Source organism: Adiantum capillus-veneris, chromosome 18, assembly GCF_014529385.1.
Source record: "Adiantum capillus-veneris isolate H3 chromosome 18, ASM1452938v2, whole genome shotgun sequence".
Taxonomy (NCBI): Eukaryota; Viridiplantae; Streptophyta; class Polypodiopsida; order Polypodiales; family Pteridaceae; genus Adiantum; species Adiantum capillus-veneris.
The window spans coordinates 62,027,077-62,171,255 of NC_140948.1; the positions used below are offsets into that span (position 1 = coordinate 62,027,077).

Here is a 144,179-nt window from a genome sequence, read left to right on the forward strand (position 1 = left end):
GAGATACTATATATAGCTCAACACAGAGCACTGAGTACTGTGCACCATCGTAAAGACGTGTTCGGGGCACTTGCTATCAATCCATCCTCCGTTGTCGTTGCCTATTGAGTGTAGGAGGGTTGGAAGTCCTCCTCGCACACATCACGTTCATGAGCCAATAACTCATCACAAATGTCAAACTTGTGCTCATCCTCTGCCTCAAAATGAGATTGAGACTCCATAAGAGCTGTCGAAATAGAACTAATGGGAGGATCACCATGTAGTGCACACAAATCGTTCAATAGCTCTTGCCTCTATCGTTCGACCTTGCATGCCGGTGCAGCACCACCGAACACATATCAATAGGGCACCTCCTCAAGCGATGGGTGAGTGGCGCTCTCATCTCTTTGAGCGCTTTTTCGAGGATGCCAAAGCCCTTCGTTCTCCATGTGCTCCAATGCAATGCACTTCAAGAGAGGTATTGCCCTTTTGCATTGGACGCAAGGACAAGGGAGCTTTTCCTTGAGCCACCGATCATGCTCTGGGCCTCCAGGGGGGCCACGATCATCCCAGGCAATGTCCTGCACACATGATTAAAAAATTATTTAGTCATATGTGTCATGAAAAATAAATAATTAATTAGAAAAAGCTCTAAATTTCAAAAAAAAAGAAATGACGTTAAATTAACAAAGAATAAAGTTCAATGAGTGCTACAATTATTTTTAAATAAAAGTGGCTTTACAAAATGCAATTAAAAAACATATAAAAGTACTATAAAAGAAATACTCATAAAAAAACTAAAAATCTTCATCAAAAAACTCAAAAGGTTAAGAAATGAAATAATTCATACTAAGGGTAGAGGGGGTGGTTTGTCCCCCCCGCCCCCCACCCACACACAACCTCGGATACACTTGTATCTGTTTGAAGTGACGCAGTGTGAAAATAAGCGCGGTAATACTTGCAGTAATGGTCGCGGTAATAACCACGGTAATATCCACGGTAAAACCTGGCACCTAAAAAAGGAACAAAGGTAGAGTATGTTAAGTTTTTGCAGCATACCTTGCCCTCCTTCATCTCCACCATTGTTGCATCTTCAAGCTGCTTCCCCCCTCTCCACCTCCCACACCCTCATTCCCTCTCTCCCTAGTCCATCTCTCTCCACCTTCTCCCTCCCACAAACACAACAATAACATACACACACACACACACACACACACACAAACATACATGCACGTTCGAATCAAGGAGGATCTTCAATTTCCTTTCAAAGACTTCATCGAAGGGGGTTTACCGTGCTTGTCCGTGGAAGCTCAACCTAACAGGAAACCGTGATATAGCCTAAGGTAATCACAACCCACACCCCCCCCCCCCTCTTTCACTGTTGTAAATGACTCCACAAACACACGCATAGAAACACGAACACACACACATAAATGCATATATAAAAAAACAAAAGGAGAAAATAGAGATAGAGAGATATGCCTCGTTCATTTGATATAGGTTGCGTTGTGATGTAGATGAAATCTCTTCGTGCATGGTAGATTTGTTAGAGTTGTTTGCAAATGAATGTGCAAAATGGATTTGTTAGGAAATGGATTATGAGAGAGACACACACACACACACACAGAGAGAGAGAGAGAGAGAGAGAGAGAGAGAGAGAGAGAGAGAGAGGGAGAGAGAGAAATAGAGAGAGAGAGAGAGAGAGAGGGAAAGACGAAGAGAAAGACAAAGAGAGATAGAGAGGGAGAGAGAGAGAGAGAGAGAGAGAGAGAGAGAGAGAGAGAGAGAGAGAGCCGGGAGAGAGCCGGGAGAGAGAGAAAGATAAAGAGAGGGGGAGAGAGAGAGAGAGAGGGACAGAGAGGAAGCAGAGAGAGGGAGAGAGAGAAATAGAGATATCCATGGGGAGAAAGAGGGAAAGAGGGAGAGAGAGAAATAGAAATATCCATTGGGAGAAAGAGATAGAGAGAGAGAGAGGAAGAAAAAGAAATAGGGTGATAAAGAGCAATGTTTGTAGGCGAAGCAGCATAGTGCGGGTATGCTCCTGTTTTTTTAGAGTGCTATGAAAAATACCTTCTTTACAAGAAGTTGATGGACCCTTCGAAATTATTTTATACTCTCTTCTCCTTAGATTCTCTATGTTTCTCTCTCTCTCTCTCTCTTCCTATCTCTTTCTCCCCACTGAATAGGCATTAGGTTGGACAGCTTTTAACGGTACCGTACCTCAAAATGGAGTCATACATGCAATGTGCAAAGTTATCCCTTGAACAAGGAGCTGCTGTGAAGAGATGATGCACAAGAAGCAGAATAAATAAGCTCTTCTTCATAGTACTCTACAGAAGCAGCAAGAACTCTCGCACTGTGCACAACACAAAACGATGGCTACATTTACAACCATAACTATCTATCTAGACTCAAAATGATGGCTACATTAAGTGATTGTATATATTATATTTGTGTGTACATATATATTTGTTTATGCATGTATGTAAGCACTAAGTATGGGAGCATATCACCCAAAGGATAGATGCTTCCTCTTGGGTATAGTCCTTTTTTAATCGTGGCATTGCGCGCACGGTCATTGATCCACTCATGCATGGATTACTGCAACGTACCTTTGGTTTTACCATGTGCAGTTGAGACTGTGATGATATCTAAAGAGGTGCCACTTGAACCAAGCACTACTAGCCTCTACTTAGGTCTACTAGTATGTATATGTATCTACATGCTTGTGTGCTAATATACTTGTGTACATATTTATAGATGAGTGAGTAGGGGGGAAAGGTAAATCTCATATTTCTCTTTGTAATGTAGATGTCAGACTAGAGACCACCTGGTGGGGAGCAGCCATCTAGCTCTTCTTTTTGTTGGGTCACATCTAGGTGAGCTCCCACATGGAGTGGACACTGCCTCCAGTGGACCTGAGTCTTGAGGAAGTGAGAATAAGCAAAGAAATAAAGATTATTTTTGGCTAGATAACCCTAAACCATGAGTGTCATAGGTTTATTTTTGTTATTTACAGGCATGCCATCCTACATCTTCTCTACTCAAGATCCTCCACTAGTCGTAGATCTAGACCTACAAAGAGCTCTCTCTTTACAAGACTAGTACCTCCATTACACGGAGGGATTGTTTGGCGGCTACACTCCACAACAGCTTGAGACCTATGGTCTTTCTTTGCAATCCACACCATGGGGAAGTCGGGGAGGGACTCCTTACATCCAGAGCGTCGCCCTGATGGCACCTTAGTCCACAGCCCCTTCTTATCATCCTACTCCCCTTCCATCGCAAGGTCCCACTCCCATGGAATCACAGGGTCCTATGGCACTCCATTCCACTCTTGCTTTACCAGAACATCGTCAATGAATTTCCTCTAGTGGAGCGCGTCGACGCTCGTCTCAAGGAAGAGAGCACCGAGAGAGACGAAGTGGCAGCGGACCTTGTGGCTTCGCTTTTTTTGGTAGTGGTGGGGGAACGGAGTCCCCTATTTCAGAGCGTGCCACCCTAATGTAGAGGACAAGGATACTAACGCACCCGTGTCAGACACGCATGGGTACTACTATAGGATAAAATATGGAGGAAAGGTGGACTTTGGTACAGCAGAGAGCAAGGCATTTTGGTGCTATCTTTAAATTCTTATACATTCAACATATAAGAATTAATTTGCAAAGTCTAGAGACCAACTGCCCGATCATGCACGCTACATTGAGGACGCATTGTATGCTAGATTTCCAAATGCCCCCGATCAAGGTAGGAGCTCAATTAGATGGTAATCATCCCCTCGTTTTTGGAGGTAAGTGCAAAGGGATATCTTCCATAAGAACATCTTGGAATCATTTGAGAAAATTAGACAATTTTAACTCTTCTTGATTCCCACCATTTTCATTTGATAAAATATAAGCGTCATTTAGAGACTCTTTGACAAAAATCATGTATGAAGAAACTGAGCTTTTCATTGACTTATCAAAAGCAAGTGAATCTACGAGTGGTATAGAACAACCAGACTCATCAACATCTATATAAATACTATGTTCCCTGTAGGTGAAGTAGATTCTCCTTTCAGGGAGTTTCATGTTGGCATCCATGCGGTTCAACCATGATGCCCCTAGGATAACATCCTCATGTTGGAGAGGGGAGATGAAAAAGTCTTCTTTGTCAACGTAGCTTTGGACATGAAGCCTCAACTTCCCAATCAAGGGAGTAAAAGAGGCTTGTTGTCCCTTGAAAGCTCCATCATCAGTTACATTGTCTCCCATCTTGAAAGCTGGAATGCTCAACTTAGTGGCCAATTCCGTTGACATGAAGTTGTGAGTAGAGCCAGGGTGATACAAGATGAAGGCATCATGATCCGTTACCTTCCCCAACCATAGGAGAGAGGTGATCCTTTGCAATGAGCATCATTTTTTGGAGCTTTGATCATGGAAGCTCTAGGAGTCTCATTACATGTATTTATTTTAGGGCAAGAACGGTAGCCATGTCCTTGCTCCCCACACTTAAAGCATTTGTTGTCTTTGCAAAAAGCTTCTAGCTCTTTATGAGAGAGTTTATTTTTACCTTTGTAAACCTCCTTCTCCTTCGACCGGTTGTTGTTGTTGGAGTTGCCTTGGGAAGATTTTTGGGCATTGTTCTTCCCATTTGCATCATTTCAATCTAACATGGGCTTGGCATTCCTTTTAGCCCCTTGTTGAAAATTGATGTGTGAAGAAACCATAGTGTAGTGGATTACTTCTGTGATAGAACCAGGCCGTTGGGAGTTGACATACTCAGTCATTTATTCAGGTAATCTTTCACAAAATTATTGCTTTTGCTTGATGAAGTCTACCTTTTGAAAGGCAGAGGCCTTGAGATGTAAATCCCAAAACTTGTCCACATATTTGTGGATATACTCATTGGAGAGCAGCTTCAAACTCTACCATTTGGTAAGCACTTTGTCCTTCGCATCGCTTGCAAGTAATTGATTCAAAATGGAAACTCAGAGAGTTTTCCATGTCTTTGGAGATTTTCCATTGCCACAAAGGCTATCCCACTATTGATGAGCAGGTTTCTGGAAGTGCATAGCTACATGGTGTAGCTTGTAGAACGCTGTCAAGCCCTCATCTCCAAAGGCCGCATCGGATTGTTGAATGAAGGCCAATACTTTGTCAGTGGCACCAAAGGTGCCATCATAGGTGACAAAAGAGATACTCTTTGCTCCCTCTTTGAATTTCTTGAGCTTTTGGGACCTTTGCCATGCACGATAAGATTTGTGATGGACTATCCTCTTGTATTATCTAGGAGAATATCCATTGCTTTCATCGGTGTTACCATATACATGTGGTAGTGATGTGTGTGAACACACTTAGGATCACCGGGGCATTTTTTCCCTCACTAGGAGGTTTTCTCCCCCGTGCATTGTATATACACCCATCATTCTAGGGCTATCTATCTTTCCATTGCACACTAAGTAATATACTCTCTGTTGCGTGCATACATGTGGTAGTGATGTATGTGAACACACTTAGGACCATCGGGGCATTTTTTCCCTTACTAGGAGGTTTTTCCCCCATGCATTGTATATACACCCATCATTCTAGGGCTATCTATTTTTCCATCTTGCACTAAGTAATATACTCATTTTTGTGTGCCTTGAGCTTCTTTTGTATTCTCCAAGCCGTGTGTATTTTATTGCAATCCTAATTCCAACCATTGGTATCAGAGTAGGTTGTGTCCTCCTGAGCTTAGTCTCCATCACATCCAGCACACGCCTGCTCACTTTCTCCAATTTCAGTGAGCTTTAGTGAGCATTTTGAGCTCATTTCAACCTCCATTTCCACTACAGGTAGTACTGCACAGGCTATTTTGTCATTTATACAGAAATTTTGTAAGTGTTGTTTTTTGCATAACATGTCCCTTACGGTCTTTTACGGTTTTTGCTATATAGCACGTGTTGTTCCCGCTTTCCTTCTCCTCTTTTTGGAAATTTTTCACATTATATGCATTATTTACCATGACTGACAACAAAAAAATGTGTTCAAGATGTTTGTTACTGAGGACAGATTGGATGGGGACAATTACCCTATGTGGGCTTATATAATGCAACATGTTCTTATGTTGAAGGGCGTTTAGAACATTGTGCAGGGCATTGATGTATGTCCTGGTTTTGAGGATACATGCAATGTTGAGGATGTTGCACGTCTTGCTGCAAGGATTACTGCTATTAGAGTTGTTTCTCCTACGAATGCTGGTTCCACTACTAATGCTGATATAGGTATTGTTGAGTATTCTATGAAAAAAGACTGCGATGCTGATGTTGACGCAAAATGGGCTTTTAGTGCAAAGTGTATCTATAATGATGTTGTCCATGATGCATGCATGTCAGTTGCTGCAGATTCACATGTGTGGTATTTTGACAATGGTGTTACAAAGCACATTGTCTCACATCGTGATTTTTTCACCTCTCTTGAGTCCGTCCCTCGTGGAAATTCAATTAGTTGCGCCAACAATGCCTCTTATCTGATTCAGAGAGTTGGAAAGATTGTGCTTACTACTGCAATTGGCAATTCTTTCACACTTGTTGATGCACTTAATGTACCTGGGATCAAGAAGAATATTTTGTCTATATCTACACTTGCTAGACTTGGTCTTGTAGTCAAATTTGTGGATGATATATGTATAGTACATAATCTCAGTTTTGGTGATGATATTGTTGCAACTGGCATTTTATGTCGTGGGCTCTATAAGCTCACTTTGTATGATAAGTGTGGGAAAATTTTTGCAAATACAGTTGTGGATTTCAGGTGCAAAACTTTGGCATGAACGTTTTGAAAATTTGAAATTTTACCAGTTTGCTGCGGTTGAAAAAATTTGATATGATTGCTTCTTTGCCACCCCTTAAAGCACCTATCAAACATGTTTGTGAAGGCTGTATTTTGGGTAAAATGCAGCATTTAAAGTTTCCAAAGGATGGTTCAATTACGGCCACATGTAGGTTGCATCTTGTGCATAGTGATGTTTGTGGGACCATGCAAACTCCGTCCTTGGACACTATAAGAGGAGTAGTCTGTAACCGCTAGCATTTCCATAAAAAAACAAAGGAAAATGGAGAGAAGAAAAATTGTGTGCACGAAAATAACCGTGGCTCAAAATGCAGTAGTGGTTTGGAAGCAATAATCACAATAATACCTACGGTAATATACTGTGACACGACAAGGGAGAGGCAAATACATTAATGAAAATTACACAGTACACATAATAAATTGATGAAGTAAAGAGTCTGTATGGATAATAATTACAAGAAAAGCATAGATCGTTTCATAACCTCCCGACCACCCCCGAGCTATCTCAATCACACTCTCACTCTCAATCACACTCTCAATCTTGTGCACAATCTCAATCTCAATCACACTCTCACTCTCAATCTCAACCACAATCACACTCTCAATCGCAATTCAATCTCATGATGGCAATAACCATCATAATCGGAATCGCAACACGATCACAATCCGAATACCATAGTACCTTGCACAGATCCTATTTCACACATTGATCTCTGCATCGTCTACAAAATAGCAAAAAGAACATACTCGTGCAACCAATTAACATAATAATCAAAGTAAAAAAATATAATTATGTACCATCATAATCTCAATTGCATTAGTCCACCACGAAGAAACAAATCCACTTCCTGGTTGATAGCAGGGAGAGTTGTATGCTGTTGTCTGTCTGCTTGTCCCTGTGTATACTACACTGCTGTTGTCTTCTGTTTTCTTTCATCATAACTTTTACAAACGAACTCAGAACAGAGCAATCCAGGTACTCAAAACGACGGGAATAGATTTGGTCTACAAGGCATCGCGAACAGAATAACAAAAAACGTCTTTCTTTGATTGAAAATGCAACTTTTAGGTCACCACTTATAAAACCTCTATTTTTCAGTCTCCACTACTTTTTCAACTTATTTTTAGCCTACCCATTCATTTTAAGCTAAAACCCATTCATTTTTCAACTTATTTTTAGCATACCCATTCATTTTAGCCAGGTTTGGGGGGGCTATGATCCGAGCCTATCACAAATTTTTGTTTATCATATTTTGTTGGTTTTCCTTGCTTCTAGAGGTTTACAATAAAAGAAAGAGTGAGAACAACCTCTTGGAAAAATTTAAAAAAAATGATTTGATAGGAATTTTTTCTTGACTAGTTCACCGGAGGTGAAAGTTAGAGGGAGAACCTAGTGGTAAAGGGAAGGGAAAATATGTAAATGTAAAAAGAAAAGATATGATGTGGTTGTGGAGCCATGCACCCATGATTCAAGGGTCATGAGTGGCTCATATCATCATGGCTTTGGAGCCATATGATGATTCAAACAAATGGGACCCAAGTGGAAGACTTGGTAAAGGAAGGAACCAGACACATGATTTTGCTGAATTTTTAAAAAATACTTCCACTCCGATCCAAGAAAAGTTGTCTTCATCAAAGTTGTAGGTGATGAGCTGGAAATTCTGGCCATACTTTTTTTATAATTTTTGCATCTACGGTGTAGGAGATATGGCAAAAATGGCGGACACCAGTTTTTTCAATTGTAGTGGAGACCACCCCCTCTACCTTTACACACACACACCCTTCCTTTTCCACATTGAGACCTTCTCTAAAAATCAGCCATTAGTCTTCTCACCCTCCTCTCCTTCCTCCTCTCTCTCAAGCTCAAAAACCCATCAAAATTCCTCTTCTAATCACCTCTCAAGTCATGCTTAATCTTGTTGTAATTCATAAGTTCTCATTCAACCTCATTGGTTGAATGTCCCTAATCAAGCTTCATTTGTACAAATTACACTTGGATCTTAACCTCACTCCTAATCACTCTCTTTCCTATATAAAGAGGCCTTCCCCTTTGTAATTTCAAGCCTCCCTCAGCCCCATTGAGTCTTTGTATCACTCACCATGAGCCCATAAGCTCATTCATTCACTCTATTCTTGCACATTCTAGAGTGCAAATTGTTTCATGCTAGTAACCTCTCCTCCTCTTACTTATGTTAATTAAGAGAAACCTTTTATATGTGTGTGAGAGTGCTTGATGTGATCTTGGCTACTCCTTGAGTGGTTGTTTGGTAATCTACATGACTATTTGTGTTGGGAGTGTTTGAAGTCATCCATTCCTTGTACACACACTAAGGTTAATGCTTCATTCATAGTGATCTCTCTCTCTCTCTCTCTCTCTCTCTCTCTCTCTCTCTCTCTCTCTCTCTCTCTCTCTCTCTCTCTCTCTCTCTCTCTCTTGCTTTGTGTAGCGATCCTAGCCCACGCTTCCAAGACTAGGTGGTGCCCTTATTTCATTTCCCTTGTGGTGCAATGGAGTTTGATTTGGTGTAGAGGCCGCCATTCCAAATTTCCTTCGTCATAAATTGGTGCCCCCACTGAGGAGTTCTCAAGCAGTGCTCTGTCAATCGTATGAAGGAAGATCCATCAAATTCTCCGAGACTTCCACTATGGTCTCCCCAAGAAGCTCGAGAAAAGAAGCGTCTTTATCGACAAACGGCACGTATGCGGGTAAAGAGAGTTAACTACACACACCCTTCTTTGCTTCAAGGAAAATCTTGTAGTCATCAAGTCCCTAGGTCAAAAAATTGTGTTGAGTGCTTTGTGGCTAGTGTGAAGACACTTCCTTTGAAGCCTCGACTTCAGGTGGTGAAAGCACTCTCAAACTCGGGTATTAACAAGTTTTTGGAGGGGGAGCTACACATCAATGGGGTGCAGTATTGGCAAGAGGCTACATATGGTGATGCACTCCAACTACTACTAGCAAGAAGGCTCAAGGTGGTTGAAAGGGTAGCCATCAAACCCTATGAACTCTACAAAGCTGAAGATGGTCACATCAAATCTAGGCTAATCACTGGTGAGAAAATTCTTCGCATCTCTCAAATGGTGGGATCCAAGAGAGCTCAACTTCAATGAAGTGCTTCATGGAAGTTTGTATTTAATGCACCAATGAATAATCCCATTTTCTACAACTTTCAATCAGTTCAGAATATTAGGGTGAATGTGCGCATTGATAGAAAGATTTTTTTCCAACAAAGATTGGTCTTCTATTTTGGAGCTTAGAGGTTGAGAGAGATATTGTTGTCCCCTGACCCTATAATATTTCCTATTTTGGAGTATAATGTATCTTTTGATGTTCACATCTTCATCTTGCTTTAAGCATACTCCATGAATCATAGGGATTTATATGGACCTTTCCAACCTCTTGCTAGACAAATTGTGCATATAATAGCTAGCACAAATCTTAGGTTCCAAAACATCATAAGGAACTTACTAGGCCCTTGTCGTCTAGCTGAGATTAATGCATCTATCAATCCATTTATTCTACCCTTAATAAGATATGATTTGGGCCTAGACGTTTTCATCTTTGTGCTGTATTGAGAGGAAGGCAACCCACTTTTATGATGGCTTTCCCAAATTTTTTTGGGCGTAGTGGGGAAAATGATGGGGATTTTTTGGATAACTTGGAGATGGCTTTCCTTGTCTCTGGGAGGGATGACGAAGCATTGAAATTGAGAGCTTTTCCTTTGGTGCTCAAAGAAGAAGCTAGGGTATGGTTCCAAGTTCTAGATCCAACCCAAAGAATTGATTGGGAGGGATTGAAGGCGGCTTTCCTACGAAGATTTCAACGAGCCAATTCGGCAGAAGAACTATGGCAACGGCTTCTGGCCCTTCATCAAGTTGACCCTCATGGTTATGCAACCTATGAGGAAGGTTTTCTGAAACTTTGGGGGCAATGGTCAGACTCACTAAACCCTGGTGAGCGAGCTCCCAATTGCCTCCAAAAGGATCGATTTATCTCAGGTTTGTACCCCTTGCTAAGGGAGAAGGTAAAGAGAAAATTTCCAAATGCTTTTGAAGATGCCTTAAGAATTGCTAGGGAAAAGAATAGAAAGATTCTCTATCAAGCCCAAGCTGGCCAGCTAGCTTTGGGAGGCAATATCACAACTATGGAAGCTTCTCACATACCTCCAAATGTGCCTAATGCACCAGACCTCAATAGAGGTCAACAAGAAGATATGCTCCAACAAATAAACAATCTCACAAACCAGCTAGAGGGGTTGAGAGTAAATCTTGTGCAGGGTGCAAGAAGGCCTATTGAAGGAAATGGTGGGAATCGGCCACCAATGCGACGTCAAGCAAGGGAAATGTTGTGTTACAATTGTGGGGAAAATGGCCACGGCATGTATAATTGCCCTCATCCCAGAAGATATGACTACCCTGTCAGAGGTCCTCGACAACAACTAAGTCCTCCCCGTGCTAGAGCTCAAGCACAAGAGCAACCGCAACCTCAAATTTTGCAGCCACCTCGTGCTCAAGCTCAAGCCCCTGCTACTCAACCAAATGTGAGCATCATAAGGATGGAGGAGGTCCTCAAGGGCAGAAGCAACCAGGAAGAAATAGCTAAATGGAAGATGAAGATAGATGAAGTGGCTACAATGCCTATCAAACGTGTGCGTGTCCAAGATGAAGTAGGTAAAGAAACAAGCAAGGATGCAAGCAATGAAGCAAGTACATCTCGGGCAACTAAAGATGAAGCCAAGAAGAGAAAGACCCGTACTAGGACTCAAATTGACATCTCTAATTTCCCTATGGGATCTCGGACACAACCTTATGACTTGACAGCTGATGTGAGTTCTCAAGGACCAAAGATTACTTGGCCACAACTACTTCATATCTCCCCAAAGCTTCGACGACAATGGTCAAAAATGGTGAGCACGAGGGCAAAGCGAAGTAAGCTAGTAAGTGTAATCAAAGCATATGGTCTCAAGGATATAGTGCCTTTGGTGGAGGCTCAAATCAAGGGACAACGGATTCCAAAAACTTACATTGACAGTGGAGCAGAGGTTTGTGTCATGACAGAAAAGCTAATGCATCAATTGGGTTTAGAGGTAATGGAATCATCAAACTTTAGGGCAAAAATGGCCAATAATGTCTCTGTCACTTGTGTGGGTGTAGTGAAAGCTTTGAGAGTTTCTGTTTTTGGAATCACTACAGAGGTTGATGCTTATGTGATGCCAGTAAAGGGAGAAGGATACCCCCTTATTTTAGGACGACCTTGGCTCATGGGTATAGGAGCTAGGCAAGATTGGGCAACAGGAGACTTGGAGTTGAGGCCTCGCATGGGTGGCCATAGTCGGAAGGTGGTTTATAACCTAAAGAATGGGCGATAAGAGAACCTTGAACTAGAGACGTTGTGAGCGGGATAAAAATACACACATCGCCTCTATAACGACCTGATACACACTCTTGGGAAGATACACACACACACTATGGGGCACCACTCGGCTTACACAACACACCTGGCCGAGACAGGGAACACACCTTTGGAGTGAGAGGAGAGAGACTATCCACTTGCCCACTCCACACAGAGACACACACACACACACACACACAAAAACTCAGCTCAAAAGAGGAGAATTTCTGATGTTTAGATACAATTGAGCTTGGGCCAACACCAATGGGGCAAATAGCTCACACAATATGGGTAAAATAAGCCAGATACAATCACATACTAGAGCAGAAACTTCGCTCATGGGAGAAACTTACACAGAAAAACAGCAGGAAAAGAGTGAGGAATTTGGAAAAATGGACAGCGCCATCGCGTCCGGAACGGCCCAAAACCCCAATCTACAATGTCAAAGTGCTCAAATCCGACCTCGGATGAGCAGTTTACGGCCAAAACAGGCTCCAAAATGAGCAAAAACACAGCTGCGGCTGTTCCTCCTCTCTTCTCCACGTTTTTTTCTGGTCTTCTCTCTGTTTTTTCAGTTCCCACACTTAGCTTTATTACTTGGGCACCCTTGGCCTTTTAGATGACCTCAAACGGACCCCGAACAGGCCAAAAACTGACCTCGCAGTGCATAGTTGTCACCTTTTTGCATCATTTGCACACCTGGCACTTAGCTTTTTTTCCAATAATGCATCTCGCCACCACGTGAAGTGGCCCCAAAAAGTGGTCCTAATGATGACCTTTCTGCGTAACTCTCACAAGAAAACACCCACGTTGTATCTGTCCTCATCTGCGTGCAAATATTGACCTCGTTCGCCCTCCTGACGCCACTAGATGCCATCTGACGCACCTGCTGACCTCATGTCGTCGGCCCGTGGATAGCTTCCTCGAGAAGTTTTACGCGTTACCAACTCCTCCTTATTGTAGAAAAACACAATGGTACTAGTAACGATGAAAATCGATGCACTATGTACATGGTGTCCTACCTGTACACATGTGGGCCCCACGTAACCACCTGGCTAAGGAAAATGGGCAATCCTTTATTTGATGCACCATGCATGGGTATGTACATATGCGCAATCCCTTGCTCCAAAAAACTCCTGACATAATTTGCCCACCCCCTAGCCTGCTAGAGCATTCATGCTCAGCAGCAGCAACACTAGTAGATGCTCATTCCACCTGGATCCCACACAAAAACAGTTGGCATTCCTTGCATCAAAAGCTTAATCAAACTTTGACGTGGTTCCAAAGGAAAACCTGTAGAGATGCCATTTATCAACCTCCCATCAAGAAAATCATCAATTACTTTGGCATAGACTTGCATGTGCAAATATATCTCGTTCTCCATAGCTGAGAGGTCTCCACTAATCATTTGCGTCATTAATTCCTGCTTCTTTGACAACTCAACCTTGGTTTGCATCAACCCTTCAATCACTTCATAAGGCCCTTCACTTTCATCTTCAACTTCATTCGCAAATGTGACTAAACCACACTCCTGGATTTCTTTATCCATCAAAATAAATGCAACATCAGCATCCTCATCAAGTCTGGTAGTGCTATCACTGTCCTCATCTGTCACCGTGGAAGAGTCTTCATCACTAGACTCATCCTCATCTTCATAAAGCTCCTCTAATCGTTTCCTTGTGTCCATATTATAAAGCTTCTTGGTACCTGTGTTTCCATAGAGGCTAATCGTACCATGTCGCCAATCTTGAACAGCTCCCACTGCACGTAACCATGGTCTGCCCAGTATAATAGGATATGCTCCCAACCCTGCTGGCATCACATGAAAATCAACCACTGCCTTTGCATCATATGCCTCCACTTCTAATCTCTTTACAACACCTAAGCATTTTACTTTTTGATGGTTTGCCAATCTGATCCGAAAACCTGACACCCCAGCCACTGTGAGACCCATCTTCTCAACGCATGAGTGTGTTATGACGCATATTTGGGCTCCGCCATCCACATAACCTTGTCCCAAATTTTTCCTTTTATGCCACACATCTACTATTGGACAAATGTCTGGTAGCTCGTCCATTGCCAACACCTTCACTGAACCTCTCTCTGGCTCTTTCTCCATTGGGTTAACCATCCTCTTCCACTGTCGCTTTAGCTTAGGCACCATCTCTATAAGCTGCCCAAAAGTAACATATGCCTTCCTGCTCGTCAAATCCTCCTTCAAGTCATAGCTTAATTGCCCATCCCCTAGTGGAAAATCTGAAACATGAAACTTTCGACGAGCTCTCCTTTTCCTCTTGGCCTTGACATCCTCGCCTTCATGGCTCTTTCCTTTCTTCTTACTAGGACCTGGGGCACTTCTTACTTCCTTTTCCTATGTGGTCCTCTTCCCAATAGGCATCACTAATGTATCCTCTAGCTTTGATGCCTTCTCCAAGGTGACTACACTTAGCACTTTTGTCTTCCCTTTTTCCTCCTGGGTCAGTCCACTGGTTCCTTCGTCTCCCTTAATTTCGATGCCATAATCATTTGACCTAGTTAGCACCTGTCTTGGCAATGGATACATGTCTCCCCCCATCCTTGGTGGCTTATCACATTGCGGGCTGATGTGACCCAACTCTCCACAATTATAACATGTGGGCGTCTGCCTCCAAAACCTACCATTGCTTTGTCCAACACCATTCCTAGGCCTTTCTTCACCTCCTTGCTGATTTGCAAACCTCCCTCGACCTCGATTATTTCCCACTTGACCTAGCATGTTTAGGCTGAGATTCTTCATCAGATCAACCACTTGCCTCATGTCTTGCCTTAGGCCATCATCTTGCACTGCTGTAGTGACCACTGCTGGCATAACCTGAGTAGTAACAGGAACCACTGGTTCATGATGAACCCCTAACATACGACCTTGTAAAGAGTCCATAGGCTGAAATTCAGACCTCATGGGCAAAGACTCCACCCCTAACTGGCTCATTTTCCTCAGCTTCCACTCTTTGTTCCTTGCTACCTCTAGTGCATCTTCATATGTCCTAGGCTTCTTTAGCTCCACTCTCCAACGCATATTCTCCCAAAGACCAGCCAAGAACCTGTCCTTCTTCATCATGTCAGGCGGGGGTACCTGTGGTGCTAAAGCCTTGCACATTCGCTCCCATGCCAATGAAAACTTACGTATGTACGCATCTACTAGCTCACCTTCCTTTTGTACCAAACCTTGTACTTCTTGCCACACTTTGTCAGGGTCTTCTATCTTCACAAACTCCACTTCCAATCCATGCCTTAGATTGTCCCAACTCAATTTTATAGGTGGATCAGCCATACGCAACTCCTCTTCAAATGCTTTGGACCAAGCTCGTGCATCACTCTTCAAACAAATTTGGAGAAGGCGTAACATTTGCGTAGGGTCATGAATCTGGTTGCTAATGCAGGCAACCTCCATCTTTTCCAAAAATTCTTCCACATCTTCATCACTTCTTCCATGAAACTCGGGATAAGAGAAAGCCATGGCTACCCAAATTATGATGCTTTGAGAACCCCTTCGAACACAAGTGCAAGAACCCAAAACTTTTTACTACCCAATCCCCAGAAACCTCAATGGAGCTCAGCTTTAGATGAGAACAAACACATGCACATCAAATGAGTTTTCATAGTTGATCATCGGAATGACAACAGGCAAAGGACATTCCAGGATCTCTCTCAATCTTCTTGGCCCAAACATAAAGACTATGCGCTGCTGAAAAAAGATCTTCCTGGACACATGAACATTAATCTGAATTCTTTGAGTTAAATGAAAAGGAGTGAACTGAGGGCCATTTTGATCATCCATTAAAGCCAACCATGAAGCTCCCAAGAAGGCACACCTGACCTCTGATTTTGCCAAAATTTCAGCAACATAACAGCATAAATGGCTCAAAATACCAAAAAACCAGCCATCATAACTTGGAAAAATTTTGACAGAGCTTCCCCAGAAGTAGAGCAATGAGAACCCAAAATATAGACTGTATCTGTATGCATAAACTGTCAACAATAGAACCCGAGCATCAAGTAGGACTCACTAGTACATAGCCTATGGCGAGGTCACAAAAAGGGTGCTCCAGCTACCTATATCGCCGAACGGATCTCCACATTTGAGAATCCCCCAGCTCAATAAAAACCTCACGCTATCGACCCTCACACGAAGGCTAATGCAAATCGCGTGTAGTCAAGTCTCAGAAATGACTATCTTCTAGACCAAGTCTCAGAAATGGCTGGGACTGCCAAATACAACCAAGTATGGCTCCACAAATGCGTACAATGGCAGTTTCCACAAGTAACGTACAATCCAGTAGACAATGCGCTCAAACAGGCGCCAAGTGATGCATTCCCACAACAACTGCAAGTGACATCACTGCTAGTATATCACTGTACTCCAGCTACCTGTACCTGTGTGAATCACCTCTACCTGTTTCTGTACCTGTAACCTGTAACCTGTAATCTGTAATCCCGAAGCTCGAAGCTCGAAGCTCGAAGAAGATCCTCCGTGGGGGCGCCAAAAGAATGTGAGCGGGATGAAAATACACACACCGCCTCTATAACGACCCGACACACACTCTTGGGAAGATACACACACACACTATGGGGCACCACTCGGCTTACACAACACACCTGGCCGAGACAGGAAACACACCTCTGGAGTGAGAGGAGAGAGACTATCCACTTGCCCACTCCACACAGAGACACACACACACACACACACACAAAAACTCAGCTCTAAAGAGAAGAATTTCTGATGTTTAGATACAATTGAGCTTGGGCCAACACCAATGGGGCAAATAGCTCACACAATATGGGTAAAATAAGCCAGATACAATCACAAACTAGAGCAGAAACTTCGCTCATGGGAGAAACTTACACAGAAAAACAGCAGGAAAAGAGTGAGGAATTTGGCAAAATGGACAGCGCCATCGCGTCCGGAACGGCCCAAAACCCCAATCTACAATGTCAAAGTGCTCAAATCCGACCTCGGATGAGCAGTTTACGGCCAAAACAGGCTCCAAAATGAGCAAAAACACAGCTGCGGCTGTTCCTCCTCTCTTCTCCACGTTTTTTTCTGGTCTTCTCTCTGTTTTTTCAGTTCCCACACTTAGCTTTATTACTTGGGCACCCTTGGCCTTTTAGATGACCTCAAACGGACCCCGAACAGGCCAAAAACTGACCTCGCAGTGCATAGTTGTCACCTTTTTGCATCATTTGCACACCTGGCACTTAGCTTTTTCTCCAATAATGCATCTCGCCACCATGTGAAGTGGCCCCAAAAAGTGGTCCTAATGATGACCTTTCTGCGTAACTCTCACAAGAAAACACCCACGTTGTATCTGTCCTCATCTGCGTGCAAATATTGACCTCGTTCGCCCTCCTGACGCCACTAGATGCCATCTGACGCACCTGCTGACCTCATGTCGTCGGCCCGCGGATAGCTTCCTCGAGAATTTTTACGCGCTACCAACTCCTCCTTATTGTAGAAAAACACAATGGTACTAGTAACGATGAAAATCGATGCACTATGTACATGGTGTCCTACCTGTACACATGTGGGCCCCACGTAACCACCTGGCTAAGGAAAATGGGCAATCCTTTATTTGATGCACCATGCATGGGTATGTACATATGCGCAATCCCTTGCTCCAAAAAACTCCTGACAACGTCAGCTGATGAGTGGAGCTCAAGTGGATGCTCCTCATCCATGGACGAGGAAGAGAGTTCAAGTGAAGAGAGTGTTAGCACTCTCGAAGTCATGGGCGTCACCATAAAGGAAACTACCTCATCAGAAGATAGCCCAAGGATCCAAATGGAGAATGTGTGGGATGCCAGCCTAGAGGAGATGTTATCCAAGGATATAAAGGAAGAAGAAAAGGAGGGTTATGTAAATGTTCTCAAGAAGCATGCATCATTGTTTATTTCTGATTACACTCACATTACATGTGTCACTGCAGTGAAGCATCATATCCATCTAAAAGAAGGGAGCAAGCCAGTAGTACAAAAACTAAGAAGATTAGGAGTTGTGCAACAAAATGCACTGTTGTCTGAGGTAAAGAGACTCTTAGAAGCAGGATTCATATACCCAGTAGAAGATTCAGAATGGGTCTCCCCAGTAGTGGTGAGGCCAAAGAAGAATGGTAAATGGCGAGTGTGCGTGGATTACAAGCCACTAAATGCTGCAACAAAGAGGGACCACTTCCCTCTCCCATTTCAAGATGATATTCTAAATGAAGTAGCATGCCATGAGAGATACACAGTGTGTGATGGCTACTCTGGCTACTTTCAAATACGCATTGCAGAGGAGGACCAGAAAAAGACTACTTTCATCACACCATGGGGATGTTTTTCATTTCGAGTCATGCCTTTTGGTCTCACCAACGCTCCAGCCACCTTTCAAAGATTCATGAACATGGTCTTCCAACCTTACTTTGGTAAGTCCATCAGGGTTTTCATAGATGACTTTTGTATTTACAGCTCCAAAAGTATGCATCTCGGCAAGATTGATGAAGGATTTACTCGTTTAGCTAAGCTGGGTGGACAACTAAACAAGGACAAATGTCACATTGGGGAAAGCAAGGTTACACTATTAGGGCATGTAGTGTCCATTGATGGAATCGAGGTAGATCCTGAAAAGATAGAAACATTGCTAAATCTACCTTCCCCAACTTCCATCAAACAATTAATCTCTTTCTTGCAAAAGCTAAGATATTTGAGTAGATTCATACACTTACTCTCCCAAGTGATATTTCCTCTACAACAGCTGACTCGTCAAGAGACGCTTGTTTGGAGTGAAGAAAGTGATGGGCATTTTAGAGAGATTAAAAAAATGTTAGGGTCACTCCCTGTAATCCTCCAACCTTGTTGGGAAGAAACATTCTTTGTAAACCCTAGTGTGGGAGAAGAGGCCATTGGTGCTACCCTCCTACAAAAAGATCCAAAAACATCCTTTATGAGGCTTGTGTATTTTGCTAGCCGCCTCATGGAAAACACAGAGAAGGCCTACACCCTGATGGAACAGCTAGTGTTAGCTCTCATGTTTGCGGTAACCAAATTTCGGCCATACTTGCTGCCGAAGAGGTTTGTAATTATCACTGTGGAGGATATGTTTCCCTATGCACTACAACATATGGAAATCTCTGACAAAATAGCAAAGTGGGTGGTGTGACTTCAAGAGTTTGATTACACAATACAGGTTGAAAGAACAACTCGAGCATGCTTAGCCGACATTTTAACAAACAAGTGCTATGAAAAAGTTTTCCATTTGAAGAGAAAGGAACTTCCACCACCTCCAGCTCCAGAGGCTTTGGTCAATGCTTATAGCCTCTACTTTGATGGAGCATACAAGAGAACCAAGGATAAGGCAGCTGCAGGCATCGTGGTCTTATCTCCATTGGGAGAGAGGATCCATGGTGAAGGGATCACTATAGAAGATGTCCACTCCAACAATGAAGCAGAATATCATACTCTAATTCATGGACTTTGTTGGTGCCTCGATAATTCAATTAAGAGATTAAACGCTTTTGGTGACTCCATGCTTTTGGTAAGGCAAATGCAAGGTACATGGGCTTGCAAAAATTCCCGTCTCTCTACTAAAATGAGAGAAGCAAAAGCTCTTATGAGGAGATTTAGGGAGGCACAAGTACATCATGTGCCAAGAGACCAGAACAAGGATGCAGACCTCCTAGCATCATCAAAGTTAAATGAGTCAATAGTGGGAGCAGTGGCCATCAAACTTCCACTTCAGCAAGGCAAGGAGGACTTGGAAGATATTATGCACATTCTGGAGCAAGGAGAGGCTCCTAAACACTTGAATGCAGGGGAAAGGCGATGGTTAGGTAGGAAGGCTACCAGGTATCGCATAGTAAATGATGACTTGTATTGTCTTGGTAAGGATGGTGTGCTTAGGAGAGTGCCTTTGAAGAGTGAAATTGAAGAAATTTTAAAAGCTTGTCACGATGATATGTGCGGAGGACACTTTGCACACGACGTCACTAGTAGAAAGGTTCTACAAGCTGGGTTTACTTGGCCAAGTCTTCATCGTGATGTCAAATACCGGTGTCAAACATGTGATGAATGTCAGAAATCAGGACCATGACGGCTCATAGCTGAACCTCAGAACCCAATAAAGGTATATGGGCCCTTTGAGAAGTGGGGAATTGATGCCACAGGGCCTCTACCACGCACTCACTCAGGTAAAGAGTACATCATCATGGGAGTAGACTACATGACTAGATGGGCTGAGGCTATGGGCTGAGGCTATGCCGACCAATAGAATTACTGCTAAGGATGTGAGTCAGTTCATCTTTGACCACATCTGTTGCCGGTTTGGCACCCCTCTTGAAATACTATCTGATAGAGGACCAGGGTTTAGAGCAGACTTGGTAGGAGAACTCATGAAGAAGCTATTGAAGAATTTGAGGCAAGATCACAAATGAACTTTGATATACATTCGCAAGGGGGAGACCAAGGATCAATTAGTTTGGGGCATAGCCAACCAGACTCACTAAAAAATCTACCTTCTTACCTAGGAGCCCGGGTAGGTCACCTAATAAAAATGTAACCTATCACGCGAGTTCAACAGAAGAGTATTTAAAGTTCTTGAAATTTACAAAAATATATATACAGAAGGGCATTATTTTTTCAAATTTGAAAAAAACTTACAGATTTTCAAAGAAAATGGTACATTATATTCTTAACAAAATTCACAGATAAGGGGTTTACAAACATGTTTTGAACGCACATGATATGGTAGTTTTACACATAGTGAGCCTAGGAGAGTATGAAGCCAAGTCTGAGGTGAGAGCAATCCCATCCCAAAGACTTTCTTTTAACAGAGTGATGAATTCACAAGGGTTGATTGAGTTGATGTCCACCCCTGTGGTATGTACAATCACATTAGCCGAACTCCTGAGGTTACGACCAAACATGTGGACCACCGTAGGCAAATGCTTAGAAAAATTTGGAGTGAAAGACCCCACCTCAAAGCTTCAAGAAGGGATCAGATAATTGGACATGCCTCAACTAAACACTAGGCCAGTACCCTTAAACAAGGTTGGAGAATATTGCAAGGGGACCTCATCAATTACATCATGTACAATTGCATCAATAATAGGCTGATCTATAACATTTTTGGAAACCCCCATAGGCTGTACATTTGCGTCATTGGAATTTACATTCGAACTTCCACCACTGAAAAGAGGCAACAAAGTGTCATAAATGTCATGTGAGCTTATTTTATTGTCTCTAGTACATGACAGCAAGGACTGGACAAAATCTTTCACAAACACTACATCTCGTGAAACTAGAGTATGCTTTGTTTGCAGATGATACAACATGTAACCTTTGCTTTTAGCACTATAAGCAACAAAAATACATTTGACAGAGCCTTATCATCCAATGTTTTGCGTTGCGTTTGTGGAGCCGAAGCATATGCCAAACATCCAAAAACATGAATGTGCTCAATAGAAGGCTTTCTACCATGCCATGCTTCATATAGAGTAATAGAGTGCAAAACTTTTGTAGGACACCTGTTAAGTACATAAGTGGCACACATGATGGCCTCAAGACAAAAAGAATGCGGCAAAGCTTGACTTTTGACCATACATCGTGCCATTTTCGTAAGTGACCTGTTTTTCGTCTCAGCAACACCATTTTGTTGAGATGTAAAAGGAACTGTACATTGGTGTTTTATCCCACAACTAGCTAGAAATGCATTAAATTCATGAGACATATACTCCCCCTATCGATCGAAACGAAGGGTTCCCATAGTACATTTTGAGACATTTTCAACCATACCTAGAAATTGTTTGAAGCACATAAAAATTTAATCGCTTTAAGAAAAAATACCCATGCATGCCTGGGTAATCATCAATGAAATTCACAAAGTAAAGGTAATTGCCCAAGGATAGAGTTTACATGGGTCCACAAATATCACTATGCACAAGCTGCAACTTGCATGTTTCCCTTACTGAACCATCCTTCGGAAACTTCGAATGTTGCATCTTACCCTAAATACATCCTTCACAAACATTTTTGACAGGTGCTTCAAAAGGCGGCAAAGAAGCAACCATATCAGATTTCTACAAATGCAGCAAACTAGCAAAATTGAGATGATCAAAACATGCATGCCTCAGTTTTGCATCTGAAATAGCCCTTGAATTTGCAATTGCATTTGCAAAATTTTATTCACACTTGTCATACAAAGTGAGCTTATACAGCCCATGCCACAAAAGGCAAGATGCAACAATTTCATCACCAAAATTGAGATCATGAACTGTACATCTGTCATCCACAAATTTGACTACAAGTCCAAGTCTAGCAAGTGCGGATAGAGACAAAAGATTCTTCTTGATCCCAAGTACATGAAGTGCATCAAAAAGTGTGAAAGAACGGCCATTTGTAGCAGTAAGCATAATCTTTGCAACTCCTTGAACCGAATAAGAGGCATTGTTAGCACAAGTGACTAAATTCCCATGAGGGGCAGACTTGAGAGAGGAGGACAATTCACGATGTGAGGTAATTTGCTTTGTAGCGTCACTGTCAAAATACCACACATGTGAAAATGCAGCAATTGACATGCATGCATCCTGGATAACAGGATTGTAAGTGTACTCGATCTACACTAAAAGCCCATCTGCATCAACATCAGCATCACAGTCTCCCTTCACAGAAGACTCAACAATGGTTGCATTTGTAGTGGAACCAGCATTTGCAATGGAGCCACCCTCTTTCTTCTTAGCCTCTTTCGCCTTCAGCTTAGGACATTGCTTAATCAAGTGATCATTAGCTTTACAATAATGGCAACGCATCTTCTTTTTTGCCCTTATCACCATAATTTCCATAAAAATTGCTGGCAGCATAAGCATTAGGAACATGTAATTTTCCACTCGCAGAAGAACCATAAGAAGTGGATGCATTGTTGTTACCACCCTTTCTTTGAGAAGCCATAAAAGCCTGTTCAAATGCACGTTGTCTAGTCCTATTTTCTCTAGAAAGTGACTCTTGCAACAACAATGTGCACAATGCATCAAACTTGACACCTTCAGGGACTAGCAAAAGTCTTGTAAGAATCTGGTAAGGCATCAAAAAGAGTCTACACAAGGGAATTGTCTGAAATAACTTCACCTGCAGAAATAAGTTGCTCATTGATATCCTTGACACCAACAAGGAAAGTGTCCATATCATCTTCCTCATGCATAATATTCAACTCCAGCTCCTTCCGCAGCAATGCAGTTTTTGCCTCATTGCGGCTTGCATAAAGATCAGCCAGAATATCCCATGCCTGTTTTGCAAATTTCGTTGTGAACGAATGTGAGGAGTAATGGTGCGCTTCACAGACAACTCAATCATTGACTAAGCTTGTGCATCCTTTACATCCCAACGGTTTTATATGAGAAAATCATTTGGGTTGGTTAGAATTAGATATTATGATATTACCCCTGTGCAGTGAGAGAGGTAATGTCATAATATCTAATATCTAACCAACCCAATTAATGATTTTTCTGATCATTTAATGTGGGAGAATAAAAGGAAACAAGGGTTAGAATATAGACATGTGCTTATGGATCTATCTCAGCATGGGCACTACAAGAGGTGCTTCACATTAGCAACACTCTTAGTGCAACACTCAAAAGTGAAAATCCACGGTGTTGCTATGAGCGTCGCTATGGGCATCGCTATTTTCTTTGTTGCATAGCGACACCTAAAGCGTGCCCATAGCGACGCCGACGGGGGTAAAAAATAAATCGAGAGCACAAAAAACTCAGATCTCATATCTAAGTTTCGGCACTCAAGCAAAAGAGGTAAACCCGCGCTCTCCCTCTCTCTCTCTCTCTCTCTCTCTCTCTCCCCCCCCCCCCCCCCCCTCTCACACACACACACACAAGGAGAGGAAGGAGATCCATGTATGCTCCTTCCCTCTCCTCTCTCTCATGTTCCCTTCCCCTCTTTATCTTTCTCTCCCTCTCTCTTACACACACACACACACACATTGTGTCTTTGAAAAAGAGACAAATAGAGACAGAGACAGAGAGAGAGAGAGAGAGTACACACATGCATAAGCAAAAAGTACACACACACACATGCATAAACAAAGAATGCATATACACACACATTGAGAGAGGAGAAGAGAGAGATAGAGAGAGAGAGAGAGAGAGAGAGAGAGAGAGTAAAGAGAGATAATGAGAGAGAGAGTTATATAAAGCAAAGAGAGAGAGAGAGAGAGAGAGAGAAAAGAGAAAGACAAAGAGGGAGAGAGAGAGAGAGAGAGAGAAAAATAACCAAAGAGAGAGAGAGAGAGAGAGAGAGAGAGAGGGGGGGGGGGGGGGGGAGAAGAAGAAAAGAGAGAGGTAAGAGGAGAAAACAAAGAGAGAGAGAGAGAGAGAGAGAGAGAGAGATTAAAAAAAGTAGAGAAAATATGAAATAAAATGTTATATTAAGATTTAGGGTTAGGTTAGATTAAGATCTAAGATTAAGTTAGATTACATTTAACATATATTTAAAATTTGTGTTAAATTTAAAATTAGGTTACACTTAAGATTAGGTTAAGATTTAAATTAGATTTAAGATTGTGTTACATTACATTTAGGTTTATGTTGAGTTTATGATTAGGTTAGATTTAGATTTATGTTAGATTTAAAATTAGGACAAGATTTAAGATTAGCTAGGTTAGATTTAAGCTAGATTACATGTAGGTTTAGGATTTAAAATTGGATTAGATTTAGGATTATATTGAGTTTAAGATTAAATTGGATTTAGATTTAAGATTAGATTAGATCTAGATTAATGTTAGCTTTAAGATTAGATTAGATTAGATCTAGATTAGATTTTAGGGTATGTCAATGAAGGCTTTTCCCAAAGAGCAAACACTAGGTACACAACAATATGTATATTCCTATCAGAATCTGACAGCTATTCACTCACCCACTAACCATGTTCAATTAGCTCAGAATCACCATATGTTCAATTAGGTTAGATATAAGATTAGATTTTGGATTTATTTTTTATATTAAAGTCTACCTTCGGGATTACGAAAAAAATTAGAGTTAGCGAACGGTGATCCCTCTCCTCCTCTCTACGGATGCGACCTAAGTTGGAAAGCTTTCAACGGCATGATACTCAGATTGGAGGCCAACATGTAATGTGCTAAGTAATCCCTCGAACAAGGATATGTGTGAAGAGATGTTAAGATGCTGTGAATTTCTATAGCTAGAGAAGAGGCAAAGGGGTTTTGTCCACTACATGCAGTATCATGTAGGCGTGGGTGTGTAGATTTCTCGTACACAAAAATATAGGCATTGGCCAATAAAGACGAGATTATAAACTGGTGGTTCTGATCTCCGTGCACCTCTAGACCGAGGTGTGTGGGGATTGAACATGACTAGAGAATGTGAGGTAGTCTACAGTGTGAAGAGAGAGAGAGAGAGAGAGAGAGAGAGAGAGAGAGAAAGTAAAGAGAGAGAATGAGAGAGAGAGAGAGATACATAAAGCAGAGAGAGAGAGAGAGAGAGAGAGAGAGAGAGAGAGAGAAACAAAGAGAAAGAGAAAGAGGGAGAGAGAGAAAAAAAAAACCAAAGAGAGAGAGAGAGAGGGGGAGAAGACGAAAAGAGAGAGGTAAGGGGAGAAAACAAAGAGAGAGAGAGAGAGAGAGAGAGAGAGAGAGAGAGAGATAGATTAAAAAAAGTTGAGAAAATATGAAATAAAATGGTAAATTAAGATTTGGGGTTAGGTTAGATTTAAAATTACATTTAAAATTAGGTTAGATTGAGATATAAGATTAAGTTAGACTACATTAACTTATATTTAAAATTTATACTAAATTAAAAATTAGGTTACACTTAAGATTAGGTTAAGATTTAAGATTATGTTAGATGACATTTAGGTTTATGCTGAGTTGATAATTAGGTTAAATTTAGATTTATGTTAGATTTAAAATTAGGGCAAGATTTAAGATTAGCTAGGTAAGATTTAAGTTAGATTACATGTAGGTTTAGGACTTAAAGTTGGATTAGATTTAGGTTTATATTGAGTTTAAGATTAAATTGGATTTAGATTTAAGATTAGATTAGATCTAGATTAATGTTAGCTTAGGTTAGATTAGATCTAGGTTAGATTTTAGGACATGTCAATGAATGCTTTGCCTAAAGAGCAAACAATAGGTACACAACAATACATATATTCCCATCAGAATCTGACACCTATTCACTCACCCACTAACCATGTTCAATTAGCTCATAATCACCATATGTTCAATTAGGTTAGATTTAAGATTAGATTTTGGATTTATTTTTATATTAAAGTCTACCTTCGGGATTACAAAAAAAATTAGAGTTAGCGAACGGTGATCCCTCTCCTTCTCTCTACGGATGCGGCCTAAGTTGGAAAGATTTCAACTACATGATACTCGGACTGGAGGGCAACATATAATGTGCTCAGTAATCCCTCGAACAAGGATATGTTTGAAGAGATGTTAAGATGTTGTGAATTGCTATAGCTAGAGAAGAGGCAAAGGGGTTTTGTCCACTACATGCACTATCATGTAGACGTGGGTGTGTAGATTTCTCATACCCACGGACAAAAAATTCCACAAAGGTTTTGTGACATTTTCCTCTACTTCCTCGCATCAAGCATTTCTTCGAGGGGGAGGACGACTGCCAATGCATTTTTGGGCAGTTTTAAAGAGCCTACCAACATTCATGAGCTTAAGATGGTTGCACAACCAATTGAAAAGCGCACAATAGTGCGATGCAGAAGTGACTGAGGAGGAGTGGGAGTACTCTCAAGGTTGTGCGACACCTGACGTCCGTACCCCCATCGAGACGCGGCTAGAGACCCCTACCGAGACACCCAGGTTCACACGTCACAAGCGAGAGATCTTGCCATACTCGTCGATATCAACCTCAGCATCATCTTGGATGATGAAGGCAAGAAGGTGATCTCACGCATGCGTGGTCTTTGATTAGACACTACATACTAAACACCTGGAGTGAAGTGCCAAATGAATTAAAAGACGGAGTCATCAGCATGCTGCATGACAAGTTTCTCATGTCAAGGCGAGATGAACACTTCAATGAAGACCTGATGAAGGTTCAAATGCGCGAATACTACAAGCACGAGCATTTTGAAGTACAAAAAGAAATAATAAAGCATAGGTGGAACAGACCAGATTGGCTGGCCAAAGAAGACTGGAAGAATGCAAAGCGAGTAGCACGTGAGAATCCTAACAAGTGGAAGCAACAAACGGAGGCAGCCAAAGCGCAAGTAGAGGCAGGGAGCTCGCTCCACTTGGGGAGCGGCGGGTGGGCATCATTTGAGGCCCATTTTGTAAGTGTTGCTGCATTGCTCTTTAGGTTTGGTAGTTACTTCTTTTAAACTCTAACATAATGGATTATTTGTATGTTTTGAACACTGGTTGATGACACGGCGTGACCTTACACCGTACGATTGCGAGTACGCATGCAGAAAGGGCTTAAACATCCTAATGAATGTTCTGAGTTCTCGCGGTGGCATGGTTATTATTTCACTTTACTCTTTTACATTGTTTGTATTTTAATGATAAGCTAAGAAAATAGATTGTGTTGTAATTATATTTTTATACTTACATAATGTCTTATGGTTTTTTTTTGCAGAATCTGACAGATACGCTGCTTGGACGGGATGAGATGTCTGATTAGACGACGTCAGTCTAGCCGTACCCAGATAGCATTAGCTTCCTTTTGTCACAGCATGTATAATGAGATGACATGTATACGTCTTTTTTGTATCTATTGAAAAACATGTATTTTCTCAATAATGACAATTGTGTTGTAGCTATGACATTTGCAAAGCTTAACAATCAAGTGATTTTTCCTATGATGTGTATAATTGTCATTGATTTACTTTTGTCAATTTACTTTCGTCCAATTACTTTTGTCAATTTTTTATCTTTATTCTGCAAGCAATACTATGCATGATGGAGTGAATGGTTATATTGTATTGTGGGTGACTACTTTGGGTCTATACCTTGCACTTTCTTTCAAAGGTGAATCTGGGCTTATCTTAGATTCATTTAGGTTTACTCTATTCTAGAAACATTCAATATGATTGATGGGTGTCATGAATGCCCTGCCACCCAAAACAATTTACTCTCGGGCATTGCTATAAGCGTCTCTATATAAGGTTCTACTACGTCGCTATAAGCATCGCTACAAAAGGGCTATAATTGTCACTATATGTGTCGCTATATAGCAACCGTTATATCGACTTTCCTGTAGCTCCGCAATTAGCGACGGTCTTAGAGACGCCGTGGAATATAAAAACCCAATGTATTTCTATTGGTAAAAGTGTCACAAGTGCACATAACCTTTTGTAGTGGGGGCCAAGGTTAAAGGGGTCCAAATGAGAGATGGTCTACCAAAGATAAAGGTTAGCTAATGGATCTAAAAGACCTTAGGGTTAGATTCATTAAACTCCAAAGGTTAGTGTTAAAAGTTCTTTGACCTTAGGAAAGCTAGGGTTGTGCTTGACTTGAGGTGCTTGTCATTCTTGCTGACTAAGGTGATTCAGGTGCTTGTCGTGCTTGCTGATTAAGGTGCTTGATGTGCTTAATGACTAAGGTGCTAAGGTGATCCATGAATAAGGTGCTTAAGGGATTCAAGGTGTTTCCAAAAGTCAACATGATCACTAATCAAGGGGGGTGAGCCCTCATTGTAGAAGCTAGAGAGAGAACACACACACCCTCACATAAGTCAAGCCTTGTCTAATGAAGCAACAGGGACACATGTCAAATTCCTCTCCATGTTTCCCTCATAAGGTTCCTAAAGCCTATTGGTTGGCCTCTCAAGGTATTCAATGATAAACTAACTAGTTTAATTAATTGTGTATGCATTTATCAAGTCCTCTCTCTGAAAGGGGAAAGGGGGACACTTGTCTCGAGGCTAGCATGGTTTCTTGATATGCACTCTGCATGTGATTGGCTAGGCTTGAAGGGGTCCAATGAGCTTCCACCATTAGCTAGAAGAGGGGTGGAGCCAAGCAAGGAGGGGGATAGCTTAGGCGGTATACTCTCCCACATATAGACGCGCACTCTCTCACCGTGTGAAGTGTAGAGTACAAGAGCTCCATCTCCTTCTCCAAGCTTGTCGAGAAGTTGAGAGCCTACACAAACACTCTTGGCTATGGAATGCAAATCCAACCAAGATCCATGGTTCAATGTTTATGCTTTCCATCTTCTTCATCTTCATTACTATGCTATTATGTATGCTAAGAAAGAAGAGTGATGATAAGTGAGAAACTATTTCTTTCTCCTATGAATGTTTCTTCTTCCTCTTCCCTACCCTCATTCCCCGCTAGCTCTCTCCACCTTCAAAGGTATTTAAGGCCTTGGGACTGAGGTGGAAGATAGTTAATGCTTTTACCAAGGATTATGTTATGCTTGTGATGCATGAAGTTTTCCATCTTCATTGCATAACCTATGTCACAAGGAACACAAGGATTGTATTGTACTAGGTCTCTCTTTATGGGAGAATCTATAATATAGAAGCCTATTGGAGAGGGGACTGGCTCCACATATATATGGTCCTCAACTGTTTTCATGTTCTCTAATTCTCTATCTTGCAAAAGTATTGTTTATGCCAAGTTAATTAAGTCTAATGGTTATATTGCTACCGCTAATTAAGTTCACCCTCTATGTTCTCAAAGTAGTCTCATGAAAATGCTCACTTTAGTTCTCACTATTCTCAAAGTTCATAGGCCATTTCCATTACAAAAGGGGAGAGAGAAAGAGAGGAAAATGTCTAAGGGTGTAGGAACAATCTAAAGAGATGTTAAAGTTATACAAAAAGTCCAACAATTGATATACCAATACTATCAAATGAGTTTTGAGAGAGAGAGAGAGAGAGAGAGAGAGAGAGAGAGAGAGAGAGAGAGAGTCTACATTGAAACCTTAAAGATTAGATTGACCTATGGGACTAAATTCAACAGGTAGCATGCTTGAAAACTATGCATATAATGCAACTGACAAATATAATCCATGGAGGTTTTGAGAGAGAAAGAAATGTAGGCAATGGTCTAGGCTAATATGTCAGAAAGGAAATTTGATGTGATCAAAAGATGAGCACTGAAGTAGGGTATTGTACTCATACTCTCAAGTTTAAAAGGGACATAAAAATGTGCATACAAAAAGAGGCTCTCCTACACTGCCTCAATGTCCGCTCTCACGTTTAAGAGAGTAGGAGCTAATCCAAGGAGCTCAGCTAAATGGTTGGTATGGTAGAGATTGTGCGTAAGAGAATAGGCTCAAGCATGTAAATGGTTGAATACAATCTGCGCTCTCAAAGAGGAACATGCTTTTGTAATTCGGGAAGAGGGAGATAGAAATCAATGATATGCATGATTGTAGGTCACAGCCTCAATTTTGCACCACATTCTACATTTTAGCATAATGACCAAAACTCTTGCAAAAACAAACAACTATGAAGTTATTTTTCTTTCATTCCTATCACAATTTAAGATGCAAATGACGTGAAAGTGTACGTGAACAAATTGTATGCACCTTATCGTACTATAAGCTGCTTATGCATTTTTGTGATTAGGTAATGATGTAAACCATAACCATGCTCGTGCACAAAAGAAAGCCAACTCATCTCTTTAAAACTTGAAGCTTTAATATTGGTATATTGAAAACGAAGATAAGATAGCCCTACAAAAATAGAGGCGATGTTTCTTTGGCCGCAGCAATGCGATGGTCACATACTAATACGTATAGAGTTAGGACGAACTTTTGATAGAGGTTGGAGCAACAGATGTCCAATCCAAAAAATATGAAGACATGTAAAAAGTGTGTGCATGGATTTTTCTTTGAGTTTTGGGACACCTAATACCTAATATAGCTTATTGTACAAGGATGGTTCATTTTTTCAATCCAGCATGAATAAGAGCCATTCTAGTGTAGCTAGCATTTTTTTTTCAAGATTGCTAATTTTATAACCAAGTTATGCAAACTTTGTAGTTAATAACAATATCTAATCACAACCTTTAATTTTATATATGGAGCATGCATTTTATACGACAGGTTACAGGTCATAATGGAGAACCGAGTTTTTTTATTTAATTGGTGTTTTTAGTGTTTCATCATGATCATGATCCTTCTTAGCGAGAACTTTTATGTGCTTTTGACATACTCCATGGCTCCTCATGAATGTAAAGGCCCAAAGGAACCTAAAACAACATGTACATGTTGATAATACTGAGCGTGACAATATAAACTTCGATGATAGGTTAACAAAATGAGAAAAACATGACTGTTTTATACCTAATTCTATGTCCCAAAATAATACGATGAGTCTAAAATAATTTTTTATCACCAACTCATAAAAGTTTATGAGATATTTTTATATTCTATTTTTGAAAGAATTCTTAAAACAAAAGATAATTTTTTTCTTAAAAATTGTGTTTTTTTAATTATTCCTTGAACGCATGTTATATAGGACTATTTTGAAAAAATGTATATATAGCTACACACACTCACACAAGTTATGTTGCATGTATCTATGTCTATGAACACCTACCCCCTTAGCGTTCTAGAGGGGAGGTGTGATTTCATAAATAGCAAAACGCGCCAACATGTGAAACAACTGCAACTCCAACCCTGATAAGCGCTTGAAGTCATCACACTTTCAATCTCAAACGTGGAATGGGGTGCCTAATAATATACACCATATTGGGGGGACAAATGTGACAAGGGAGAAGATGGGTTGCTCGTCAACATGCTGTAGGTACTATGACCGTTAATCATGGAGCATCTTTTTCATCTTCATCTGCTCGACTTGCGAAGGCGTGAGCATGGGGTAGTCCAGGTATCCCTTCACCTGATCGTGCATGTAGTACGTGGACTCGTCACTCTCATTCGGCTCTCTCGTAATATGGGACTCTCAAGGATGTGGCACCTTGAGAGTCGTCCAAGTGGCGATTGTTTGACCTGCTGGACCAGTGCAGTCGGTCGCATTTCGACCCTTAGCTTTTTTGCAAGCCTCTTGGTTTGCACAAATGGCGACATGCTCAATCAAAAAAAGTGATTAAACTCAGCAAATCATTCACCCACAGGGTTTGAACACAGGTGCCCGCGATGAAAGGCAAATGCACAACCACTAGCATAACTTCGTTGCTCAGTCCCCAACCCATGTTCAAACAGATAATGTTAAAACCTTGCGGGGGGGCGGGGGGGAGGTGTTTAAACCCTTTATTAAAACAACCGGTTGCCGGTGGATGGGACTCCCTACCACGTCGGCACAGAGTTCGATATCTAGGACGAGCCTTCATCATGTACGGCACAAACTACATTACGCCATCGTTTGACCTAGCATAGGTTTCCTCATTCCACTGAAGCAGTCTAAATTTTATGGCTTATGATCAATTTACCAGAAGCAGTCTAAATTTTATGGCTTATGATCTCTCTCTAAAGAAGACTTTACATTAATATGAAGGCATTGCTCCAAATAACAACATTTTCTTAGCCTTTATAGTTAAGGTCAAGCTTACAATACAAGCGGGATTTATGCCAAAAGTCGAGGTATTTATCGGGATTTACAACTAAATTGTCCAAATTGTAATTTAGGAAACCATGAATTGTAATTGTATTTGCACCGGGTGATGGGTGCAAATACAACCCTGCACTAGATGTTATGACCAATGAAGGTGAATCATAGTTTAGAAGTGGACTGTAGGGGCCAGAAATAGGGTGTTTTAGTATGGGTCTATGGATGTTCAATATAACTCACCACGGGTTTATGCCCATTGTATTGGGACATCGCAATCACTACTTGTCATATCGAGATTTTGTCCTAAATTTACCATTGTCACTTTGTATATAAACCCTTTAATGAGGAATCACAAGCAATAGTGTGCTCTTAGTTCACCCCATAAGCTTTCGGTGACAAATTCCTACAATATTTCCCACATTGTGACTTACCACAAAATCATGAGCTTCTATGAGGGAGGCACAACATACTTCGCTAGGACGTACAATTGGGGGCAAGAGATTGCTTGCTTGGTGGGGCGGATTGGTGGACCCTTACCTCCAACTGCACCTTGCTAGGTATGCGGCGCCTTCTGAGTGGAAACTCATGATGTTAATACATGCAAACTTGGGCAGGCCCGTGGTCCCCTGCTCCCAATCGCACATAGTTAGCTGGTATGTGGTGCCTCCCGAGAAAAAACTTCTTGATGTTAAACAATACTTGCAAACAATGAGAAAGATCCCATTTTTCTTATACATGAGAAAGTCTCTCTCTCTCTCTCTCTCTCTCTCTCTCTCTCTCTCTCTCTCACACACACACACACACACACACACACACGCAGTCTAGTGTACAAGCTTGCACAAGAAGATTTAGAAATTTTCTCATGTAGGAAAACGGAGTCTTCTTGAGTGTTTTTCGTATAATGAATAACATCATCAGCTTCTGCTCGGGAGCCACCGCATACCTAGCTAGGTACGATTGGGGGCACGGGACCACCGGCCCCTCCACCAGGCCGGCAGTCCCCTACCCCCAATCGTACCTAGCTAGGTATGGAGTGCAGGATTGGGGGCAGGGGACCACCGGTCCCTCCACCAGGCCGGCGGTCCCCTACCCCCAATCGTACCTAGCTAGGTATGTAGTGCCTCCCTCACAGAAGCTCATGATGTTGAGGTAAGTCACAATGTGGGAATTATTGTGAGAATTTGTCCAAAACTTCTTGTGTTGGTGTCCATATTTGTAGTGTATAAGGCAACGCCATTACTTGTGAGAAAGGTTCATATCTGCGATGTAGGCGATGGGGGTGTTACCTGTGAGAAAGATTGATATCCGTGACGTCGAGTGGAGCTAGAAGACTGTTGAATGTATTATCATCCATAACCAGCTGCGCCATGCTGCATTTCTATCTCGCACTCAACGACAGAAACTCTAAGTACTACTTTCTCGATCACTAAGAACGTCTTGTCTGATGATCTTTGTGAAGCAGCTGCTGCCAAACCGAGCTTTTAGAAGAGTCTCTTAGTTTTTTCCAAACTGAAAATCTTTTATATATGTATTGTTAGACTACGATTTTCACATTCCTCATCTCTCTCTCTCTCTCTCTCTCTCTCTCTCTCTCTCTCTCTCTCTCTCTCTCTCTCTCTCTCTCTCTCTCTCTCTCTCTCTCTCTCTCTCTCTCTCTCTCTCTCTCTCTCTCGCATTTGCTTATGACACGTGCATATGGATGTGCCCAGCACAAGAAAATAAGAGCACACTTATTTTGAAGGATAACACTGCTTTTTATTTTGAAGGCCTTAACCCCTTCAGGGCTAGAAAATTAAATTTTCCCTAACTGGTGAAAATAAGGGCAAACTTGAAATTCTCCGTCAAAATTTGAATCTTTTTTCGATAATTACACTAAAACCTGTGGAGAAATATTGCCCAGCAAGCTCAAAATATAGCCCGGATTTTACAATTTCAGCCATTAAAAATACACTTGACCCAGATAACATTTGATTTGGAAGGGCATACAACTAACTTTTTCAAATTTCCTACAATTCTTTCTTAGTTTAGCAGCTTCCTAGAAGGGTAAAACCCCCTTAGAAGGATGGTGTAACCTTCTAGTTTTAGGGTTGTCCGAGTCTCTAAGTCAAGATTTTATCAAAAATATTATAATAATAGTACTAGGCTATCTGACACTTGTCATTCCCAAATTTTGAGGTCATTTCCATTCTTCAAACTCCACATTGCACGTGATTTGAGTTTGTTTGTCGCCAAAAAGCTGCACCTTGTTTGGCCTTTTATCTAGGCTCTGATCATTGAAGCTTTGTGGGGCTTGGAAACTACCTTATTACTTGTGCATTTCATACCTTTAATCCCCAATACCTTCATACCTTAAAAATATGTCTAGTACAGAAACAACTTAGACGTTGATTCATAGATGTACAACATAATAAGAATGAAGTATCATGAGTCTGTACAAAGGTATCAGAACTATCCCAATTGAATCATCAATTGTCTTCAAAGTCAGACTGGAGCAAACTAAACCTTTTTAAGCCAAGATAGAATTCTCACCTGCATCCATATAATCAAGACAATAGATACGTTAGACTTGGCTACGTATGGCAGGCTTCAAAGAATCTATCAGTTGTTATCCATGCCAAACTTAAAGATTATTAGACTAGCTACTGTCCTACATCTAAAAAATCTCAAGGATTTTCTTATTAAAAAACATATTACTGTCAGAGTAGCACGACTGCGTTTTTTGATCATTTATTGTAACAAAGGTCAACTATCCTATATTATTTTATGTATTGCTCTAGCTAAAAAATGTATGAAAAAATCTTGCATATAATGCAAAGTTTTGTAACTTCATCTTTTTAAATATACTCCAAGGTCGAGCCATTTACATAGAACAAGCCAACTACTAATAGTAAAAATGGCTAGAAATTTCTTTGTATCCAAATGCTTTTAATACAAAAGCAAGCTCTCAAATTACTGTAACCAGGGTATGTTAGCCCTATACCCGGAAAAAAAATGATCCATCATCTGTCATGAATTTATCCAAAAAAAAATTAAACCATTAGTGCAAAAGATATCTATTGGCCTAGTAACCAAAAAACCAGAAGATTTTATCGGATCCAAACCACTAAGAAAAAGATTCTGTTCGGTAAGCAAAAAAGTCAACTAGGAGTATCTTGAGACCAAGAAAACGCGAGTACTTTGCAGTAGGTAAGCATACTTATCATCTTTATAAAGGATTGAATTTTAAAATGTTAGCATAATTATTAGCCAAGAGAAGTATTTTCCAGGGTCAGAGAAGTATTAGCCAGAGCCAAAAAGCCAGAGCTAGCCATAAGGCAGGCTAACTCAAAACCAATCCTTTCTCCATTTAAAGAGGTGAGGGCGCATTCTGTCCCTCTCTTAGCTTTGCGTGTGTTTTACTTGTGTCAAGAGTGAGGACTGTATGTTTTCTTCATCTCTGTTGTACCAAGCATGGAGCTTACAACTCAGCCAAGTCAAGTTGGTCACTAATCTTAGCATCAATAATTTTATTACATTCATTTTTTTGATTAAATGGTAAAGTGATGTCTCCTAAAAATGCTTGTACTTTAACAAATGGTGTACTTAAATACTCGGAACGACTATACTTAGCATGGCATGATAAAAGTGATTGGACCTCTGTTGTTCTGGTGGGCTCTGTTCCCCATTCTACAACATGGTAAGGACCACTACAGTGGTCGGCTTTGATTGGCATTACATGGTAAAGATGGTCTTTTTGGGAGCATTACTATGGTACTATTACTGGTTTTTTTTCCGTTGATCATTACTTAACTCAGGTACATAGAAAGGGGTTTTTCCCATACTCGATATTCATTGTTTCTAACTATTTGATAATGGTACTTAAGTGAAAATATTTTGGGGGGGAGGGGGGGGGGGATAATCAGCCATACAGCCTGATGAAATCACCGTGTGGTGGGCCGTGGCAAACTATGGCACATCTGAGGAGTAGATTTCCTTGATGTTTAAAATAAGTATAATCCATCATATGGGTTGGCTAAATCTATATAGTAGGGCCGCTGCTGCTTACTGTGTTGTAACACTATATAAGAAAAATGTGTTGTAGACCATGTTTCCTATCCTAGACATAGCTAGTTGAAGACATCTGCATAATGAAGGATAGATATAAAAACTCCAATTAGCAAGTCAAGGCCACCAGGCTTCCCTAATGTTACAATACCATACCCACCTCAGGTAGTATGTACTATAAAAAATCAAATTTCCATGAGTTTTCATGATAAGCAGCTACTATCGAGATTGCATAGATTAGATTTAATAAATTTTCAAGTAAAGTGAGCAAGAATGGAGACCAGCAAAACCATTCTCTTTCAATATACTAAAGTAAAAAAACCAGTCATAATCATCCAACAGAGCAAGAGATTATCAAAAACCTAAGATTTTGAGGGAAATATAGAACCTGTTGAGCAGAAGTAGTCTAACAATAATCTCCAACGTGCCAGGGAAAGCCCAATATAATTCCAATTTCATCTTGTTCTCTCAATACCCCTTTCTTTAACGAGTACAACAAAGTTTCCCATATCAAGTTACGGGACAAGATATATAAAGAAACCCACTGCCCAAAACTTAAAACATTTCTATTTTTCTTGTATGCTCATAGGAAAAAGACAGACCCAGGTCTAAGTGAAGGGAAGATCCCCTCACCTTAATATAGGGGTAGTTGATGTGTATGAAGAATGCTTGAAACACCATGTTCATGAAGCGTTGGAAAGTTGCAAGAGCATTTGTCAAGCCAAATGGCATGACTTTTAAAGCATAACAACCCCACGGAGTGATGAAGGTTGTTTTTAACTGATCCTCCAATGTGATACCTATTTGAAAGTAACCCGAGTAGCCATTGCGCATAGTGTACTTCTCATGACCAGCTACCTCATTTAGTATCTCATCCTGAAATGGGAGGGAAAAATGATCTCTTTTTGTTTCCTCATTTAGTGGACGGTCCACACACACTCTCCACTTTCTGTTATTCTTTAGAGTGACAACAACGGGAGAGACCAACTCTGAATTCTCCACTGGATAAATGAAACCTGCTGCTAGAAGCTTTCTTACCTCCTTGAGTAGAGCCTGCTCCTTTATAACTCCTAGCCTTCGTAGCTTTGGAGATTTAGGTGTGGCCTCAAGCTTTAACTCAATCTTGTGTTGAACAGCATCTACTCCATGCACGTCGATGTAGTCTTTAGCAAAAAGTCTAGGAAACTTTCTTAGCACACATTTGAATTCCTCTCTTTCGTCCTTTGTAAAAACTGTAGACAACATACCTTCTAACATTCCTTCATCTTGCACATTCTGGTTCTCTTGAGTACCTACCTCTTCCAAGCCTTGACAAGAGGTCTCTTGGTTGCTTGGCTTAAAACTTACCCCCATGATTTTTATGGAAGAATCCTCTTCAGTAATGTTGTCCCTACTTTCTTCTTTTGAAGCCAGTCCAGTCTTCTTTTGTCTCACTTTGAGATGATTCGTCATGGACACCCTCTTGGCGTTGCTCCTTCATGTCAAAGGCAACCTTCTTATGATTTTCATTCTTGCAAATTAGCTTTCCACTCTCCCAATCCTGCAAAGCTTGCATTTTCATTAGCCATGGTATTCCTAGGATAAATGGGTAACCATTTCCTTTGGTAGACATGACATAGAAATCCATTGTCTTCTTAATGCCAAAGACATGACATAGAAATCCACTACCTTCTTAATGCCAAAGACCTCCACAAAAACCTTTTTACAAATTCCCACACACCTAGCCTTGCTAGTGTTTGCCATCTTCACTTTGATTTCAAGTGTCTCATGGATGTGTATGCCTAGTCTTTGCATGAGTCCCTCTGTCATGATAAAAATTTGTGCACCCCCATCCATTAGACCTCTCCTAACCAACCTCCCTTTGATATAACAATCTAGCACAGGTGTAATATCCTCATTCATTTTAGCTTGTGAAAGTTTTACAACAGGCACACTCTCTTTTACCTTTCTCCTAGTGATATCTACCTTCGCTAAATCCCTTCTAGCTTGTGGACATAATGCAAGAAATTGAGGCCATGAGATATCATGGCCCTTACCTCTCATGTCTTCCAATAGGTTGTATGGAGCCATACCATGTCCAAGAAGGAAGTCTTGGAGGTTGATACGGCGTCAAGTCCTCTTGGCTTCCTTGGTCTCCTTTGCCTTCTTGCCTTGTCCATGGTCACTTTGTGATGTGACTCCTTCTTTCTCCTTACCTTTCCCACGGCCACGCTTGATGCCATTTGATTCCATGTCAATCTCGTTTGAATTTGTCACCTCTATCACATACACATTTGGATTTGGCAAAGGTGTAACTCCTTCCACTCCTTCTGGAGGTGGTTTTTGCGCCATTTGACCTTTGTAGAAGCCGTGGTTTCCGCCTAGTTCCTTCACCTCCATTCATCACTGGGTAATTCAAGTTAGGTCTCCCTGGCTCTCTAGGGGGTCAAGGACAATTATACATCCCATGTCCAGACTCTGTGCAATTCCAACATTGCAAGACTCTCCTAGGTTGTGGATCTCGCTCTTCAGAGTATTTTGCTTGTCCCTTTGGACCTATAGCTTGTGCAAGGTGAATTGACAGGATGCTTAAAGATTCATTTAACTTCTCAATCACTTCTACCATTACCTCAGGAAGCTCCCTAGATGTCGATGCTTGTGACTTGCCTTTGGGTCTAAGACCTTCTATTGGAACCTCTCCCCTTAGGCACTTGAGTTTCCTATATTTCTTGGAAGCTCTAATTTTTAGCTACATCATAGATGGCAGGTGCATCCGCCTCCACCTTTACCTTAAGTTAGGAAAGAGTCCAGCTATGAACCTCTCCTTCTTTAGAAATTCTGCACCATCACCAGTGTTAGCAACATTTCATATCCATAGAGCCCAAAGACATAGAAACTCTTGCTTGTATAAGTAGTAGTCATCTAAGTCTTTTTGTTTATGAGAAACAATGTCTTGCCATAGTTTTTGAGTGTTTTGGGGATCAAAGAAGTATCTCTTGAAACGATTTAAAACTTATGTGTAATTCCCCTTAACTTCCTCAAGCAAAGAGTCAAACAAAGTGCTAGCATCTTTGCTAAGGACCACCTCAAACATTTGTACACGTTCTTGATTAGTTACTATCCTCTTGATAGGGCAAGACATCTTGAAATTTGCTAAAAATAATTCTGCATCCTCTCCAGGCTCTCCAACAAAGAAGAGGATATCTAGACATTTGGCGTTGGCTTTCCATTGAATTGATTTCAAAGTGACGCACGTTTTGTTTTTCTGAAAAATGTTTTCTAAATTGCAATCTGTTCTACAACAAAATAAAAATATGCACATCAAATGATCTATGATAATTACCAAGAGGCAGGATGACAGGGTTTGGTGATGCAGAGAAAATTTCTCCTACTCTTTGGGCACCAAACATGAACACCATACGTTGTTGAAAATGGATCTTTCTACTAATTGCAACGTTTATTCTAATGTGTGGAGTGAAATGGAAAACCTCTATTCTTGGGCCATTTTCCATGGTCTATGCATGACCTAATACTTAAAACAAGACAAAAATATAGACGTCCAAACTAAGGTCCGAGAGGCAAAATAAAAGGATTTACTAAATCGTTTATCTTGGACAACCTAAGAGGGAACGAAATTCTACGAATTACTTGTTGAAATTGCAACTTAGTACTAGCAATTATCTGCACATTTTGCCTTGCAATGGGAATGAAAGGATCATACAAATTCTCATGATTCATGCAAACTACTTGACTATTCTAAATGTTGATCCTACACAAAAACATACACAAGTTGATTCCTCCGTGGGGACACCAATTTTGAGTCGGTCCGGGACGGGCAACAAGAAGAGTGGCCTCTAAGCACCCTTCCAGGCTCCCGTGCTGCTCAATTCGGTTGGGGTTGGAAAAAAAAAAAAAACAGACACACAAACAAACCCGCAACCTAACCCTGCACAAATTTGGGGCACTACCTAGTTTTAAATGTAAAGTAGGACGCTTAGAGAGAGAGAGAGAGAGAGAGAGAGAGAGAGAGAGAGAGAGAGAGAGAGCTCGGGCTATTTTGGAACGTATCAACAATGATCAAGAAAACACAAATAGATAAGTAAGAAAGAGAGAGACTTATTTGTATTGCTTAAAAAATCTCTATTCTATGCTTTCATTTTACCACTCCTGGTAGGGTAATCCCTATGTAGTGCGTCGAGGCTAAACCCCTACTCTATTGCCTACCCTATTGCATGCTCTGTAGAATCCAACTCTACACACTAGAATTTGGGTGGATTTGATAGATGTGGCTATGGATTCAATATGCTACAACAATAGTGACTCCTTGCCTATAGAAAGGTAAGGGGTTCTTAACTCCCTCACTCAGCCCTAAAACTTTGTCTATCTGTTGATTTTGATTGAGTGAGTGAGGGTTGTTTACTTGGTGTCGTTGCTCGATTGGGGTCCCGTATACATATTCTTTTTTGATCAAAATTCTCCTGCTCAGGCTTCCTTTTGTTGAAACTACTGATGTTGTGGTTAACATTTGAGGGAGGATCATGGAGCTTTCTTGCTGTCCCACATTGAGAATCCGGTTGATAGGTTCGTGATGTGCTATTGTTACTGGTTTTTAAACATGTTTGTCATGACTAATCTTGTTTTTGTGATTGATCTGCATACCTACATATTACTTGAATGATGGTCATGGCTTTCTTTCCGCTCCATATGATTTTTTGCTTTGATTGGTTGATGACGGTTTAAAGCCATGAATTGTTTTCTCTTTCTGGTTTAGAAATGGTTAAACCATTCCTTTTGTTGCTCCATACCTTGGCTGGTTGATATGGATGTTAAGTTAGTGGCAAGGTCGAAACTCTTGTAGGATACTGAAAGATGATTTCTATCCAAATGTTGAAGGTTTCAATGATGTTTAAATTTCAAACATGAGTGGTTTTTTACCTGATAAATTTAAGGAGGTATGCTAGTTCTAACATTCTTCCTTGAGATTGATTGAGCAATGTATGCTCCCTCCCATAGTTAAACAATACTTGCAAACAATGAGAAAGATCCCATTTTTCTTATACATGATAAAGTCTCTCTCTCTCTCACTCTCTCTCTCTCTCTCTCTCTCTCTCTCTCTCTCTCTCTCTCTCTCTCTCTCTCTCTCTCTGTGACACACACACACACACACAGTCTAGTGTACAAGCTTGCACAAGAAGATTTAGGAATTTTCTCATGTAGGAAAACGGAGTTTTTTCAAGTTTTTTTCATATAATAAACAACATCATGAGCTTCTGCTCGGGAGGCACCGCATACCTAGCTAGGTACTGAGGCGGTCCGGGGCGGGCAACAAGAGAGGCGACCTCTAAACACCCCTCAAGGCTCCCGTGCTGCTCAATTGGGGCTGGGGCAACCACAAGCACAACACAACAACAAACCCACGGCCAAACCCAAACAAGATAGGGGCACCACCTAGTTATGGTATGCGAACTAGGACGCAAGAGAGATTTTGGCACAACCAAGAAGATGCACCACACAACACACACAAGCAACCTCACACCAAGACACACATGAAATGGACCAGAGAGAGCTAGAGCAAAGGGAAGAGAGAGAGGGAAGGATCTTGCGTAATACCTTATTTGTGACTTGCAAATGGAGATGGTTCGTTATGATGCTATCGTAGAACTTGTACAAAACTCACTCAATGCTTAGTGATTGCTAATCATTGCCAAAACACACACACATTGTCTTAGGGTGTGGGAGACCTCTCACCACAATACCCTCTTACAATGGACACAAAACTGGCAATGAAAAACACACTAAAACACTTTCTAAAATCAAGATCAACCGATAAAACTCAAAATACACAAGTCACCTTGAATTCACCAAACCGTATTGCAAAAATGGAAGGACGAAGATTTAAACGTCGAATCACGCCTTTGATGCACCAAACCTCAATTTATTGATGATGAAGGAGCATGTACAATAGTGGTTTTGAGATTTGTGGAACTCACGCTCTCTCACTTGCAATGTGTAGCTTGAAGGCTTCTCTCACACCAAGAGTGAAGCTCACAAGTGGTTGCTACACCTAAGTCTCTCCTCACGCATAGAGTGTTGGGGTGCTATGTGAGATGTTGGAGGTTGTTTTACAAGAAGGAGAGGGGCCTATTTATAGGTTGGAGACCCCTCATTAAGATTATTCGAAATCCTAATTTACAAGCTAACAAATCAGGATTATGATTTTTTTGAATATCAAAGCATTGCGGGCCTTCTTTGTCTGCTTGAGTCATGGGTGTGGGCTCAAAAGAGAGCATTATTGATGGTAGATAAGGTGAAAGTAAGTTTTAAGGAAGGGAGAGAGAGAGAGAGAGAGAGAGAGAGAGAGAGAGAGAGAGAGTTACTATACATGTCTTGAGGTGAGGTGTCTTTTATGGTTAGGTCAATGCTATTTTGTGTTAGTATGTTAGTCGTTAGTAATCACTAGAAAGTTAATGTTACATTTACAATGGGTAGAGTGAGTTGATTTGATGAAGGAAGAGGGGTGAATTAAAAGAGAATCATTGAGATGGTGAAGCTTTGAAGAAGCTTGAACTCACCCTTTGTGTAGATTGTGGAAAAAATGACCGCTGGTCTTCTTCTTCTTCTTCGCTTCTTTACGCCGCCGCCACGGTTGACCACCACGATGAAAAGAGGATTTGTTGATGAAAAATCCTCAATTTGCAAAAGTTATCATGGTTAAGATGCTGAATTTTAGATATTTTAGGAGAGGTAAATGAAATTGTAACATAGAAGCAATAGAGAGAGACATGAAGAGGGTGTATGTATGTAGAGGTTCATAAAAGAACTATAGGGATGAGAGAGAAGGGTAATGGTGAAGAGGGTAGGAGAAGCCATGGAAATTGCAGGTTTGAGTGAGGGAAGGAGAGGGAGGGATGTGTAAGAGTGAGTAGGTGTGTGGAAGGGTGAGAGAAGACTAAGGGCTACTTGTGAGAAAAGTGGGCAGACTGGGGTCCACTCAAAAAATCATAGCTCGCCGCTGGTACCTCCAAAAATCATGAAAAAATTTGAGGTGATTATTCAGAGCGTGTGCTACATTTTCTCTTTTGACCACCGCTCCAAATTCAGAGTGGAGATAGGTGTCAAAATTCTCACCAAAAAGCCTGTTTTTTATGCCTGCAAAAGTCTTTTAGTGGCCCCCTCCTTTGTTGAATTTGTACAATGCATCCAAGAGTGAGCCCCTCCTTTGTCATATTATAATACAAAGCATTCAAGTTGCCCTTGACCCATGCATAGAGGAGGATTATTGGTGAAATAAGAAATATATACATGGTGGGACTAGTGTATGGACTATTCATGGACTTTAGCTCAATGAGCACATGGTGTTAGAATAATGAGTAAAAATAATAATAAAAATATGGAGGAGTTATGGATATGGAAAGATATTGGAATCATATAATATGGTCCCTCCTTGAATTATTTTGGGTGAAAGAGGAAAAGGTATGCAAGTAAATAATATAATAAAAGTAACCAATGAGTAGAAATCAATTTTTTGTTTTCACGAGGGTGAGGGTGAAAATGTGGGAGTGATTTGTATAAAAGAAAAATATGAGGTTAGAGTATGTACATATTGGCAAAAAATATAATTATGGTGTAAGAGGATGAAAGAAGGTGTACATAGGTTTAATAAAACACACACCTAAGTAGAAATATTTAAATAAAATATCAAAATAATTATAAAAAATCCCTATATTTAGGCCATATATACAATGAAATATTTACACACAAAGAGGCCATAATATACTTTTATTTTTTATTATTTTTTATTTTTTTGGCTCAACTAGCCCAGTGACTAGCTAGCTGAGGGTTTTTTTAAGAAGATATGGGAAAAGCCCCCTAACTCACACACGCCTATGTACAATGAAATGGTAGGGATAGCCATAGCGTTTGGGTGAATTTGGTAGGGTGGAGTAACTTAGTATAGCAATTATGGAGAGCCGAAAAACGGCTATCATTAGCCCTCCCCCAGGATGATGGTATATTCATGTACCATCATAGAGCATCTTTTCCAAAGAGAGTGCTTTAGAGTCCTTGACGAGATCTTCATTGTTTGGCCCCTCAGAATTTTGGCTGGAGTTACACTCATGCTTCATGTAACAATACTTACATGAGACAGCGGCCTTTGGACAGATCTTTGGTAGATCCTTTGGTAGAAGGCGACTCAAATAGGGCTTCAAGCGATACCCGTTTACCTTCCTGGAGTGCTCTTTACCATTCAAGTCCATAAGCTGATAGTAACTAGAATTGAAAGCCTTCTGGACAATGTATGGCCCTTGCCATCTAGTTTCAAACTTGGCATCAAAACGATTGTCAAGTCGATTGTCATACCTTAGCACAAGCTCTCCTTCCTTGATGCCTTTGTCCTTCAGTTTCTTGTCGTGCGTTTCTTTCGCTTGTGTGGCTTTCCTCTTGTAGCACTCGTATGCTGCTTCTCTTTTCCACTCAAGCTCCACTAACGTAAGAAGTCGATCCATCCATACCTCTTGATCATCTTGTGCTCCTTTGCCATGAAGTCGCATTGTTGGAATGTTGAGCTCGATAGGCTGCAAAGCCTCTTGACCATAGACCAAGTGAAATGGTGTGAACTCCGTGGCTTCCCTATATGTGGTTCGATATGCCCACAAGGCACCATCCAAGAAGTCATCCCATAATTTTGTCTTGTTTTGCACCATCTTTCTAATGATTCCTGCAATGACACCATTAGCCTTCTCCACCAAACCATTTGATTGTGGGTAGTATGGTGTGCTATGACGATGTAGAATGTGAAGCTCTTCACAAACTTCTGTGAGCAAACCCTTCCTGAACCCTGGACCATTATCAGAAACAATCTCCAAAGGTGTGCCAAATCTGCAACAAATGTGAGTGTACACAAACTTGCTAACTGTCCTCTCATTCACTCTTGCCACACTTTGAGCTTCCACCCACCTAGTCATATAGTCTACAGCCACTAGAATGTAGAGTTTACCATTTTTTGTCCTAGGCAGAGGACCCATAGCATCAATGCCCCACTTTTCAAAGGGTCCATTTGCAAGCACTATTTGCCTCGGGCCATGCACCAACCTTCTATTTCCATTTATCTGACAATTGTGACAGCTTTTACACCAATGTTGAACATCCACATGCAAGCTTGGCCAAACATACCCCGCAAGCAAAATCTTCTTCACAGTTGATTCTTGGGAAAAATGACCACCACATGCCTCTTCATGCAAACCTTTTAGAATGGCTGGAATTTCCTCGATAGTTGGTACTCTTCTGCACACTTGATCCTTCCCTTTTTGATAGAGGGATCCTTCTAGGAAGAGATAAAAACTTGCCTTCTTCATGAGTCTCCTCTTCTGAGCCTTCGTGAAGTCTTGTGGAAACTCACCCTCCAAAATGTAGCCGATAATGGGAGCCAATGACTCCAATCCCTGGTATCTCGGTTGCTTGACAACTGCTGCCACCATGATGACCTGCACTTCTCTCTCAACACATGTAACTGCTTGTTGTGCAAGTAAATCGGCATCTTCATTTTGTTTCCTCGGAATATGATATAGTTGCACTTCTTCAAACTGATTAAACATCCTACGAATGGCATGAACTTTTGTCCTTAAGCTTTCATTCTTGCATGCCCAAATGCCTAAAATTTGTTTAACAATGAGAAGTGCATCTCCTTTTACCATGAGACGTTTTATCCCTTGGCCAATGCACATCTTCAAACCATGAAGTAGTGTGTCGTATTCTGCTTCATTGTTGCTAGTTGAACCTGGTAGATTGACCTTCTCTTTCATGACCACCTCTCCACTTGGATTGAGCAACACTAGACCTCCCCCTGCTTTCCCTGTGGCTCGTCGAAAAGCTCCATCAAAGAACAAGGTAAAAGCATTGGGAATACTTTTTGGTGGTGGCAATGGTAGGGTCTTTACTTGAGGCACCTTAATTTCCTTCTCATGTACCCTATAAGTGAGAATCCCTGCCAATTGTGCACGCACACTATCTTCTACCTTGAAAGAGTATTGAAACTCTTGCAACTCCATAATCCACTTTGAGATCCTAGTACTAAGATTCATTTGAGATGACACCCAAGGGAACAAATTTTCTGCAGTGAGAATTACAAAAGGTTTTGGTAGCAGGTAGGATCTAAACTTTCTCACCGCAAACATGAGAGAAAGCATCATGAGTTCTGCTTCTGTGTAGTCTCTCTCCAAAGCATTCATGACCCTACTAGCAAAGTAGATGGGTCGCATCCTTGTACTGTGGGGATCTTGGTGTAGCAACACAGCACCAATTGTTTCTTTCCCAGCACTAGAGCTAACAAAGAATGTGTACTCCCAACAAGGAGGCATGAGTGTTGGTAGCTCTGACAAAATGACTTTAATGTTACAAAAATACTCTTCAAGCTCATCAAACCATGCAAATTCTACTTGTTGTGTCAACTTTTGCAAAGGATGAAGCAACTCCGAGGCTAAGTGAATGAAGTGTGACATATACTTCACCTTCTGAATGAAAGATATAACCTCCTTAAGACTCTTCGGTGATGGGAGCTCAATAAGAGCCTTTGCCTTTGAAGGATCCACCTCAATGCCTTTATAGGAAACCTTGTGACCGAGCAAGATCACTTCATCCTCACCTATGTGGCACTTGTCAGGGTTGAGTTGACCTCCCATGTCGTAGAGCTTCTTTAAACCTTCTTCTACCCTTTGTAGATGCAATGATTCTGAGCTATAAATGCAAAAATCATCAATGAATACCCTAATTGACTTTCCAAAGAATGCTTGAAACACCATGTTCATGAAACGTTGGAATGTTGCAGGAGCATTTGTCAGACCAAATGGCATGACTCTAAAAGCATAACAACCCCAAGGAGTGATAAAGGTTGTTTTCAATTGATCTTCCAATGCGATACCTATTTGAAAGTAGCCTGAGTAGCCATCACACACAGTGTACTTCTCATGACCAGCTACCTCATTTAGTATCTCATCCTGAAATGGGAGGGGAAAGTGATCTCTTTTTGTTGCCTCATTGAGTGGACGGTAATCCACACACACCCTCCACTTTCCGTTTTTCTTAGGAGTGACAACAACAGGAGAGACCCACTCTGAATTCTCCACTGGATAAATGAAACCTGCTGCTAGAAGCTTTCTTACCTCCTTGAGTAGAGCCTGCTCCTTTATAACTCCTAGCCTTCGTAGCTTCTGAGCTTTAGGTGTGGCCTCAGGCTTTAACTCAATCTTGTGTTGAACAACATCTACCCCACGCACGTCGGTGTAGTCTTTAGCGAAAAGCCTAGGAAACTTCCTTAGCACACATTTGAACTCCTCTCTTTCATCCTTTGTAAGTGTTGTTGATAGCATACCTTCCAGCATCCCTTCATCTTGAACACCTTCGTTCTCTTGAGGACCTACCTCCTCCAAGACTTGACAAGAGGTCTCTTGGTTGCTTGGCTTAAACCTTACCCCCATGACTTCGATGGAAGACTCCTCTTCAGTAATGCTGCTGCTACTTTCTTCTTCTCAAGTGCTATCGGTCCAACCTTCTTCCGTCTCACTTTGAGATGATTCTTCATGGAGCTCCTCTTGGCGTTGCTCCTTCATGTCAAAGACAACCTTCTTATGATTGTCATTCCTGCAAATTAATTTCCCACTCTCCCAATCCTGCAAAGCTCGCATTTTCATTAGCCATGGTCTTCCTAGGATAAATGGATAACCACTTCCCTTGGTCGACATAACATAAAAATACACCGCTTTCTTAATGCCAAAGGCCTCTACAAAGACATTTTTACAAATGCCTACACACCTAGCCTTGCTATTGTTTGCCATCTTGACTTTGATTTCAGGTGTCTCATGGATGTGCATGCCTAGTCTTTGCATGAGTCCCTCTATCATGATGCAAATTTGTGCACCCCCATCCACTAGACCTTTCCTAACCAATCTTCCTTTGATGTAACAGTCTAGCACTGGTGTAATGTCCTCATTCATTTCAACTTGTGCAATTTTTACAACAGGCACACTCTCTTTTACCTTTCTCCTAGTGCTAACTGCCTTTGTTAAATCCCTCCTAACTTGTGGGCATAATGCAAGAAACTGAGGCCATGAGATATCAGGACCCTTACCTCTCATGTCTTCCAACAAGTTGTACGGAGCCATACCCTGTCCAAGAGGGAAGTCTTGGAGGTTGATACGACGTCGAGTCCTCTTGGTTTCCTTGGTTTCCTTTGCCTTCTTGCCTTGTCCATGGTCACTCTGTGATGTGACTCCTTCTTTCTCTTTACCTTTTCGTCGGCCACGCTTAATGCCATTGGCTTCCATGTCAACCTCATTTGAATTTGTCACCTCTACCACATGCACATTTGGATCTGGCAAAGGTGGAACTCCTTCTACCCCTTGTGGAGGTGGTCTTGGTCCATTTGGCCTTTGTAGAAGCCTTGGTTGTTGACCAGCTCCTTCTCTTGCATTCATCACTGGGTAATTCAAGTTAGGTCTCCCTGGCTCTCCACGGGGCCAAGGACAATTATACATCCCATGTCCAGACTCTCCGCAATTCCAACATTGCAAGACTCTCCTAGGTCGTGGGTCTCGCTCTTCAGACTTCTTTGCTTGTCCCTTTGGACCTACGGCTTGTGCAAGGTGAATTGACAGGCTGCTTAAGGATTCATTTAACTTCTCAATCACTTCCGCCGTTACCTCAGGAAGCTCCTTACATGTTGATGCTTGTGACTTACCTTTGGGTCTAAGACCTTCTATTGGAACCTCCCCCCTTAAGCACTTGAGTTTCCTATATTTCTCAGCAGCCCTAGTTTCAGCTGCATCAAAGGTAGCAGGTGCACCCGCCTCAACTTTTACCTTAAGGTCAGAAAAGAGTCCGGCTATGAACCTCTCCTTCTTTAGAAATTCTGCACCATCACCAGGGTTAGCAACATTTCGTATCCATAGAGCCCAAAGACGTAGGAACTCTTGCTTGTACAAGTAGTAGTCATCTAAGTCTTTTTGCTTATGAGAAACAATGTCTTGCCATAATTTCTGAGTGTTTTGGGGATCAAAGAAGTATTTCTTGAAACGATTCAAAACTTCCGTGTAATTCCCTTTAAATTCCTCAGGCAAAGAGTCAAACCAAGTGCTAGCATCTTTCCTAAGGACCACCTCAAACATTTCTACACGTTCTTGATCAGTTACTATCCTCTTGATACGGCAAGACATCTTGAAATTCGCTAGAAATAATTCTGCATCCTCTCCAGGCTCTCCAAAGAAAAGAGGATTTCCAGACATTTGGCGTTGGCTCTCCATTGAATTGATTTCAAAGTAACACGTTTTTTTTTTTCTTTAAAAGATTTACACAATAATATTTTCTAAATTGCAATCTATTCTACAACAAAATAAAAATATTCACATCAAATGACCTATGATAATCAATAAGAGGTAGAATGACAGGGTTTGGTGATGCGAGAATTTCTCCTACTCTTTGGGCACCAAACATGAACACCATACGTTGTTGAAAATGGATTTTCCTACTAATTGCAATGTTTATTCTAATGTGTGGAGTGAAATGAAAGGGGAAAATCTCTATTCTTGGGCCATTATCCATTGTCTATGCATGACCTTATGCTTAAAACAAAACAAAAATATAGACGTCCAAACTAAGGTCGTACCTAATGAGAGGCAACATAAAAGGATTTACTGATGTGTTTATCTCTGCCAACCTAAGAGGACCTAAAATTCTACGAATTACACGTTGAAATTGCAACTTAGTACTAACAATTATGTGTACCTTTTGCCTTGCAATGGGAATGAAAGGATCATACAAATTCTCGTGATTCATGCAAGCTACTTGATTATGCTAAAGGTTGAGCCTACACAAAACATACACAAGACGTCCTCAGTGGGGGCACCAAAATTGAGGCGGTCCGGGGCGGGCAACAAGAGAGGCGACCTCTAAACACCCCTCAAGGCTCCCGTGCTGCTCAATTGGGGCTGGGGCAACCACAAGCACAACACAACAACAAACCCACGGCCAAACCCAAACAAGATAGGGGCACCACCTAGTTATGGTATGCGAACTAGGACGCAAGAGAGATTTTGGCACAACCAAGAAGATGCACCACACAACACACACAAGCAACCTCACACCAAGACACACATGAAATGGACCAGAGAGAGCTAGAGCAAAGGGAAGAGAGAGAGGGAAGGATCTTGCGTAATACCTTATTTGTGACTTGCAAATGGAGATGGTTCGTTATGATGCTATCGTAGAACTTGTACAAAACTCACTCAATGCTTAGTGATTGCTAATCATTGCCAAAACACACACACATTGTCTTAGGGTGTGGGAGATCTCTCACCACAATACCCTCTTACAATGGACACAAAACTGGCAATGAAAAACACACTAAAACACTTTCTAAAATCAAGATCAACCGATAAAACTCAAAATACACAAGTCACCTTGAATTCACCAAACCGTATTGCAAAAATGGAAGGACGAAGATTTAAACGTCGAATCACGTCTTTGATGCACCAAACCTCAATTTATTGATGATGAAGGAGCATGTACAATAGTGGTTTTGAGATTTGTGGAACTCACGCTCTCTCACTTGCAATGTGTAGCTTGAAGGCTTCTCTCACACCAAGAGTGAAGCTCACAAGTGGTTGCTACACCTAAGTCTCTCCTCACGCATAGAGTGTTGGGGTGCTATGTGAGATGTTGGAGGTTGTTTTACAAGAAGGAGAGGGGCCTATTTATAGGTTAGAGACCCCTCATTAAGATTATTGGAAATCCTAATTTATAAGCTAACAAATCAGGATTATGATTTTTTTGAATATCAAAGCATTGCGGGCCTTCTTTGTCTGCTTGAGTCATGGGTGTGGGCTCAAAAGAGAGCATTATTGATGGTAGATAAGGTGAAAGTAAGTTTTAAGGAAGGGGAGAGAGAGAGAGAGAGAGAGAGAGAGAGAGAGAGTTACTATACATGTCTTGAGGTGAGGTGTCTTTTATGGTTAGGTCAATGCTATTTTGTGTTAGTATGTTAGTCGTTAGTAATCACTAGAAAGTTAATGTTACATTTACAATGGGTAGAGTGAGTTGATTTGATGAAGGAAGAGGGGTGAATTAAAAGAGAATCATTGAGATGGTGAAGCTTTGAAGAAGCTTGAACTCACCCTTTGTGTAGATTGTGGAAAAAATGACCGCTGGTCTTCTTCTTCTTCTTCGCTTCTTTACGCCGCCGCCACGGTTGACCACCACGATGAAAAGAGGATTTGTTGATGAAAAATCCTCAATTTGCAAAAGTTATCATGGTTAAGATGCTGAATTTTAGATATTTTAGGAGAGGTAAATGAAATTGTAACATAGAAGCAATAGAGAGAGACATGAAGAGGGTGTATGTATGTAGAGGTTCATAAAAGAACTATAGGGATGAGAGCGAAGGGTAATGGTGAAGAGGGTGGGAGAAGCCATGGAAATTGCAGGTTTGAGTGAGGGAAGGAGAGGGAGGGATGTGTAAGAGTGAGTAGGTGTGTGGAAGGGTGAGAGAAGACTAAGGGCTACTTGTGAGAAAAGTGGGCAGACTGGGGTCCACTCAAAAAATCATAGCTCGCCGCTGGTAGCTCCAAAAATCATGAAAAAATTTGAGGTGATTATTCAGAGCGTGGGCTACATTTTCTCTTTGACCACCGCTCCAAATTCAGAGTGGAGATAGGTGTCAAAATTCTCACCAAAAAGCCTGTTTTTTATGCCTGCAAAAGTCTTTTAGTGGCCCCCTCCTTTGTTGAATTTGTACAATGCATCCAAGAGTGAGCCCCTCCTTTGTCATATTATAATACAAAACATTCAAGTTGCCCTTGACCCATGCATAGAGGAGGATTATTGGTGAAATAAGAAATATATACATGGTGGGACTAGTGTATGGACTATTCATGGACTTTAGCTCAATGAGCACATGGTGTTAGAATAATGAGTAAAAATAATAATAAAAAAATGGAGGAGTTATGGATATGGAAAGATATTGGAATCATATAATATGGTCCCTCCTTGAATTATTTTGGGTGAAAGAGGAAAAGGTATGCAAGTAAATAATATAATAAAAGTAACCAATGAGTAGAAATCAATTTTTTGTTTTCACGAGGGTGAGGGTGAAAATGTGGGAGTGATTTGTATAAAAGAAAAATATGAGGTTAGAGTATGTACATATTGGCAAAAAATATAATTATGGTGTAAGAGGATGAAAGAAGGTGTACATAGGTTTAATAAAACACACACCTAAGTAGAAATATTTAAATAAAATATCAAAATAATTATAAAAAATCCCTATATTTAGGCCATATATACAATGAAATATTTACACACAAAGAGGCCATAATATACTTTTATTTTTTATTATTTTTTATTATTTTGGCTCAACTAGCCCAGTGACTAGCTAGCTGAGGGTTTTTTTAAGAAGATATGGGAAAAGCCCCCTAACTCACACACGCCTATGTACAATGAAATGGTAGGGATAGCCATAGCGTTTGGGTGAATTTGGTAGGGTGGAGTAACTTAGTATAGCAATTATGGAGAGCCGAAAAACGGCTATCAGTACGATTGGGGGCAGGGGACCACCGGCCCCTCCACCAGGTCGGCGGTCCCCTACCCCCAATCCTACCTAGCTAGGTATGTAGTGCCTCCCTCATAGGATCTCATGATGTTGAGGTAAGTCGCAATGTGGGAATTATTGTGAGAATTTGTCCAAAACTTCTTCTGTTGGTGTCCATATTTGCAGCGTATAAGGCAGTGCCATTACCTGTGAGAAAGATTCATATCTGCGATGTAGACGATGGGGGTGTTACCTGTGAGAACAATTGATATCCGTGACGTTGATTGGAGCTAGAAGGCTGTTGAATGTATCATTATCCATAACGAGCTGCGCCATGCTGCATTTCTATCTCGCACTCAACTACAGAAAATCGAAGTACTGCTTTATCGATCACTAAGAACGTCTTGTCTAATGATCTTTGTGAAGCAGCTTGCTGCCAAACCGAGCTTTTAAAAGAGTCCCTTTCTTTTTTTCAAACTAAAAATCTTTTATATATGTATTGTTAAACTACGATTTTCACATTCCTCAGGTCTCTCTCTCTCTCTCTCTCTCTCTCTCTCTCTCTCTCTCTCTCTCTCTCTCTCTCTCTCTCTCTTGCATTTGCTTATGACACGTGCATATGGATGTGCCCAGCCCAAGAAAATAAGAGCACACTTATTTTGAAGGATAACACTGTTTTTTATTTTGAAGGCCTTAACCCCTTCAGGGCTAGAAAATTACATTTTCCCTAAACGGTGAAAATAAGGGCAAACTTGAAATTCTCCGTCAAAATTTGAAACTTTTTTCGCTAATTACACTAAAACTTGTGGAGAAATATTCCCCAATTTTCTTAAATGCAAGCTCAAAATATAGCCGGCATTTTACAATTTGAGGCATTAAAAATACAGGACCTAGATAACATTTGATTTGGAGAGCATACAACTAACTTTTTTAAATTTCCTACAATTCTTTCTAAGTTTAGCATCTTCCTAGAAGGGTAAAACCCCCTTAGAAGGATGGTGCAACCTTCTAGTTTTATGTCACAGGAACATAATAATAGAGATAGACAGCAAAGGATAGAGAAAGAGATCTTTGCATTGATGAATTTTTGCAAAATTTTTGCAGAGCAATTGAATATGGGCGCACTCTGTTGTACGGAGCTCGAACCTCCCGACCACCCCCGAGCTTCAGTCCGCTTGCATGCAGCGTCTCACTCGCACTTACACTCGCAGAAGAGGAGATCTGTGAATGATCCCCAAACACGCCACCCGTTGTTCTTTTATCCTTCTTTTCCTCGAAAAGCATTCGACCTCTCAAAATAGCCGCTTTTTAGGCGTTCGATCGACTCCATTTTCACACCAAGTATACCTGCGAGAATAAGATACGAACGTGATCATGAAGCGATCCGTAAAGGTTAGATTTTTAAAACTTTTTTCAGTTGTCTTCAACTGAACATTACTCCCAAACGGAGCCAAAACAGCCCAAGTCCGTCTCACACAATCTTGTTGCTCTTGTTGCGCTCTTCGACGGCTATGTGATGCAAACTTTCCATAGCCTGCTCTGATTTGCTAAATATCAACCTGCAAAACAACATTTTCTACAAAAACAGCAAATTTCACTTTTTCCTTAATCTTTGGCCCTCAACGAGCATCAAAACATCAAAATCTCTAAAACCTCAGGGAACCAAAGTTGTTCCTTATAACACAGGCTTCAATCGCTTCATACATCACTTTTCCAAAATCACACGCTAACACCTTCAAAAATGACCCAGAAAATGCCTTCTAGCTCAAAAAGTTTTATTGGACGAAAACAATCCACACATCCTTCTACACAGTGGACCAACTTTAAAACGACGAAAACTTCCTAGAAAAACAAATTAATTGCTAAAACACTTCAAAAATCAAGTCTTGTTACATTTTAGGACTGTCTGAGTCTGTAAGTCAAGATTTTATCAAAAACATTTTGTCATTCCCAAATTTTGAGGTCATTTCCATTCTTCAAACTCCACATTGCACGTGATTTGAGTTTCGTTTTTGCCAAAAAGTTGCACCTTGTTTGGCCTTTTCTTTAGGCTCTGATCATTGAAGCGTTATGGGGCTTGGAAACTGTCATAATAATCAATATCTAATTCTCCTAAATGATTTTCTCATATTAAACTGATCATTTAATGTGGGGAAGTGCTAGGGGAGAAAAAGCTAGAATATTGGTTACGCTAGCAGACCGGCCACGGTATGGATCCAAAGGAGGGAAAATAGGGATTCAAAGGGGGGGCCATCTGCAAAAGAGCCATGTGCAACAATGGGCTAAAAAGACCCTAAGGTTCAGCCCATTAAGACTTCCAAAATGCTAAGGTTCCAAAATTCAAAGGTTGTGTCCAAAGGTCAAACCTGGGGGAATTGGATGCTTTCTGTATGTGAAATAAAGTCTTTGCATATCCCTACATGGGAGGGGGCGAGCCCTTCTTCTAGGGGATGAGAGAGAAAGTCACACACACACGCACACACACACAGGCTTCCTTTACACAAAGGGAATTAGGGACACATGCCAGCTCCCTAGCCCAGATGCCCACAAGGTGTGCCCAATTCCTATTGGATGGCCTTGGAGGTGGACCAATGAGAATTAGGCTAGAGTAAATCTAGTTTAATTAATTTAAAAACACTTAATAAAAGAACCAATGAGAAATAAGTCTCCTAGAAGACTATTGGGCAGTCTCCCAAGGGGTCCAATGAGCATTCAGGAGCCCAATGGCTTGCCTGATTCCTATTGGCCAGGAGGCAAAGGGGTCCAATGAGAGTTAAGTTTAATTATTAAATGACCTAAAGCTCTCACAAAAGGGAAAAGGGGGACACATGTCAGAAGGCTATCACTTATGTTGCTTAATGGTCATTGGCTTGACTTGGGGAGGGCCAATAAGGCTGGAGCAAGAGCAAATAGCAAGAGGGCTCGCCCAAGAGAGAGAGGGGGCTGATTTTTGCAAGGCATTATCACACACACACTCACACACAATCTCATGTGTGAAGAAAGAGGAGATTATCTCTTCCCAAGCTTTAATGGAGAGCTCATCACCTACTCCAAGCTTGTGAGATAGAAGCCTACATCAACACACTCTTGGCTTGTGGATGCAAATCCAACCAAGAGCCAAGCTTCAATGCATGCACATCTCCTCTACCAAGCTAAAGCTATGCTAATATGAGTGATTATGTGAGAAGATGTACATCTTTCTCGTAAGATACTCCTTCTTCCTCTCAATCTACTCTCATACCCTGCTAGCTCTCACCATCTTCGAAGGTGTGTGAGGTCTTGGGTCTGAGAATGGGGATAATTAAAGTTGTGTTTACTAAGTGTTTTGCTTAGTGCATGAAGCTTTCATCTTCATTGCACTAGCTAGTCTTGAAGGAACACAAAGAATTGTATTGTACAATGTCTCTCTTGATGGGAGAAACCATATTACAAAGCCTTTTGGAGGGGGGACCGGCACCATGAAAATCCGGTCCTCAACTGTTGTCAATAGCTTAATTTCTCTCTCTTTTGAAAGTATTGTTGATCCTATCTAACTAGGTGTTATGATTTTTGTTGCTCTCTCCACCCAAGCACTCTTGTAATTCTCATTAGGAAACTATCTTAATGAAATTCCCACTATGTTCATGCTAATTTCCGCTACACATAAGTTTTTAGTCCATTAAATGTTACAGAAACTACCTTATTACTTGTGCCTTTCATACCTTGAATCTCCAATACCTTCATACCTTAAAAAGATGTCTAGGCAAAGATAAGTACAGAAACAACTTAGAGTTTGATTCTACCCTCTTATCATTGAAGCTTTGAGGGGCTTGAAAACTACCTTACATGTGCCTTTTATACCTTGAGTCTCCAATCTTCATACACGCACATTTTTCTTCTTTTAACATGCCAATTAGTTACACACTCAAATTCTTCTAATTTCACAAAGAGATTAGTCACTGGCTACGAAGAACACTCGAGATCTTTCAAGTCTTTGCAACTCCATCATGCTCAAAGTGCAACACCGAGAAATCAAGATTATTCTCACTTCCTGAAAACGACTTGTTTGACCCTTCCAAATGGTTATGGGAGATTACTTCAAAAGGCACAATGCTCAAACACCTCGGTGTACCACTAGGGTTAAACATCTTTAATAGGCCAAAATTCAATCAGGTCCTAAACAAAATTAACAGTAAGACGAGACGCTGGGATTCCCTACATTTCCTTTGTCTCACCTCTAATTTAAAAAATGGCCAAATGCAAGTGTAGAGAATTTCTAGAACTGATTAATTGGTTCCAATGGAAAAAAAAAACCAAAGACACAACCCCTTTCACTGGGGGAAATGGGATTACATGGCAAGATCCAAGAACCAAGGTGACATTGGGATCCTAGACCCAATGCTACATGCAAAAGCCATGTGTGCAAAGCCAGCAGTATCCTTAACAAATCAAAGGCTGTATTGGATAGTCATGGCATGGGATATGATTGACAAAGTAGAGCTTATGCCGCAAGGAGGTTAAAGTACATGACAAATTACTCGCTCCAAGATAGAATTTATAGAACTACGGGGCTGCACATGTGAGCTTATAACGAAGTGCAACAAAGTGGCATCGTCTCTAGAATGTGGAGAGACCTTGAGATACTTTAGGTGCTCCATCTTACACTAGTCCCCTTAGCTCTTCAAGCTAGGAGGAGGTTCCTTGAATACTTTTCGGAGAGAAGTTTGCAGAAAGATGAATAATAAAGGAATCTCCAAGTCGGTGCATGTTTGGGACAATGACAACTTTTGCTGGAAGAACATGGACCGATTGGTGGTCCAACACAATTTGAATATAAATGAAACAATATTGATTAGTAGAGTCTCAAAGGCCTTATACAATCGTACAATACTTTCCATGGGGATGGAGTTCGATTGGAAAGCTTGACTTTTGGACCAAGTACATAAGTTCTACGCTTTGGGAACATATAGTAATATGATTTTATTAAGTGGATTAGTTTACTTTGCTCATCAAATTGTGGAGGGTGAATTGGTCAGACGAGAGGTAGCTGAAGTGTTTGAACAATTTTTGGGAGATAAAAAATGGCCAATTTCAATGAAGATATTCTCTTGGAAAGTGCTAAGAGGGTCTATCGCAACATCAAATAAGGTTCTTGGTAAAGGGATTCGCACTCATGGTTGCTTTGAGTGCAAACTAGGGGGGCGCACTATGTAATCAAGTTAAGGTACCACATGAGTTTAGAAGGAGGGGTTTTATGCAAATATTTTAAATATATTAGTAGAAATACGTTAAAAAATGTATTTTTATGCTTCATTTTGACATAAATTGTAAAATAAGGGGTCATTTTATTAATTCAAACATGTTAAAAATTGAGTATTTTAAATATCCCTCAAACGCCTATATAAATTATATGGGGAGATTCTCAATATTGTACCCCTCGAGGGCGCAAAGAAGCTTCAGAGGATCCTTTGTATTTGTTTAAAGATTTTTCTTACTCACAGGGTCTTGCCACCAAAATCTACAAATGGGCGTAAAGAATGTGGAATATACTCTTCTTGTAGACTAGCTATATATAATGGAGCATAAAATTTTCAAGGAAGGAGAGTGACACATGGAGACCCTCTCCTTCATTGTTTTTTTTTTGTGCAAAACTCACATCTCTTGCAATAAAAAAATCAAGGAAAGAGAGGGCCTCCATGTGTCACTCATTGGGTCACTTAGTTTCAATGAAGACCTCACAAAACATCTAATCTAAAATGCACAATTAAAGATAAACTGAAAGGAATAAAAAAGCCTTCTGACAATGAAAAATCTCAGAAGACTTACTTTCTTTTTTCCTTGGGAAAGAGTTTCTACTCTACACACTGTAAATGTATAAGTTTAAATAAGCCTCACAAAAAAAAAAGGGGGGGGGAGGGGGGAGGGGGGGTGGTGGGGATGAATTTTTCTTTTCAACAGAAAGTCAACTTTTGAGAATATATATGGATTTTTTTTTTCAAGGGCCCTTTTTCAAGACCAATATTTATACTGTAAAGTAACTCTAAAGAAACACTTCTATACTTTTTAATAGAGTTCTTGAAAAATTGAGACCTCCATGTACCTTCGAACAGACGTGTTGCCCCCTCGCCTCCCCTCCCCTCCCCCACTCCACCCCACCTCACCAAGTCATTGGTTATCGCATTCATCGTGAGGGTGTGTACGCACATACTCACAATAGAGACACGAAGCAAAACTTGAAGATTGAATATGTTTCTTCTAATATAGGGGGGCTCACTTTGTTGATGGCAAAGTTAGGCCATCTACTTTTAGTGTCAACTCCAAATGCAGCTCAAGTTTGTCCACCGGGGGGAGGAGAGAGAGAGAGAGAGAGAGAGAGTTGGGAAAGAGAGGAGGTTCATAGAAAGCCCACTATAAGGTTTGACAAGAGTGTCTTTGTTCATATGAATCGCTTTCTAAGATCATAGTTAGGGCACTGTCTATTATATAGGGGGATTCTCAATAGTTTACCCCTCAAATGCCTATTAGATAGGGGGATTCTCAATATTGTACCCCTCGAGGGTGCAAAAAGCTTCAGAGGATCCTTTGTATCTGTTTAAATATTTCCCTTACTCATCATGAGGTTTTGCCACCAAAATCTACAACTCGACATAGAGAGCATGGAAGGTACTCTTCTTATATAATGGCTATATTTAATGAGCTTAAAATTTTTGAGGAAGGAGAGTGAAACATGGAGACCCTCTCTTTTCTTGATTTTTTTAATACAAAACTCACATATTTTGTAAAAAAACAAATATATACTAATAGATAAAAGGGGAGGGGATTTCGCCCCCCCCCCTGACCACGTGTCGTAAGGAGCTTCAACCGGCCTGCTTCGGAGATGTGCGCACTGCAACCTGCCACTGAGAGAGAGAGAGAGAGAGAGAGAGAGAGAGAGAGAGAGACGACGAAGCCGCCGACCACACTAGTTCAAATAAGGAGACAGATCTCCATGTGTCACTCATTGGCTCACTTCAAAAAAGACCTTACAAAACATCTAATCTAAAATGCAAAAGTAAAGATAAGAGTAAGGAATAAAAAATCCTTTTGCCAATCAAAAGTAAAAGGAGAGTTCCGTCATCTAATCTAAAAATGCAAAAATAAAGATAAGAGCAAGGAATAAAAAAGCTTTTTGACAATGAAAAGTCAAAAGACTTACTTTTAATTTTTTCTGCCAAAAGAGTTTGTACTCTATATAGAGTAAATGTACAAGTTTAAATAAGCCCGACAACAAAAAAGGTAAACAAAGGTAAAGTGGGGGGAAGGATTTTGATTTTCAATGCAAAGCCAACTTTTGAGAATATATGTGGATTCTTTTTTTCAAGGGGCTTTTTTAAAGATCAATATCTATATTATTTTAATAAATTTTATTTTAAATTTTTATAAAGTAACTCTAAAGAAACATTTCTATACTTTTTATTAGAGTTCTTGAAAAATTGACACCTCCATGTGCCATCGAGCAGACATGTTGTCCCCTCCCATCTCCTCCCCCATCTCACCAAGTCATTGGTTATTCGAATGATCATGAGTGGGTGTATGCACACATGCACAATAGAGACACTACTCAAAACTTCAAAGTTGAGAATGTTTCTACTAATAGAGGGGGACTCACTTGCTTATGGAAAAGTTAGGGCCATCCATATGTCATTGTCAGCTCTCAAGTTTGTCATCGAAGGGAGAGAGAGAGAGAGAGTTGGCGAAGAGAGGAGGTTCATGGAAAGCCCACTATAAGGTCTGACAAAAGTGACTTTGTTCGTGTGAATCACCTTCTAAGATCATGATTAGTCTATTGCCAATGTGTGTGTGTGTGTGTGTGTGTGTGTGTGTGTGTGTGTGTGTGTGAGAGAGAGAGAGAGAGAGAGAGAGAGAGAGATCATAGAGGCAATGTTCAATGAGAAGAAGAGAGTAGACAAAGATTGTGTGTATATGAGAGAGAGAGAGAGAGAGAGCTGATCAACAAGAGGACATCAGAGAGAGGTTGTGTGTGTGTGTGTGTGTGTGTGTGTGTGTGTGTGAGAGAGAGAGAGAGAGAGAGAGAGAGATCACATAGAGGTTAATTTTCAATAATTGTGCACGTGAAAGTGGGCTTCAATTTTTAGTAAAAAATGATTAAGTGGTTTTTCCTTGCAATGAGATAGCGAGTCGACTACATACAAATGTAAGCGCAGAGAGAGAGAGAGAGAGAGAGAGAGAGAGAGAGAGAGAGGGAGAGAGAGAGGACGAAGAAGAAGTACAAGATTAGTTCTACCTCAAATAAATATTGGACTTTGAACCCTTCCTTAAAAGGGAATTTGGATAACCAATCCACTACATATGGGCAACAAAGAGGAATTTTAATTGTTCTCTCTCTCTCTCTCTCTCTCTCTTCCCCTGCTGCAAGAAATAGATGCTTACTTGTATTGCTTAAAAAATCTCTAACGCCCAAATGGTGACAATTTTGATGGCACTACAGCAACAAACTGCAATTGAGAGAATTGAGTACAACCAGCCACATGGGAAAATTGGGAAAAACAAGATCTCCTAAAGAAAGTAAAATTTTCCCTTGCTAGCTAAATGGAGAGAGGATGACAAGAGCCTTTAAAAGATAGGCCATTCCGCCCTTTGCAAATAATCAACCCGCATGGTAAATTTTGGCTATTGAAGCTAGCAGATGTACTGATTTAGATTGTTTACCTTGACCTAATGGATGTTTTCCTGGGTTCATATATATTCATCACCCACATGTAGTGGGAACCTACTGGTTTAAAGTAGGCGATGGCGTTACCTATGAGAAATATTGATATCCGCAACGTCGAGTGGATCTAAAAGTCTTTTGAATGTATCATCATCCATAACCAGCTGATCAGTACTAATACCAGCTGCATGTTGCATTTGTATCTCGCACTCAACGACAGAAACTCGAAGTACTGCATTCTTGATCACTAGAATGTCTTGTCTGATGATCTGTGTGTAGTTGCAATGCAAGCAGCTGCTGCCAAACCGAGCTTTTAGAAGAGTCCTTTTCTTTTTTCCAAATTGAAAATCTTTTATATATGTATTGTTAGACTACGATTTTCCCATTCCTCAACTCTCTCTCTCCCCCCCCCCCCCCCCCCCCCCCCCCCCCCCTCTCTCTCTCTCTGTCTCTGTCTCTTTGTCTCTGTTGCATGTGCCCAACCCAAGAAAATAAGAGCACACTTTAAAATTTTCCAAAACTTAGGGTCAAAATTTCCATCGGCTGCCCACATCTGCATTTACATCTTGTAAAATTTCACCGATTTTCTTCAAGGCAAGCTCGAAATCTAGCTGGGATTTTGCAATTTTAGCCAGTTCAAAATACATCGCACCTTGGTTTCTTTGCGAACATTGGTGTTGAAATACACATGCATGCAAGTGTTAATGGCAAACCCTTTTCCAACTTTACGACAAGAAAAAGCACGCACCAGCTCGTGTGGCCAATTTCAAGTTGCTCCACTATTCAATTCATTGCTCCAAAAACCCATCTTCGCCTTGTTTTTTTAAGTCAAGTTACTATTACAATAGGGATTTATACCAAATATCAAGGTATTTACCAAGCAAACTGGGATGTGTTCATGAGCATTGGTCCCGTTCCATGCTAAAGGAGAGGGGAAGATGGCATGTTTGACTTCCTAACAATCCTCATATTTGAAGGATAGCTCTGCTTTATTTTGAAGGCCTTAACCCCTTCAGGGCTAGAAAAATACATTTTCCCTAACGGGTGAAAATAAGGGAAAACTTGAAATTCTCTCGGTTTTAAGGTCAAAATTTGAATCTTTTTTCGATGATTACACTTGAACTTGTGGAAATTCCCCGGTTTTCTTGCATGCAAGCTCAAAATGTAGCTAGGATTTCACATTTTTAGACAATTAAAATACAGTCGACCCAGCTAACACTCCTCCCCTTTGGATTTGGAAGGGCATACAACTAACTTTTCGAACTTTCCTTTAGCATCTTCCTAGGGCTTCCCTAGAAGGGTAAAACCCCCTTAGCAGGGTGGTGCAACCTTCTAGTTTAGGAATGTCCGAGTCTCTAAGTCAAGGTTTTATAAAAACGATTATGACAGTAGTACTAGGCTATAGGACTGTTTTCAAAGGTCATTTCCATTCTTCAAACTCCACATTGCACGTGATTTGAGTTTCTTTGTCGCCAAAAAGTTGCACCTTGTTTGGCCTTTCCTCTGATCATTGAAACTTTGAGGGGCTTGGAAACTACCTTATTACTTGTGCCTTTCGTACCTTGAGTCTCCAATACCTTCATACACGCACATTTTTCTTCTTTTAACATGGCAGTTGGTTACACACTCAAATTCTTCTAATTTGACAAAGAGATCAGTCATTGTTACGAACAACACTCGAGACCTTCCAAGTTTATGCAACTCCATCATGCTCTTAAGTGAAACAGCGAGATAACAAGATTATTCTCACTCACTAGAAACGACTTGTTTGACCCCACCAAATGGTCATGGGAGATTATTTAAAAAGGCACAATGCTCAGACACCTTGGTGTACCACTAGGGTTAGACAACTCTGACAGGCCAAGATTCAATCCAGTCCTAAACAAAAACAACAATAACATGAGAAGGTGGAATTCCCTACATTTCCTTTGTCTCACGTACAATTTAAAAATGGCCAAATGCAAGTGTAGAGAATTTCTAGAACCGATCAAATGGTTCCAATGGAGAAACAAAACCAAAGACACAACCCCTTTCCGTGGGGGAAATGGGATTACATGGCAAGATCCAAGAACCAAGGTGACATTGGGATCCTAGACCCAACGCTACATGCAAAAGCCATGTGTGCAAAGCCAGCAGTATCCTTAACAAATCAAAGGCTGTATTGGATAGTCATGGCATGGGATATGATTGACAAAGTAGAGCTTATGTCGCGAGGAGGTTAAAGTACACGACAAATTACTCGCTCTAAGATAGAATTTATAGAACTAAGAGGCTGCACATGTGAGCTAATAAGAAAGTGCAACAAAGTGGCATCATATCTAGAATGGGGAGAGACCTTTAGATACTTTAGGTGCTCCATCCTACACTAGTCCCCTTACCTTTAGATACTTTAGGTGCTCCATCCTACACTAGTCCCCTTACCTTAGCTGTCCAAGCTAGGAGGAGATTCCTTGAATACTTTTGGGAGAGAAGTTTCCAGAAAGATGAATAAGAAATTAGGGATCTCCAAGTTGGTGCATGTCTGGGACAATGACAACTTTTGTTGGAAGAACATGGACCAATTGGTGGTCCAATATGATTTGAATATAAATGAAAGAATATTGATTAGTAGAGTCTCAAAGTCCTTATACAATCGTACAATGCTTTCCATGGGGGTGGAGTTCGATTGGAAAGCTTGACGTTTGGCCCAAGGACATAAGTTTTGCACTTCGGGAACATATAGTAATATGATTTCATAAAGTGGATTAGTCTGCTATGCTCATCAAATTGTGGAGGGTGAATTGGTCCAACGAGAAGTACTGAAGTGTTTAAACAATATTTGGGAGATTAAAAATGGCCAATTTCAATGAAGATATCCACTTGGTAGAGGGATTCGCACTGATGCTTGCTCTAGGTGCAAACTGGTGGGGGGGGGGGGGGGGAGAGTGCACTATGTAATCAAGTTAAGGTACCACATGAGTTTAGAAGGAGGGTTTCTATGCAAATATTTTAAATATATCAATAGGAATACGTTTAAAAAGGTGTTTTTATGCTTCATTTTGACATAAATTATAAAATAAAGGGTCATTTTATTAACTCAAACATGTTTAAAAAATGGGTTTTTAAAATACCCCTCAAATGCCTATATAGATTATATAGGGGGATTCTCAATATTGTACCTCTCGAGGGTCCAAAGAAGCTTCAGGGGATCCTTTGTATCTGTTTAAAGATTTTCCTTACTCATGAGGTCTTGCCACCAAAATCCACAAATGGACGCAGAGAAGGTGAAAGATACTCTTCTTCTACAGTAGCTATATGTAATGGAGAAGAAAGGAGAGTGACACACGGAGACCCTTTCCTTCCTTGTTTTTTTTTTTTCAAAACACACATGTTTTGTAAAAAAAAGAAAAAGGAGAGGGCCTCCGTGTGTCTCTCATTGGCTCACTTAACTTCAATGGATCACTTAACTTCAATGAAGACCTCACAAAACATCTAACTAAAATGAAAAATTAAAGATAAGACTGAAGGAATAAAAAAAGTCTTTTGACAATGAAAAGTCCAAAAAACTTACTTTCTTTTTTCCTCAAGAAAGAGTTTCTACCCTGCATAGAGTAAATGTACAAGTTTAAATAAGCCTCATAGAAGAAGAAAAAAAAGGTACCTTGGGGGGACGGATTTTACTTTTCAATGGAAAGTCAATTTTTGAGAATATATGTGGATTTCTGTATTGAAAGGGGCCTTTTTCAAGACCAATATTTATACTATGTTTACAAATTATATTTTAGACTTTTGTAAAGTAGCTCTAAAGAAACACTTCTATACTTTTTATTAGAGTTCTTGAAAAATTGAGACCTCCATGTGCCATGGAGCAGATGTGTTGCCCCCTCCCCTCTCCTTCCTCACCTCACCAAGTCATTGGTTATTGCATTGATCATGAGGGTGTGTACGCACACATGCACAATAGAGACACTAGGCAAAACTTGAAGGTTGAGTATGTTTCTTCTAATATAGGGGGGCTCACTTGCTTATGGCAAAGCTAGGCCATCCACCACGTACTATCAATGTCAGCTTTAAATGCAGCTCAAGTTTGTTAGAGAGAGACAGAGACAGAGAGAGAGAGAGAGAGAGAGAGAGAGTTGGCAAAGAGAGGAGGTTCATGGAAAGCCCACTATAAGGTCTCACAAGAGATCCTTTGTTCGTGTGAATCATGTTAGTAGCGCCACTCCGGATCGCATCCATCCCTGTTTCCTTGTATACCCTCCGCTCAACATCACCCTACCCTTGAAGGCTTTCCAGAATAGCTGAATGCTTTCATCTTCAACATGGCCTGCATATCCATATGGACCATCATCATCACATGATTAATGGTTAGCACCAGCTAGTGTTTGTATTTCTTGCTGATGTGTAGTAAATGAATGCAAGCACATTAATTGCAAGTCTGAATGTGTGTATCAGAGATAGAGAGAGAGTCATGCAGATGGGTGATAATTAATAATATATTACACCTGCCTGCATTCATATTGGCTAATGTTTTGAGGCCCTTGTTGGTCATGCGAGGCTCCGTGATGTGGAGATAGGCAAGGTTCATATCGTTGAGGTGGGAGATGAGATGCATACCAAGCCGGATTCGATCAGAGCCATATGCATCAAGGTGATCTATGAAAGGAGAGATGCGCATTGCCACCTTCTGTCCACCTATTTCTGATCCCACGGCCAACATGACCTCCAATGCAAAACGGCACCGATTTTCCACTGACCCTCCATACTCATCCTCCCGGTCATTTATGCCATCCTTTAGAAACTGGTCTATGAGGTAGCCATGCACACAGTGAATCTCAACACAGGGAATGAGGAAACCTAGCAAGCCACCTTTGGATGCCCTTTGACTGTAGTAGACTGTATGAGCATCTTGTGGACAGTAATTGAGGGCACGGCACCGGGTGATGGGTGCAAATACAACCCTGCACTAGATGTTATGACCAATGAAGGTGAATCATAGTTTAGAAGAGGGCTGCAGGGGCCAGAAATAGGGTGTTTTAGTATGGGTCTATGGATGTTCAATATAAGTCACCACGGGTTTATGCCCATTGTATTGGGACATCGCAATTACTACTTGTGAAATGGAGATTTTTTCCTAAATTTACCATTATCACTTTTTATATAACCCCTTTAATAAGCAATCACAAGCAATAGTGTGCTCTTAGTTCACCCCATAAGCATTCACAAGAGCTTTCGGTGACAAATTCCTACAATAATTCCCACATTGTGACTTACCACAAAATCATGAGCTTCTATGAGGGAGGCACAACATACTTCTCTAGAACGTACAATTGGGGGCAAGGGATTGCTTGCTTGGTGGGGGGGATTGGTGGACCCCTACCTCCAACTGCACCTTGCTAGGTATGTGGTGCCTTTCGAGTGGAAGCTCATGATGTTAAACAATACATCCAAACATGGGCAAGTCGGTGGTCCCCTGCACAGTTAGTTGGTATGCGGTGCCTCCCGAGAGAAAACACTTGATGTTAAACAATACATGCAAACAATGAGAAAGATCCCATTTTTCTTATACATGAGAAAATCTCTCTCTCTCTCTCTCTCTCTCTCTCTCTCTCTCTCTCTCTCTATCTCTCTCTCTCTCTCTCTCTCCACAGGGCCGGCGGTCCCCTACCCCCAATCGTGCCTAGCTACTGCTAGGTATGCAGTGCCTCCCTCACAGAAGCTCACGATGTTGAGGTAAGTCACAATGTAGGAATTATTGTGAGAATTTGTCCAAAACTTCTTGTGAATTGGTGTCAATATTTGAAGTGTATAAGGCAACGCCATTACCTGTGAGAAAGGTAATTATCTGTGATGTAGGTGATGGGGGAGTTACCTGTGAGAAAGATTGATATTCGCGACGTCGAGTGGAGCTAGAAGGCTGTTGAATGTATCATCATCCATAACCAGCTGATCACTACTACTACCCAGCGACAGAAACTCAAAGTACTCCTTTCTCGATCACTAGCTGAATGTCTTGTCTGATGATCTTTGTGAAGCAGCTGCTGCCAAACCGAGCTTTTAGAAGAGTCCCTTTCTTTTTCCCGAACTAAAAAACTTTTTTGTATGTATTGTTAGACTGCTATTTTCACATTCCTCAGCTCTCTCTCTCTCTCTCTCTCTCTCTCTCTTGCATTTGCTTATGACACGTGCATATGTATGTGCCCAGCCCAAGAAAAGATAACAGTGCTTTTTATTTTGAAGGCCTTAACCCCTTCAAGGCTAGAAAAATACATTTTCCCTAACCGGTGAAAATAAGGGCAAACTTGAAATTCTCCTTCAAAAATTGAATATTTTTTCGATAATTACACTAAAACTTGTGGAGAAATATTCCCTGGTTTTCTTAAATGCAAGCTCAAAATGTAGCTGGGATTTTACAATTTCAGCCATTTAAAATACACTTGACCCAAAGAACAGTGCTCCCCTTTTGATTTGGAAGGGCATACAACTAACTTTTTAAAATTTACTACAATTCTTTCTACGTTTAGCATCTTCCTAGAAGGGTAAAACCCCCTTAGAAGGGTGGTGCAACCTTCTAGTTTTAGGACTGTCCGAGTCTCTAAGTCAAGATTTTATCAAAAAGATTATAATAATAGTACTAGGCTATAGGTCACTTGTCATTCCCAAATTTTGAGGTCATTTCCACATTGCACATGATTTGAGTTTCTTTGTCGCCAAAAAACTGCACCTTGTTTGGCCTTTCATCTGATCATTGAAGCTTTGTGGGGCTTGGAAACTACCTTATTACTTGTGCCTTTCATACCTTGAGTCTCCAATACCTTCATACACGCACATTTTTCTTATTTTAGCATGGCAGTTAGTTACACACTCAAATTCTTCTAATTTGACAAAGAGATTAGTCATTGCTACCAAGAACACTCGAGATCTTCCAAGTCTTTGCAACTCCATCATGCTCAAAGTGCAACAGTGAGAAATCAAGATTATTCTCACTCACTAAAAGCTACTTGTTTGACCCCACCAAATGGTTATCGAAGATTATTTCAAAAGGCACAATGCTCAGACACCTCGGTGTACCACTAGGGTTAAACATCTCTGACAGGCCAAGGTTCAATCAGGTCCTAAACAAAATTAACAATATGATGAGATGGTGGGATTCCCTATATTTCCTTTGTCTCACCTACAATTTTAAAAATGGCCAAATGCAAGTGTAGAGGATTTCTAAAACCGATCAAGTGGTTCCAATGGAAAAACAAAACGAAAGATGCAACCCCTTCAGTGGGGGAAATGGGATTACGTGAAAAGATTCAAGAACCACCTCCCAGCACCCATTGGGATCCTAGACCCAATGGTACATGCAAAAGCCACATGTGTCCAGAGTCAGCAGTATCCTTAACAAATCAAAGGTTGTATTGGATAGTCATGGCATGGGATATGATTGACAAAGTAGAGCTTATGCCGCAAGGAAGTTAAAGTACATGACAAATTAGTCTCTCCAAGATAGAATTTATAGGACTAGGAGGCTCCACATGTGAGCTAATAAGAAAGTGCAACAAAGTGGCATCGTATCTAGAATGGGGAGAGGCCTTTAGATACTTTAGGTGATCCATCCTACACTAGTCCCCTTAGCTCTCCAATCTAGGAGGAGGTTCCTTGAATACTTTTTGAAGAGAAGTTTCCAGAAAGATGAATAAGAAAGGAATCTGCAAGTTCGTGCATGTCTCGAACAATGACAACTTTTGTTGAGACAACATAGACCGATTGGTGGTCCAACATAATTTGATTATAAATGAAAGTTTATTGATTACTAGAGTCTCAAAGGCCTTATACAATCGTACAATGCTTTCCATGGGGATGGAGTTCGATTGGAAAGCTTGATGTTTGGCCCAACGACATAAGGTTTGTGCTTCGGGAACATTTAGTAATATGATTTTATAAAGTGTCTTAGTTTACATTGCTCATCAAATTATGGAGGGTGAATTGGTCCGACGAGAAGTAGTTGAAGTGTTTAAACAATTTTTGGGAGATATAAAATGGCCAATTTCAATGAATATATTTACTTGGAAAGTGCTAAGAGGGTCTATCCCAACATGAAATAAGGTTCTTGGTAGAGGGATTTGCATTGATGCTTGCTCTGGGTACAAACAGGGAGGGTGCACTATGTAATCAAGTTAAGGTACCACATGAGTTTAGAAGGAGGGGTTTTATGCAAATATTTTAAATATATCAATAGAAATACATTAAAAAGGTGTTTGATGCGTCAATTTTATATAAATTATAAAATAAGGGGTCATTTTATTACTTCAAACATTTAAAAAAATAGACATTTTAAATACCCCCCAAACGACTATATCAATTATATAGGGAGATTCTCAATATTGTACCCCTCGAGGGTGCAAAGAAGCTTCAAGGGATCCTTTGTATCTCTTTAAAGATTTTCCTTACTCACGAGTCTTGCCACCAAAATCTACAAATGGGTGCAAAGAACGTCGAAGATACTCTTATTCCATACTAGCTATATATCATGGAGCATAAAATTCTCAAGGAAGGAGAGTGACACATGGAGACCCTCTCCTTCCTTGATTTTTTTTTTTTGTAAAACTCACATGTCTTCCAAAAAAGAAAATCAAGGAAGGAGAAGGCCTCCACATGTCACTCATTGGCTCACTTAACTTCAATGAAGACCTCACAAAACATCTTATCTAAAATGAAAAATTAAAGATAAATTGAGGGAATAAAAAAGCCTTTCTGACAATGAAAAGTCAAAAGACTTACTTTCTTTTTTTCTTCGGAAAGAGTTTCTACTCTACATAGGGTAAATGTACAAGTTTAAATAAGCCTCACAGAGAAAAAAAGGTAAATTGAGGGGATTGATTTTCTTTTCAATGGAAATTCAACCTTTAAATATTTATGTGGATTTTTCTTTTTAAGGGGCCTTTTTCAAGACAAATATTTATATTATTTTAGACTTTTGTAAAGTAACTCTAAAGAAACACTTCTATACTTTTTATTAGAGTCCTTCAAAATTTAAGACCTCCATGTGCCTTCGAACAGACGTATTGCCCCCTCCCGGCCCCTTCCCTCCTCCACCCCACGAAGTCATTGGTTATTGCATTGATCATGAGGGTGTCTACGCACACATGCACAATAGAGACACTAAGAAAAACTTCAAGGTTGAGTATGTTTCTTCTAATATAGGGGGTCTCATTTTTTTGATGGCAATGATACGCCATCCACTGTTAGTGTCAGCTCCAAATGCAGCTCAAGTTTGTCACTGGAGAGAGAGAGAGAGAGAGAGAGAGAGAGAGAGAGAGAGAGAGAGATTAACACCATATACCCTTACCACGATCAAATGAAAAAGTATTATTTCTTGCATCCATCGTGTACACATAATGGCATCCTTCAAAGTCACAAGAACAATCATCAATCACTAGTGAGCTCCAAACATCAATGTTCATGTCATACAACCCAAATTGCAACCCGCGAGGGCATCTTGCTAATTTTTAGGCATCTCACTATCCACGAGACATCTTACTAACCAGAAGGAATCTTGCTAACCATGAGGTTTAGAAAGAGAGTACTTAACCTCAGCTTAATCTCCGCTAACCGGGGGATCATCTCGCTAACCAGGTGGCATCTCGCTAACCGCGCAAGGAACTAAAAGATATTCTTTCAACAATTTTTCTCTTTAAATGATTCTTCAAACATGATCAACCAATTCTTTATATCAAGAAGTAACAACTTATCAAACCAAAACAATTTATCAAGCAATAACAATTTATCAAATAATGATAATTTATCAAACAAATCTTTCACTATTCTACACAATCATATGCTTGTTTCTTGTGATACAATCACGTTTCTTGAACGGTTTAAAAGAACTCATATGATTTGCTTTTCAGGTCAACATGAATAAAAATAAAGAATTATAAGTTTTTCTTACTGGATTAGTGGCATATTGGACTACCTCCCATGGCTGAAGTTGGATGGCTTCAACTTCTTCTGCAACCAATACCTTCACTTGAGTTATCATTGGAGTAGATGATACCTCCTTTTGTACCTTCCTTGGAGGTAGAGTGGTAGGAGCTTCCTTGGAGATTTGAGTCACTCACTTCAGGGCCATCATATCGCGATAGAGAGAGAGAGAGAGAACTCAAGAATCCGAGGGACATCACGAAGGTGGTAGAAAAGGAGCGGGAGCTGGAGATGGGTTGAGAGTAAGAGCATGAGGGAGAGAGGTTGAGGGTGAGAAGATACCTTCGGTGTCAAGGCAAGAAAACTTCTGCTTCTACGAATTTCTGTGTGTGCATGTTGAAAGTGAGGAAAAAGGGGCCTTTATATAGGCTCACAATGGCCAAAAGTAAGAGCTAAGAATAGCAAAAAGCAAGAAGACATGCTCACATTTGTGGTTTTCAATATATATATATATCTATATATATTTAGTTTGTTTTTCTTTTTTGGGCACGCATCTCGATGAGCGATTTTGAAACTCTCAGGAGAAGCTTGTCTTCCAAGAAAGAAGCTCTAATCTTCACTTACTTCTCTAAAAACAGCATTAGGAGAAATATGAACCTTGCATGGGCCTTGTAAGGAATCCTAATTTTTAGGGATTAAGGATAATATTGTGTGGGGTTTAGGGGGCAAGTGCATTGGAGAAGGTAGTTTTGAGTAGGCTTTTCTAGCCTTTTTTTTAGACAAATGTAGGATGTGGACCTAAAGGGTTTCTTTCTCTCTCTAGCTTTTTTTTAAGTGAAGGAAGCATAGGGGTGTATCCACATCAGCAATTCCGTGGGTCAAAAAGAGTCAAAATTTGACTTTTAAAAAAAAAATCATTTTTATTTGTTTTTTACTTAAAACTCCCTCCCAACATATATACATATCCAAAAATCATTTTTTGACCCATTTTTTAACCCAGAAGCTTAGAAAGTCCATTTTTTCAAAAATCTTTTCCCCCAAAAAGTAATAAACATTTTGTTCTCGCCTCCTCCTCCCTCCTCCCTCCTCTCTCCCTCTCCCTCTCCTCTCCCTCTCTGCCCCTACCTTCCTCCTCCTCCCCAATCTCCCTCCCCCCCCTCCCTCCTTCTCTCCTCCCATCCTACTTGGCCTCTCTACCCTTCCCCCTCTATCTTTTCATCATTTTCTTCCTCACGCAACAGCTTCCATATTGGTGCTCACAGACATCACAAAGGGTTTTCTTCCATCACCACGTACTCCGCACACCAAAAGCATACATATTCGCTTACCCACGGCATTTGCACCGAAGACCACTAGTGAGGGTGATCAAAGGTCATCACAGGAACGTCGCAACGCTTGTGAGACCAATGTTGACATTTGGGTGGATGGCCATTTGTACCCTTACGATCCTATAAGCCGCTTCCATCCATCGTTTAATAGCCTTTCCACATTTATTCAATTTCTTGGGAGGGGAGAAGCAGGCTTGTTAGGCTATTGCAAGCGGCTATGTATGGGTGCAGGTGCTTCTTTGCATATGTGGATGCACGAATGTCAAGCTCTTCACCTCAAGACGACGGCATTACAAGAGAGTGTTGCCTCTTCGGAGAGGGTAGTTAAAAGTCTTGAACAACAAATGCAAGAAAAGGAGTCCCACATCCAGAAGCTTACCAACACCATCACATACTTGAAAGAAACACCCCTTGGTGAAAGGGAACGCAAACGCCCGTATTCATCCATTGAAACTCTTGCACATTCCGGAGGAGCACGCAAACGATGAGTTACAGCCACAAGGTGATTTGGTCTTTACTTGCATGATGCATTCTTACTTCACACTATTTTCTAACATTTATGTTTATTTGTTGTCAGAAACTTCATCTAGGAGGCATGCGGTGGAACAAGCCAAGATAATCGAGTCAACCTTCTCACTAGTTGTCTCAATACCGAGGACGTGATTTCTATCTTACAATCACCTGGAGGTAAGCACATTAAGGATGCAGTCGCCAAGGACCTTATGTGTAAATTAAGAAATGTGGTTAGTGATGATGATGTTCAACAAGCTTGTGATGAAGCTGGAATCAGCACCAAAGCCTATCAGGCTATTTTTCAACTCCTAAAGGATGCCCTCAAAGAACATGGCATTGTGGAAAACCTATTTCCCGTTCCTCACAAGGTCAAGCTCGCAAAGAAGGCCACAAACGAAGATGTGTTCTCCCACATTGGGACATACCTACACATTGAGGACACAATGCCAACTTCCCTTTATGCTTCGTGCGCAACAAAGACAAGGGGAAAAGGTAAGAAACAATCCATAAGACCTTCGGAGAAGGGCTTTCCTTACACAATGTGGAACAATATTTTCGTGGATCTTAGAAGGCTTCAAGAAGCCATGCTTAGATTTTACGAGTTACCTGAAGAAGGTGACACACTTTACTTTTTTCTTTGGTATTATTCTTATCATAGATGCTGAAGTTTAAGGTCTTAGCACTATTTATTTTGTAGTGCTTGGCACAAAAGTCGCTTTTGTGTTGAAACTCGATGAGTGTCAAATAGTGAAAGGCCGAAGGTTAGAGAGGCTAAGTGTCACTCTAATGAACAAGGCCCTTCTGCAAACCAAGCGAAAGAGTGGAGGTACTCTTGAATTCCATTGGCTGTCACGGTGGAAATGTGTCTATAGTTGCTGCAAAGAACACAGGGGAGGCCCATGAAATTGCTCAACGAGTGTCAATGAGTGGACAAAAAGCTAGACACTTTTTGAAGAGAGTTTCCCAAGGAAAGCCAAGTCGATATGATGCTCAAAACAGCTCCAACCAGTAGGTAGGTAACCTTTGGGAGCTTTGGAAGGAGTTATGCAAAGCTACTACTAACAATGATGGCGAGCTTGAAAACAAGCGCAAGCAAGTTTGGGCCCATTTTGATAAAATGGTCAAGCTTATGGGCCTTAACAACACAATAGAAGAACATAGTCAATCATTTCAAGAAGCTTTGGCGGATTTTACCAAGGTCTTCACCCTTTCTTGGGGTGAAAATAACATCACACATTACATGGTAAGTCATTCATGGTGTATTCATTACAAGGGATTGTTTTTATTTAATAATGTGGATCGTTTACTCATGTGAACAACATATCTTGTTTGCGCATGGTGCATTTTTTATGCACAAGTATGGATCGCTTGAAATTTTTAGCACTCAAGGCATGGAGAAGTCCCATTATCGAGCAAGGGGAGTGTACTTCAAAAATACTCGACATGGTGGTGGAATGATGCAATCCAATTATTTGGAGGAGATGTTCAACTGGTTTTTTTGCACAACATTTGCTCGTAAGCTCACAATGGAGCGTGCGCGACAATCCAAGATTGCTATTGAAGTGCGCAAATGGAGTCATCAAGAGCATAGCAACAAGTGGCAAATGTCGCAAGGTCTCACCAAGCATGCTGCATGGCGGCGATGCAGAGTGCGACAAGGATCAAAGTGGATACTGCGCGAGTCACTAAACGTGAACGCGGGGTCCAACTCTTAGCGACATGTTTATTTAAAAAATAATACTTCTTTTAAAAAAATTAGTGTGAACAGGGCCCTTTTTAAATGGGCCCTTATAAATATTGCATACTCTCATAAATCACTCATTTCTTAAGAACATGTGAGCTCTTACCAACGAAATGGCGCGCACCAAACAAACCACGAAAGAGCATCCGCCTGCCAACAAAAACACCCTCCAAGGATGTGAGAATCCATCATGGCTTAAAGGCACAAGAAAACGGCCACGAACACCTGGCCGTTCTAGGAACTCTTCTGGTAGTGGGCATGGTGGTAGGGCACGAGAGTCATCAAGGACTGTTGAATCTCCACCTCCTCGAGATATAACACCTAGAACGAGAATGAAGCAACGTGCCCAACGCTGGAGAGAAGGAGAGGGCCAACAAACATCAGAGTCCAATAGGGAGCAGCCGTCGCGCCCCCAATCACAAGCAAGACCATCCAGGACTCGGGTGGTCCATATAGACACCGAATCAGAGAGTGAGCCACCATGGTTGCGAGAAAAAATACCGCGCACACACCGTGTGGCCGTTGGGGGGAAGACATTGCCTCAAGGCCAGGGAGCTCTCCCCACACGACAAGATTGGCAACCAAGGGAAGAAGAAGAATCAGAAGAGGCTGCAGAACCAACCCCTAAGCATGTAAATAGGCGCAAGTCTAAGTTTTTCAAAAAGCCTAAACGCCGCCCGCCAGCAAATGTGCAAGTGCCCCCAAGACAACCGCAACGGCGCCGAAAAATAGCAAGGGCATTTGCACAATCCGCCACTACCAGAAGACGACGGAGCTCTTAATTCAACGCGCCCCCTTTGCTCGCACTGTGAAGGAGGTGCTTCAAAGCTATGAAAATCAGTATAGAATGCAAGCAATAGCTCTAGAGGCTATTCAAGAAGCTGCAGAGGCCCACATCATTTCGGTGTTGGAAGATACCAACCTATGCGCCATTCATGCAAAGCGAGTGACAATACAGCCAAAAGATATGCAGCTTGCACGTCGATTGCGATGAGACTTCAAGCATTAGCCGAAGTTACCCCTCTTTTTGTATTGCACACCCTTATCTTTGTAATGATTTGACTTTCCAATGACAATATGATCAACAATTGTGTCTACTCTGTCTATTATCTTTGTAATTTGAAGTTCTGTATGTAATTGCAGTCAATTTCAGTAAATTTGTGCATTTTAAGTACCCTTGGGGGTAGATAAGCCTATAAGGGGCCAAAAAAAGCCTGGCCACAAGGGCGCGCAAATGACCCATCCAAAACTGATGGATGGGCCATTTGCGCACCCTTGTGGCCAGGCCTTTTTCTGCCCCTTTTAGGCTTATCTACCCTCAACGGTACTTAAAATGCACAAATTTACTAAAACCTATTGGTTTTGCATCAATATTTTATATGGATCCTTGTGGACACCTTTTTTTGGTCATTTCAAGCTTTGAATTCCTTATAGGATATCAAAACAAATAACATATTGTGATACCAAGTGTCTATGCAACATTAATTTGGATTTTTCAAATGTCCAATGTAATTGGACTTTTTGGTGGAGGGGTGTACTAAGTAGAGCTAAAGCAGGTGATAGATTGCTCGAAAATTCATTTCATAATTCATTTCAGCTTTTCTAGTGTCCTTGAGTCTGAACATATGCTGGAATTACCATAAAAAGGGTGCATTTAAATGAATGATGCAAAACCAATCCATTGCAGTATATTTGTGCTTTTTAAGTACCCTAGGGGGTAGATTGACTTATAAGGGGCTAAAAAATGCCTGGCCACAAGGGCGCGCAAATGGCCCATCCAAAACTGATGGATGGGGCCATTTGCGCGCCCTTGTGGCCAGGCCTTTTTCTGCCCCTTTTAGGCTTATCTACCCCCAAGGGTACTTAAAATGCACAAATTTACTAAAACCTATTGGTTTTGCATCAATATTTTATACGGATCCTTGTGGACACCTTTTTTTGGTCATTTCAAGCTTTGAATTCCTTATAGGATATCAAAACAAATAACATATTGTGATACCAAGTGTCTATGCAACATTAATTTGGATTTTTCAAATGTCCAATGCAATTGGACTTTTTGGTGGAGGGGTGTACTAGGTAGAGCTAAAGCAGGTGATAGTGTGCTGGAAAATTCATTTCATAATTGATTTCAGCTTTTCTAGTGTCCTTGAGTCTGAACATAGGCTGGAATTGCCATAAAAAGGGTGCATTTAAATGAATGATGCAAAACCAATCCATTGCAGTATATTTGTGCTTTTTAAGTACCCTAGGGGGTAGATTGTCTTATAAGGGGCAAAAAAATGCCTGGCCACAAGGGTGCGCAAATGGCCTATCCAAAACTGATGGATGGGCCATTTGCGCGCCCTTGTGGCCAGGCATTTTTTTGCCCCTTATAGGCTAATCTACCCCCTAGGGTACTTAAAAAGCACAAATATATTGAAATTGACTGCAATTACATACAAAACTTGAAATAACAAAGTAACCAATCAAAAAACAATTCATATCACCAATTGAAACAATTTTCAAGATTGACAAATCAGATTCAAAAGAATTTGCAATATAGAGAGACAAATTCAAATATTTTTTATTCCTTCCAGCACGGTGATTTTACATCATGTATCTGAGGAGTTCATAATTTTTTTGACCATTTCCTGGCGCCTATTTTGCGCGTAAGGCAACTCCCCAGTCAAGAGGGACTTTGGGTCAGTTGAGCCAATGGAAGCATGTATCCCTATCTGGGTAAGCACTTTACCACGAAAGCCAGTGCCAAACGCTGTGCATACAAGGGATCTACGCACTAGGAACACTTGATGCGCAGTTTGAGCAATGGTGCTCAAACACAAAAACTTGCTCAAAGCTTTTAACGAACAAGTCATAAAATGGGCTTGGGGAGTAAATTCATTATGGATAAATGGCCACATCGCCAGGGGGGAGTTGTCCTAGGTAATGCGCAAGGGAGGCTTGAGGTCCAAAGCCCGTCCGCTTGCCACCCGTCCTTGCAGCAAAATCATCAACCTCCACAACATCCTGTCATAAACCGATGAAGGTTGAGAAAAAAGACAATGAAGGATAAAATAGTAACATAAAAATTAGGATATAGTTTACCTCCTGCTCCTTGTCATCCTCCTCCCTGTTGCCCTTTGCATCCAAGTCAATGCTCCCATGCACCACAGATACAAGCTTTGGATCTTCAGATGGGAGGTCGCATAATGGCATAGGCATCCTAGTAGCCTCAACCTTGGCTTGCGTGGCTTGGAAATCTTCATCAGCCACGTGCAACTGCTCTGCTGCCAGGACCTCCGCACATACAACTGCAATAGTGTCAGCAACAGAGTCCCCATCTGGCAAGAGCTTGCTTTCTAGGGCATCTGGCGTATTGTCTAAGGGACATTTGCTACTGTTGCATAGCACGCTCAAGCATTCATCCATGCGCAGGAAAAATGATTTTTCCAAATCATGCAGGAACACATACTCCTCCCCATCCACTAACACTGAGGAGAAGCGGTTGATTTCTACCTCTGGGATTGCCACATCTGTCAGTGGTAGTGGCACTGGAGTGTCACTAGGGCCAGTCGCAACTATGGATTTCTCAACCACTTCCTCAAGACCCCTAGGGTACTCGAGCCGGTGTGCTTTTCCTTTCGCTGCAGGGTTCATGTGGATAACCTGCTGCTCCTTGGTGTCCTTGATAAAGGATCCAACTTGAAGGTGTGGTAAGCGAAGCTCCTCCAAATCAGGTTCCTTGCTCACCAAGAAGATAAATTTTGCGAGCCGAGAACGGTACTCCACCCCCAACTTGCGCTTCTTGAGCGCTGACACCCCAGGGGCTTGCTCGTCCAAGTAATGGCCTGCATCGGTTGCAATTTCTTGGAATCGTTGCAACCGCTTGAAGAATGGGCGATCACCTTTGTGTATATAGCGCAAAAGATCGCAAGGCACCCAGATCCCTTCATGTGGGGGGATAGATATAGAATATTTTATGATGTGCTCCTCCATGAACGCAAAAATATCCTCAAATGCATCCATGTGAAGGGCAACTGTGGCGTCAAGGTCAAGGAGACGAGTAAAAAAGGTGTGGAGGTCCAACTTCCCTTTGTATTTGGTGTCCTCGAGGAAGAGGATGAAGCGTGACAAAGGGGTGGATGTGGGTGCAGATACAGAGGCTGTGGCAGCATCCATGTCTAGCCTGGGGTGTGGATAGAGAGTGGAGGATCTCGAGAGTTGCAAAAGTGAAAATAGTGAATGAGTTAGGTGGCCCCCCTTTTATAATGGACCCTTTTTTTAAGACATAAAAAAAAGACACTTTCACCAAAAAATGATTTCTTATCCCAATGCAAAAAATTATATTCAAAGGCATGATTTGCCGAAGCAAATCATGTTGATTACAGCGGGGATCAATATGAAAATTTCAAGAGTTACAAAGTTATAAGATCGATAGCATAGTTCCATCTATCCCCCAGTCCTCCTCGACCTTCAATTTGTCTTCCATTCTCTTCCCAATCTGCGGACATTCATTACAATAAGCATCTAATGATCGACAAACCATGATGTATTGAAAATGTGGTGAAAGGATTCTCACCTTGTGACCTTGTAAACGAAATTGTGCTTGTTGAAGGGCCTCAAAATCCATAATAACCAAATGTTCTCGAACATTACTGAGAGTCCAATGCTTGTTCACTTAGACTGTCTCCAAAGCATCGTTGGGCATCGTCACTGCAATGTCAAAGCTTGCAATAGCGCCGTCTACACTCTGTAAGGGAGTCCACACTCCAATCTTGCACATCCAACGATCATAGTGAAATCGTATGTACAAGGAGGTGCGAGATTTCAAATAGCGCAGTCCAATACCTGATGCTCCAACCTTACAACGGTACCAGTCCCCGTTGTGCATGCCCTCCACAAAACCCCAGTCCTCTTCTAAAAGTCTTCCTAATTCCTCGTAATGCGCATCTTTACATACAAGCATTGTGGTAGTCTCCACAAATCCAAACTCTTTAAAATGTGCACAAAACAATGAATAGGCAAACACCAACTCAAGCCCACAGACCTAGAAGCTTTAGAGTATTTCAAAGAGTTTTGGACATCCATTATCATCTTTTTCTTGAAAGATGCTACCGACCACAAATCTGGGACCAGCCACTCCATACTTAATAAGGAAGTTACTTTGATGGGTTCAAGCGTTCCAAATGCTTGTGTAGAAGTAGGGACAATATAGGAGTGAAAATAGAAGAAAATCCTTCTTTGAATCAGTTTGGTTGGGCAAAGATGTGGGAACATTATTGCTCCAATATCCGCATGTATAGCATTGAATGTGCCGAAGAGACTATGTAGTGGCTGCTCCTCCACCAACATGGATGGAAATATGACTATAAATGCATGAAAAATGCTAAGTATGAATCCATAATAACATTACACTATGATTTCACACCTAGCTTTGTATTCTCAAAACATGTACTTACAATGTGTTGGAAATCGAGGTGGTTGTTGCAAGTGCATGGTTGACATTGAGAAAACATGTTGCACAATGGCTACGGTCCCCTTGTCTTTGCGGTTCTTGAAGCCAAGGAGCTTTCCTTTCCAATGAAGATCCAAGTTTGCACGATTCCGCACATGATGAGGGCCAACAACAGATGGTTGCATGTATACCCAAGCACCTTTGGTGAATTCTTGTGGCACCCACTCATCATCTACACCTCTAGTGTTGTGGCATGCAAGTGCTGTGACCTCATCCTTTGGCTGCCTTTGTGAAGTAGAGTTGGCCATGGTTGAGCAAAGCAAACTAGGAGGAGGAGAAGAACCTTGCTTGTTGCTACAATGTAGGTGGGATAAACTGATATGAGAAAGTGGTTAACCCTTGTGGCAATGGGAGGAGAAGGTGGAGAACCCTTGCTTGGTGTGGCAATGGAAGGTGGTAGGGGAGGAGAGAGGAGCTTCCTTGCTGCAGCAATGGAGATGGTGTAGAGAGAGAGTGTGTTGGAGTAGAGGATGAGTGTGATGGTTGCAACCAAGGAGGGGTTGGAAAAGGGGTTCTAGAGAGAGAAAATCACTTTTTGCCTAATAACTACTTTTGGGGGAGCTCTGGATAGCAAAAAAAGATTTTTTAAATTTTTTTTAAAAAAATTGAATTTTTGGATTTTTGGATGTACGTTTTGACTTTTTGAGATCAAAAAATTCTTTTTTGATCATAAAATAGTTTTAGGGGACTTTTCAGAAGATGAAATTTGAGTTTTGAAATTTTTGAAAAATTTCAAATTTTTGGGATTTTTTCAAAACCGGATTAAAAAGGAGGGAAGTTGGAGGTTCCATATGCGCCCCCCCCCCCCCCCCCCCCCCCCACCCCACCCCACCTTCTCACTAGGTAAGAGCCCATTTAAGAAGTGTAAGACTACTTTGCCCCCCTACATTTTTGAGGGTATAGAGTGTGTCCACCACCCTTTTCTCATTGGCTTGGCCTCTAATTAACCTTAATCCCAAAGGGCCCCTAGAGGGTTCATATTTTTCCTAATGCTTTCTTTCCTTTTAAAAATCTTTATTTTCTAAAACCACTTCTTCCTTCTTAAAAACACTCTTTCTTTCCTAAAACCTTTCCTTTTGTTCTTAAGGGTCAACTCTTATCTTTAGATATAGTTTTGACACTTATGTTTTCATAGTTCCAGATTACGATTTTTGATTGGCTTGTTTTGATAAAACTCTCTATGACCTAGCAAAATGCAAATCTTAAATACTTTTGTAAAATATTGAAAATAGTTGTTTTTGGAAAGTATTGGGTACATTACAATCTCCCCAACTTAGGGATTTGAGATGTCCTTATCTCAGAAAAAAGTGAGGGTAGTCTTACTATGATTACCACCTCTTCCACGATTATGTCCAAAAGTGTAGCTTCAGTTGCTACTACTCCTCTATTAGTTAAACGTAGGCAATTGTTAAGACAATGTCGCAACTCTACACATTCAAAGCATTGTACATCCAATTGTGGAGGATTTTGCACATTCGCGGCATAAGCTCTTAGTGGTTCTCTATCATTGAAGTTGTGATTCTATTCAAATCTTCTTCTAATCCCTTCCTCCTTCATTAAAGGTTTATCTCATAGTAAAACATCTTGTATAGTGGTGGGTTTCAGCGTTTCTAATTATGAGTTGGTTCTCTTAAACCTTCGTGGAAATGGGCTACAGGTTGCTCTACGGTCATTCGTGGTGCATAATGTCTAAGCTTTACAAACTTTGAGTAATCCTCTTCCAGGGATAAGCTGAATTGTTTCAAGCTAAAGAATTTATTCATCTTTATCGCTTCAAGGACAGGGTGATAGTAAAGATCATGAACCCAAAGACTATGAGGAATTTGATGAAACTTACATGAAAAATGTGGTTTTTTGAAAAGAGAAGAAGATTCATCTAAGGGCAACAAGTGATCCTCTCCGCTTGAATTTTGGATTGGGTGGTATGAAAATGTTAGTGAAAGAAATAAAATACAATGTTGCTCTTGTAGAAGCAACTACATAAGGGTTGCAGGTATACATTAAGGCACATGATGAAGGTGTAAGATCTAAAGGTGATTTGTGACCTTATGCTTTCAAGACAACGGAAACATGCATGGTGACTCATGGAAAACTATGTCAAATTGGGAATTACATTGGAGAAACTACAAGGTGGACTGATCAAGTAGATTCTCTTTCAGTATATGCACTTATTGCCATGTCTCAAGCTAAAAAAGCCATAGTAGAAGAGAAGTGTAAAAGAAATGAAGATATTATAGGAACATCAAAAAGAGCTACCAAACCTAGCAGTAAGCAAGATGACTAGCTTGCTCTCAAACTTAGTCCCAAAGTGGTTATGGAAGAGGCATCAAAAGTTAAAAAGCAAGGTAAGCCCAAGGGAGCTTCTTATAAACTGAAATCTAACATTGAATTGGTGCAATATACTCAACATTTTTCAATAAAGAGTATTTCAAATATTTTGTAAAAGTATTTAAGGTTCACATTTTGTTAATTCATAGAGAGTTTTATCGAAACAATTAGATTGGAAATCGGACTCCATTGCCATTGCCCTATTTGGCATAATCTCACAATCAATAGCTCCTCAAGTGAATCACATGTCGACCAAGGCAATGACAAGCACAACATGTCTCTCCCATGGCCCTAAGGCAGAGGTTACATTAGTAAAGGCACCCCATTAAACATCTATACGAACTAAGTCATTGCCGTGATTTACGTGCTTCTTAAGCATACCTTTATTTGTAAATTTCCCATGAACTCCCTTGCCATTCTATTACTCTTAACCAAAGCTCCATTGCCATTGCCCTATTTGGCATAATCTCACAACCAATAGCTCCTCAAGTGAATCACATGTCAACCAAGGCAATGGCAAGCACAACATGTCTCTCCCATGGCCCCAAGGCCAAGAGGTTACTTTAGTAAAGGCACCCATTAGACATGTATACCAACTAAGGCATTGCCGAGATTTACGTGCTCCTTAAGCAGACCTTTATTTGTAAATTTCCCATGAGCTCCCTTGCCATTCTCCATGTCATTGATGTTGCCACAAGTTTTTAATGTGGATATGTATGTAATAACATCTAGAGAGATTCCCTCCACTACCTTCGTGCAAAGCACTCAAGAGCCTTATGAACTTGCTCATGGTGAGCATAGCCTAAAATAAGAGCATTCCAAGAGGCAGTATCTGGATTTGAAAGCTCTTCAAAGACTTCTTTTTCTTTGGAAAGCAGGCCACATTTGGCATACATATTGGCCAAAGCATTGTTGATCATCACATTAGGCATATTTCTGGACCACTGTAGCGATGAGCACAACTATAATACCATGGCCCACTATCAATGTATTGCAAGAGATGAAATTTCAACCAAGATTCTTCTCAAGCACTTATTTCCCTCTAAAGTACACCATATTTGGCATGAATACTCAACATATGACATACATCTCAACAACGATAGCCCATGCAAAACTCTATCTAGCATACCGATTCAAAAACAAACACCTAGAAATTGATCTTCTCTCTTAGTTTCCCCTTGTGAATGCGGAGCATCACAACAATGTTGATGCATTGGCACATGCAATTGGATGCATCCTGGCATAGCCTGAAGAGAACAACATGGATATTTCCATCTATTACTCTCAACCAAAGCTCCATTGCCATTGACCTATTTAATCTCACAATCAATAGCTCCTCAAGTGAATCACGTGTCAACCAAGGCAATGGCAAGCACAACATGTCTCTCCCATGGCCCCAAGGCCAAGAGGTTACTTTAGTAAAGTCACCCGATTAAACATGTATACCAACTAAGGCATTGCCGAGATTTATGTGCTTCTTAAGAAGACCTTTATTTGTAAATTTCCCATGAACTCCCTTGCCATTCTATTACTCGCAACCAAAGCTCCATTGCCATTGCCCTATTTGGCATAATCTCACAATCAATAGCTCCTCAAGTGAATCACATGTCGACCAAGGCAATGGCAAGTACAAAATGTCTCTTCCATGGCCCCAAGGCCAAGAGGTTACTTTAGTAAAGGCACCCCATTAAACATGTATATCAACTAAGGCATTGCCGAGATTAACGTGCTTCTTAAGGAGACCTTTATTTGTAAATTTCCCATGAACTCGCTTGCCATTCTCTATGGCATTGATGTTTCCACAAGCTTCTAATGTGAATATGTATGTAATAACATCTAGAGAGATTCCCTCCACCTACCTTCGTGCAAAGCACTCAAGATCCCATGACCTTGCTCATGGTGAGCATAGCCTAAAATAAGAGCACTCCAAGAGGTAGTATATGGATTTGAAATATCTTCAAAGACTTCTTTTTCGTTGGAAAACATGCCTCATTTGGCATACATATTGGCCAAAGCATTGTTGATCATTACATTAGGCATATTTTTGGACCACTATAGTGATGAGCACAACTCTAATACCATGGCCCACTATCAATGTACTGCAAGAGATGAAATTTGGAACAAGATTTTCCTCAAGGACTTATTTCCCTCTAAAGTACACCATATTTGGCATGAACACTCAACATATGACATACATCTAAACCACAGTAGTCTGTGCACAACTCTATCTAGCATACTGATTCAACAACGAACACCTAGAAAGTGGTATACTCTCTTAGTTTCCCCTTGTGGATGCGGAGCATCACAACAATGTTGATGCATTGGCATATGCAACTGGATGCATCGTGGCACAGCCTGAAGAGAACAACATGGATATTTTCATCTATTACTCCAGCAGACAACTAAATAGTACGATATTGAAAAGCTAGTAGTATCCTTAACAAATCAAAGGCTGTATTAGATAGTCATGGCATGGGATATGATTGACAAAGTAGATCTTATGCCTCAAGGAAGTTAAAGTACATTACAAATTACTCGCTCCAGGATAGAATTTATAGGACTAGGAGGCCGCACATGTGAGCTAATAAGAAAGTGCAACAAAGTGGCATTGTATCTAGAATGGGGAGAGACCTTTAGATACTTTAGGTGCTCCATCCTACACCATTCCCCTTAGCTCTCCAAGCTAGGAGGAGGTTCCTTGAAAACTTTTTCAAGAGAAGTTTCCAGAAAGATGAATAAGAAAGGGATCTCCAAGTTCGTGCATGTCTCGAACAATGACAACTTTTGCTGAAAGAACATAGACCGATTGGTGGTCCAGCATAATTTGATTATAAATGAAAGAATATTGATTAGTAGAGTCTCAAAGGCCTTATACAATCGTACAATGCTTTCCATGGGGATGGAGTTCGATTGGAAAGCTTGATGTTTGGCCCAAGGACATAAGGTTTGTGCTTTGGGAACATCTAGTAATATGATTTTATATGGTGGATTAGTTTACTTTGCTCATCAAATTATGGAGGGTGAATTGGTTCGACGAGAAGTAGCTGAAGTGTTTAAACAATTTTTGGGAGATATAAAATGGCCAATTTCAATGAATATATTTACTTGGAAAGTGCTAAGAGGGTCTATCCCAACATGAAATAAGGTTCTTGGTAGAGGGATTCGCACTGATGCTTGCTCTGGGTACAAATTGGGGGGGTGCACTATGTAATCAAGTTAAGGTACCACATGAGTTTAGAAGGAGGTTTTTTATGCAAAATATTTTAAATATATCAATAGAAATACGTTAAAAAGGTGTTTTGATGCTTCATTTTGACATAAATTATAAAATAAGGGGTCATTTTATTAATTCAAACATGTTAAAATTGGATATTTTAAATACCCCTCAAACGCCTATATAAATTATATATGGGGATTCTCAATATTGTACCCCTCAAGGGTGCAAAGAGGCTTCAGGGGATCCTTTGTATCTATTTAAAGATTTTCCTTACTCACGGGGTCTTGCCACCATAATCTACAAATGGGTGCAAAGAACGTGGAAGATACTCTTATTCTCTACTAGCTATATAGCATGGAGCAGAAAATTTTCAAGGAAGGAGAGTGACACATGGAGACCCTCTCCTTCCTTGATTTTTCTTTTTTTTGCAAAACTCACATGTCTTCCAAAAAAAAAAATCAAGGAAGGAGAGGGCCTCCATGTGTCACTCATTCGCTCACTTAACTTCAACGAAGACCTCACAAAACATCTAGTCTAAAATGAAAAATTAAAGATAAACTGAGGGAATAAAAAAGCCTTCTGACAATGAAAAGTCAAAAGACATACTTTCTTTTTTTCTTCGGAACGAGTTTCATTGATCATGAGGGTGTCTACGCCACATGCACAGTAGAGAGACTAAGCAAAACTTGAAGGTTGAGTATGTTTCTTCTAATATAGGGGGGCTCACTTTGTTGATGGAAAAGCTACACCATTCGCTCTTAGTGTCAGCTCCAAGTGCAGCTCAAGTTTGTCACTGGAGAGAGAGAGAGAGAGAGGCGGGGGGGGGGGGGGGGGGGGGGTTAACACCATATACCCTTACCACGATCAAATGAACAAGTATTATTCTTGCATCCATCGTGCACACATAATGTCATCCTTCAAAGTCACAAGGACAATCATCAATCACTAGTGAGCACCAAACATCAACATTCATGTCATACAACCCAAAAGACCATGGATCAACATTCTCACCATCGTGAGCTGTATCACTCACATGAAGCCAAGACAAAATATCCAATGTATTCATGTCTTCATGGATGTTCCAGCTTTACAAGTTAAAATCCTCTTCAACATCCACATGTGCACGTGAGGTTTTCCTAAGTTTTTTCACCCTTGACAATGCATGGAACACACTAACTTGCATCTCCTCATGCATCTCAACTTGCGGATCATCAAAGCCCCAATCAAAATTATCATCACAATTCACATCACAGAAACCAACCTCTTGCTCACAATGAACATAACGAGCAGAAAACTCAGTGCCACCAACAACATCATCAACATCATCAACATCACCAACATCAATCTCATCGTCCAAAATGGGTCCGCGTGCACACAAGTCATCATGATACCATGTCAACTCATAAGAAGGAGAAAAAATGTCACCCATAGTCTCAATATGCATATTACCAATTTTCACATGAGTTTGCCGCTAACCGCAAACTTTCTTTGTCTAACCAACAGAGCCTTTGCATAGGAGTTACTTATTCGCTAATCGCGAATTCTGCAACTTTTCCAATTACAACCCGCAAGGGCATCTTGCTAATTGTCAGGCATCTCACTATCCACGAGACATCTTGCTAACCACAAGGCATCTTGCTAACCATGATGTTTAAAAAGGGAGTCAATAACCTCAGCTTCATCTACGCTAACCAGGGGATCATCTCGCTAACCAAGAGGCATCTCACTAACCGCAATGAATCAAAAGATATTCTTTCAACAATTTTTCTCTTTAAATGATTCTTCAAACATGATCAAACAACTCTTTATATCAAGCAGTAACAACTTATCAAACAAAAACAATTTATCAAACAATGATAATTTATCAAGCAAATCTTTCACTATTCTACACAATCATATGCTTGTTTCTTGTGATACAATTACGTTTCTTGAGCGGTTTAAAAGAATTCATATGCTTTGCTTTCCAGGTCAACATGAATAACATTAGAGAATTATATGTTTGTCTTACTCGATTAGTGGCATATTGGACTACCTCCCATGGCTGAAGTTGGATGGCTTCAACTTCTTCTGCAACCAATACCTCCACCTCGGACCTTCATATAGGCTCACAATGGCCAAAAGTAAGAGCTAAGAATAGAAAAAAGCCGGAAGACATGCTCGTGTTTGTGGTTTTTAATATATATATATATATTTTATTATTATTATTATTATTATTATTTTTATTTATTTTTTAATGGACACGCTGTCGGAATGTGTGCAGTCTAGTTGGGAAGGTGCAGAACCTCTGGCTATGAGAGTTCGTGATGAGAGTCACAAACCCTTTGCGAGAAAGCGTTTGTGGAGAATTACCAACCCTCTTTCTAAGGGTGGCAGAGAATCTAAGAGCGTTCGTGACAGCAAAGTCACAAACCCTCTTTCCTATCGTGCTTGGAAATTGCTTGTTTTCGTAGTCGAGAGTATGATGAGAGGATCATCAAATCACATTCAACTTCACTTTAAAAGACCATTGAAAAACACTAATGTTTCAGCCATGAAACCTCAATGCTCATACAAGCACAATTCTCAATCAAAACCCAAACCTTTCATGGTATCATGTAGCCTCGCCCCCAATTACATAGTCGTAACATCAAACAGTCGAAAGGAATGCTCGAGCTTCCACCTTCTTGGTGACCATTTTTTGATTTTGTAGAGATTTAAGAGCTTCTATATTGAATCCCAAACACCATTTTGATAAGGGGAAACCCTAATTCAGTACTCCCTCACAAGCTTAGATACAAGATTGCGAAGAGGTAGGACTGCAGCACACATAGATTGGGCAACCATGGAAGCTATTACACAGTAGAGCAAAATTGTTGTTTTTTTTTTTTTGTAAAAAGCTCCCTTCTCTCTCTTCCCCACTTCATTTTCAGTTGATGTGTCAATTTTTGGGCCATTTTGCCACTTTGGACCAAAACTAGGTCATTTTCAGCTCATTTTTGACCCAAAAAATTTCATTTTTTATGCGAAAAATCCCAAACCGAGTTTTAAAAATCCCTAAATTTGTGGGATCACTGGCATAAGCATAAAAATCATAGATAAGAATCATTTTCCATCAATATACCATTTTGGGTCACTTTCCATGCAATTCTGTAACGGCGCCTGCTAACTGCTATTTTTGATAATTTTTGCTCGCATCAATCTTTATAGGCAAGATGAGTGTGCCACCATTAAAAAATTGGAATATGTACATTGTAAAACCAAATTAAGCATCTTATCAAGTGGAAAATCATGCAAATGTGCCACATCCAAGGCCACGACTCCGCGGATAGGTATGTGCATGATAATGACCACAGTAGACGCTTCAACATAAATCACAATCTATACATGATTGGTTTTATTTGCATACATTGAGAAGTGTCAAGAGTGAGGTGAATGTTTTTTTTCACACTATGTACGTGCCACGGCACGACATCCACCCCCTCAGAACATGCACATCCTCCGGTATGTGCCATAATAACATTTGTAGAGCATTAAAACTCATGGTGAGACGCCATATTCTCACTTTCATCCTCAGTTTTCATATAGTTAAATGGATCAGAATCCCCTCTTCTTTTGAATAATTTAATTCTTTTTCCTGCAATGGGAATTTTCAGTTCTGTCCCATCCAGTTTACGCAAGGTGTAAGTTGCATTTCCATGCACATGTTTGACAACATAAGGACCAAACCATCTCTTTGCAAGCTTCCTTATTGTAGAGTGCTGGTTTTCAAGGCTACTATTGTACACCAACACCCAATCACCTTCTTCAATGTCTTTTGGTCTGAGCCTATATATCTATATATATGCATCTTGTCAAATATGTCTTTGTTTTTCAACCTTGCATTCTTTAGTCGAGCTTTTGCAAGCTCAATGTCTTCAAGCCTTCTTTCTAGTTTCCGTATGCGCAATGCAAGAAGGTCTTCTCTACTCATTCCATCTTCCCATGGAAATACATTCCATGTAAGAACTGCAACTTCAATTGGCATCACAGTTTTTTGACCATACATCAATTCAACAGGCATATAGCCAGTGACTGAACTATGTGTTGTACGGTCAACCCACAATGCAAATGGTAGTAACCTTGGCCACTCTCCAAGCTTACCTTCACAAGCCTTAGCTAAATCTTTGATTATTGGAGGATGTCCTCTTTCACTTTTGCCATTTCCCTCTGGGTTATAAGCACAAGTTAAAGCTAGTTTGATGCCCATTCTAGAGAAGAATTCCCTTGCTTCATCAGCATCCAATTCTCCTCTATCTACAGCTATCTTTCCCACACACCCATAGCGACAGATCATATCTTCAAGAAGAAATTTACATATAGTTTGTGTACTCTTTGTCCTCAATGCACGCCCTTCAACTTGATTAGACAAACCTTCTCTTGCAAGCACCAAATACCTCATTTGTCAAAGTCCCAAAGGCATTGTAACCAAGTCCACAACCCATTTGTAATGCATGGATAATGGATAAGTAGGATGTAGTCCATCACGATGCCGTACATTTGAATACATTTGGCATGTCACGCAAGACTCCACAAACTCAGCCACATCCTTATACATCCCTTTCCACCAATACCTTTCTTTTACCTTGGCAAATGTTTCCCATACACCTCGATGTCCTACCCATAAACTTTCATGGAACTCCTTGATGATTTGTTGCTGAGTAACCTTATCGCATACTACGTGCAATGGTGTTCCATCTCTTCGTTTAGGATGCTTCCATAGGTATCCATCCCTCAAGAAGTATCCATATGCTGTTCTTCATATCCTCTTAAATTCTTGCTCAATCCAATCATCCTGCTTCTGTAGAGTACTTAAGTAGCGACCTATCAAGAGCCATTCATCCTCATATAGTTCCTCTGTAAAGGACTCAAGTGAAGAAACAAAACATGCATGACTACTCTTTGCATGATCAATAGTGTAAAACTTTTTATCTACATCATCTCCCTCAATAATCATGTCGTGTTCATCTTCATACCTTGCCCTAGATAGCATATCTGCCATTGGATTGTCTTTCCCTGCAATATGCTTGAACTCAGAATTCAAGGACATTATGTAGACTATCCATCGCAGCATTGCAATATTAAGAGTCGAACAGTTTGTGATCATTCCAAGAAGAGGCAAACAATCAGTTTCCACAACCACTGATGCCCCTATCAAGTACTCCTTGTCACACCTCAATGCTGTAACCACCCCCCATAGTTCCCATTTTACTTGTGCATAATCACATTGGCGAGAACTCGGAATCTTGGCTCCAAATCTCACCACAAACCTTTTTCCTTCATCATCATCTTGCCCTACTACCCATCCTATCCTAGTAGGACGCGTGTCCACTGTCACAATGACAGGTCTCTCACATGCATAGTCTACCTTTCTCAAGGTTGGCGATGAAAGAAGTAGTTTCTTTAGCTTTCTCATGGCTTTTGTGTGCTCTTCTTCCCATCGAAACTTCTGATTCTTTCTCAACAACCTATAAAGGGGATCTGCTACATGTGCATAATGTGGTATCCAAATAAGATAGAAGAGGCAAGCACCAAGAAATATTTGACCTTCAGTTATAGTTGTACATGTTTCTTTCATGTTTTTTATTGCATCCATCTTTTTTGGACAAGGCCTTCTACCATAAGGACCACACATATGCCCCACAATCAACACTTCATTAACACCAAATACATATTTTTGCCCTGACAGGGTAAGATTAACTTCTTCAAGATTTGACAAAATCTTCTCACAATATTCAATATGGTCTGCAACAAACTTACGGCACCCCCTTGAATCGATAGCTTCATCTTTATCTTTGTCTTCACATCCTTTGATGGGCACATCATCAAGAAATGGCATTGTGATTTGAGGTATAAAGTCACGTAGAACCATGTTCATCCCATTCATCATGTGTGAAACTCAATTTGTTGCTCCTTGAGGTAAGGTACACATCCTTACCAATCCCAAAGGTGTTTTCATAGTTGTCAGATCTCTACTCTCAACATCTAGCTGAAATTGATCGTACCCTGAATAGACATCTCCCATTGAGTAAATTGACCTTCCTGCAAACGCCTCTGTAAATTTATCCACTATAGGTCCTGTGCCCACATTCCTGATGGTAACCTTGTTTACAGGTTGCATATCTTGTATGAACCGCAAAGCTCCATTCTTCTTAGGCACAGTGAACCACCTGTTTGAATATGGCGCACAAGAAGGCTCCAAGATACCCATGCTAATCTTTTCATTGAGTAGTTCTATTAACTTTGGAAAATGTGCCTTTGGAACCGAAATTGGGCGTAGATTTCAAGGCACGTGAGGGATAGTGAAGATCACCATAGGTGCAACAACATTAGGATCAACACACCCTATCTCATGTGGCTGGAAAGCGAAAGCCTTACCATGTCTTGAAAGCATTTCTTTAAAACTCTTCGTCTCTTCTTCTGTTAAAAAATCTTCACAGCCAGCTTTTATCTCTTTTAGGGATTCCATTGTGAACTTGTGTCCAGTTCTTGTTGGATCCCTGAGACTCGGCTGCAAAGAAGCTTGCTCTAGCTTTTTCCTGCAATCTGATGGTAAATGTAAGGCCACTGGTCTCACTTTCTTTGCCACCATTTTGTACTTGGTCTCCACATGCACTTCCAGTCCTTCATTAGCATTGAAATCTTTCTGATCTTCAAAAGCCTCAATCACATCATACATTTCCATAGAGCATACTTCCACAATGTGGGTTCCATCTTGCATACTAGAATCCATTATAGCTTCAAGCTCAAGCATAGTATCTACATGAGAAACTTGTTCAAAGAAACCTGAAATGTATTCACTATCCTCTATGAAACCATTTTCTTTCATGTATTTCTGTACACTATATACATATTGTCATGCACTTATTTTCATATCATCAAGCTTCATAAAACATTCTGACCCATGCTCTGTTAATCCCTGGAAACCTATAGAAAAAGCTTCTTCTCGCTTTGGGTCAGGCGAGAATCTTTTTCTTCTTGTACCATTGCAATCCCGCTTCACAATGGTACATGGCCAAAACCCCTTGTCCCCCTGTACTCTTTGAACTCTTTGTTCGCTTTTGGTAGAGGATACTCACGAAGACTATTGCGGTTCCTCTTGTGATTCACACACAGTCAAAAATTGCACAGTTCGCTTCCCATGTCTGCTCTTTACCCTAGCATAAGCAGAACCATCATCCAAGACCTTTGTTTCCATGCGAGCGATTGTGATGTATGGCTGCCCAACGATAAGAGGATAGGTAGACATCTCCTGCACAAAGAAATTTTGCTCATCCTTCACATTACCAATCGTCACTTTCACATTTGGACAAGCCCCATACAGCTCTCTTGATGAGTTATTTGCAGCTCTAATCATCCACCTATGGTCTGTGTCTATCGGCCACTTACCCTTCATGTAACGACTCTTGGACATAAGATTGATCTCAGAGCCATGATCTATCAATGCAACATATGGCTCCTCAAGATCACCCACCTTGACTAAGGTTTCTGTTGTAGCTCTTTCCCAATGACTTTTGGAGTAGTGGCTTTTATAGGAGGCTACATCATCATCATCATCATCATCTGCAAATCGAGCATGTGCATCTCTTTGAGAAGACTGGTAGCATCCTACCACATTTTCATCACAATCACTCTCTTGGACATGTATTCCATGTGCCTTAAGTGGCTCCCCTTCACCCTCAGACTATGGAGGAATAGACTCAGTGAGAGTTTGCCTCTTTCTTTTTATGATATCTATAATTTCTTCATGAAACTCACGTTTAGCAATGCCAAGAACCTCACCCAAGGTAAACTCAACTTTGCTATTCAAAATCCTTTCCTCCAATACTTGCTTTAAGTTTGTGGCAGCTTCAATGTCAGATTGTAGTTTGTATGCAGGGCCTTTTGCTTTAGCTTTTCCTTGCTCTTTCTTCTTCCCTGTAGATGCCTCCTCCATAGGAATCTCAGGAGGAGGAGGCACATGTGGTGGAGCCTCATAAGAAGATCTTGGATCCTTTCTTCCACCAGCTCTTGTAACCCTCTTTGAAGTAGAAGGACCTGCATCTCCATTCTCACGTCTGCGCTTCTCTTCCACAATTGCTTCATTGTTATAGCATTTTGCAAGATATGCATGCACTGATAAAGAGTCCACAGGGTCATCCCAACCTGTTGTATGGCATATACAATCAACAGCTTCATGTAACACCTGTTTAGTTACCTTTTCTTTTTCAGCTGATGCTACTGCATATGGCCACAAGCTATTAGCCTCCTCAAAATCATATGGAGTATACTTTAATTATTTCTTTGGAATTAGCTCTATCTTTGCCCCATAGGTACCAACCTCCACTGCAAAAATAGCATGACTAGTTGCCATATCCTCCACTAACTTCTGCATACCTCCTTTTCCAAAGTTAGTTCCTAATGGCATGTCGACTCTCTCTCTCTCTCTCTCTCTCTCTCTCTCTCTCTCTCTTTATCTCTACAAAAGTTGAGTGATTATGAAGTTTCTGTTTGTATGTTGCTATTGATTTCTCGCTTGGAGTGTCCAAGTCTGCCTATAGGATGCTATGTGGATGAAGAATCATAATTGAAAGATTACCCAAACATCCTGCATAAGTATCATGAACCCCTATAGTTGAGGACACTTGTTTAGAAGCCGGAGGGATGTAATACTTTTAGCTACAACTATAAACGAATAAAAATGATTTTTGTGCACATAGAACTAATTTATGAATTTATTGGTACCAATTAATAATGTAACATGCGGGCAAATTTTCCGATAGAATGTGCTATCTAGAAATTTATCGGTGTGCAGATAGTATGATAAGTAGAAGAGTAGCCGGATATAGTGCAGAACACGTTAGAACAAGCGCATGAGTAAGGTGGTGTCCCGAGTTCAGAAAAGTCACGATTTAACATTTTTACTGTGGCCACCTGAGAAAGTGGCCGGCCGGCCAGGCACATTGTAATTACGTCCTCACAAGAGCAGGCAGACTAAGTCGGGAGGAGCATGGAAACAACAGAGAAAAACTAGTTGCCAATAGGCGAGAGCCCCTATTTTGGCACTCATTTCTAAGCCTAAGGTTTGAAAACCTTCTAAAGTGAGTGGCCGGGCTACTTTAACAGGCCAAATATTATAACATAAAGAATTAAGGGAAAATTATCAAAATACCCCTGTAATTCATGGAAATGCCCAAAATACCCACCCCTGAAATTTCAAAAATTCCCAATATATCCCTCATAAAAAACCAGAAATTCCCAAAATGCCCTTCAACTTCTCCAAAATTCCCAAAATACCTCTCATTAGCCTGCCAAACGTCGCTAATAACTTCTTTTTTGCAACCTTTCATAGGAAGATTGGTTCTCCCTCAATAGAAGATGATAGGCCTAGGATTTTAAATGGTATTGTGGGCATATAAGATGAAATCGTTTATCATTTTTTGACACAAATGCCTCTATTTGTGAGCTCATTGGTGAATAATTTTGTCTAAAACACTTTAAGATAGAACTCCATTGTCAAAAAGATTACGCTAAGCAATATTCACGCAAATCCATCCAAAAATCATACAAGGGATTGGGAATTTTTTAAATTTGAATGGTATTTCGAGAATTTTCAAATTACAGGGGGTATTTTGGTAATTTTCCCAAAATCAACATGTAGCTTGGGTTTTTGGAAAACAATAGCGCTGGAAGTTGTACGAGCCTTCTCTCTCCCTCTCAAGTGCCATTTGGCATAGGAAAATCACATGCTAGGCTATAAGCAAGGTAGCGCTACCTGTTTGTACCTCTTGCTCAATAGTATACACACACTTAGACAAAGCTGATCTCTCTCAACTTTAGTTCAACTATGAAGTGCGCTCAGAGGTGAAAAGCAGCCCATAGAAGCTTGTGTGCATCCCCTTGAGAATAGCCGCACTCAAACAAGTGCTATAGCGGCTATCCCCACAGATTTTCAGCACTCTGACGAGTTTGCGCGAACACAAATTTCAGCAAAGGTGTTACAAGCTTGGACACTCCAAGTGAGAAATCAATATCAACACATGATTAGAAACTGCAAAATCAATGAACTTTAAGAGAGAGATAGATAGATAGATAGAGAGAGAGAGAGAGAGAGAGAGAGAGAGAGAGAGAGAGAGAGAGATGTCGTCACGGCACGGCGGAGTTCTGTGCCCCGAAGCACTGGCCCCAAAGACTGATGCCCCTTTCGATATTTCATTATTATTACAAGTCACAAAGTACAACTCCCGAGGGTCCTGTGGTCTCAGATTTTGCATCCAGATGCTTTGCAAAGTGAGGCCCCACGGGTCCTTTTAAACTTACAAGGGATACCCAAAAGCAGAGCACCAAAACAATCAGTTCAAAAGCACTTCTTCCCAACAGCATCTGCTCTCAAAAGCTAGCACTAGGATCTCTCAATAGCAGCCAATCTAATTTGCAAAAATCCGTACAGTCTGCCACGCGGCACTAACAACGCAAAACGCGAAAAACCCATCTTGTCCTACCACGTCATCATCTGTATGGACTGCCACGTAAGTATGTCAGCGCATTTTATGAAAAACCTCCTCAAAGTTCAAGCTTTAGGATTTCTAGGGTTAGGCTCCTTGGCTGCTACTCAGAAGTTCTATTAGGTTCAGTTCTTGACTTTCTGTAACAAACTTGGACACCCCAAGTCAAGACTCTGCCGTGACACAACAGAGATTCACTTCAAATTAATTGCCAGAACAAAAGACAGACGACATGGCCCTGAGCCCGCGGGTGCTCATTCTCTGTCTGTGCATCCAGATGCTCTGAGAAGTGAGCCCCTAAGGGCACTTATAAAGATTGCATAGGGTTGCTAAAAGCACGCCCCCCAAAAGCTTCTAAAATTAAAAGCAAGAGTTCCCAAAAGCTGTCAGCACTAAAAACGGGATTCCGTACAGCTGTCCGCAAAAGGATGTTCCGTGTTCGGCATCAGTACAGCACATTGTCCAAGGCGCAAGCATATGAATTAGGCCTGGCGATAAAACTGTGATCATTTTACAACTTGTGCATGGCTTAATGGCAGGTTCGCTGTCCTCTCTCATAGCAGGAGGGACTGTTGTTCTACCTAGTTCCGGACGATTCTCTGCCACAAAATTTTGGGATGATATGAAGATGCATGGAGCAACATGGTACAGAGCAGTACCCACTGTACACCAGATTTTACTGAAAAGCACAAAGCTAAACCAGAGCCAAGCTACCCAGACCTCAGATTCGCAGTGCATCGCTTGCCCCAGGTTCTCCAACAGTTAGAAGAAGCATTCCGGGCTTAAGCAATGACAGAAGCCAGCCATCAAATGACTTCTAACCCTGTACCTCAACATGGCCCTCACGAACCTGGCTGTGTTGGTAAGCCCACAGGCATTAAGCTTGCTATCGTCGACGATGAGGGAAGAGAGTTGCCACCCGGACAAGTGGGAGAGGTTTGTATAAGGGACTAAATGTAACCAAGGGGTATAAAAATAATGTGGATGCTAACAAAGCGGCATTTGCATTTGGAAATTGGGTGGTTTCACACTGGAGATAGGGGCTTTTTAGATGAGGATGGCTACTTGAGCTTGACAGGTCGAATCAAGGAGTTAATTAATCGAGGGGGTAGGCTTCTATGATTACTTTCTTTGTTTCTGGTTTAGTTCAGTTTCCTAAACATCTTGATTGCAAGTTTAAATAGATTATATTACAACATTTAATGTGATCTCTAATCAATGATTCACAAGTCCCGGAACCTCTTTCTGCGGCGCTCATGCAGGACAAGAGATTTCGCCTTTGGAAGTTGATGCTGTCCTTCTTGCTCATCCAGCTGTCTTTGTTGCAGAGCTCATGAGAATATTATTTATATTTTCTCTGCAGCTAAATGCTGCCAATGTATTCTCAGAAGGGGCGTTTGTAACTGAGGAGGAGATCAAGGAGTTTTTTTTTTTTTTTTTTTGAGAAAAGTTGAGTTGTATTAAAAGATGCTGAAATAAAACATTACAATGAACCCATAGGAAGGGGGTGAGTTAGCCCCAAGCAAGAGATCATAAAGCTAAGGCTTCTTTCATCTTTCATCTTGTATCTTGAAAGACTTTGGCCAAGCATACATTCCATTGCTGCCACCTCAAATTGAGCTGAAGAGAAGCGATGGTTTCATCCTCATACAACAGATAACAAGCTTTATTACATAGTTGAGTGGCCGAAGACTTAAGGTCATTAAAGAGAATAGATAGGGGATGGGAGATAGGCTGTTGGAAAACAGCAGCAAGGAGTTTTGCAAGAACAACCTTACAACTTTTAAAATTCCTAAAAGGATAATTTTTGCTAAGGACGTGCCAGAACTCCAACAGGGAAGATTCAAAGAAGAATTGTAGCTGAGCATTTTTTATCCAACAAGCCGTCGTAATGGTGTTTGCCACTAGTTCCTCCAATTCCCATTCGCTGCACTTCTTCTTAGCTGCTAATTAAGATTTCAACAGATAGATATAGATAGATTGTAAAAAGATTGCCACGGAGAATTATGTAAATGTAAATACATATCGAATAAAACCGAGAATGGTTTCTGCCATTAAGGTATGTCAAAATCTCAAGTTTGAGCTTTCAACCAGAAAATATGTTCACCTAAGTCTCTGGTTGCATATAGATTTGCGCATTCGACATTTATATGCATAAATATACATGTATATGCAGCTTCTAACACTTGACCCTCTGCGAAAAATAAAGGCTGCAATTGACACTTGAGGTTCCGGTGGAGGAAAAGTCGGCTTGAATTTAAGGCTTTACCTTGCTTGCCATTGTGATTGTTAGGTAGGAGGCCATGTCTGTCATTCCTAGCCTACGTAAATGTGTCAAAAGCCAAACTTTCTCCAAATGCTCTCATCTGCTTTGTTGCCTGCAATTTTCTTTACTTTTAAGGTCTCAATCAGTGTTCAGGAAAAATGTATCTCAGCTTAATATTGTGCGGTTTTCAATGTCGAAAATGCCGGTTGAGGGCAAGGGGAAAGGGATAAATTCTGTCCCAAAATAGAGAAAAATAGTGTAAAAACCCGAAGAATAACCTAGTTTTCTAAAATTTCCTCTTGGTAAATTGAATTTTGTATGTTTGGAAAAATGGTTTTTCCAGAACATTGGGACTCTCGGTAGTGTGTCTCTGGATGTTAGTGGCCAGTGGTTTGGAAGATGTGCCATGCTACCAAAAGGGTCTTGAAGTGTGACGGTGAAATTAAACTATTTATTGGTCCTTTAGGTGAGGGTGACCTGTGTGGATTGAATTTCCCATAAGTTTATACATGTTTAGTGCCCCAACATCCCATCTGACTTGGCACCAACTTTTGATCTTTGCACTGTGCAGGCTCCCTCTGGCGTGAAGGGTAGCACTCATGTCCACAAATCCAAGTCCATCATCTGAGAATTCAGAACAAGCAGTTATGTGTTGGTATGGAATTTCAACTAATATCTCCGAACCTGGAGGGCCTAGCATTCTCTCTGGCTCTCTCTCCAATTCCTGCAATTGCCGTGGAGAGGTCTCGAGCTCAAATTCTTCGTCGCGAGCTCTCCCCCCCTTTGGACAGCTTCTATTTGCTATTAAAGTTTTGCACAAATGTTGGAGCACAAACCAACAAGTAAGATGGCAGATGAGAAAGCTTGCAAAGCAGTCTGGGATGAGCTTGGCATTTGTGAACCACATCTTGGACGGGCAACTGCCCGAGAGAAGGCAAGCCCTCAGATAGGCATTTGCCTTCCAAACCAAATAGAGGCTTTCCATGTGTAGGTGAGATACTTCTAAGTTTTGACTCTTATGTTTGTAGAGCAATATTCTGGTCTTAAGGAATTTGTGAATCACCTTCACAATCCAAATCTTCAAGAACCATGGAGAAAGACTACATAGCACCTCTGTAAATATAATGGCGTGAAAGCCTGGTCTACCAATGGTGGCATCGAATCACCTATATCAAACTCGAATGGCCAAGGCTTGAGTGAGTTCTTGCTCATCTCTCATGCCTTCTCAAGTTCTGAGATTGTGTGTGTGTGTGTGTGTGTGTGTGAGAGAGAGAGAGAGAGAGAGAGAGAGAGAGAGAGAGAGAGAAGCAGAGTATTTTAACGTCGTAAGAAACTATCTCAAGAGACCTTACAGACTTATCCAACGAGGAGAGTTGAACTCGAGACATGTTATTCAAGAGGGAAATGGCATAACCAATCTACCACGCATGGGTGACATAAAGGTTATACCATTTTCGTCTTTTTATTAGCGCGCACACACCCACATTAAGGACAAAGGGTAAGTATTGTCGGGTTTTGGGACTCGATGGAGTGAGAGGTGGGGTGGTATTTGTTGAACTGTGGGTTTAACTCTTGTAGCCCACTATCCTTTACACAACAGATCAAAGAACGCTCTTGATTTTCCTTTGTGTCAGTCTGAACGTAGAAACACCTTTTTAGTCTCATACCTTGTGGCATGAGCTTTCGATTGCATTCTCGAACGATTCATTCGCTCCTTTGCAAGACAAACACGCTTGATTGCCATTTTGGTGTCTGGAAGTTTGGGGTTTTACCCTAACATTTAATGAGTGAAACTCCCGTTGCCCACGGAAACAAGAGTTAATCATAAATGAATAAGAAACTTCAAGAACTTTATACCAATTTTATTTTTTCCCTCAGAGCATGAACATGTGTTTGGCCCTCACCTGGGCTATGTCCATGTTGAACAACATGCAAAGTAGGTCTTTCTCAACATTCTTTGCCTAGCAATCTCATCATGAACTGTATCCTCAGATAGATGACTTGCAAGATAACCATTTGGGCATCTTGTGGGATTCCTCTATCAAGCAATAAAAATCGACTCCTTTTTGCTGCAAAGGAAAAGGAGGGAGAGAGAAATAGAGAGAGGGCTTCGACCAATGGTTAAAATAAGCTTTCTTTTCTATCTTGGAAATCCTTCATCAAATTTTGAATAGAGTATATTTCAAGGCCTTTGCGAAAAGCTTTAAACAAATATACAGACACTCTGTGAAGTGTGCCAAAAATGGCTCTGATGGAATGTGTCGATGATGACCAAGATCTCCAGATGAACACCCTAGATCCCCGAGTGTTGTTGACCTCGTACAGGTGTAAGGTTTTGCTACCAGTGTTGCGCAATGTGCGCTATGGCGAAGGATTTAGCTTTTGATAGTTTCTTCCCTTGCAACCCTTCTCCCAATTGCTACCCTCTTCAACCCTATTTGTGCTTGACCGCCCCCCCCGCCCTCTTCCCTTCTCAAGCTGCTACCTTGCTCCTCAACCAAGATGGCAGTAGAGGGTTATATTTACCCTTCCTAGTGCTACTTTATATGGGCATTCGAGTGGCAAGTAAGAATTATAATTTTCTTAATGAAACGTACCCTTAAGGCTAACATTGACTAGCAATATATGATAATACAGGGTTTTTTTTATAAAATGCTCATGGGCGAGTGTAGCAGAGGAAGTCAATTTCGATTTGGGGACTCCCTCAAGGGCGAAACGGGGTGTCCAGAGCTAAATAAGGAAGCTTGAGCTAGTGTGAGAGCTTGAGGAGCATGCGATTGTGTTGTGACAAATCTCAAGGAGATCTTCAAGCAGCCATGTGTAAATAAGGTTTGAGAGCACTTGTAAGATCGAGAGCTAGAGACCACACTGAATTGAGACAAGAGGTGGCAGTGATGGAAAGGGTGGCGGAGGTCGTCAAAGGCCCTAATACTAGTATTAAGTGAAGGCTCTCAACGCTATGGCGACGACTGTTGCCCAGAGCTCACACACACAAACACCAATGCGGCTCCCCTCTCATGGCCCTCTTGGTGCTTATCAATACTTAGAGGTGGTTCCGACGGTATTCCACGACCCCTACCCACGTGTAGTGTGCACATGTCCCTAAACTATAGGATACTTCACTCTCTCAAGTCGAAAAAGTGAACATGGGGAGTTTAGGTCCACATACGCTTTCTTTCTATCATCTAGCAAGTATGGAGCTCATAGAGCCTACAAGTATTGGAGAAGGTTTCCATGGGACGATCGTTAAGATGAAGACATGGATGGGACGACAGATGATGAGCTCGTGATTCATGAGGCCACAATTATCCATGTCATGCACAATGCGATCATTGGTGTCATGGGACTTCCAAGAAACTTAGCAAGATTGCTTGCACTAATCTCTAATTTCTGGGATGGCAGAAATCTTGACATGTGTCTTGAAAGGTTGCAGAAGGAGGGCAATAATATTTCATATAGCAAGCACCTAAGGGATGTGAAAGGCACCATAGCTCTTGTAAGAGGAGAGAACATCTTGCCAATCATCAATGGTTTGCTGCAAACTTTTGTTTTCTTGCATGCAAACAGCATCACACTTAATGACATGTAATGGACATGTTCCGTGAATAAATCCATTGTAAGCTTTTTCCCATGTGAAATATCACTAAATTTATTTAGTACTATATGGATATTCACAAGTAATAGTATTAAAAAAAAGGTAAACCAAATTATTCAAGCATAAATGAAACACTTTATTTATTTAAGAAGATATCCCCAAACCTTAATTTACATATGCAAACTCACCCCTAATTTTAAATGCACACCTAATGGTAAATACAAAACAAAAAGTAGGGGTTCCCATAAGAAAGCTTCATAGTGCGTTTTGATCACCCATGCTAAATAAATTTATTATGGCTATATACATATACACACTTGGTTTATTTAGGGCTACACTCAATTTTTTTGTCTTTTTTTCCTCCATGATAGCTGGACCGAAACACAACTTATCATTTAGCCCCCCCTTTAGTTGATGGTTCATTCATGTACCATCAAGTGGCTCGCACTAGAATGAGAGTTTTAGGTAATCTTGCAATGCTTTCTTTCCTTGTTGATGTCTCTTAACCTTCATGGGTTATGTGCCTACTTGGCACATTATTTCAATGTGTGAGAAGTGCAACAATAGTAGCATACCTCTTTGGTTTACTTCTTGGCTTGTCCTTCTTCAAATCTCTTGGAAGAATGTGACTTAGATAAGGCTCACTACAAGAGGTTATGTGCTCTTGTGACGCTCTTAGCGACGGAAATACACTGGGTTTTTATAACCCCCGGCGTCGCTATAAGCGTCGCTAAAAGCGTCGCTACGAGAGCGTCGCTATATGCGTCGCTATCTGCGTCGCTATAAGCGTCGCTATAGGCGTCGCTATATAGCGACGCTTATAGCGACGCCTATAGCGACGCTTATAGCGACGCTCTCACAGAAGAGTATAGCGACGCATATAGCGACGCTACAGAGCCATAAATAGCGACGCTTATAGCGACGCCTGAGAGAATATTTTTTTGGTGGCAGGGCATTGAATGCCCTGCCACCCATCAACCATATTGTACACCCAAAATAGTCACCCACAAGACGCATTGTTTGCAAAATTGACAATTGTACACATCATAGACAAACTGAATTGATTGGCAAATGTAATAATGACAATTGTACAACATCATAGGCATAAAGAATTGATTGGCAAAAGGAATTGCGGTGACAAATGTAATAATATACATGGTTCAAAAAGACGTATAAAATCCGTCTCATGATACATAAGCTATGAGAAACCCTAAACTAATGCTATCTAGCTACGGCTAAACTGACGTCGTCTAATCAGACGTCTCATCGCGTCCAAGCGGCGTATCTGTCGGATTCTGCAAAAAAAGACAATAAGACAGTTTTCAGTAAGTATAAACATATAACGACATTTATAAAACAATACAAAAAATAAAAAAGAGTAAACCGTAATACTAACCATGCCGCTGCGAGAACTGAGAATGTCCATCAGGGCGTTTAAGCCCTTCCTGCCTGCGTACTCGCGCTCGTACGGTGTGGGATCACGTCCTGTCATCGACCACTGTCAAAACATACAAAGATTTCATTATGTTAGAACTAAAAAACTCATAAACCCTAAACTATCGAACATGCATAAAGAGCAATGTGAAAAGACTTACAAAATCGGCCTCAAATGATGCCCATCCACCGCTCCCCAAGTGGTGCGAGCTCCCTGCCTCTACTCGCGCTCTGGCTGCATCTTTTTGTTGCTTCCACTTGTCGGGATTCTCGCGCGCTGCTTTCTTCGCATTCTTCCAATCTTCTTTGGCCAGCCAATCTGGCCTATTCCACCCATTCTTGATTGCTTTTTGCACTTCGGAACGCTTGTGTTTGCAGTATTCGCGCATTCGAATCTTCATCAGGTCTTCATTGAAGCGCTGATCCCGTGTTGGAACGGGAAACTCATCATGAAGTATGCTGATGACTCTGTTTTTTAAATCACTTGGTACTTCACTCCATTTGTTTAGTATATAGTGTCTAAACAGCTGAGAGCAAAGACCACGCATGCGCGAGATCACCTTCTTGCCGTCATCATCCATGATGATGCCGCCGCTGATGTCGACGGAGTAAGGCAAGCCCTCTGGCCGGTGACGCGTGAACCTGGGTGTCCCGGCAGGGGTCTCTAGCGGCGTGTCGATGGGGGTACGGACGTCAGGTGTCTCCACCGGCGTCTGGGCCCCGAAGCGAGGAGTGTCGAGTGGGGTGGCTCCTGGCGGAGTAGGTAGAGGTGTGTAGCTTCTAGGAACAGTCAGCCGTGCAAAACCTGGCGTAGACGGCGATGCTGTGGCTGGTGTGGGGGCGGGCAAAGAAGGGGAGGGTAAAGAGCCTCGTCGAACACGAGGCGGTGTGGAGGCATCGGTGGCGGAATCCCCACAACAACCGCCACCGCCACCACTAGAGCGCCGGTGTCTAGAAGAGTGTGACGCTCGTCTCGTCGACGCCGAAGCTTCGGAGCGCGCCGAATGCTCCGAAAGAGAGGGAGATGCGGATGGTGTAGGAACGCGCGATGATGCGCCAGAGCGATGACGCTCCACGTACCACTGTCTCTGCTGCGGTGACAAAGAAGAAAGAAACTCCTCATCATCCATACCTGCATTAAACACACGAATATTTAAACTTAATATTGAATGAATAGAGTAGACAATGACGCAAATACTATTAAATACAATGACGTAATGACGCATATAAATACAATGACGCAATGAATCGAGTGGTAGAAGAGGCAAGTCGAAAACTCAGAATTTTCAATCAAAAGAGCTAGAGCTTTTACAGCACGGAGCAAAATTGTTCAAATACAATATTTGTGGCTTTAAGAGATCTCTCTCTCATCCTCGCATAACTCAGCATAACTTCCTATATCTATATAGAGCTCTCCGTTTAAACACATATCCTCTGTTTCATTTTGTAGCTCCTCTGCATGCACCCCATATAGAGCAGTAGCATCTTGATGCTCGTCTGGCACCACCGCAGCGGCTTCTGATTGAGCATCTTCTCTGATCTCCTCCATTGATGTCGTTGTGATTGGCACATGGTAGCCTTCATACGTCCTTGCACTACGAGGGGCTACCTCTATGACGTACCACCAGTTTGATGTAGACTTTGTAATGAAATACTACCTGCCAGAGCCACATAACTTACATGAGAGCTTTCAAGCACATAACTTGTAAAAGGGGGATGTTAACTATTTATATACTTACTTGTTCACAATGCTCGGGTAGTACGAAAGTGTCTCTTAGGTCAGTCCATTTCTTAGTAGAATCCACCTCAAGAAAACCAGACTCTCCTCTACGCACAGTAGCGTTTCGACCCTCCATGATTATCTTGAACCATTGCACGTCGAACAAGTCGACAAAAAATCCTCTGTAATCGATCCTCAAAATCTCTTGCAGCGTGCCGAAGTAAGTGAGTTCCGCCACCACGGGATCTGCATCAGAGGAACGTCGTCGACTAGACTGTTCAAATTTTGCCATGATTCCACAATCTTGAGTAAAACGCTTTTTGTCGATTCGTTCCACCCTAAAATGTCGACCTTTACACCATGCTGCTGTGTATGACTTATACTACAACGAACAAAGATTATGAGTGGCCGTTCAAACGTTTATAAATAAAGTCACTTGCTAGTCGTACATTGCAAACTTACCTTGGTCGCGCAACCCCGAGAGTACTCCCACTCTTCTTCAGTCACTTCGTCACCGCATTGTTGTGCGCTTTTCAATTGGTTGTGCAACCATCTTAAGCTCATGAAGGTTGGTAGGCTCTCCAGAACCGCTGGATAGTGCATCGGTGGTCGTCTTCCCCGTCTCCACTCGATTCGTGCCCTTTGTCGCTCTTGCTTTGCATCCTCATATTGTGAAATCCACTTTTGCATCACTGGATTGTGAAGCATGCAAAATCGGTTGATTTTAGCCTCTAGATCTTCCGTCATCTTCTTCTCAACACCGAGATTGCACATGACAATCCCAGATATGCGCTCATCATCTATGGTTCGCCATAGCGTATCCCGGGATTTATCAAATCCGTCTAACCACTCTCCAATGTACACTAGGGACTCTGATACCAACCAACCTTCTGCCATGCTACCCTCCGGACGTGCCTTTTGACGCACATATCCCTTAAGCGTTTTCATGAAACGCTCTAAGAAGAACATCCATCTGGAATGAACTGTGCCAGCTATTTCCACCTCATCAACTATGTGAATAAGAAGATGCACCTGAATGGTTAGCATTGTAGTAGGAAAATGTTTCTCAAACATGCACACAAGCTCCGCAGCATTTAGTTTGGCGAATGGTATGGAGTCTATGTCGATCTCCTTTTGTGAGATCCATCGCACCAGCTTTGCAAGTTTGTAGATTGTGTTACGGATGTCGAGAGACAAACATCCCTCAATGGCAACCGGTAAAATAAACTGTAAAGTATGTGCAGCAATGATATTAAAGTCCACATTTTATGCAATGATATTAAAGTCCACTATGAACGTACCTGACACATTTTATGCCAATCGTGTGACTTCAAACCGGTAAGCTTTCCTTCTTTAGTAAAACACGTTCGGGAGCGAGTTACGCCACGGGCAGTGGGGGTCCGAATGGATCTTTTACTTTGCGTACTTTTTGTTGAAATCCATGGTGCTTTATGATGTTTATCGGAAGTTTTGCGATATGATCCATCAGACATTTTGCTAATATGTCAATATTTCTATAAGGTAACTTTCTGGCGGTATATTTTCTTGCCGGTCAAATGGTCCATAGTAGATTACCCACATTCTTGAATATGTGCATTGGATCGAGCAAGTGATTGATCACGAGTCGAGGCCAGTATGGTAACTCGTACCATAGAGATAGTCTCTTCATCCCTGGAGGCAATCCGTCATCGCACATCTCCTTCTGCTCTAACCATGCTTGTGCAGACATCCTTGGTGGCTCTCTTCCCAAAAAGCCGTCGCGTAACACATGATTCTCCGGAAGATACGCTTGATGACCTTCGTAGATTTGCTTCTTCAGTGAGGGTGCCCTACGTGCATTCAGTCTAGGTCCACATGTGACACATGCTCTGTATCCGCTTGTTTGAAGCCCTGCATGTATACACATGATAATAGATCAACTATGGGGAAAAACAAGATTTACAGTGTCTGAGAGAGGAGTGTCAATAGATCACCTGAGCATTCTGTTAGCCCGGGATAGTCATGCATGGTCCACATTAGAATACCTCTGATCAAAGCATTCCGTCGTCCTGTGTGTCGGCTCATATCCACCACCTCTATGCCAATCCACAATTGTTGTAGCTCTTCCAATAGTGGACGAAGATACACATCCATATTCCCCACTTTATATCGCCCTGGCACAATCAAGCTTAGCCATAGGTGCCCCTTCTTCGTAGTCAACCACGGGGGAATGTTGTAGTTGACGATGACAACGGGCCATACACTGTAAGATGTTGATCTTTGACCAAATGGATTTACGCCATCCATAGCCAGGCCTAAGCGCAAATTTCGAGCTTCCCTGGCAAAATCCGACCATGTTCCATCTATATGTTTCCAGGCTGCGCAATCTGCAGGAATTCGTAGCACACCATCCGAAGATTTATTCTCCTCATGCCATGATGCTAGGGCGGCCATGGACTTACATTCGAAGAAATGCTTGATGCGAGGAAGCAAAGGAAAATGTCGCAAAACCTTTTGTGGAATTTTTGTCCCGTGGAGATCTACTCGATATCTTTCGGAATCACATTTCGGACACTTCTCCATGTCTGTGTATTCCCCTCTGAAAAGAATGCAGTCATTAGGACAAGCGTGGATAGAATTGTAATCCATCCCCAAGTTTCGCAAAATCTTTCTTGCTTCATCTCGGGAATCTGGCATCACATTGTCAGCTGGTAGAATGTGCTCTTTCAGCAATCTACACAACATAAAAATATGATACAGTCGTGTAAAATCTATCAGATCATTATACACCATGAGCTCTATTAAAGTAAACTAATTGTAATAGATCACCTGAAAAGCGCTGTGACGCTAGTGTCACTCCATCCAAACTTTGCCTGCATGTTGAGAAGAACCAGGAGTGCTTTCAATCTAGACATACGTGCTCCATTATACAATGATGTATCGGCTTCACTTTTCATATCATCATAGATAAGCCTTTCTGAATCCATGATCGTCTCGATCATTTCATCAATCTCGGGCTCAAACATTGCCTCGTTGGGAATGTGCTCTGCATGATCATCCCCCGAGCTGTCAGAGGCTACATCTTGTGGCCTCACATATGCTGCTTGACCAAAGCGCCTGCGAATACGTCTATTGGGTTGCAAGATTGCTGCTTGTTGGCCAGCGTCAGAGTCCGACGAGTTATAATTGGCAACAACTCGATCTATAATAGATGGATCGAACTCGCCAAATTCACGAACGTGCTGCAAAGAAACACGTCTTGTCCGTCGCACAGCATGCTTGCATTGATTACAAGGACATAAGACCCTCGTTGAGAGATAGGTGTTTCGGTTGGACGGTCCCACATCCTCGTCGCTACTCATAATGAGGATAAAAAACTTATAACCTAGACAACAAATTTAATATTCTATTGGCATTCTTCATCTTATCTCTCTCTCTCTCTCTCTCTCTCTCTCTCTCTCTCTCTCTCTCTCTCTCTCTCTCTCTACCTCACATTCTCTAGTCATGTCCAATCCCCGCACACCTCGGTCTAGAGGTGCACGGAGATCAGAACCACCGGGTTATAATCTCGTCTTTATTGGTCAATACCTATATTTGTGGGTACAAGAAATCTAGACACCCACGTCTACATGATACTGCATGTAGTGGACAAAATCCCTTTGCCTCTTCTCTAGCTGTAGCACTTCACTTCATCTTAACATCTTTTCACAGTAGATCTTTTCACTGTTCGTCTAACTCTAAACCCTAAACCGTAAGTAATTCTTGCGTGGACTCGATCTAACGTAAATAAGCGTAAATCTAAATAAACGTAAATCTAACTAAAAATAAAGCTAAATCTAATTTAACGTAAGTCTAATGACTAGAGGTTGTCTAGATGGTCATTGTGTCGGGGATGTAGTGACTCTTGCCGCCCTGAAGATCCACCTTCTTCCCTATCTTCTGAAGACATTTCACCAGTACTTTTGGATCGACGGAGCCCACTATGAGTGAAGACAGCAATACCCTATATTCCATTGAGGGCTTTCTTCACCCGCTTCATGCAGGCATCGCAGTCTATGGAGACCCGCATCTAATCTAATATAACATAAATCTAAATCTAGCTTAAATAAATGTAAATCTAGTTAAAAATAAACCTAAATCTAATTTAATGTAAGTCTACATATAACCTAATCTTTAACGTCTTTTAAAATAGTTTCCTACGACGTTATAACTCTCTTCTTCCTGTGTGTGTGCGCGTGTGTGGATGTGTGTGCCAATAAAAAGAGATAAATGGTATAACCTTTCTATCACCCATGCCAAGTGTGATAGATTGATTATGCCATTTCTCTCTTGAATAATAGGTCTTCAGTTCAACTCCTCGTCGGCTAGATCTTTAGGTCTTTTAATTTTAATTAGTTTCCTACGACGCTCCTTAGTTTCTCTTTCTTTCTCTCTCAATGTCGTTTTTTTGGATCGTATGCTGTTTTCTTTCTCTTGTGCGTTTTTTGTTTATGCATGTTCTCTCTCTCTTTTCCTCTCTCAATGCGTTTTTATGCATGCTCTCTCTCTCTTTTTCTCTCAATGTGTGTGCATTCTTTGTTTATGTATGTGTGTGCGTTTTTGCATTCTCTCTTCTCTCTATGCTAGTTATCTCTTTCTTCTCTCTCTACTCTTTGTGGTTTTTTGGCTTATTTATTCATCTTCTTCTCTTTTATTCAATGTGGTTTTATATGCTCTCTCTCTCTTTAATGTGGTTTTTATGCATTCTCTTCTCTTTGTGTGCATTGTGTATGTGTGTGCGTTTTTGCACTCTCTCTCTTTCTGCTCTCTCTCTCTCTCTCTCTCTCTCTCTCTCTCTCAAAAACACTATATGTGTGTGTGTATGTGTGTGTGTGTGAGAGAGAGCGCGATGGAGAGAGAAAGAGGGGAAGGGAACATGAGAATGAGGAGAGGGAAGGAGCATACCTGGCTCTCCTTCCTCTCCTCGTGTGTGTGTGTGTGTGTGTGTGTGTGTGTGTGTAAAAGAAAAAGAGAGAGAGAGAGAGAGAGAGAGAGAGAGTGAGGGAGAGCGTTACCTGTTCTTTGCTTGAGGGCGCCGAAAAACTCAGATCTGAGATCTGAGTTTTTGGGCGCGCTCGGTTATTTTTTTACCCCAGCTGGCGTCGCTATGAGCGTCGCTATGAGCGTCGCTATGAGCGTCGCAAATTTCTTTGTAAATTTGCGACGCTCATAGCGACGCGTATAGCGACGCTCATAGCGACGCCGGGAATTTTTTTTTTTGAGCGTCGCTGTGTGAGCGTCGCTAATGTGAAGAGCCTCTTGTAGTGGCTTGTATCAATAGCCATTGACCTTTCTAGGGTGATCCTTTCCATCCAAGTTCCTCAATTGGTAGTAGCCGCTTGTCTAAGCTTTTTTCACACTGTAAGTCCCTTCCCATCTATTTTCAAACTTGGTATTAAACATGTTGTCCAACATATTGTTGTAGCGAAGGACCAAGCTCTTTTCTTTGATATCTTTGTCTTTGAGACCATTGTCAAGCTTCTCCTTGAGTTGCACAGCCTTTTTCTTGTAGAACTTGGAAGTTGACTCTCTTTTTCACTTTAGTTTCATCATGCTGAGAAGCCTATCGATCCATGCTTTATCACTCTTTTGGTCCTGTTTACTTGTAAGCTTTATAGCAGGAATGTGAAGCTCAATTGATTGCAAAGCTTCCTACAAATACACGAAGAGGAATGGAGTGAAGTGTAGCATCTTTGTAAGTTGTCCTATATGCCCATAATGCCCCATCTAAGAAACTATCCCATAACTTTTATTATTAATTATCATCTTTTTGCTGATAATTTGTGCAATGACATCGTTACCCAAGGCAAAAAGTTTTCTGTAGTAAGGATGACAAATGGTTGAGGAAAAATATAAGATCTAAATTTTCTTACTACAAAAATGAGTGCAAGCATTATTAGCTTGGCATCATTATAAAATTTCTCATTGACATTTGTTACCCTACTAATGAAGTACATTGGCCTCATTCTACTACTATGTGGATCTTGCTGTAAGAGAATGGCTCCTATTGTTTCCATGCCAACACTTGTATTTACAAAGAGAAGGAAATCCCAACACGGTGGCATCAATGTTAGAAGCTCATACAATACCATCTTTATACCGTTGAAATACTTCTCTAAATCATCAAACCATGAACAATCAACAACTAGGAAGCTAAATGTATGAACCTTGCCATGTATTTCACCTGTGTGTATAAATGATGTGGCCTTCTTGATGCTTCTAGGTGATGATATTTCCATGAGAGCTTTAGTCTTGGATAGATTCACCTCAGTTCCTTTTTGTGATATTTTGTGGCCAAGAAAAATGACCTTGTCTTCCCCAATGTGACACTTGGTTGGGTTGAGCTATCCTCCAAGGCCATCTAGGTGTTGCAATCCTTCTACCTTTTTCACACGTAAAGACTTTGAGCTATAGATACAAAAGTCATCAATATTATTGATTTTCCAAAAAAATCTTGGAATACAAAATTCATGGACAATTGGAAGTTTCTTGGTGCATTAGTTAATCCAAAAGGCATGACTCAAAATGCAAAACATCGCCATGGTGTAATGAATATTGTCTTCCTTCAATCTTCCTCTGCAATGCGTATTTCAAAATAGCCTCAGTAGCCATCACAAACAATTAAATTTTCATGTCTTGCTACTTCACTTAGAATCTCATGTTGGAAAGGAAGAGGAAAGTGGTCCCTCTTAGTTGCTTCATTAAGTGGTCGATAATCTATACACACCCTCCACTTGCCATTCTTCTTTGGAGTCACCACTACTTGGGACATCCGCTCTGAATTCTCCACTGAGTAGATGAAACCTAGAGGTAGTATCTTTCTGACCTCCTTCAAAAGTAAAACCTCCCTTACACCACCCAACCTTCCTAGATTTTGTGTTCAAGGATGATTTTTTGGTGTTAACTCAATTTGATGCTGGATAACATGAACTTCTCTCACATCAATGTAATCTTTGACAAACAAGTTAAAGAAATTTTTGTTACATTTCTTTATACTCTCCCCTTTTCTCTTGTGTGAGGGTTTTGGATATCATACCCTCTATTATCTTCTCATTATGTCCTTGGGGTTGCTCTGGTGACTGCACTTCTTCTATCATCGAATTAAAAGGTTTGAAAGATACACATTACTTCTACAAAGGAATCTTATTCAGTGGTTGGTGAGATCATTGTATTCTTCTCTCAAGATTGCAGTTGTGAGTTCTTCTTCTGTTTCAATTGATGTTGACTCCCCTTGTAGGTCTTCTTGATGTTGTTCCTTCATGTTATAGAAAATCTTTCTATAGTTGTCATTTTTGCATATGAGCTTCCCTGTAAACCAATCCTACAAGGCTCACATTTTCATTAGCCATGGCCGACCAAGGATAATGGGATATCCATTCCCCTTGGTGGTTATCACAAAGAAATCAACATGCTTTTTAATCCCAAGGATCTCCACTACCACATACCTACTAATCTCCAAACAATGTGCCTTGCTATTGTTTGCCATTTTTACCTTAATCTTCGTTGTCTCGTGGGTCCTCAACCCTAATTTTTTCATGAGATTCTCTCTCATGATATTGATTTGAGCAAATCCATCTACAAGCCCTCTTTTGACAAGTCTACCCTTTATGTAGCAATAAAGAGTGATGTCCTCTTGAGCTTCTACTCGTGAAATTTTTACAAGGGTTTCACCCTCATGCTTACCGCTTTTGCAAGGTCTTCCTCACTTGTGGAAATAGAGCTAAGAATTGAGGCCAAAAAATGCGGGGACCCTTATCTTGCATATCTTCAATTAAACTATATGGATCCATTCCATGACCAAGTGGAAAGTTTTGGAGATTGATCCTCCTTTTTCTCCTCACTTTGGCCTTTTCTTACTTACCCCTCTCCTTTCTAGCATTTGGTTGATCCTCCTCCACCTTTACTTTAACATGGTTTCATTTAATCCCATTTGCTTCTATGACTTTCTCACTCCTTTGAGATGAACTAACTACATCTGCTACTATATGAAATGATATATTAACGTCTTCAAAAGGCCAAAATGACCTATGAGACCAATCTGTTACAAACGAGTGAATCTGATACCATGTTTGACAAGAAAGAAAGAGATACTAAATTGAATCTAGAAGTGTTACTAGCTAGAACTGTGTGGGGTATGTGTGATCACTGATACAATGGGTGTCGAATACAAGAGATAGATACAATGAGTGATGAATCCATCCTCATTTGGACTTTGGATGTCGAGATAGTATGGATCGAATCCTCTGTTGTAGTCTCCGTCAATGTTGTGAAGCTCCTCTCTTGAGAGAGAGAGAGAGAGAGAGAGAGAGAGAGAGAGAGAGAGAGAGAGAGAGAGAGAGAGAGAGAGAGAGAGAGAGAGAGAGAGAGAGAGAGAGAGAGAGAGAGAGAGATGAAATGAAATGATGTATTAACGTCTTCAAAAGGCGTTAATGACCTATGAGACAAATCCGTTACAAATTAGTGAAACTAATACCATGTTTGAGCACAAAAAAAGAGATACTAAATTGAATCTAGAAGTGTTACTAGCTCTAACTGTGTGGGGTATGTGTGATCACTGATACAATGGGTGCCCAATACAAGAGAGAGATACAATGGGTGATCAATCCATCCTCATATGTACGCTAGATGTCGAGATAGTATGGCTCAAATCCTATATTGTAGTATCTGTCAATGTTGTGAAGCTCCTCTCCTCAGTCGTGGGCGTCTTGATCTCCTTAGCTCCAATACAATGAGAGTACCATGGGCGTGAGTGTGAACTGAGCTTTGCAGTGGTGGATGCTCCTCTATCTGTCTGGTGTCTGGTGTGAAGAAATTAGTAATCCGTCTCTTGGATTGTCTCTCTCTAGATCTCCTCAGTAAACTATCTCTATGTCTGTGTAGCTCAAGTAGATACAGTCTAAGACATCTCTGGTCCTGATAGCTCATGAATCTGGAGAAGGATCCGAAGCCTTCTTTGAATATAAATTGGAAGCGAGCACTATAGCAGTAATACACTGTGCATTGACATATATAATGCATCTCTGTCTCTGGCTTTGTATGGCATGGGCAGCATATCTTGTTAGCTACTGGTATCCTAGTCTCAATCTCAAGCTGGTGTGAAGATGTCCGCGAGAGAGAGAACATAAATGAAATGTTATATTAAAAGTCTTCAAAAAGGCCAAAATGACCTATAGCTATGACACCCGACTGATACAATCTTGGTGGATCTAATCCAATGTCTGGGTACATAAATAAAAATAAAATAAAAGTAAATGAAGTAAAATAAAATACTAAAATCATGATCACCATCTTCATCATCATTGCCCAAGGATGCTCGGCATCCAAAGTTGTCCGAGAAAGTATTACGTGGGACAGTGAATAACTTCATCAATGTCCACCTCTGTAAATAGTATCATTGTGTGTCTCTCCCATGTTGTGCTAGAATACTTTTGATCCTATGATGGAGCCTCCATCGGTGTCATGGTTGCCCTAGTAGACGTGGGCGTCTAGCTCTCCCGAGCTCAATGGATCTGTCAACTAATATACATATGGTATAGGTGGCCTCTTAAGTCTACTGTGAAGCATGCTCATTTGGTTGTCGAGTCTCTGCTCTAAAATGATATTCCTCTGGGAATTTCTCCCTCTGCCTGATCTCCTCAAGAGACTCTCCCTGTGTCTACACAACTCTAGCAAAAACAACCCAATGCATCTCTAATCTAGATATCTCATGAATCTAGCCAATGGTCCAAATCCCTCTCTAAACAGATAATGAAAGAGGCCTCGTATCTCATAGTATATTAGACAATGGAAAATGTGATGTAACGCTGTCTCTGGCTTTATATGACATAATGGGCAAATCTTGGCCTCTACTGGTACTCTCCTAAATTTTCTAGTCTCAATGTCTAGCTGATGCGATGACCAATAGCACATCGTATTCCATAGGATATATGAGCACCCATATAGGCCGGTCTGATCACATATCCATCCTCTATTATTTGAAGAAGATGCTTTCTATAGAAAGCCATCTTTGTGCACAACTCTTCTACCATTTCTATCCATGTGCTTATGGTATTCAATTGAATCAAATCCTGACGTATAAGTCTAGTGATCTTTGTCCGTTTGAGAGAAAGGGAGGGTGCATCCAAGGAGTATTGGAATGGGGGAAATCTATCCATGACAAAACTATGTGCCTGAAACCATGATGTCACCTGCCCATACCAACATGATGTGTCCCCCTATAGCGTGCGCTGTTGGGATGACTCAAGGGTTGGCCGAGCATATCTGTCTCTAGGGAGGTCCCATAAATTCTATATGAAGGAAACTGACCTAGTGAGGGCCTCGACTATGAGAGGGGAGGCAGCTAGCTTGGCTTTGATAATCTCATGTGTCATTGAGGCCTTAGCCTGAATCTGCCAGGAGATCATAAAGACTAGAGGCCTCTCCATACATCTCCATCCATTAGTGTTACTAGATCTTCCATGGTGGTCCACTGAGAGTCCCCATACCTAAACCCCCTAAAGCATAGCTAAAGCAACTAGAGTGCCAAACAGCCACAACTTTATTCGAGGCTTTGAAACTTAACCCGCAAACACATCTACTCCAATCCTCCAAGGTTGCATGAGCTCTTGTTAATCTAGTCTCTATTGCTCTCCTCAATGAAAACACTGGTCCACTGAAGACTGGTGTGTGCATTTGTATAATCCATTGGCTTCTGGCCATATGTAAAAGTGGGTGCTGATCTCCTGATCCATTGTGGTGTGGTGTTAAACACCACAACCTTGGTTTTCCTTAGGTTAACAGACAATCCACTATCGTGGGAAAAAGTGTACAAAGCATCTAGCTGACACTGCATGCCCTCCGGTGAGTCAAAAATCAACACAATATCATTAGCATATAACAATAGTGAGATCCATTTCTCTACCAATTGTGCTCCTCTATCACCATTCCCCTCAATGTAGTCAACAACCTTATCCACATAATGCCAAATAGTGTAGGAGATAGATGACAACCCTGTTTCACCCCAATAGTGGACTTAACCAAATAAAAAACCCCCTCTAGAAATGAAATGAAAAATATATATTAACATCTTCAAAAGGCCAAAATGACCTATGAGACCAAGCTGTTGCAACATATTGAATCTACTACCATGTGCGGATACAAAAAAGAGCTAAAACAAAAAACAACTACTACAAGCGGGGACTGTATGGATGTGCCAGCTAATAAAAAAGGTACATAAGGTACAATACAATGGAAGAAGGGGGGATATGGCAAGGATCCATACTCATATGTACTCTAGACGTCAAGAAAGTACAAATCAAATCCTCTGTTGTAGTCTCCATCGATGCTGTGTAGCTCGTCTCCTTAGTCGTGGTTGTCTGGATTTCCCTAGTTCCAATGCTCTTTCTATGATAGTGCTAGTAGTGGTAGTGTGAGTGCGGGCATATCTCTACAATGGTGGTTGCTCTTCGGCTTGCTCCTTTGACTATCCAATATCTAGTGTAAAGAAATATGTAATCTTTCTCTGGGATTGTCTCTGTCCATCCCTCCTCAGTAAAGTGTCTGTATGCCTGTGTAACTCAAGTACATACAGTTCAAGATATTTGAGATCCTCATAACTCATTACCCTAGACAGAGGCCCAAACCCCTCTCTAAATAGACAATGGAAATGGCCTCATATCTCATAGTACATTTTGCAATGACATATGTAATGTAGCTCTACTAGTCTCAATCTTGGGCTGATGTGAGGATTTGCGTATCTGACTAATGGCACAATGCATACCATGAGATAGATGTGTGTTCATATAACTGGGTCTGATCACAAACCCATCTCCTGTGAGGTGGAGAAGATGCTCTCTAAGAAATCCATCTTTGTACCCAACTCCTGTGCCGGCTCTATCCATGTCCTCTTGGTGTCAAGTTGAATCAGGTCCCAACAAATGAGTCTAGCAATCTGCATCCGTGTTAGAGACATCAAGGGTGCCTGAAGAGAGTACTCAAAAGAAGACAGCCTGTTGTCCATGGTGAAGCCCTTTGTTTGAAACCATGATTTCACCTGTGCAGACCAGCATGATGTGTCCTCCTATAGAGCAAACTATCTAGAAGACTCAAGCGCCAATCTGGCATATATGTCTCTAGTAGTATCCCATAAGATGTGTACAAAGGAGATTGATGTGGTAAGCGCATGGATCTCCATAGGAGGGGGAGCAGCTAGCTCCACTCAAATGATATCGTGTGGTACAAAGGCCTTGGCTCTAATCAGTCAAGAGATCATAGATACCAAGGGCCTCTCCATACTTCTCCAACCATCTTGGCCTATAGAAGGTCCCCAAACCTGCACCCATACAACATACTAATGCCACCGGAGTATCCAAGAGCCATAAATTTGTCTGATGTTCCTGGAACTGAACCTGCGAACACATCCTCTCCAAGCCTCCCAAATTCGCATGGGCTCTACTCAGTAGTCTAGTCTTTATCGCTCTGGTCAGAGAAAATCTCGTCCCAGTGAAGACTACTCCGAGGTTAGTGTATGCATTTGTATACTCCACAATCTCCTGACCATATGTGAAAGTAGGTGCTGATCTCCTAATCCACTGTGGTGTGGTGTTAAACACCATAACCTTGGTTTTACCAAGGTTTACCAACAATCCACTATCCTCTGCGAAACTATTTAGTGCATCCAAATGTCATTGCATACCCTCTTGTGAGTCAAAGATCAACACAATATCATCAGCATATAACAATAATGGGATCCACGCTGGGCATCTCTATTACCCTCTTTGTCAATGTAATCATACACCTCATCAACATACATACCAAATAGAGTAGGAGACAATGGGAAACCATGTTTCACTCCAATAGTGGAGTGAAATAAATCAGATACCGCTTCTGGAGTGTGTACATGTCCCATTAGTGATCTGCATAGAGACATAATTCCCCAAATCAACACTATGAGCACCCCCATCTCCTGTTGTCTGTGCATCAGTCAAGCTCTTGGTACCATGTTAAATTCTTTACGAAAACCCACAAAGCTGCAATAAGTCCGTCTCTCATATGAACTTCCATCCTCAATGATGGCTCTGAGCATCAGAATATGATCAAGAGTGGAGAAATCCCTCCTAAAACCATACACCCTCACTTTTTGCCCGATTACTCAACTGCTGTTCAAGAATGGAATCATACAACCATGCCAATGTGTGTTCAACCATAATAGTGTGGTAGTTCTTAGGCTCTCTAGGATCGCTTGCCTTGAAGATAGTCACAATAGTAGACAACCTCCAAGTCTCAGGTAACCCCTCACACATAACATGATTTAACAACACTGCAAGAACCTCAACCAACATATCCCTAGCATGTATGAAATGCTCCACTACTAGACCATCATGATTACGTGCTCTCCTGGTCCTCATCCTATCAATGGATCTCTTTAACATATCAGTGGGTAAAGAAGGTGCTCATAGTTGGGCATGCCTCTGTAGGATCTGGAAGGGGGTCCTCTCGTGGAACCGTATATAACAATGTCACATATTATCCCCATATATCAAGAGAAGTAATCATTTGGGGAGGGGAGTGCTCATGAAAGATTCACCATGCATCTCTTGAGTCTCTACTCAAAAACAATTGATACAAGTCTCTCTCCCTTAGGGTAGGTAAGCTCGCTTCTTCCATCACACAAGGCGTTGGGAAGTTATTTGAGACCGTCTCTAAGTGATGACTCCTAAAAGAAGATCCATTTCAAGCTCGGCTCTCATCTCTCTGCACTCCTCATCATACCAACTATTTTGGGGCATGCTCCTAGAATGTTGCTTCCGATCCAGCTGAGTGTGTGGGTATGACTCTGATGCAACACCATGTAGTGTCTCAGTCATTAAAGAGGTGCACTCCTCCACTGGTAGGCCTGGACTAGCTGTGCATAGACAATCCCAGATCTCCTCTGTATAAATCAAGTTAGTCTCTGATGTAAATGTATAATGGGTATGTGACCTGCCTCTTGATGTTTGGGCTGTACTATATTATGAGATGGACATTGTTAAGAGAACACATACATCTGCTACAAGTTTTTCACGCACTACGACTACATTGGTCGGTCATACATGCAAAAAAGTGCGAGTTTTTTTTGCAAGAGATACAATTTTTGGGACACATTGTCTCTTCAGAAGGTGTGAAAATGGATCCAACCAAACTTGAGACTATTCATGATTGGCCCGACTTAAAGAATCTTCATGAAGTACACAACTTTTTGGGTTTGTGCTCATATTATCGGCGGGTCATAAGAAAGTTTGCGGAGATATCTTCTCCTTTGCATATGTTGAATCAAAAAGGGGTTTCTTTCTCATGGGAGCAGTCGTGATGTAGGAAGGCATCTGGTACAATTTTTTTTTTAGGCACTACAAAAGCATTGGTCGGTCATAAATGAAAAAAAGAGTGAGTTTTTTGTTTGCAAGAGATACACTTTTTGGGACACATTGTCTCCTCAGAAGGTGTGAAAATAGATCCGACCAAACTTGAGACTATTCGTGATTGGACCAACTTAAAGAATCTTCATGAAGTGCGCAACTTTTTGGGTTTGTGCTGATATTATCGGTGGTTCATAAGAAAGTTTGCGAAGATATCTTCTGCTTTGCATATGTTGACTCAGAAAAGGGTTTCTTTCTCATGGGAGGTGTCTTGATGCAGGAAGGCCATGTGATAGCTTATGAGAGCACGATGTTTTCATGTCCTTAGCACGTTGCACAGATTTAGGAAAAAGAACTTTTGGCAGTGATCCACGTTCTTACTCAACATTGGTGCCATTTTCTACTCGGAGCCGACTTTACGGTTTTCACTGACCATTAGAGTCTACACTACTTCTTGTCACAATTTCACTTTCAAATAGTCCATGTACAAGGACAGAAAGATGTGGTGGTAGACGTGCTGTCTTGGTTTTAGCTATTTTTGTGATACATCATAGAACCTTCAAGGATATGGTAGACTAGTAAGCCAGAAACTTAGATTTCTCAGATATCTTCTCCCGACTACAGAGTGGGGAGATAGTTGAAAGATATTCCATATGCGACGGTTATTTGACGTGGAAAATGATGTTGCGAAAAAGGTTATGACAGAGTGCCATTTTCTGCGTCTCTCAGGTCATCGCAACATTGATACCACCTTGAAAGTTGACTATCACGATCTAGTACGTAGGCAGCCCATCAAGCCTCACCTTGGCCATTCCCTCACAGACATCGAGTGCTCCATTGATATCCATCATCGACATTGTTGAGATCAGCCCTTCGTCCCTCTCACATCGGGAGTGCAATTCAGCCCGTCGCGGCCATCCGCATTGACCACATTAAGGAGGATATTAGGTGCATCAAATCAGCCCCGGAGGTGCCTCTTTCACAGGAGTTTACTATGGCTACCATCATCCATCGATTACATGGAGTTTGCATTGATATATTTCATTGTGTGTGCCTTTTGTTCACCATTGATATTCCGTTGCACCGGAAATTGGTATAAGAGCTCTCTGTGCACTTCACCTGACATGGGTATCAGAGCCCTGTGCGTTCGCCAGCTTCGCTAACTCAAAGAAAGAACCAAAGAAGAAGGAATGGGTGAAAAAATGGGAAAAAAGTAATCATGCTGGATACTAATGGTTATGAAATCAGACGGTATGCAAGTACACTAAGTGCCTGGACATGCACGGCTTGGGAACAAGCTCACAAGGGTGCAAGAACACTTCCTAAGCTATCTTAAACCCTATAAGTATAATAATTTGTCCACATGCACATAGGGTTAGATGTGCAGTGACATGCAATGTTTTCATGGCAGGCCTATTCAAGTGGTTGTACTTTCTTGCAAGGCAGAGTCAGCAGAAAGACTGGTCTTTTGTGATAGGATTAAGGCAGCCTAGTAACTCGATTGGTCGGTGTTTATAGCGTAGTAGACAAACATATGTAGTACCCACCCGTTTGGAGGAGTTTCCATTGGTTGATGCATTCACAAGCATCCAAAGTAGTCAAGATCAGAAAAATAGATAGTGTCTTGGCATTGTTTGAAGAACCTTCTCTCCCATCTGCTTGGATAATTCCATCACTCCTCGAGGAGACATTACATCGTCCTTGATTTGTACACATCCTTGGCAGCACATCGGGTCCACACCATCTGCATCTTCTTTGCAATCGCTTGCCATCAATGTGGAGCAAGGGACACATCTCTTGTGCTCTTTCATTCCCTCTCTTTCACAAAAAATAATAAGGAACCATCATTCATGCTAAAAGCAATCATTGAAGCAAGAAAAGAAGTAAAGATTTGTAGAAGTGTAAAGTCTCTCTCTTTTTCTTGATAAGAAACAAAACGTCTTTAGAGAAGCTCTATCGATCGTTTTAACTTTGACTAAAACCTAAATTTTTCAAACAGATCATTTCAATGGATCCCACCTCAGGTCGAGTAGGGCTACTATTGGCGGCGCTGAAGAGCATGTTATGAGCTGCTGGCGTTCCGAGGGAGAAGATAGTAGATGACCTCCTAGAGTACGAGCAGATCCTTGACGAGGAGTTGGAGGCTACCATATGCCAATTATAAGAGGTCTTGAGACCAGTATGCCCAGACGAGGGCCTCTTCTCAAGACCCTTTAGCAAGAGCAACACACAGGTTGAGTCTCTTTTTATATAAAGTATGTATATATATATATATATATATATATTGTGCACATAAGTATATCACTTTGTATCACCAAAACATGATAAAATTGTGATAATAGCAGGACCCCTTTCCCAGAGCCAGCTGCTACCACTACCGAGCCGCTGCCAGTACAGACTACTCAGTGGCCAACGGACGGCGAGGTCACACAGCAGGCCCCTAACACACAACAGACTCGACGAGTTTGATGGCACGCCTCTACAGCCTTGGAATCTTCTCTGACTCGGAAACCCTCTTCATCGAGGTCCCACGTGTGTCTACCATGTCCTCACCAGGACCCAATTCTGACCACCAAAGACCTTTTTAAATGTGTGTCTCACACACATCCACACTCCCGGCATTGTGGGAAAACAAAAGAGCAGGAGAAAGAGAAGGGGGGGAAGGAGTAACAACAACAGAATTGGGCAATAGTGGCTTGATTACACTTCTAGAGGCATGTACAAAGCTTGCAATGCCATCACAATGGCCATTTTCAAGAGAAATTACAAAGGGGGTTGACAGGCACACTTCTCTACCAAGAAACTCCACTCTGTAGGCTTCAAATGGCACAAAAAGCCCCTCATTTGATTAAAAGAAGACATTTCATAGTGGGGGGCCTTTAACTTTGGAAACTGCTCTCTAATTGGTCCAGATGGCACCTTAATTTGGCATTTTTTAGAAGGGGGAGCCGCCTCATTTTCATCTGCTCTCTAACTACACTCTTTGGCTTGTGCTTGGGGGGGGGGGGGGGGCTAGCTTGAGAGAGGGGTGCACTACAGACTTCGCTAGTGCCCCTTGCGTTTTTCATTTTATTTACTATTATTTTATTAACATTTAACCCAACTACTCCCTTTCAACCTTTGACTTCGATTTACCTTTGACTATCCTTCCCTTTTGGCTCCTACCTGGACTTCTTTGACCCCTTGTCGGGTTCTCCCCTTGAGCTTGCTCTTTGATTTTCCTTGTATGGCTAGGTTTGGACCCTCTCCTTCCTTCTCTCTACTCTTGGACCACCCTTGACTTGGACCTTTCACTTTGCCCAACCACCTCCTGCTTTCTCGGCCGCCCTTGGACTCACCCTTTCTCTCTCTCACTTGGAGGACAACTTCTCTTCCCCCTTTGATGCTTAAGGCCCCTCCCTTTGGCTCTCTCTCTCTCTCTCTCTCTCTCTCTCTCTCTCTCTCTCTCTCTCTCTCTCTCTCTCTCTCTCTCTCACCAAAGGCCTCCAAAGTTGATCAAATTTCTCCAATTTAACTAAAGAGAAGCTCTTTTTTTTGCTTGCAGTGTGCCATTTACTGACCACAAATCCAACCCAAATTATGTAAAGCCCCCAACAAAGTCTACATTGTTGACTTTAATTCCCCCTCATCTTGTCGCATTCTGAGATTCTTGGGATTGCAAACCAAGGCCGTCCAAATTGTCAAAAACCAAGATGGCACCATGACGTTGGTGTAGCCAAAGTGTGTTGACCCTAGCAGATGGCACATACAATGATGTGTATGCTTATAGATGCATGACAAAGGGCTAGAGAAGATGGGAAGAATTTGTGCAGGCAAGTGGCATCAGAGATGTATGCTTTATGTGGTTTTTTAGGTCAAAAAGGCTCCAGATAGGGCCTAACAGGGTGGAAGATGAAGGGTGGTCAATGTGCTATTTTTTGGCCAAAATATGTAGTGTTTGAAGTGTTGAATGAGCAGTCCAGACGGCTCGTCAAATGGAGCTATAGACTGCAAGACATTTGGCTTTGAAGTTGAAGGTGATCGTAGATCCGGGACGGATAGACCAAATGATGCCAGGTAGTCCGAGCCAGTTTAGAGACATGGGTGTGTAGTGCTTGATTTATGGAGCATGTTCGTCTTTTCAGATTGCAGATCGAAGCTACGGATTGCAGTTTATGGCCAATGGAAGTTTTGACGGGGGCTAGGTTGGTGCCCACCTGGCTGCATGGGGAGCTGTGCCAAATGGTATGTTTTGGACTTCCGCAGAGTTCTAGAGTGAGGTATGCATCACACGGACTCAACAGAAATTGACTGCTTGTCAAACGAACCCTGGAGCGGAAAGTAAAAGCAGTCACAAGGATCGGGTGCATTTGCTAGGAGTTGGCCACGGATGATTTTCTCAATTTTTGTGGCCGCAGTGCGGGGCCTTGGAGAATCTCAAAGTTTGGAAAGGTCCGAGCACTTTTAGTTCAGCATAGTGAGCTTGCGACCAAACTTTGTGGCTTGAAGATCCGACCATCGGGTAAAAATTGGAAAGCCAACTCCAATTTAAATTGGGGCCAAGTTAAATTTTTTGGAGGACGTTTGGTGACCTTGAAGGCCAAGGGGAGATGGGGAGCGACCACGGGCGGCTACGTGTCAGGGTCAAATCCCACATGCTTGGACAAGCTTGGCAGACGCAGGAGGTATAGCCCGTGTGGGGGCCCTAGTGTTGGAGAACGAGGGGAAAGTGGGAGCTCGTGGAGCTCTGTGCTATGGCGGGCCCTTTGGGTGCTGTGTTAGTTGCACATTCAGCATCTGTTGACAACCCTAGGTGGCACTTGGCGTGATGTGGATGTTGACATGGCAGGGGTGTTCACACGCCCGTAGAGGCCAAAACCTTTTTGAGGGCCAAGGTGGGAGAGCATAGACGACGCCGTTAGTGCCCTGCTTGAAGGAGAGGATTGTCACAAGGCGTGAGGCTCAAGGTAGGCCCATGAGGGGGCGCTTCACATGCAAAAAAGGATGGTCTAAAAATGGAGGGATGAGTTGCTAAATTGGGAGGGTCTCACGTCCAAAGGGGCTGGTTTTTGGAGGTGTGGAGAGTGAGTTATGGGGGAGCTGAAGAGGAGCTCTTGGAGAGCGGTAGGGAAGAAGCAAGGCCATTTTTTTTGCAAGTTTGGGAAAGATCCTAGGGAGCCGAGAGCGGCAGAAGAGGAAGAAGAAGATCGGGGTGTCATTTTTTTTGCTCAAGGTGGAGCCTTCATCCTAGAAGAGGTAGATTCGGAGGTGTGTTCCCGAGCCCTTGAGGCAGAATGAATGTAGGTTTCCTCTTAGAGTAGAGATTCCATCATTGTCGTGTTTGGGTTGCTGTGCTCTCAGCGAGGAGAGGTGCACGAGTGGTAAAGCTGGAGATTGCAGGTCTTTTATTTGTTGCTCAAGGTCTCCATGCCGTGCAGGTTGTAGCAGTTCTTCATGGTTGTAGAGACAAGTTTTTTTTGTCATAATCGAGGCAAGTCATATCAATTTTTGGTGTCATTTCTTCCTTCTTTCCCCCCTTTTCTCTTTGCTCTGTTTTGTCAATCCAGTGCCAGTGTTGGAGATGTGTGTACCTCCCTGGGCCTCTATGAGAGAGAAAGAGAGAGTGTTGTGTATTATGGTACGGTCGTAAACAAACCAGATCGGTGTGGATTACTTTCAGTTGTGCGAGTTTTGAAGGTGAACTCTAGTTGATCGGGGTGCAATGATTATCCTGGGCTATAGAGAGGCAAGCTGTTTGGGTTTTGGGTGTGTGCATCTTTCCCCCCATCGATCTTCTGGTGCCCCCACTAAGGAGCACTGATGCTCCAATTTGAAGGTTGAAGCAGGTGTTTGAAAGATGACGAGCAATTGGTGGATGGTCAAATTATTTGGTGGTTGTGTTGGAAGATAGCAGACATGATGGACCCAAGCTTTGGCCCCATATTTATAGGAGTTGAAGACCCTGAAGATTGGTTAGCAAATTCTAAGTTATGGATGCTATCGTTGCATATGTTGATGGATGCGAAAAATTTTGCAGACGATGCCGCTGCTGATGCGTGGACGGGCAAAGATTTGGTACGGTGATTTGAAGGCTGATGGTCGAGGTTCATGGGGAAGGAATTATGAAGGCAGTTTTTGGAGCGGTTTTGAGAAGTGATCACCCCGCCAGAGGCTGGTGCAAAGCTGAAAGAGGTACGCCAAGACGTAAGGATTTTTCTATTTATCTTGAGTAGTTTGAAGCATGTTGGAAGCAGTTAGAGGTTGACACTGGGGTGAAAGGCAATTAGTTTTTGAAGCTATGAAAGTTTCTTGAGTGCTTGCATCCGAGGGTCAGAGATAAGGTGGAAGATGACGCTAATACCTATGAAGACATGGTGTATTTGGACAAGATGAAGTGGAAGCTAGAGATGGGCTTGCTGAAGCTTGTAGAGATTATGTGCCTGTTTGCAAGGCTAGCAGAATATTCTATGGTTCAGTCAAAGAAAGTACCAATTGTGCGGGATGCAAAGCCTGTTGACGTAAGGTCAACAATTGATTATGTTCCTTCAAAGTTTCTAGTTCATGGTGTGCATGTGTCAGTGATGGACAAGCTTGTCAAAAAGGATAAGCCCCTTGTCGAAGTGAGCTAGTGTGCCATGGAGGAAACTGGTGTTGGGTTTCTAGAGCAGATTAAAGAGGTAGAGCCTGTTCTTGTGGAAAGCTTGCACGAGAAGGTAGCAGCCAACAATCAAGTTGTAGAAACCGAAGGTTTAGAAGGACATGAAGAAAGTGTGCAAATCCTAACGATGGTCAAATTTTTGTGGAGCAGCAAGCAGTCAAAGATGCTGATACTGAGTCAATATATGATGTTGATGCAGATAGTGAGTGTAGTTTTATTTTATGGGAGGCAAGTGATGAAGATGGATCAGATGAGGCCACATCCCATGATGAGGAGACCGAGTCTGATAAGCCGATGTTGGTAAGGGTAAAGCTGCCTGATCATGTGTCTAATAATGAGGTTGTAGCAAATGTGGAAGAAGAACAGGTTGAAGTGCCAAAGCAAGTGGGAGAAGGTATGCTATCAAAGGTGACATGTAGTGCTCTATTGGTGGCCATGTTGATGAAAGTAGTGACAGCTGTTTTACGGCTATCCAAATTTCCATAGTGAGCTACCTCACCCTACAAAAATCACCCAAACACTGTGGCTATCCCTACCATTTCACTGTACATAGGCGTGTGAGTTAAGGGACTTTCTCCATATTTTCTTAAAAACTCTCGATTAACTAGTCACTGAGCTAGTTGAGCCAAAAAAATTTAAAAAATATTTTTTAAAAAAAATGTATATTATGCTCTCTTTGGGTGTAAATATTTCATTGTATATAGGGCCTAAATAAAAGGATTTTTCATAATTATTTTGGTATTTATTTAAATATTACTACCTAGATGTGGGTTATTTATGCTAGGTATATTGCCTCACCATTACCACAATTTTTCATAATCTTTATTCCATATATAAATACTTTCATGCAAGCTTCTCTTATTTTTGGTGTAACCCCACCCCAACAAAAATCCAAAAAAACTAGTTCTATTTATGTGTATATTTTTTCACTATTGTGATTTTTTCCTTCCTACATCTATTCTCTATTACTCTCATAAATTAGACCACCAAAAATATTTATCTTTTTATGGTAGACTTATAATGAGAGAGATTTATTTTGACCCCTTTATATTTTTTCCACCTATATTATTTATATTTGACATGTACATATATTTTTTTGACCCCTCAACATTTGATTTTCTTAGTTGTACTATTCACTTATATCACAATCTCAACAATATCTTCAATTATAGACCTACCAAATAAGGTCAAGGGTATGTGGCATGCATGCATGCACTATGTAGGGCTCACTCTTGGAGGCATTCAAAAGAATCATCCAAAGAAGGACCCAACAAGGACTTTGTGCAGTGGAAAAAGACAGTCGGTTTTGCTGAATTTTTAAAGATCACTTGCTCTCCGAATTTGAAAAGGTGATACAAACAAAAGTTGTAGCTCGTGGGCTGAACTTTTACCTTAAATTTTTCATATTTGTTTGAGCTACGAGCTGTGAGCTATGATTTTATTGGTGGACCCCAGTTTGCCCATGCTATTAAGCCACACTCCCTCTTCCACTTCATCATTTTCCTCTTTCACACACACTTCTCCACTCATCATCCCCACCTCTCTCACCACTCCTCTCTGCACCCTACTCACCTTGTTCTCAACCTTGAAGAATAAGAGAAACCATGGTGAAGCCATGTCTCCTATACACACTTCCATTCCAAATTGACCACCTAGTCTCATTTTTCCTCTTCCATATTACCCATATCTATAAAAAAAACCACAAAATTCAGCCTCTTCTCTTGAAAGACAGCACCATGTTAATTGATTACTCATATTCAATTACCTTGGCTCCCAAGGAAGGTCAAGAGTGGAGAAAAAACGTACCGTCAAAGCTAGTGGACCGTCAACGAGCGTGAAAATTGACCCTACTCAAGACACTTGGAGCATCAACATTGTAAGAAATCCATATTTTCTTACCTATTAAGAGTTTTTTCTTCCTTATTTGTATCCTACTTGGATACTCCCATTGTAAATATCCAGTTCCATTTGTTAATCAATAAAAATACTAACTCTACTAATTTACTAACACTAACCTACTATGAAAAATCCTATCACCTCTACTTCTCTCCTCTCTCTCTTCTTCATCTATCCACACCAACTTCTTGATAATTCAAAGAAAAAGAAATTAGATAAGTGCTGAAAATCTAACCCAACCATGGTTAGAGGAGTAACCCTAGCCCTCAAAATTGCTATAAAAGGAGGGCGTAGCTGGCACAAAAGGTGGGAGCCATAAGCAAGAGCACTATGCTATAGCTTGAGAAGCCAAGCTCAACCTCTCTAGAAGGAGCTCTTGAGTGGAAGCTCGTTGTCTTATGCATATGCATGTGTTGTATTAGGGGTGATTAGCAAGGGAACTCTATGCCATTGTAAGAGAGAGTGATTATTCAATTGAGAGTAGGAAATCTATCATTTCTCCTACTAGTGTAAGCCCAAAATTTGTTGAATCAAGGAGGGTGGATTTGGACTAAGCTTTGATACTTTGTCTCTCTTCCAACGTGAAGTAATGGACAATAATGATGTGTAAGTGTCTTGGTGTTTTTTTAAGTTCTTGATAGCTTGTCTCTGGGTGTTGTCATCAATTTAGCCATAAATCCCACATACTGTAAGAGGGCGACAGGGTGGGGAGAACTCCCCTGGCCTTAAGACAGTGATTGGGGTGGATTTTCTTGTGATGTGTTGTGGTGTAATTTACTCAAGCTATGTTGAACAAATACTAATCTCACTTTGATTGGTCATGACAGATTTGTAAGAAGGTATTAATGCAACAAGCAACCCCTCCCCCTTCTCTCTCTTTCTTACATATATAATTGTGTTTGCTTGATCACTACCGATACATTTCAAAGCACCCCGAGCACTCTCTCTCTCTCTCTCTCTCTCTCTACGCGTCCTAGTTCGCATCCAAAACTAGGTGGTGCCCCAAATTTGTGTAGGGTTAGGTTGCGGGTTTGTGTGTGTGTTGTTGTTTTTTTCCAACCCCAACCCAATTGAGCAGCACGGGAGCCTCGAAGAGTGCTTAGAGGCCACTCTTCTTGTTGCCCGCCCCGGACCGCCTCAGTAGCAGTGAGAATGACTATGGCGGTGCGATTGGCTCAAAGATTTACAAAGAAGGATAAGTCTGAGTCTATAGGTAGCTAGGCTGGCCTACAAAATCGGCAAGGGGATGATGATGAAGCGGAAACCAAGGGGATTGGGCATATTTCAAAAGCTCATGAGGTGATGGATGATGACCAAGTTGAAGAGCAGTTGGAGGTGCCTATGGATTGCCATAATGATGTTAAAGGTGCAATCCTTTTAGATGAGTATGTAGTGGAAGTGAAGCTAATTGGGGCTTTGATGATGCCGAGGAAGCCATGGATGAAGAGATGCAAGTGCTTGTGGATAAAGCTTTGACCAGGGTGCAGGTGATGCGAGGGTTAATCCCTCTACAGCTGGAGAGTCCAGTGCCACAGTCATGCTCTATGGAGAGGAAAGGAGATGTCAAAGGTGGGTCCAAGCTGTCTAAGGAGGTATACAATACATGGCTGAATTGTATGCTTGTAAGTGCAACGGTGGTGAAGTATGTTATCTGCCAGATACGGAGATCCATGGAGATGAATTCTACTTTACATGGTTGGGAGGGAGGGTCAGAACTGCTGGTCGATGCGGATGGTGTGATTGAAATTCCAAGTGCATTGGTTGGTAAAAGTGGTGTGCTTACCAAACAAAGCTATGTTGATGAGGCAGATAAAGGTGAGAAGAAGTGCTCAGATGCTTTGGGCATATTGTGTGCATGGATGGTTGCGGACATGGGTGAAGCACTATTGGAAGGTGCTATAGATGGATGGAAGGATTCAGTGCCTGGTTTCTGATCCAGGCGGAAGCTATGTGATGCAAGGGGTGGGGCAACCCACTTGAGGTTTGACAGAAGTTAGTAGGAGTAGAGCCTTGTACATATGGTAGGATTTTTGCGGTTTACTCACCATTTTGACTAGTGTTTGCCAGTGTTTATAGCCAGTAGAAGAATAAAGATGCTTTTTTGTTGAACATAAATGTTCAACAAGAGGATACGGCAATGATCGTGCAACAAAAGTGTGTCGACCCTAGCAGAGGGCATAGATAGTTGTATGCTTATAGATGTATGACAAAGGGCTAGAGTAGATGGGCAGAACTTGTGCAAGCAAGTGGCAGTGGAGATGTATGCTTTATGTGGTTTTTTAGGCCAAAAAGACTCCAGATAGGGCCTGATAGGCTAGAAAATGAAGAGTGATCCAAGTGCTATTTTTTGGCCCAAATGTGTAGACCTTGAAGTGTTGAATGAGAAAGTCCAAATAGCTCATCAAACGGAGCTATAGACTGCAAGATATTTGGCTTTGAAGTTGGAGGCGATCATAGATCCGGGAAGGATAGGCCAAATGATGCTAGGTGGTTCGAGCCGGTTTAGAGCCATGGTGCGTAGTGCTCAATTTATGGAACATGTCCGTCTTTTCAGATTGCAGATTGGAGCTACGGATTGCAGTTTATGGTAAGTTTAAGTTTTGCGTGTTGAGATGTAGAGAGAAAGAGAGAGAGACGAGACAAGAGACACACCATATACGCTCCCAAACACTGATTCATATTGAGGACAAGATACAAATATATAAGTGAGACCAAGTTGAGTAGAGTGAGCCATATATAGCTCCACACCCCCACTCAAACAAAGGTCTCTAGCTTTGGATGAAAAAACCCTTGGGGAGTTCAAGGGAAAAACCCAAGCCCCTATACAATGTGAAAATATGAACCAGCGGTGATGATGTGAAAGTGAATTGTGCATCTATGTACAAATATTCAAGTGACTTAGATATCAAAATGTGCAAATGTGGAGTGTGCATAGTGCATGGTACCTAAAAGATTACAATGTCATATGTACAAAGCTATTACAATAGCAAAGAAGCTAATCTAGAAAGAGTGAGGCCGAAGCAACTCCAAGCTCTGAGCGCAAGAGGATGAAACGTGACTCATTGAGGCCTTTGGTCAAAATGTGTGCAATCATCTGGTCACTTGGACAGTGTTCAACCATAATGGTTCCTTTGCGTACTTCATACCCGACATAATGATAATGGACAGCAATGTGCTTTGACTTATTATGTTGAACATAGTCTTTTGCAAGACTAATAGCACTTTGGTTGTCACACCACAGGGGTGTGCTAGAAAGAGGAGACTGACCAATATCAACCAGCATTTGTCGAAGCCAAATCAACTCACGAGTTGCAAGTGATGCCGCAACATATTCTGACTTAGTCGTAGAAACTGAAACGCAATGTTGTTTCCTGCTGGTCCAAGAAACAAGACAACCATTTATAAAGAAGCAATTTCCACTAGTAGATCGCATAGATAAATGTGAGCTTGCCCACTCTGCATCTGTGTAACCCAAAAGAGAAAGAGATTGCATAGAATCCGATGTGAGTTGTCGTCGATAGACTAAACCAAAATCTGTAGTGCCTTTCAAGTATTTCAATACACGCTTTGCAGCAGACCAATGCTTAAGAGAAGGACATGCAAGATGTTGTCCAAGATAATTAGCAGCAAACAGAATATCAATACGAGTGTTCATGCCAACAAACTGAAGACATCCAATGAAGTTAGCATAAGGTTGATTTGTGAGAAGTTAACTGCCATTGTCAGAAGTGTTCTTTGTAGAGCTCGCAAGACAAGGTGTGTTGGCTGAATGTGCAGATTCCATACCAAATTTTTGAATAGCATCTGCAATAAACTTTGACTCTCGAAGGAATAAAATACCTTTTGTACGGTTCCGTTGGATTTGAATGCCAAGACAAGAGTGAATCTCTCCAAGATCCACCATATCAAATGTAAAAGACAATAACTTTTTCACTTGCTGAAGAAATCCCAAATCATTGGAAACAAGGATCATATCATCCACATAAAGAGCAAGAATCACAAAACTGCTACCTTGGCGTTTTATGTATAAGTTGGGGTCTGACGAGCAAGAGATGAATCCTTTAGAGGTGAGAAAAAGATCAAATTTTGTATACCAGGCTCACGAAGCTTGTTTGAGACCATATAGTGCCTTATGGAGTTGAGCAACAAGGTCTACTTTACCTGGAATAACAAACCCTTCTGGTTGTTCCATATAAATTTCCTCTTCCAAGTCACCATTAAGAAAAGCAGTTTGCACATCCATTTGATGAGCTTCTAAATCAAATTGAACAGCAAATGCCAATAAAACTCGAACACTTGTAATGCGAACAACTGGTGAAAAAGTCTCTTGATAATCAACACCAGCGACTTGGGAGTAGCCTTTTGTAACTAAACGCGCCATGAACTTGTCAAAAGATCCATCTGCTTTTACTTTTGTCTTATACACCCACTTACATTTAATAGCTGTACGACCAGGAGGTAATTCAGTTAGTATCCACGTCCCTTTAGAGATAAGAGAATCGTACTCTGCTTCCATAGCCTCTTGCCATTGATCCTTTTGTGGTGAAGAAATAGATTCATCATAAGTAACAGGATCTTCAGAAGTAGAAAAAGCATTATCACCAATATCGTCATCATAAACATGACATGAGCCATGTTCAAAATCAATAGGCAGATCAACAAAAATATCAATATCATCATTGGGAACATTTGGAATGGATGGTTGTGAAGAGGAAAGTTTCTCTATAGGAAGAGTTTCATCTTCTGAAAGAAATGGAGAAGCCTGAAGCAATGATTTAGTATCATCAGAATCATCCATGGACCATGAGCCTCCCATAAGCTGTTCGCTAAAAGTACCATCACGATTCAAAATTACTTTCTTGGAGGAAGGGTCATAGAATTTGTAGCCTTTGTAAGTGTCACAATATCTAATGAAAATAACTTTAAGACCAGGAGCATCAAACTTTGTTCGTGTTTCTTTGGGAACATGAATATAAGCAATACATCCAAAGGTTCGAAAATGAGATACAGAAAGAATGTCACCTGTCCATGCTCTGATGGGTATCTTACCAGAGGGTGCAGTAGTAGGAAGATGATTATGAATAAATGCTGCTGTCAAAGTAGCTTCAGCTGAGAAAACACGAGATAAGCCAGAATGAATCAGCATACATCTTACAGCATTGAGAATAATGCGATTCTTTCGTTCAGCAACACCGTTCTGTTGAGGCGAATATGGAATAGTGTGTTCATGATGATTTCCACTGTCAGCACAGTAACTCACAAACTCTCGAGAAACATATTCGCCTCCATTGTCACTACGAAGCTTCTTAAGGCGACGACCAGTTTGAAGTTCCACAGCCTTGTGGAATTGTTTGAAAACAGATAAGGCTTCAGATTTTTGTCTAAGTAGAAATACAGTCGTATACCTTGAGAAATCATCAATGAAAGTAATGAAGTAGCGATATTGTGATCTCGAAGAAGGTAGAGGTCTACATATATCAGTATGAACAAGATCCAATATGTCATGAGAATGAGTTGTATTTGAAAGAGGAAAGGGTTTATAATTGTGTTTCCTAAGAGCATCATGGTTTGCCTAAATTGATTATTTCCGATCGAGACTCAAAATTTTGTAGTGCTTTTTGGACTACTGTATTTGAAAATCTTGGCACTACACTTGACTTTACTTCTGCATTTCTTCCTGAATCTAATGGTCAAACCGAAGTCACCAACCGCACTATTATTGACTTGTTGAAGGCTTATGTTTCCTCTCAACCTAAGAAATGGGATGACTACGTACATATTTTGCAATTTGCATACAACAACACCACTCACACTGCCACGGGTAAATATCCCTTTGAAATTGTATACGGTCACTCACTTCCTACTCCTGCTTCACGTCTTTCTAATGTTGTGCCTGCCGCTGATGATTTCACTACTGACTTTCATGATATTTATGCAAGTGTGCATTCTGCCATTAAACACTCACAAGAACTTTACACCAAGCATGCTAACAAGCACCGCAAGGCACACCAATTCAAAGAAGGTGATCATGTTTTACTTCGCATCGAAAAACGAAGGATCAAAAGTGTTGATACTAATGTCTTTGTTAAGCTTGCTCCTCGTTTTTATGGACCTTTCAAAATTTCAGCTGTCATTAATGATGTTTCTTTTCGTTTAGAATTACCTGCACATTGGCACATTCACAATGCATTTCACATTAGTCTTTTACGACCATTCAGAGGACCCCTACCTACACACCACATTTACAAAGACCCACCTTCACTTGTAGACCAAGAAGAGCAACTCATCCCTGACAAAATAGTTGACCATGAGACCACCACTACACGCACTGGAATGGTTTATAACCGTTACCTTTTGACTTTCAAGGGCCACCCTAGAGAGGATGCCAAATGGATGCCTGAAAAGTTTTTTCGCAACTTTCCCAACCTTCTCCACACTTTCCATCACTCACGGTCCAGTTGATTTCTCTATTGAGCAACTGAGGACAGTTGCTATCCCTGGTGGGAGGGATGTTACGAGATTGGGCACCCTCCTGTTGTAGTGGTTAACTGCAATTGGGATAGCTGGGCGTAATGGTTAATTATGTGCTGTCTATTTATTTTACTAATTGAGTTGATGATGATTTTGTAGAGTGGAATGCGGGGAGTTGATGAAGAGGCGACGGCAATTATTTTTGGCCATTTTATATTTGCACAGTATCTTAGAACATCATTTCAATAAGCCACTATGGCTCTGTAAATAGTTGTAGTGGGAACTCCCCTTATGGGTCATGCAAGAACTAATGAGCTTCACTCATTTGCAAAAGTAAAGTGGTTGTAAAAGAGGGGCCTCAATTTTTGGCACCTTAAACTCAAAGTAATATATTAAATACCAACTCCACAAGAGAGGTGCCGTGGAGTTTGGGGCTAGATTTAGGCCTTTCTCTTGCAGATTCTCTTCTCTACTCTCTTAAGCTATGGTTATTTTGCTATGTACTCTCTAATCTAGTCCCCATCTCTTACACATCTCTTACACCTCCTTACAAGCTTGTCTATATCAATTCTCTGTTTACTGTGTGTGTGTGTGTGTCATAGTCTAGGTGAGTGTGTGTGCTTGGAAATTGGAAGAAGAAGTGGATAGTTTGATGGTGATGGCTTGAAAGCTTATGTTGAGTACTTTAAGCGGTCGATCTCCCCCTCTTCACCCAACAAGGAGCCATTTTTGGATGCTTTGTAGTGGGTCTAGCTCGCATCATGCCAATCCTTCTCTACTCGATTTCCCTCACGTTGCCTGCACTCCGCCCCACCACCCTCACACAACCACACTCCCGAGCCATTGGCTCTTTGCTGAGCATCCTCATCATCAGTGCAACCTTGCAAAGCTGTACCCCTTCGTCAGCAACTCAAATCCGGTTCGAAGAGAAGCGCGAGCCTTGCCAAGCCTTGAATTGACACAACCTTGAAGCCCTATCTACCATAGCACGTATCTGCTTCCCTCTTGGATCCCACGTGCTGTTGTTGGCTACCCTGACGGTGCTCCTCGTCATCACCCCTCCCCGCTACATACACCTGCTACATATACCGGGGTTCTTTCTTTCTAACTTTCACAAAGCTACAATGTATGCTACCTACTCGCTAGTGCAACCCTCTTCGGTGCTCAATGCTCATGCCTTGCCTTTGGCACATCACACCATAGCTATACACATCATAATTTGCAGCATTATCTCTGCAGGATTGGGGCATCTTGTTGATGTTTCTATGCTCGCACACTGCTCTCACCTTGGCCACATAGCCACGTCATCACTTCATGCTCACTTCTATAGTTCTAGTACCTTTGCTCGCTGATTGGTGTAGCTCTATTGACACCCATCAAAATCAAACATCTCGGAGGAGCCGCCCATCCGCCATAGCCGCGCTACCCTGACACACCCACCAATCTAATCGGGTCCCATCTTACCCGCTGCCTTGCCCTTGGCTCAATCGTCCACGGCTTTCAAGTCTCACCCTTGTGAAGCCCGCATTGCTTTGTCATCGACCCCACCTACCAGAAAGCTCTACGAGGCACCCTGTTAAGCTCGCCATCAAAGCTTGCTCTGCTATTATTTATTTTTTTAAAAAGGGCTTTTGTCATTGCCAATTTTTTTAAAGATGCTCATTACACACAAAAGGCCCGACAAAGGAAAGCACATCCTCTCATAGAGGGTTTTCCCACCTAGTTTCGAAACTACTAGGGGCTTTTGAAGCTCTCATCCCAGCCTAAGAATCGTCCCACGATTTGGCCAAGCTTTGTTCTCTTTGTTGCCACATAGGCTACACATCTTCAAAGCATGATCGAGCTTCAACAAGCATTCAAAGGCTCCCCATTAAGCATTCAAAAGGAATTTTATCGAGCTTCAATTTTATTTTTACGTTTTTGGTGAAGAGGTGCTCCATACTATTGGAGAGTGACTTCATGAATACTTTGTAAAAACCTTTCAATCAAGAGCTTCAATTTTATTTTTACGTTTTTGGTGAAGAGGTGCTCCATACTATTGGAGAGTGATCGACTTCATGAATACTTTGTAAAAACCTTTCAATCAAGTGCTCCACGAGGACTAGACACTACCCACTCACTCGAGTAAGACCTTCCTCTCAACGCACACGGGAGAGCACCATCATGGGAGAAAAGGGAATCAATAAATTTAATGGGCATGGCTTTCACACGTGGCAAGTAAAAACTAAAGCCTTCTTAATGCAAAAGCCATTATGGTCCGTCATTAAACCGATAAATGAAGACGATAGAGTAGAAACGCGACAAAGCTTAGCGCAATTTGTAGCTAAAGATGAGCAAGCACTCGGAATTTTGCTCACATCCCTTGATGACAACTTTGTGCATTATTTAGATGATTTTTTTAACACTATTCTACAAGGATGCATCTTATTTTAAAATAAGATCAAAGCATGCACATCAAATGAAATGTGGTACTCAATAAGTGTCACAATAAGAGGTCGTGGAGATGCTAGAAGTTTTGTGACCTTTTGTGCACTAAATAAGAACACCATGCGCTGTTGAAAATGCATCTTTCTACTAATAGTGATGTTGATCCTAATATGAGATGTAAAATGAAATGGGTAGAAATCTATTTTTGGCCTACCATCCTTAACACACAAATGCACCATAGAATCTAATATCTAACACCATTTTAGATGAAATGGAAAAATCCCACAACTTTGGGACTAATTTCAACGCCTATGGATTCCTATTTCCCATTAAATTTGGAAAAATTTCATTTAATTTGGGAATGTGACAAAGAGATAGATTCTCAAGAAAATGGTGGTGTTGAGAAACACCTTTTAATTTTTTTATTTTTATGTGGGTGTTTCAAAACACTTCATAAAAGAGATAGATTCTCAAGAAAATGGTGGTGTTTCTCACACCTTTTAAAATTTTCATTTTTATGTGGGTGTTTCAAAATACTTCATAAAAGAGATAGATTCCCAAGAAAATGGTGGTGTTGAGAAACACCTTTTAGAATTTTTATTTTTATGTGGTTCTTTCAAAATACTTCATAAAATCATACATAAGCTAGGGAAATAAAACAATGAGCAAGATATGAAATGCTATTTGATTTCTCCTATTAAGCTAGCCTGTTCCTTCTCCATGACATTTGATGGGATCTTGATTGTTTCCACAATTCTTCCACCCCTTGGAGTCCATGACCATACAATTGTATCAACACACTCCCAGCGCTTTGGGTCAGCAAGATTGCAGCACCAACTCTTTTTCCAACAATCTTCATACTGTTCTTGGATTGTGGCATTTCGTTTTCGATGTTTTGGTGCCCATAACTGAATCAAAACTTTCTTTTAGTTAGGAGATGATTTGTCTACATCAACGTTTGACTCTGCCACTCCTAGCCATATCGGATATTCAGGATCTGTGGGTCTCACAAGAACAAGATCCCCTTTTCTTACATCAATTTGAGGCCTAAAGGCCTCTTGTGGCCTTGCACTTTGAGGACCAACATAGTGATCATTCAATTCTTCATATCCTTGAAACTCATCTCTGTCTTCCTCTATCTCTTGCATTCGATGACTCCCTATAGTCTTTGGCCAAAATGTTGTATATTCACCAATGTGTTTATTGGTTGGTTGTTCAAGCTCATTGATTATGTTTTGCCAATAAGTGATAACAGGTTCCATGTATTTTGTGGAGTCATGGTCCTTTCCCTTTAATAGAGAACATCTTTTCCAAAATTCAAGATATGACTTAATCCCTTGAATAACAAGCGGACTATCTCTCACATAGTCTGCTATAGGTACCACATCTGGACAACCTATTGGTAATTTTGGTTTTCCTTGGTCATCTTTTTTCCACAACTCAAGTCCCGACTCCTTTGGCATCCAATCGGGTGATTTGGGATGAATTTTGTACTGCATTACTGGGACTTCACCTTGCATATAGAAACGAAATTGAAGTAGCTTAGAGTGTCCGACTAGAGCATCTTGTCCGTCACACATGTACCCTTGCACAAAGGATTTAAAGTCGGGAGCTTGTGTCATTGAAAATGGTGCTGGAGCTGAGCTTTCACATTTTTGAAAATGTTCCATCAGATGTGGAAAAGTGAATGTCATTCCTGTTCGCAATCTTTTTGAGAACCTACTAAACATTGCATCTATGTCCTCATGTGTATGACCCACCATTAAGAATCCCAAATGCACGGTTTTGAAAACTCCTTTTGCTACTAACAAGGATAAGTATACAAACAAATATCGATTTTTATTCTCTCCTTCACAATTATCTAGCTGTAGCAAAAGATTCTCAGGCAATTTTTGAAATACAGGAGTGGATATGGTATCCACAACACATTGAGAGGAAGTTGATTGTATGTGTACAATCTCTTCATTACATCCTTGGATGGCCAACGGTGGTGTCATTGTTGATGCATTCCTCTCACTCTCTTGCTTCATTTTGTTTTGGAAGTCTAGAGCTCTCCTTGAGTTCAATGCATTGAATAACGTTACATTGCTGCGTGGCATACCGTCATGGCATAAATCTCCTAGTCCATGGTTTTCTGTTCTTTCCAGATTTTGTAAGCATAATGCAAGGGAACCAATTGTAGCATTGGGATCTGAAGGCCATAGACCATTAAGTGATAAGTGACCATACATTCCATGACCATGTCCATGTGTTATCATACCTGTTAATGATACTTGCAATTGATATGCATTCGCATAATCTTTTGCGTTCACACGCAACCTAGGTATTGCTGTCTTTTTTTAATCCATTTTATAATATATAATGCATAAATACTTGTCCTTTTGCAACTGGGAGAACTTACGCCAGGTGTAGTACACATTCCTACAAATTTGTTGTTGCAACATGTGAATTCGACGTTCATCCTTCAAATGTGCAATCATCTCGTCATCCTTTGTTGACTCTAGTTGAGACTTTATCCGACTACACACAACACATTTGGAGAACTCACTTGTTTTTGACAATGTCACATTAGCAAACTCTGTATTCCAAATCCTATTGAATGTCGTGCTAGACATTGGCTTGAGACTCATACTGTCAAGTGTTTTATTGACATAATGTAAAATGTCTACTTGCTTGTACGTGTTTGGTATTGCAAGCAAAGTTTCCCTAGTACCATCTTCCATGGTTCTACTCTTATGTGGCATTCTCTCCGAGTTTTCATCAACAAAAGAGCGCATCAATGCCCTTCCCATTTCTGTATGGTCTCGTCCTTTTCTCATGACACCATCATTACCATGCACTGAGCGTCTAACCCCATTCTCAAAATGTTCAGGATAACGATAAAGTGAAGTTTTTGGAATGCCATGAATTTCGTACCATGCTCTATTGCAAACCTCACTGCCATTAAAAGAAAACACATAGCATGTCTTTGTAGTTGTTTTCTTCTCATGCAATGCAGTCAACATTGTATCATAAACATAGTTTGTTCTATTTTGCAAACTCTGTCCCCAAATTCATTGCGCATAGCCATGACCTTATCTCGATTGGCATATTGACAACACCTTTTGGAACAACAATCTATGGTTGAAACAAGCTAGACAGGTGCTAGAGATGCTTGATTGGATCTCTTAGAAGCTTTCACTGACATTTTTGGCTTCCTATTTACAAAGAAATATTTCCGCTTTTTTGAAATAGGCTCTACCAAATAAGCTGATTCAATGCATGTGTCTTGTAACGCATGCATAGCATGTAGATCCTCATAGCATAACAATTCTTTTCCATCCATAGTTGTCACTCTCTTGATAGGCCAACAAACTAGATTAACGTTGCATACACTAGCTTCTGCAGAAATAGTAGCCTCATCTGCATAGGATGTTTCGATACCAATACCAATGTTATCTTCACCTAGCTCACCAAAGTTTACAGAGTCAAACGGACACACATACATGACAAACCCTTCGGCTACTACATGTGTTTTGCTTTCATCCCAAAGTTGAACCCTCTTATCCTTCCAAACCTCTCTGTAGCTCATTCCATTACATTGTGCATCCAATGCTCCTTCTGCTTTGTCAGCCTCATGCATAGAAGCCCCTTTGTACTGCATCTCATTTATATGTTGCAACAACCCACTACTCCATTTCACAATACTATGAAAAGCATCTCCCACTGTCAATGCATCCATTGTTGGAAAAGGGATGAGTGCTTTCTTTTCAAAACACAAATCAACTAACACGGATACATTGCCTTCCCCAATAAGCATGCTAGAACAATATGCACTTGGATTTATTTCAAATACAGTCCCAATGGCAACCTTTTGTGTCGCTACAAACATGCACACTCTATCACCATGATTGAAATTAGCCATACCTGCAAGAATAATTGTTAAACAAACTGCTTGCAGAGTATATTGATTTACGTAGCATAAAGCATAACAAGTATGTATGTGGGTGTTTCATGAGAAGCACCTTGTGGCCTGAAGGTCATAGGGTTCCCTCTGTGCTACTAAGAATCTCTTTGTGCTCTATGCTCTATGATCTATATTGACTTCCTATGGCCCCTAGACCACAAGGCACACTCATTGTTTCCAAAAAACCCTCATTGTTTTGCTATGGCCCCAGGGCCATAGCTCTCTATGCCGGTATAAAGAATATTTGCTCTATATAAGCTCCCTAAGGCCTGAAGGCCATAGGGTTGTCCTCAAGATCACCTCACAGAGTTTCATGTCAAGTATGTATACATCCTATGGCACCCCATGACCCTAGGGCTATAGGATTTCCAAATGGAACATAGGGCAACGTATGGCCCTTGAGCTTATACATTGCAACCCCATGACCCTAGGGCCACAGGATCGGCATATGAAACATACGATAATGTATGGCCCTTGAGCTTATACATTGCAACCCCATGACCCTAGGCTATAGGATTTCCAAATGGAACATAGGGAAACGTATGGCCCTTGAGCTTATACATTGACACCCTATGGCCCTAGGGCCACAAGACTTCAAAACATACAAAAAGACAACCTATGGCCCTAAGCCCAAGGGTGTGAGCATTGACACCCTATGGCCCTAGGACCACAAGACTTCAAAACATACAAAAAGACAACCTATGGCCCTAAGCCCAAGGGTGTGAGCATTAACACCCTATGGCCCTAAGGACACAAGACTTCAAAACATACAAAAAGACAACCCATGGCCCTAAGCCCAAGGGTGTGAGCATTGACACCCTATGGCCCTAGAGCCACAAGACTTCAAAACATACAAAAAGACAACCTATGGCCAAGATATGAATGAAGCCCCATGGCCCTAGGGCCATAGGATCTCTATATGGAACATGTGGCACCCTATGGCCCTTGAGCTTATACATTGCCACCCCATGACCCTAGGGCCATAGGATTTCCAAATGGAACATAGGCAATGTATGGCCCTTGAGCTTATACATTTCCACCCTATGGCCCTAGGGCCACAAGATCTCAGAACATACAATAAGAGAACCTAAGGCCCCTAAGCTCAAGGGTGCGGGTTCAAGGGTGGCCAAGATATCAATGCAGCTCCATGGCCCTAGGGCCATAGGATCTCTATATGAGACATGTGGCACCATATGGACCTTGAGCTTATACATTGCCACCCCATTAACCTAGGGCAATAGGATTTCTAAATGGAACGTAGGAAATGTATGGGCCTTGAGCTTATACATTGCCACCCCATTACCCTAGGTCCATAGGATTTTCGAATGGAATATAGGCAATGTATGACCATTAAGATTATACATTTCCACCCCATGGCCCTAGGGCCGTAGGATCTCCATATGGGACATGTGGCACCCTATGGACCTTGAGCTTACATATTGCCACCCCATGACCCTAGGGCCATAGGATCTCCAACTAGAAAGTAGGGCAACGTATGGATCTTGAGCTTATACATTGTCGTGGACCCAGGGCCATAGGATCTCCAATTGGAACATAGGGCTATGTATTGGAGCTTATCCATTGTCGCCCCTAAACCCTAGGGCCATAGGATTTCCAAATGGAATATAGGGCAACTTATGGCTCTTGAGCTTATACATTGCCACCCTATGGCCCTAGGTCCACAAGCTTTCACATTGCCACCGTAGGGCCACAAGGATCTCACAAGATAGAAGAAGAAAACCCTAGAACATAGAATTTTCAAATGGAACTGAGTAGACGCTTTGATCCTTGACCTCCAACATTGTCGTCCTATGGTCCTAGGGGTGACTGAGGTGTCTTCATAATAATTTCGGCCATTCAAGGGATATCCGCAAGTGGAATAAATTTAAAAAATAATTAAAAAAACATTTACGCTACGACAACTTTGTCATAATGGGTTTTAATATACCATCATTGATATCGGACAAAAAAATAGCGCACAATTTTTAGGAGAATTTTTTTAAAATTTAGCTATTTTTAGTGTATTTTTTACTATGCAGATTTTGATTCTGGAGTCAAATTTTGATTCATGGGTGTCGTTCCACTCGTAGTACAAAGATATGGACATTGACAAAGCCTTGCACCAACTTTTTTCTTTTCCATACTCTTTTTTTTTTTTGAAAAGCTCTTTCAATTTCGGAGCCGACGAGCTATGTCTCATTTTTGCACAAGGCCTAGAACTCTACTAATCTCGACTGCAAACCCATGAGAACAACCCCTACATTCAAAATTTGAATTTTGAATTTCTAACCTAGCCTAACTAACCTTATCTCTCTCTTTCTCTCTCTACCACAATTTTTTCCGCGCTGTCACTCTCTTTCTCTCTCTCGTTTCTTGCTCGAAACCTACACAGAAAC

General features: G+C 41.2%; 2 pseudogenes; one reads left to right on the forward strand and one right to left on the reverse strand.

Moving 5' to 3' along the window:
* Positions 1 to 31,955: 31,955 nt before the first annotated feature.
* Positions 31,956 to 87,931, reverse strand: LOC147435760 (12-oxophytodienoate reductase 7-like; annotated as a pseudogene).
* Positions 87,932 to 97,233: 9,302 nt separating this feature from the next.
* On the forward strand, positions 97,234 to 98,893 carry LOC147435761 (oxalate--CoA ligase-like; annotated as a pseudogene).
* Positions 98,894 to 144,179: the final 45,286 nt, after the last annotated feature.